Genomic DNA, 136,791 nt, shown 5'->3' with positions numbered 1-136,791 from the left:
CACTTCGATAAACATTTACACGGATAATACATATACGGCGCTGGGTCAAATGGCGAATAATCCGCAGATTTATGGAGAGGGGATTAACAAAAAGTGCACCACTGAGCAGCTATACATGCGCTAGTCGTCCAACGTAATATGTCCGACTTCCGTTTCTCTTGTAAGCTATAAATTAACAAGATAAAGTATGTTATAGTGGTCCTTTTCGGTTTCATATACAACGGTTTCGGGCCCCCATCAGGGAGGGACCAAATTGGGACCGCTTTGTGGTTTAGAAGCCGGTATACTTAAGCGAGACGTAGGTGGTCGATCGAATCGGGGGAATCGGAGTGCTGCTTGAGGGACAGCCAAGCTTGCGCATGTATCTGAAAATATGTGGCCCGCCGGCACTTCACTAGCAAGTGAATTTTGTAGGACAGAATGACGTCATAAAGCCCCATATTCTGAAAGATTCGAGTGATCATCGAATCATGTGGAATCTAGAACGATTTTTTTTCATGCTCCTCAAACAATTATTACGCATAGAGTACACAACCACCCATTTTATGTAATCAGCCGGGGGCTGTTCTGTTCTGGAAAAGCTTTTTAAGTTCGCGATCTATATCGTGCAGCTTGATAACTACTGTTTAATCTTACACAAAAAAAAGAACTTCTCTCCGCCCGTACCATCCTATAATAAGACAATCCCCGACAGCTCGCACTGATTCCAATCGTCTAAATCCGGACATGGTGCCCCTAGTCAACTTCTGGGGTGCTGCTACATGTGCGTCAGCACTCAAAGCAAATCGCTTTATATATGAGGGGGTGATAGTGTGATAAGGTTGGCACGGGGGTAACGGCCAGATTAGATATCTCACCTATATTGGGGGAAGGTCAGTAGAGGGGGGCACCTCGCAGCTGTTGAAGGGTACTGTAAACGATATGGGACCCATTCATAAATTAACAACACTGGCTGCTGTGTCACGTCCGGGCTCACAATCTAGCATATCCCCCGCGCACTTGATCTTTATGGGGGCTCATAACGGTAGCGAAGACTCCTAAAGTCGAGTATATGCGGCGCTATGCGAGTATTGACTCTGCGAGCGGCGTCTTTTTGCCTTACGAATCCACGAATTGGAGGAGGAGAAATTTGTGATATTTAGGTTTCTTCCATGTCTTTAAGCTTTAGGAGAATATTCTCAAGCAATATCTAATTGGGGTCCCCTAATGTGAAATCCTCTGTCAAGTCGACGGGCGATCAGGACCGATCGTCAGGCGGGACGTAAGCAAATCTTGGTGTGCGTAATTTTTAAGGAAAAATGATGCCCATATCCTTAACTTGTTTAGAATAAGCAGGAGATGGGATTACGACAGTTTATTACTATCGGATCTGGGTTACGGCATTAATATATTCTCAATAATGAATATTACCCCAAGGTATTACGCATATACTTCAATTCGAGTGTTATCGCAGATTCGATGCAGCCGGGCTACACTTAACGGGGGATCGTATCGTGAAGAGTGATGGTCGCGCAGGGATGAAATAGCCCACATACGATACTCAGACGGTTACAGCCTAAACTGGTAGCGGCAGTTAACATATGTAGGAATATTAAAGACCTGAGATCAACCGAATTCTAACCAAACTGCAAACCATTTACTTTCAGGGAGAATGCATCGAGAAGGGGATAATCTTTTTTATATTAGATTTTTTTTTTAGGTTCTATATATTCCATTGTATTTATTTGATTTCAAAAAAATATTGGGTGTTGTGAGGTCTTTCCCGACTTCATGAGAGATTAAGGCACGAAAGTAACATTTCAATCAACGTGGCGGTTCCAGGTTGAGGTACTATTACCAACAATGACTAATCGCAAGGACAAGGCGGAAAAAACACACAAGCACGGCTGGAAACTGTAGTAAGACAAACGACACGTAGTGGAGGATAGTATATGGAGACAGGTAGAGAATTGTGCCTGTTCGAGGCGGAGAATAAAATACTTTTCAGAATTTATTCGTCATGGGATGGGTTTTTATTTTTTTATGATTTCTTCAGGGCAATTACGTAGTGGGAATACCCATAGGCAAACGGGAATGCGGGTAAGGATGAGAGTGTTTTGATGCTGTTTGTTACGCGCGGGTATATACGAGACACATGGGACCTTTTTTTGTGGCATAGTCGTGGGAATTGTGGCGACTGCTCCTTTCCCGCCTCTCCCATTATCTGAATCGGATCAATATGATAATACTTGGGATGATCTTCTGAATAGTACCTTTATTAAATAATCGTACATTCTTCTTTCGGCCCCGCGCATACATCTTAGTGTTATTGTCCCTCTTCAGCATCTACTGCCAATACAGACTCATTATGAGTGATGATAAATTTCTATACTTTTTTTTTGCGATGGCTGACCCACCTCAGTCTTGATATATTTTTGAATTATCACATTTGACAATAGAAATACATAAATGCTTAGCATACTACGTTCTCTTTTTATTTTTTTTTTTTTTTTTTTTTTTTTTTTTTTTTTGACAAAAAGAAATATATTAATAAATAAGCGAGCTACAGACCGAGTTACAAACACAGCAAAAGCAGAAAATACAACCAAAGGAGAACAAAAAAAGCCAATACAAGGCTCAGTAAATGAACAGCCGAGGCTCCCAGCAACCCAAAGACTGGCAGGGACCCTCCAAAAGGAAACAGCTTCATAACCAATGGTTGCCACAAGCAGACAATGGGTGCGAGCCCCAGCCACATCATCGCCCAGTCCACCAAAAAATACCACAATAAACCATAAAACGGGGTGAACCAAACAAAATTATCTTTTACGCCGACCCCTGCCACGGAATCTTCCACGAGGAGCCATAGAAACTGGCCTAGCCAAAGTAAAATCATTTCCAGGGTCTGATCCACCACAAATATTCGGGGACAAAACACCCGCATCCGAAAATTCCGACTCATATTCAGAAAGGCAAATTTTAAGGATGCGCACGTCATGCTTTTATTTTAGTGGGACGATCGATCGTCGGCCCGAACCGATTTAAAAAGGATAAATTCGCCAGTAGATAGGGTGATTTGCTAAGTCATGCTTGCTACCATCATGATTCATTCATTCTGGGCAAATCGCCCAATTTTCTGATGAGTTAGATATTTTCTAAATTTCTTACTTGAAGCTACTTCAACAAAAATTGAATCTAACGTGTTAATTTTTAAAATTTGTCTTTTATTTGATCAGCAGCCTCTCGATATATTTAATCGGAAGCTTATTTTTATCATTGTTGGTACATCTAAATATTCAAAAATTCAAATTTAAGTTAACTCGGGTCGATTCAATGTTGGGATGAGGAGTAAACACCATAATGACGAAACAAGCAAAAAAATAAAAGCAGCAGAAAAATAAAGGACACAAGATTTAATATGAAAAAATTCAAGCATACCACATCAAGAAATCCACTATAAAAATTGGGAGAAATAAGTACAAATATCTCTTCTCTCTCACTCTCTCCTTGTTTTTGTTCTCATATGTACTATTCTCAATGTCTAACCACTCAAAATATAAGAGAAAGCCAAGTAAAATAACCCCATGGGACGCAACCCTTCAAAAAAACGAGAAAGAAAATCATCAAGTCCGTCTCACAGTTTTGCAATGCCAATTTGAAGTGATGCGACGCTTGAACCTTTGTCTTGATCCACTCCAGCGCCTACCTATATCGTTGCAGAGCTCTTCTCTTTGTCGTTTAGCACTAGGGCGCTCAGGCTCCGGTACATAGTGCCGGGGCGCTTCGGTACACAGTGTCGGGGCATTGCACGTAAGAAAATTTCGAGTAGTGAGCAAGAGAAACTTGAGGTCCGAGGTAACAAAACAATCTGATTGATCAACACAATCAGATTCCACACATAACATTAAAGTTAAGTCGACATGATTCAAATAAAGTTAATTTACTGTACTTTATCTTAGCTCAAAAGAGACTTATCGGTGTACAAGAGAATGCTTCTCAAGCAGATGATTACGATTGAAGAACTTGTCCCAACTAGGCGAATTTGATTTATGAAGTCACTACTCATAAGTGATGAGCAAGAACAACTTCTCAAGATAAATTATTGATTGACTTTTCGACTTTTATTTCTTCTAATATTTAAATATTTCCATTATCAATCTTTATTTCTACTTCTCTATAAGCTTCTCGTTCCAGTTAATTCTAATTATCTCTCTTATTATTCTCCTTCCATACGACTTGAAGCTTCACTACAGGAAATTCATTAATTACAGGCGGTCTGGACCGGCTATTCTCCAACTGCCGGTTATAACGGCGGCTTAACCGGCAGTGTGACCGTCAGTTTTTACCTGTGGTCTAACCGGCGGTTCTGTAAATTATAGCTGCCGAAAATAGCGGCGGTCCAGAAACCACCGGTTAAACGGCCGGCATTAAATCTTACCAGCGCGTTACCAGCGGGTTGAACCGCCGGTGTTAAGTAAATTTATTTCCGGCGGTTTAAACCGCCGGAGAGCACCCTAGAATAAGCCGTCAAGAGCCTTCCATTTAATTTCATCGCATGCTCTCTCTCTCTCTCTCCTGCGCGACGCTCACACTCGTCTCCTCCGCCCTCTCGCAATCGAGATGGGTCCTCCGGCCACCGACGAGGTCCCTACGGCAGCCGAAAAGTTCCTCCAAACGAAGATCTCGCCCCCACTGCAAGGCCGAAGGCTCTCCCCGCTCCCGTGCACGAAATTGGCCTCCGAGGTTTGTGTTTTTAGTTTTTTTTTTTTTATGCATTTTGTTGCTATTTTGGTTAGATTACATCAAGGATCAGCCTTAAGCCAATATCTTTTTGTTTTAGTCATGGATGTTCTCACTAGACATTTGCGAGAGGATATACCTTGTTGTATGCTTTTTGTTGATGATATTCTTCTTGTTGATAAGACTAGAGAGGGAGTTGATGGTAAACTTGAATTATGGAGGTCAACCATAAAGTCTAAAGGTTTTCGCTTGAGTAGATCTAAAACTAAATATATGAAGTGTAATTTTAGTAGTAATAGACCTAGTGAGGGGTTTATGACTTTGGGCGATCAAGCATTAATAAAAGTACACGTTTTAGATATCTTTGATATATTATTCAGAGTGATGGTGAAATAGAAGGGGATATTATCAGCAGAATTCAAGTTGGATGGTTGAAATGGAGGAATGAATTGGGCTTGTTGTGTGAAAGAAAAGTCCCCCTCAAACTTAAGGGAAAATTCTATAAGATAGTGGTGAGATCTGCAATGCTTTATGGTGCCGAATCTTGGTCCTTAAAAGAGAAGCATAGTACTAAGTTAAGTGTTGCAGAGATGAGGGTGCTCAGGTGGATGAGTGGCTTTACCCCTAGAGATAGGATACGAAATGAGCATGTATGTTCTTTTTGCTTTAGTCATGGATGTTCTCACTAGACATTTCCGATAGGATGTACCTTGTTGTATGCTTTTTGTTGATGATATTATTCTTGTTGATAAGACTAGAGAGGGAGTTGATGGTAAACCTGAATTATGGAGGTCAACCATAGAGTCTAAAGGTTTTCGCTTGAGTAGATCTAAAACTAAATATATTAAGTGTAATTTTAGTAGTGATAGACCTAGCGAGGGGTTTATGACTTTGGGCGATCAAGCATTAATAAAAGTACACGTTTTAGATATCTTGGATATATTGTTCAGAGTGATGGTGAAATAGAAGGGGATATTATCAGCAGAATTCAAGTTGGATGGTTGAAATGGAGGAATGAATCGGGCTTATTGTGTGATAGAAAAGTCCCCCTCAAACTTAAGGGAAAATTCTATAAGATGTTGGTGAGATCTGCAATACTTTATGGTGCCGAGCTGAGGCGTATATCTATTCTCAATCTCTTTTAGAGCTCGCGCCAAAAGTGGCTAATGAACTTAACGTCGCGGTCTGACGTAAGGCTTCGGGGTAGCCCATGAAGACGGACAATTTCTTTAAAAAAAATGAGCAATGTTCATGGCATTGGATGTCTTCTTACATGAGACAAAATGCGACATCTTTGAGAATCTATCGATGACCACCATAATGGAATCATTTTCCCGTTTGGTCCTCGACAATCCCAATACAAAATATAAGCTTAGGTCCTCCTAGATCCAGTTTGAAACCTGTAACGACATATAGAGACCTGTATTTTGAGCTCCGCCTTTATAATTATGACAGATTGGGAAACTTTCCACGAGACGTAGCACGTCTCGACACAATCGTGGCAAAAAAATTGAACTTGAAGTTGGCGAAGTGTATTGTCCCGGCTTGCTTATGCTGCGAGAGCTCCTCCATGTGCCTCTCGCACTAGTTGTTGTCTCCAGGATGAGACCGGTATACATAGCAGCTTCTTTTTAAATAGATAGCAATGGTGTATGGAGTAGTCTTCAATGATTTGATGTGTCTGACATTGCTTCCAGACTTCACCGAAATCAAGATCTTCATCATAAAGATCTTTTAGACATTCTAGGCCAATGATTTGAGTTTGCAACTATACAAACAAGCTGTGCTTTCTGCTTAAAGCGTCAACCACACGGTTAACAATGCCTGGTTTTTGTTTGGTTGTGAAGGAAAATCATTGCAAGAACATTAACTAGCGGACATGCATGCGATTGAATATCTTTTGGCTATTGATGTACGAGAGGGCCTTGTTATCGCTGCAGAGTATAAACTCTTGATGAAGCAAATATTGTTCCAATTATTTCAATGCACGGACGATGGCGTAGAGCTCTTGCTCGTAAGTTGTCCACTTTTGACAAGTCGGACATAATTTCTCACTGAAAAAGGCTACAGGCTTGTCAAAATGTGAAAGGATAACACTAACTCCAATGGACTATGCATCCGTATCCATAGTAAACAATTTTTCGAAATCAGGGAGAGCCAAAATGGGAGCTGAACTAAGGGAGCTCTTGATCTTATCAAATCCTTGATGTAATTCTTCGATCCATACGAAAACCTTTGATTTAAGGCAATCCATGACAGGTGTCATGATAAGACTAAAGTTCTTAATAAACTTATGGTAGAAGTTTGCCAACCCATAAAAGCTCTGGACCTCAGAGAATGATTGTGGAACTGGCAAATCAGTAATAGCTGTTATTTTCGTTGGATCCATTTGGTCGCCATATGCAGAAACTACAAATCTCAGGAAATACACTTGGGAAACGCCAAGTTCACTCTTTGGTAAATTAAGGAACAATCTTTGCTTCTTCGAGACTTTAAATAGAGTTGCCAAATGATTCAAGTGGCGCTTCCACGAAGTGTTGCAAACTAATATGTCGTCAAAATAAACAATGCAGAATCTTTCCAAGATGGGCTTCAATAGTTTGTTCATCATCCTCATAAAGGTCGACGGGGCATTGTGTAGCCCAAACAACATGACCTTCCATTCATATAACCCTTGAGGTGTTTTGAATGCAGTCTTCCATTCATTCCTGGGATGTATACGATTCTGATGGTACCCACTTTGTAGGTCCAGTTTAGAAAAAATAGAAGACCCCGATAAATGATCTATCAATTCTTCAATGTGAGGTACATGGAATCTATATTTGATTGTTATCTTATTAATGGACCGGCTGTCTATGCACATTCACCAACTCCCATCTTTCTTTGGAACCAACAATGCGGGTACCGCACAAGGACTCATGCTTGGTGTATTAATTTCTTCTCTAAGAAGTTGTCAATCAACCCCTGTAATATTTTTTTGTTCCTTCGGGTTCAGGCGATAATGCGGAATGTTCCGCAAACTAGACCCCGGGACAAAGTCTATGTGATGTTGAATATTCCGCAGCGGGGGAAGTTCTACCAGCAACTCATCAGGTGTCAAGTCGTGATATTGATGTAAAAGCTGGCAAATGTCCTTATTGACATTTGTATGATTGGAACAAAAGTTGTTTTGTGTTTTTAGTAGAGCAAATAGGGGAGATGGTTCCCGCCAGTAGTGAAGTAGATTATTGCTTTGTGACCAAGTGGATTGCTGCTTATTTTGCCGGACTAGCCTTTGTGGTCTTGTTTTCAGTAGAATTGGGTAGTAGATGGAAACGTCTACCCTTCCAATAAAAAGAGTATATATGCTTGTTTGTTTGCCAGCTATGTACATAAATTTTGTTTACATAAACCACAAACCTTGTTATAATACGTGGATCTACTAACTAAATATTTGCTGACCGATGCATTTGATAGATACATATTGATTTTAGCTGGTTTATTCCTACTTGAATACTTCGATTATCTTCGCTACACATTCTCTTCACTGCACAGTAATTGAGGTCAGCTATGAGGTTCTTTCTTTTCTTCATGCTAGGCCTCTTGTAACATCCATGTCATTCTTGACTAGTTGTCTAAAGTTTCCCTCCTCCTATGTTATAGTGGATGTAGGTGTTAATTACTCATCTCATCACTACAAATCTTTTTTTTTTTTTTGGGATATTCTGGCCAATCAAGACAAACCCCCACATACATCACATGGTAAAACTCAAAAACCTAAGACCTCTTGGTTGATAACCAAAGCTCCCAACCAATAGATCGGTGAATGATAATATTTTTTCTTGCCAACATCAACAAACACAATGCTTGTGAATGGTGAAATCTATTTTCACATTATAGGATGTGAAGACATTCACTAATTGAGGTAATAAGAATTAAGATTGTTTCAGTCTGGAACATTCGCGGCAGTAGAGAGATATAAAATCTAACATCTTTGCTTTGTATGAAAATCCAGCAAATAGACAGATAAAGAGAAGAGGTGCGAGAGTTATAAGTGACCCCAAAATTTTTATGTGGAAAACCCAAAAGAGAGAAAAAAATACCATGATGGTATGGCCCAGTTTGAATGAATTCACTAGTATTTGTAGTTGATTACAAATGAGGCCCTTCATTGGAGGGAAGTCCTTGGATTGATGAACAAATAGATATCATATAAAATGTGTTACATGATGGAAATAGGAAGAATCAATGTTCACGTGTTCGTTTGGTCGAAAGGAACATAGTTAGTGGACGACGGAGGTCGGAGAAACTGTTGTCTGGCAAAGAAGGTCGGAAGGACCGCTGGTGCGTGAAAGTCGGGGTTAGGTAGAAATCCGAAGAAAGTCTGACAATAGGCAGAAGTCTGGCGACTGGTGAAACTTCGGCATCTGGTAGAAGTCTGACAAAATTCCGGTGACGGGCGAAAGTTCGGCATCGGGCAGAAGTCCGATGAAAGTCCTGCGACTGGCAGAAGTCCGACGATGGTTAGAACTTCGGCGTCGAGTAGAAGTCCAATGAAAGTCCGGCGACAGGCAGAAGTTCGATGATGGGTGAAACTTCAGCATTAGGTAGAAGTCCGATGAAAGTTCGGCGATGGACGGAAGTTTGGCATCGGGTAGAATTCCAACAAAAGTCTGGTGACGGGCAGAAGTTCGGCGTCTGGTAGAAGTCCGACAAAAGTCCGGCGATGGGATGAAGTTCAGTGTCAGGAAGAACTCCACTGGTGGTCGGTAGACAGGCGAAAGCCCGACGGTGGTTGATGGATTGGCAAAAGTACGTTGGTGGTCGGGAAGAAATCCGGCGGTAGTCAACGAATGGGCCGAAGTCCGTCGTTGGTCGATGAACAGGCAGAAGTTTGGTGGTGATCGAGAAGAACTCCGACGGTGGTCGACGACGAGGAAGCTCCTAAATTCTTCCCTTCTCTTCCTCCTTTCTTCCTGTGAGAAGAGTGGGAGAAATTTATAGTTTTTTTTAGAATGCATGATTTGTAAATATGTGGATGATTAAAGTCAAAATGAGAGTGGCATGAATGGATGACCGATATTGATCCCCTTAATCATGGACCGTTTACTTGTCATTTGAACACCTTAATGATACGGAATTCAGTGATCTTGGGCTCGTTAAATTTGTCTCGTTGAGCCCCTCAATTTGACTGAAGCATGTCACATTTAAAGTTTGTTTGGTATTCCAAATTAAGCTTTGAACATATCAAATATACTTTGGACCCTTGATTTGGGCTTGGATATTGCTGGTTTTGGTGTCGTTGGGTTCATTTTTTCGAAACGTTCAGTTTGACTATAAATTTGTTGTAATCATAGTTCGGATGCTCTAAGATTTAATTTCGGAAGCTTACACTTTATTTTTGCTTTGAGATTCGTGCATGATCAAGATAAATTTTTGATGATATATCAAAGACATATCCATACATCAGATATTCTATAATAAAGTTGATTTTCCAATCATCAGAGTATGTTCATAGATAAGACAAAAGGGTTAATTGGTCACCCACCTTCATTATCAAGAGAGTGACTGAGAAAGAGAGAGAAATTTTAATTAAGTATTTAATTGTTATTATAGAATAATATTTTAAGTTTTTATGAGAAAAGAATAAGCTACTGGACAAACAAGCATACTCATTTTGTTTTATCTTCATGTTAATTTAACTACACAGAAAGATCAATGGAGCTTTCCTCCGAGCAAGTGGCCATGAATTTTTTCTTAAACCAGTTCAAATGACGAAAGCTGCTCTCATATTTGTTTTTTTCTAAAGATGAATGAATAATCAAGTGAATTAGAGCTAGAAAGTGTGCTTGAAAACAGCCTGTTCTCACTACTTCATGATTCATGAATATTAAAACTTACCATTTGAATTTTTTATGTTGATTTCTGTGTTAATTTATTGGATATCTATCAATGCTTCTATTAAATGTTTGTTTGGCCAGCTACAATATGTACGAGATAAGGGAAATATAAGAAAATAATGATGTATTCATATCATTGTTGATGGATTAAAAATTAAAAGGAATGACCTACTTCTATATGTATTAAATTCTAATATTGAGTATGATTTTGCAGTGTCATTCTTAGATCATATTGCATCTTAATCTTTATTAATCAAAGTTTAATTTCACACTAAGTAGATGAACGATATGTTTTTGTGAGAATATTAAGTTGTTAAAGCCGAATTATTCTATTAGTATAGAGTGTTTTATATGATTAGTGATTTTTATAAATAGTTATTATTTAATCATCATTGAGAAAATTTATAAGGTGAATCTAATGATGATGATTACTTCACATAACCGAGCATACTCTTGTATTTGGTTATACGTGAAAAGGTTGGAGTAGCTCCAGTGGAAGATAATATTAGAGAGAGTCGTCTTAGATGGTTTGGTCACATAAAACGACGGCCTTTTCGATGACCCGATTAGGAAAATAGAGGTATTAGATTTGACTTATGTTAAGAAGGGTAGATGTAGACCTAAAAAATTTGGATAGAAAATATTAGAAATGATCTTTCTTTATTAGATTTAAACAAGAATTTGATTTTTAACATGACACAATGGAGAAAAAGAATTCGTGTAGCCGATCACACGTAGTGGGACAAAGATTTGATGTTGTTGTAAGAACTTTTTTTATTAATTATAGATTAAACTTTATTTATAGACATAATTTTTGCGTAGAAAAGTGTTTGATCATTAATAAGGGACCAAAATTAACTTTGAAGTATGAAAATGGTGAGCATGCAAAACATAAGAAGAAAATATATTTGTGACCTTCATTATTTCGTTCACTTGTTGTGTATATATGAGGCAAAAGAAGGAATTGTAAGGTAAAATAAGATAACAAATATCGCTATTATAAAAATTCATGCCTTTATAACCATATATATAGAATATTAATATCTTTGTTACTATAATTTGGCAAAAATATTAGATTTTTTTGGACTTTTGTGTTCATCCTCCTTAATTTAAGTCAAATGGAAGAAAAAGATCATTGAACAATTGGACATTAAATCTAATCACCTAATCATTGCAACAAACAAATTAGAAAATTGACAATGCAAAAGCATTTATTTTTAGAAGTTTATTTACATAATAACGTAGGAAAAAATGTGCAACTTATAGCTATTCCTAACTACCACATAATCATCAATCACATGTTATTTTATTTTCGACATAAATGGAATACCCAAACTCTTTCCAGTCTTTTTCTCCACATTTAAATCAATCTGCTTCAGTCTTAGAGGTTGGTTTCAAGCAGCTTTCTTTAAAGTTATTGCAACAAATTGTTCAATTTGAGCGTCATTTTCGATAATCTTAGTCTCCGCGTGATCCCCTCTGATCATCTTCATCTTAACGGTATTTTTAAATCTAAGATTTCATTTGGGACAGTTTTTTTATTGCTTCTTATAAAGTAGTTTTTTGTACTAAAAACTATTTTAAGAAGCAGTAAAAAAGACCATCTCAAATGAAGCCAAAAAGTCATTAGATGACATCATAGAACACGTTGGATAACTGTACATGAGTTCATGAACTTGTTACAGATGAATAGAAGATCTTTAATATCTTCAACAACTTGCTATTACAAGAGAAGAGAGCCTTGCAAGTACAAGCAAGAAGAAGAGCTAGATTCATCTCATCAGATCTATATGCACACGTGTGTATTACATACGTGCAATCTTAAATATATGAATACATAGGCTCTAAATGACAATTTCAAACCTTTTTTATCAGGAGTTTCATGTCCTTCACATATGTCTTCAGCTACAAGGAATATTGAACTGTCATAACAAAATAAAATTTGTAGTAAATTAGATAAGATAAAATATAGAAGATTTTGTCAAGCTATTGAAGGGAAAAGAAAATGGATAAACATTGAGATTACTTGATAATAAAAATGTTATAAATGATAATTCGGCATAGGGGTGTGAGTGAGCTGAGCTCAACTCATTAACGAGCTCACGAGTCGAGTTTATTGAGCCACAAATTCGAGATCGAGTTTATACTTGAGCTCATTTATTAAACGAGCTCCAGGTTAAGCTTAACATGGCTCGACTCGAAAGCTTGTTAAGCCGCCGGATTAACTTAAAATATATTTAAAATTAATTTAAATTAGCATTACATAATATATTTTAATATTTAAAATTTATATTAAAAATAAAAAAAAATTAATTTTAAAATTTAAAAATCGAGCTCAAGAATTGAGGCAAACTCGAGCTTTACAAACATGCTCAAGCCTATAGATTTTATAACGAGTCTATAGTAAACAAGCTCGAGTACTCAAGCCTAAATTCAGTAAAAACTTAGCTCAATTAGATATTTGATTAGTATACACCCCTATCAGCAGAGAAATTACTAGGTTCGGAGTGCGGACTGCGTCCGGAGACCAATAAAAATACACCGCGTCACCTCATTGGTGGGTACCCAGCTCGGTACCCGCACTCGGTACCGCTAGGTACCCAACACTTGTGCGAACGATTCTCCCGTCCTCACTCCGCACCTAATAATTTCTCCTATCAGCATGACTGAGATAGAGAACTCTCTATATTATTATTGTCAACTTGCAAATATATAATAATGAAAAAAATGTTTTTTTGATTATATTAAAAAAGAGTAATTCGTCCCCATGATTTTATTTTATGCTGTTCATTTATTGCAAAGCTAACTATAAAGCCGCCTTATCTGAATATATATATAGCCTATTTTTTTTTTTCTAAGGTTGAATAGGCAGTAGTCAATTATAGGACATACTGTTCATATTTATAAGATAAATAAAAAACTTCTTGCCTGTAACTCTAAGCTTACTACACTTGTGAAAACCATGGACATTACTGGAAAGAGCCGTCGAAGCAGGTTACAGCACACATGATAGATTCATAGTATGCAGGCATTCTTCTCACTTGGACAACTCTAGATTTACATCACTATTGGGCACGATATTGTCATTTAATGAGCAAAACATTTACTTAACGACAGTTTTTTTTCTTTAGAATGTTTAATCATCAATCAATAATCCTCGTCCTTTATTTGTTTCCCTCTTAGAATTTTCATTTTTCCAATTAATTGTGTTAGGGATGGAAGTAAACCACGAGATGAAAATAAATAAGAAAGTAAAAGCAGGGGAAAATAAATGATGCTAAGATTTAGATTTAGCGTGCAAAAATCCTAAATCTGGAAAAACTCGCGGAGCTACAACACACTGAAAAAATCACTATAAAAATTGGAAAGAATAAGTATAAGTTTTTCTTCTTTCTCACTTTTCTTGCTTCTCTTCTCTTATATCGTTCTCATAATCAAAATATAAGAGAAAGTCAAGTTAATACCACCAAGGGACGCAACCCTTCAGAAAAACGAGAAAGAAATTTGTCCAGTTTGCCTCGCAATGCTGTGGTGCTAATTTGGAGCACTATGTACGTTGCTTAAGCTTTTATCATCATAATATTGTGGCGCTCAAATCCACAGCGTTGAGGCATCACATAGCATTGCGGCATCGAGTCTACAGCGTTGTGGCGCTTTGCTCTCTGTCGATCACACTGGATGCTTGAGAACACGGTGCCAGGGTATATAGCGTCGAGACGTTGTACCAAATAAAAATCTAGTGCAAAGCACGTGGACCCAAGCATGGGGTAAACCCCACACATCCCCGAACCAGCACAATGATTTGAATTGAGATTCGAGACAACATAACAATCCGATTGATCAACACAATCAAATTTCACGCCGAACTAATAAATTGATCAATATTTTGAAAGACAACTTTCGAGCTCTATATTAAATGCTTCAGATTAGAGCACCTGTCATGAAAACCAATAAGCATATAAAAAAGTTTATTTATCTTTTAAACTGGATTAAAAGAAGAAAAAAAACTAAGATGGTCGCAACTCCAACTAAAATGAATGAAGGAAAAGATAAACAATTATAATTATTTTAGCATTTCTTTTTTGCATACCCCTTTAGGCTATTATTCCCACTGCATACAGAATACTCACCTCTCTAATAACCCTCATCCAGTAATAACAAGTGTTGGGGATTAGAATATACGCGGCGATAGAGTTAGAAAATTTTCGTCTCAGTGTTGTACGGATATCTAGTACACAAACATGGGAGAAATAAAAACACCAAGATTTTTACGTGGAAAACCCTAGAAAGGGAAAAAACTACGGGGACACACCCAATTGAAATAATTACACTAGTGTTTGGTTGAGATACAAGAGGTTGATTGGCCCTTAAAAATTATGACAATCATATTACAATGATTCACTTCTTGATTGAAGTCCAGTTACAAACAAGTTGTCTATTTGAGCTGAATTTAGAATCACTTAGAATTCCGACGTCATTTGGAAGTCGGACAGATTTCCGGCGTCACTTGAAAGTCGGGTGGAATTTCGACGTCACTTGAACGTCAGGCAGAATTCCATCGTCACTTGGGCGTCGGACAGAATTCGGCGTCACTTGGGTGTTGGGCAGAATTCTGACGGTGGTCGATGATGAGTTTCTTCCCTCTTATTCTTCTCTTCTTCTTATTGCGTCTTCTTGCTTCTTCTTACTTGGGTCCCCTCTCAAGAGAAATGAGGGGTTATTTATAGTTCTTTTAGGATGACATGACCCGTAAATAGAGGATGATCAAGAGCAAAGGTGGAGTGGTTTGGATGGACGATCGATATTGAATCATTTGATCGTGGACTATTTATCAGACATTTGAAGATCTTAACGATATCGGAATTCCGCGATCTTGGGCTTGTTGGATTCGTCTTGTCGAGCCGCTCGATTCGACTATAATCTTGTCATGTTTAGAAACAGTTTGGTAATCCAAATTGTGGTTTGAACCTGCCAAAAGCGCTTTGGGTCTTTGATTTGGACTCATTTGTGCTCAGATCTAGTTGAATTTCGTGTCGTTGGGTTCGTATTTCCGAGACACACAGTTTGAATGTAAGTTTGCTGAAATCAGAGTTTAGGTAATCCTGGATTTAATTTTTGAAGTTTTAGGCTTTAATTTGCCTCGAGATTATTCCCGATCAAGATAATTTTTTGATGATATATCAACAATATATGTGGATTGCTCCTATCAAATTAGCAAAGTAATTCTCTTCTCACACATCCCTCATCAGCCAAACACCGCATCCATTAACCATTCACCAGGTGTAAATCTTTGAGCCAAATTGGACTTCTAGCTTAGATAGTTATTTTACATTGCAGTGTAAAATAATGCATTGTATTATACTTTGAAAATTTTTAGATGGGTGTTAATAAATGCAGGATTTTTTTTTTTTTCGAAGTAAAATAAATGCAATGAAAAGTTCAAAGATACGGTGGTCAATAGTGATGGCGGGCAGTAGTGGCGGCCAGCTGAGGTGGCTGGCAGCAATTGCTGGTGATGGTGGCAGCAAACAATGGCAGTTGACCGTGGTTGCAATCGGTTTTGATGGTGGCAGTCGGCATGGGTGACCGCGTCCAATGTGGTAGTGGGCCATGGAGGCTGGCCGTGGTGGCAGTGGGCTTTGATGGCAATGATGGGCTGTAACCGTTTATTTTGTTTCTATTTTGTAAGTATGATGACATAAATAATGAACATACAAAAACTGTGCTTCAAGATCAGCTGAATAGTTTGCTTGTGGTGTAAAGTTGCATCTCTAATTAAGGGAATTAAAATAAACATTTTATATTTTCTCTAAGCTTATAAAAATATATTCCGAAATTGTCAATATTTTATATATTAACTTTCTTAACCCCCAACATATGTGGATGGTTCAATGAATATAAGAATATTTAGAATAAAGCATCTTCCAGATTTGCAGTACAAATTGTTCACAGAAAGGATACATTTTATAAGGAAAGAAAAATTATTGGTGAGCATGATGCAAAGCAATTGGAGGATATTAATAAAGGATTTACAAAATTCCATGGATAAACACTCAGGAAAAATAAAAAATCTTATTTTATAATTTTCTATAAGCACTCACTCTCAAGTTGTTGGGAACTCATCAATTAGTGTTTAAATCTCTTATTTTGAATGTTAGGGGGATTGGTTGTTCCTCTTCTAGGAGTAGGGTTAAAAATCTTTGTCCTATTCATAATATTACTTTGTTAGTCTTGTTAGAACCCTTAATTTTGGATGTTAGCTTGGTTGCTACTACTCAATTTTTGGGTTTTCTTCTCGGTTGGGCTAATGCTTCTAATATGATTTGGGCTTTTTAGAGAGACCTTTGGTCATTAATATTATTAGAGATTTTATTCAAGTTATGCATTATCTCATTAAGTTTCTTCATTATAAGTGCCTTTTTTCTTCTTTTTTTTTTTGTTGAAATTATACACACACGCAACATTAGCTAATACATTAAGTAATAATAACAACTAATGCTAAAAAAAATAAATACAAATAAACAAAATAAAAATAAAATAAAATAAGATGAAATAACTTACTGTGTGGGGATTTTATGAGGGATTTGGTTAAGGAGGAGTGTGGGCTTTTGGAGAGATTTGAGTTGTAAGTGTTTGGAGTGGGCTTGAGCTTAGTGGGATGATTTGGTGGATTTATGATTGAAGTGGATGTTTGGAGGAATGGGTTGAAGTTGGGCTTTTAGAGAGTGGGGAATAATTGGTATGTAGATGGGCTTAGGTTTTGGTGTGCTTTGGGTTATGTAAGTTGTTGTTGGGCTTTTAGGAGGCCTGTGACGATAGGAATGATGGGCTGTTTTGGCGGATTGGGGTAGGTAGTGTAGTGAGGGGTTTGTAATGGGCTTGAATGAGAGGAAAAGGATATTGCTTGAAGACAAAGAGAAGAAACGAACGAAGAAACCTTGTCTTCCTTATTTAACGACGCCAGCGGGTGGTTGATGGAGGCAGGTGGCGTTGCAGGACTTATGGGAGATTACTCGAGCAGCCATATGAGGTTTTCAGGGGGGTTTTAGGATTATCTCGACAAATACGAGTTATTTTGAATATTATTTTTATTTGCATTTTTATAATAATTATAAGAATAACATTAATATTGCTATAATAATAATAGTATTATTCATCATTAAAACTATAGAACCTTATAAGATGTTTGCCCATCTCAAAATTCGCACGCCCACCACTCGATCCGCATGCATTTTTTTGAAATATGTACATTTTGTCTTATAATGTGGGCCGATTTCGTCGCGCAATTTTAATTCGACAAAATTATAATTCATTATAGGTATTGCGACATTCCAAACGCAACGGCACAATCCGTTTTGAGATCAGAGGTCGTTTGGGCAACATCGCGCTTCAATTTCCTCGATTTACGGGTCAATGCCTCGGGATTTGCGCCGATCTCCTCACTTGACTTCAATTGAATGAATTTATAGTCATTTTTTGTATTAACGATGCTTCGAAAGCAACGCCGCAATCCGTTTTGTAAACGGACGTCGTTTGGGCAACCTTGCGCGTTAATTTCAGGTGTTAGTCATCAATTTAGACTGCTTTCTCTCGATTTGTCCGCAAGGGGTTCCCACTTGCGCAAATTCCACACTCCAATCGCAACGACACTATCCGTTTTGCAATTCGATATTGTTTTACCCTTCAAGTGACATGCCGATCCAACGCGCGCACCACTTAATTCACTAATTTTGCTTCTCTTCGTGTGTTTTGATGTATAGGGGTCAACGATCCAGCAATAATATTGAGTCATCAACCTATATGTGATTGTCCATAGATCACATCAAACACAAATCATGGAGCCATCCAATAACCAATTTCAATCAATATCTACTCAAAGTCTTAAAGCTTAAAGTTCTTATTTATTTGTTCATCACTTCTAGGGGCATAACGTTTTGACATAGAACTTGGAGAAGAATTATCTAACTTCTCAGCTCCTCCATCATGAGGATCAAAATACTCAAAGATGAAGCATATCTTCCATTTCCCACCCATCCCTACAAAAGTACGAAAATTTTAACTTTTGTTCTAAAAAACTGCTTAAGAAAGTAGTATAAAAGCCATCCCAAACGAAATCTTACTCACCCGTCACCAACGACATAGGAAAATATTTTCATTATAATTTTGAAGGATAAAAATTTTAGCCTTCGCATAACTTTTTAAATATTAAAAGAAGGATATAAAAGATCAAACAAGAAAGTAAGGAACTTAGTGCCTTAGTAGGATGGACTACCAATAAAAGAGTATATAATGTTGTTTTGTGTTATGTTATGTTATGTTGTCTAATATTACAAATGACTATAGTGCCAAAAGTGTCATAGTTGTTTGGTAAAATATTGTTGTGATATTACTATGAGTTGATGGAATGATTTAAATTGATATATTAGGAATTTTATTTAATTATAAAATATATAAATTAAGATATATTAAATTATAATAAATTACTAAATAAATATATTAGTTAAGATATAGAGGTTCTTAATAATCTTAAAAAATAATTTTGTAGATAGCTACCTAAATTGCTGACCCTCCCCAAAAAATATTGGTTTTGTAATTTTCGTGCAACTTTTTCTCATAACTCTTACTTCAATTTTATGATGCATTGAAACTTCATGTTAAAGGGGGTATGTGAACACGTGCGCCGGACTTGTGTAGAGAATTGTAATTTTATATCTACCCCATTCTAACAAATAATTGTTTACTTTAGTACTACCGCATTCTAAAATATATGATTGTAAAATGTTGCTTCATTAAATTCTAAGATTTTGTTTAGGACGGCATTCTTACTGCTTCTGAAAATAGTTTTTTAGTATAAAAATTAGAATTTGTATTAAAAAATATTTTAAGAAGCAGTAATAAAGGTACCCCAAAGAATACTTAAGGCATCTTTTAGGTCAGCTTTCTCATTGCTTGCTAAAATAAGTTTTTAGTACAAAAAATTTTAATTCAAAAACTTTTTTAATTAAAACACTGCTTTAGAAAACATTAAGAAAGCTGTCCTAAACAAACCCTAAATCTTCATCCATCTACAATACTCACACTGAAAATTATAACATGGTTAACAACTATATCAATGCAGATTTTCAGCTTTTAGGCCAATTTTCTTCTAATTATAACTTTGTTTTACTTTAGATAATTAACCGTTTGTTTGAGTTGTAATTTTTTATAAAAGTGATTCTAAAATATTACGGGGAAAGCAATTTATTGAAAGTAGCTGTATAAAATAACGTTTCAGCATATTTTTTTTAAAATATAAAAAAATAGTAGTCAAATAAAAATGATAGTTACAGCCTGAAAAGTAAATCAATAAGAAATATAATTTAATTTAATTTGATAAAATATGACAGTAGCACAATATTAAAATATATATATAATAAATATATATAAAAGGTATATTTGAACTTGAGAAAATAAATATATCTTATGAGAACATAGAAAGAGTTCAGTTGTCACCACTTTGCTTATAAATTATTTTCTTATGTTTTTTTATTATAAGATATGCTTCACCTTCAGGTTATGTAAATATAAAATTTGCATGAAAAAGAAATAAACGTCGGTCGGTGGAAGAAGCATCATTTTATATATTTTATTTTATTCGACGCGAATATCAGTAGTAAATAACAATACAATACAGCTAATTCTATGCTTTCATATCGATGCTTTTGTCTTTTATCTTGATTTCTATACCCATAGTTGTTAAACTTATCTTTTTTTAACTCATCTAAAGTTATTATATTTTAAAAAAGTATAATTTATTATAAGCCAAGTTTATCCTATAAGTTAATTTAAAATTTTACATACCATTTTTTCTCTAGAAATTCAAGTCATATATATCATCATCATACCATAGGATGTCAATAAAAAAAATAAAAAAAAACACATTATAAGTAAATGATATAACTAGCTTAAATCACATGTGAATAAGTAGTGGTTTTTTATGTGATTTCGTTGTGATTAATTATTCTGTGCGGATGCTGAATGTTGTCCAGAGATCAACCAGAATGAGTCATGCCGCCCTTTATTGGTACCGCGGCTCGGTACTGGTCGGTACCGCGGTTCGGTATAGTTGGCATGTTTCCATCTAATTTGCCTATGAACGTAGAGCTATTTCCGGCCTCTAATTTCTCTTCCGTTGTAACATATGTCCATGCTCAAATAGGATTTTTTTGTGTGTAAATTTACTGATGTAAATCATTACTCCTTACAAACCTTTTAATACTGTTTTGAAGATAAAAAGATGTCAGATCAGTGGATATTGAGTGTGTTAATTTCTATTTTTAAAAATAAAGGTGATGCACAAGAGTGTGCGAATTATAGAGGAATAAAGTTAATGTGTCATACTTTAAAACTATGGGAGCGAGTTATGAAGCGTAGGTTGCAGTGTGATATATACTAATGTTTCTCAAAATCAAATTGGATTCATGCCGGGTAGGTCTACCATGGAAGCCATACATTTATTGATAGGTTTGATGAAGAAATATATAGAGAATATATAAGGAGGATCTACATATGATATTTATTGATTTAGAGAAAGCATATGATAAAGTTCCAAGATAAGTGTTATGGAGAGTTTCCTTTCGAAAGGAGAAGATTTTACACCAATCATCTCTTCGAGATAACTTCTTTTCTTATACTGGGACAACCTCCTATCTATGTCCTCACTTAAAACATTTTAAACAAATATGAAAATAAAATGATATAAATAACAACCTAAAATGAAAGGTAATTTGACGACATGTTGATCAAACATTGAAGGGGAAACTCACGACAAACAAGCTATTTGATTTCATCACAATTTTAATGAGAGAAAACGTGAAGAAATTTTCATAGAGAGAGGCAGTGGATAGTTTCATGAGCAAAATTAGGATTTTTGAAGAGGGGGCTCAATATCGCAAAGGTTAAAAAATTTTTGGCTTAAGGCTAGAAAAATATATTTATATGCCAAACTTAGGAACTTTTATTTGGTCCGGTCACATGACGTAGCTCTATATTCGGCCGCCAGTAGAATCGCGCCACGCCTTCTCACTATTACCGCGCACCCCGAAAACCCGACTCGGAACGGACCCAGGATGGCTCGGTATTTCTCGATTTTGCTAGGTATTACTTAAGATTGCTAGGTATTGGTCGATTTTGCTCGGCAATAACCAATACCGAGCAATACTGAGCAAATACCTAATAATACCGAGAAATACCGAGTTGTACCGAGTTTTTCTAGAAAAACTCAGTACTACTCGGTATTGCTCGGTATTACTCGGTATTGGTCTTCACAGAGCAGTATTTTTCGTTATTGCCAAGCAATATCTAGCAATATCGAGCAATACCGAGCAAATACCGAGTAATACCTAGCAATACGCAAACATAGTATTCCCGGGTTTCGGTTCGGGTCAAGTCGTCGGGCCGCGCGGTAAAGAGTAAGAACATGCGGCGACTTGTTATTGGCGGCCGAACGTAGCTCTACGTCCGGTCAGAGGACGTAATAATTGTTCCAAACTTAGGGCTTTATTTTAGAATTAAAAGTAATTTAAAACTTAGGTTATTATTTTAGAAAACGAAGTAATTAACAATGATAAAGATGATTTTTGAAAAATATATATATTGAAATGAAATATGAATATGACATGAATGCAATATAGCAAAAAGAAATAAGACAATTTGCGTTATTGATAATATTTTTTAGCAAAGTATTAATATAAAACAGTAAGTCAAATCAACTAATTCTAATATTTTATATAAAAATTGTAGCTTAATGAAAAATATAATATGATATGTATTACTTAAAAAAGTAAGGATCAAGAACTGAAATACAAATATTAATTTAATTATAATTAAATTTAGTATTTAGTCAAGTGCTCTAAACTCCTAATAAAAGAATAACATAATTGTTAAATAATTTTATGCATTTAGAAATTGTCAAATCTCATTCTAATTTAAATTTTGGAGATTCAATGCTCATTCTACTAATTTCAGTTATTAACGTGCTCCTTTATAAAATTTGATCTTTATAGTGCACATGGATAGTTGAAATAGCAAAGAATGACCCTCCTCATGAATTTTGTGAACAATCCTTTTTATTTCATAGTTTTAAAATTTTAAATATTTTCAATGATAAGTAGTAAATCATAAATAAGTGATTTAACCATTAATTACTAGACCACTTCTTTAACCATTAATTATAATTTCTTTCATTTGAAATATTTCACACATAACCTCGTTGATGTTTAATTTTCTGCTATATAATGTTAATTTCAAAAACATATAAAATGAAATAATTCCTACATAAAATTACGTAAATTTATTACTAATCTATTTAAAAAATAAACATAAGTATAACCTAAAATTAACTGAAAGTATTGACATATTTTTATGTTATTTATTATGTATAATAACTGTGCAATGTTTGCTCTGCTAGGATTTTATCTCATTTTTGGCGATCGTTGCGTGGGTGATCTCTGCCGCCGGATTTGTCTCAGGGAAGTCACTCTTCTCTAGTCTCTAGTATTTTGAGTGTTTTGTTTTTCCTTATTCGGCATTAATGGCATTTACCCGGCTTCGTGACTCGGATTTTTTTGAATGAAGCTTTTCCGGCTCTTTCGTTTAAAGAGGCCTTGTGTGGGCCTTCTTCTTCTTTGGTGTCTTTTCCTGATTTGTGAATTTATTCTCACCGTGGTTTACCGACATTGTTGATTTCGAAGGAGGAAATTTTCTCGCTTGCTGCTCCGTTTGAATTTGCTTTGGTCGATAAGTTTCCTGGCAAGCGGTCATCCATTGATGTCATTCAGAAGTTTTTCTTCAACTTAAAACTCATTGGCGATTGTTCGGTCAATGTTATTAACCCTAGAAATATTTTGATTAAGCTTGTCAATGATTTTGATTAATGTAGAATCTTCTCTCACCGATCTTATTTTTGAATAACTGTTACATGAAAGTGGTTAAATGGTCCCCAAATTTGGATGTTGAGGTCCATTCCCCGATTGTCCCCATATGGATTTCGTTTCCCTATCTTACGCCTCATCTTTTCTCGCCTCGATTTCTCTTTGGGTTGGGTTCACTGTTCGGCCGAATGTTCATATCGAACATCGCCACTGCATCTAGTTCCCGTCCTTCAGTTGCTCACATCCTTGTTGAATTAGATGTCACCAAAAAATTTTTTGATAAAATTTGGGTGGGTTCGCCTAATTCCGGCTACATTCAATCAGTGAATTTTGATGATATTCCTCACTTTTGTATGCATTGTAGTTCTTTAGGCTACTTGAAAGATGATTGCCGTGTTTTCCTCATCTTAATACTGCTACTAAATCTACTTCTGCTCCGTGTGCGTTGCCTGGGGTGAATATGGTTAATGCGAGTCCTGTTTTGCCTGTGGCGGAGGTTGATGTTAATGCGCAGGTGACTGCTGACTTAGGTAATAACATAGCGAATGTTGAAAACTTTGGATGTTGCCTGTGATGCTTGTCCTTTGGCTTTGGTCGCTGAGGGCTTGGTTGTTGGTAATTTGCTTCCCTCCCCGTCTGTTCCTATCGAGAATGCTGGTTGTGGTGGGGAGTGAGGTGATTTTGAGGGAATTGATTTCTCCTTTGGTACCTTCTCATTATGCCTCAGTTTGGTGATGTTGGATATATGAATTGTCATACTAATCTAAAAGCTAACTTTTCTTTGTGGGGATGCTGTGCCTGGCCCGACAGATTTGTCTGTGGAGGTTAATTTCAGAGAGTTTGTGCCTGCTGAGCCTGTGATGGTTGTTTATGGTGTGTCTTCTCCTATCAATTCTATGGTACATAGTAGTGTTGTTTCGCATGTTACCAGTGTTATTCTGGGAGGATCAACATCTTTTATTAATGTGCATTTTACTGTTGTGACAAATAGTGAATTGAAGTCTCAGGTAGCTAAATCTGTCAAGAACACTATTTTGGTGCAAAATGATTGGCTTATTCTAAGTGATTCCCTCTCTTTGTCTTGGGGGGGGGGGATCAAGAGGATTTTAGTGAATGCGAGTAGGTTGTGCCTGTTAAGCTTGCTAACCTTAGTCGTTCTAATGGTGGTAATAAGCGCAAACATAAAGGTAAAAAGAAATATGCTCGGGCTCTTTCCTATTTGCTTTTCGGCGTTGGATTTTGACGGCATTGTGGACAATGATGAGGAAGCCCCCAACTTCCCCTCGTTGGATTGATTGGTTGGCAACCGAGGTGATTTGGACTTTTGCTTGGAAGTTTGGATTTTGTGGGGTTTTCACCTGTGGATGTTCCGTGGCTAGTCGCGAGGCTGGTGCAGGGGGCTTCCATTCTTGAGTCCGGTTATTTTTATTTTGCTCTCATTGTATTGCCTCGTAACTTGTTGTATGTGTTGGGTATTTTTGCTATGTTGTTGCAGTGGCTCTGGCTTAGAGATTGATTACTTGAATAAATGGTTTTTTTTTGAGAAAAAAAATATTTTTTATGTTATTTAAAAAAAATTAAAAAATAAATAAAAATAAATAAAAAAAATATTTTTATGTTATTTGTAGTTGGCTTTTTTTTAAAAAAAAATTAAATGAATTTAATTGTAAGAAACCTTCATAATGATGTGTTGATTTTGAATTGGCAAGCTTTGATTTTGTACTTTTTATCCAATTTTAAAGGAGGATATTATATAGGATCAAAATTGCAATTTCCAAAAGATAGTAATAGTACAAGATATAGAGCCCTCCTGCACCGAAGAAGTCGCTGGTGCCGGGTTGTATGTTTTGTTCTCTTTCTCGATTGGGCCAAGTCTCGTTACGCTTCGGTTTTATATGTTCCGTCTTCTTGTATAAATATGCCTCCCATTTCATACGATCAAATCGTGCTAAATGGCGAAGGGCATTTTATCAAGACTCTTCTCCTGCGCCAGCCCCCACTACATAGCTGGCAGCGGCAGCGGCGGTGGCGGTAACAGCAACAGTAACAGAGACGCTAGCACCTCGCCGCAGCACAGTCTCTCTTCAAGTCTTATGGACGAGAACATCGCCTTTGGCGAGTCTATCATTACCAAATGGGACTCCGACTCGTCCGACTACGCCATGCTCACCTCCCTCTTCTCGGATGGCCACGGCGATGCCGCCCGCTTCCTACGGGCAGTCGCGGACCTCCGTCGCGCCATGCTCTTTTACTTCTCCCCAGATTGCCCCGATCCTTCGTCCATCCGCGTCCAATCCCTCATTCGCGCACAAAGCCTAATGCAGTCCGCCATGCGCAGCCTCGAGAAGGAGTTTCACCGCATCCTCACAGCCAATCGTCACCGCCTTGACTCCGTTTCCCTCTCCTCCTCATCCTCATCTTCAGACGACGATGAAATCGGTCTTTTCTCATCTAACGCCATCGCCGACCTTCGCTCCATCGCTGAATCAATGATGGCCAACGGCTATGGCATGGAGTGCGTCCGGATCTACAAGGTCCTCCGCAAGTCGATTCTCGAGGAAGACCTATTTCTCCTCGGATTTGACATCCGCCTTCCCTACTCCAATTTCCATAAGATCGATTGGCCGGTCCTCGACATCAGGATCAAATCCTGGCTCGCCGCCGCTCGGATCTCCTTCCCCGCCCATTTCGCCGCGGAGCGCCTTCTGTGCAGCCAGGTCTTCGATTCCTCAGACTCGGACGATCTCGATCTGACCGAGTCCTGCTTCGCCGATGTTGCAAATGCCGCCGCCCTCCAGTTTCTCTCTTTCCCTGAATCCATCGCGAAAACCAAACCCTCCCCCGAAAAGCTCTTCCGCATCCTCGAGCTTCACCAGGCGCTCTCCGACCTCTTTCCACAAATTGAATCGACCTTCTCCTACGAATCCACGGCATCGGTAAAGGTAAAGGCGCTCGAAACCCTCCAAGCCCTAGCCGAAGCAGCTCGCAATTCGCTCGCGGAGTTCGAGGTTGCCGTTCAGAAGGAATCGTCGAGGATCCTTATTCCCGGCGGCGGGGTCCACCCTCTCACCCGGAACGCGATGAACTTCCTCGCCTCCCTCGCTGATCACGTGCCGGCACTCATCCATGTCTACGCCGGCGTCCCCTTCCGCCCGCCGGAGCCGCTGCCGGAGATCTCTGCTCCGTGCCCATCGACAATTGTGCCGGCAGCAGTATCGGACAGGATCGCATGGCTGCTGCTCGTCGTTCTCTGCAAGCTGGATCACAAGGCGGAGTTCTACAAGGAAGTAGCTCTCTCCTACCTCTTCTTGGCGAACAATGTCCAGTATGTGGTAAACGAAGTGAAGAGAAGTGGTCTTAAGATTATTTTAGGAGCGAGGTGGGCAGAGATGCATGAGGACACGGCGAGGCGATACTCGGAAAGATATGTGAGGCTTGGACCGCTTGGTTGGGGAAAGGCGGCGGCGGCGTTTGAGGAGGCGGCGGCTGCCCAGGAGGGAAGGCTGGTGGAAGATGAGAGGATGAGGGAGGACGTGAAGACTGAGGTAGAGGAAATGATTTTGCCGGCGTACCAAGGATTATATGAAAGCTTGACGGCTGCGCGCGGTGGTGGAATGGTGGAGCCGGCGGCGGCGTCGGTTCGGTTCTCACCGAAGGGCTCACGAGATCGGATCGAGCAGGTTTTTGTTGAACCGCTTGGTTCAGAGTCGTCCGGTTCGGTGAACTGGTCGTTTAGTACAAGCTCCTAAATTTTTTTCTGGGTGCTTGTTTATACTTTGGGGATTTACACATATGCCAATAACTTTTACATAATTACGTATTTAATATTTAAAAAATTTATATTTATCTATTATATACGGAACAAATTTTAAGAAGAAGCTTGATCAACCCTATTGGTTGAGAGCTTAGGCTTCCAACTAAGAGGTCCAAGGTTCGAGTTCATGTGCATGCGTTGTGTGTGTGAGTTTGCCTTAAATGGCCTAAATGTCCCAAAAAAAAAAAAGTTTTGATACATCATCACAAAATTAGCTTGATCAGCCATATATTTCTCTACCGCCGCGAATATTCCAGGACGCAACAAGTTTAAATTATGTAAAGGAGCAAAATTTTATAAAAAATTAAAAAGAAGCAAACTAGTCAAATTATTTAGTACTTTTCATTAATAAAAATATTAAATAGTTTGACTAATTCTAAAATTAGCCAAACTATTTCGCTAATTCTGAATACACCAAATAGTTTGACTAATTCTATATAATACTGATATTTTTACTAAACATCATTAGAAATGTTATTAGCTAATTAAGAATGCATTAAAATTTTTGAAATTAGGTTAACGATGACATGTTAATGTACGATGAACAAGATCGTATAAGGATCCTATGGTCTGAATGAGATTTTTTGACATAGGAATTTAATACCCAGATTAACTGCATCTTAATTGATTTTTACAAAGGAATCCAGTGTTCACAGCAAATACATATTAAAATAAGATTATACTAATTAAGTTAAAAATATAATAAATTATTCATTAAATAATGACAAATATTTTTTCTTTATTAGTTATTTCGAATTTATTACAAAATTTGCATAATTTTAAAATGAAAATTGATAATTTTATAAGATAAAAAGATACGCTCCTAATATTTTTGACTTTAAAAATAAAACCTACCTGATTTAAATAGTATTTTCTTTAAAAATATCTTAACATTAGTTAATCTGTGAGCTTATCGCTCGTTAACCTATTTTTAAAATTTTAATGCATCATTAATCAACTAATGATATTGCTAATGATGCTTAGTGAAAATATGAGTATTCAACAGAATTAGCTAAACTTTGGCTAATTCTATAAAAAACACCAAATAGTTGGCACTTTTAGAATTAGCCAAACTATTTAACGTTTTCAATGAAAAATACTAATTAGTTTGACTAATTTGCTTCTTTTAAAATTTTTATAAATTTTTTTTCTTTCACATAATTTAAACTTTGGCTATGCTTCTTTTTAAAATTTGTTCTTCTATATAACATACTATTCGAATGTCTTAAGAATATATATATGATGGTATAACATACATTTATATACTTTCTTATATTCCTTCAATTATAATTATTTTTTAAAAAAATTAGAGAAAAATATTACACTAAATACTTATCCTAAGTAAATAAATTTAAAATCATAAAATAAAACTTGCATCAATATAAGAAAATGTGGATAATAATAGATATTTTGCCTAACAAAATTTGATAATTGTTGAAGAATTTCATGAACAACAACTCTAATGGATTATGAATCCTTGTGAACTTTATAAAATTTTGGGAAAAAAAAATTTCTTACTCTTCTTTTCTCTCTCTAGCTTTTTTCTTCTTTTCAACAACTACAATCCTAAGTAATCTCTTTCTACCTCATCTCAACATTATTCTTCCTTCATAAAAATTATTTTTTACATGAAGAAAATATATGTTTTTCTCTTATTTATAGGTGAAGTTGAGTTTATGCATGAAACACCCTTGGTTTGGAGATATGAGAAGTGACAAAGAAAAATGAACGAGTCCGGAGACTAAGCATGCATGAATTCCTACAAATTTTGGAGATATTTACATGAATTAAATATTTAAGAAATTTTGCAAGATGACTTTCATGCATGATGACATTTTTTGGAGAAGACTTTAGACTTGTGTGTCATACATGTAATTTTTATGATATGATGGTTTTTTTTTAAATGGTATGATAAGTTCATTAAAATTATAAAATATTATCTATATCAAATATGTGAAATAGAAGATGTAGTATAATTATACTATGTATAAAAATTTTAATTTTTAAATATGACTTAAGTATTATTAAAATTATAAAATTTTTATGTTAATATTCATTTCAAAATATTTGATAATAAATAGGTTAAAAATAACTAAATTACTTATTTTTTTTCTCACAAAGCCATAAAATATTATATGCAATTTCTTAGAAATCAATATATACTTTACATACTTTTATCTTTTTAATTATTACTTTATTTAAACAAATAATTTAGTTGCGCATTAAAATGAAAAAAAAAATTATTAAATTATAACTTTAACTTCAGAGTAAAAATATTACACTTACTAAATGAGTGTTATTAAAAATTAATAATATCAAATTCATTATTTTTCAAATATATAATTTTAATTTATTTTATTAAATTCAGAGTATTACATCCTCTCCACCTTACGAAATATCAAATTCATTATTTTTCAAATATAGCTTTTATGCCGACTGTGGGCTATTATAAGTTGATTTTTAATTTGCTTAATATTTTCTATAGTAACAGTGATTAGGAATGTTCCTCAAGGATGAATGTTGTAGCCTGCTGTGTGAGCTTCTCCTAAAATTTCCTTTCTAATTTCCATATGATTAGGAAATATTACAGAATCTATCTGTCAATTTTAAAATTCCATCACTATTTTTTTTTATAAATTCCATTACTATAAACCACAAAAATCTTTCATCTTCCTTTCTTTGATAAGCTTGTGTGAATGGTGGTGAAGCCTGTTGATGAGGCGCAGGTTGCGAGCGATCTTCCCGATCTTGGGGATCGGCCGTTGCCTGTGTGCGGAAATTCGGAGATTTTGGAGTCTTTAGTCACTTCTAACCCATCTGTTTTGAATGTGGTTGATGTGGTTAATGCTATTTAGTTGCGCATTAAAATGAAAAAAAAAATATTAAATTATAACTTTAACTTCAGAGTAAAAATATTACACTTACTAAATGAGTGTTATTAAAAATTAATAATATCAAATTCATTATTTTTCAAATATATAATTTTAATTTATTTTATTAAATTCAGAGTATTACATCCTCTCCACCTTACGAAATATCAAATTCATTATTTTTCAAATATAGCTTTTATGCCGACTGTGGGCTATTATAAGTTGATTTTTAATTTGCTTAATATTTTCTATAGTAACAGTGATTAGGAATGTTCCTCAAGGGTGAATGTTGTAGCCTGCTGTGTGAGCTTCTCCTAAAATTTCCTTTCTAATTTCCATATGATTAGGAAATACAGCATCTATCAGTCAATTTTAAAATTCCATCACTATTAAGTATTAACCACAAAAATCTTTCATCTTCCTTTCTTTGATAAGCTTGTGTGAATGGTGGTGCTGCATGATTGATGTCATCTCTAAAATGTTGTTGGAACTGTAAAGAGAGAGCTCCATTATATTGTGATGGTACTCTACGTTGTCCAATCTCCTCCAATAATTAAAGGATTTGACTTTGAAGTTTCTCCATCCTAGACATACGACCCTCTAAACTGAAGCAACGAGGGACTTAATCATTGATATTTTTTTTTTTTTTTGATTGAGAGATTGATTGTTGGCCATTGAAGAAGTATGTTTGAAATATTGTTCACAAATGGCACAATAAATTAATTCTTTTTTAAAATAGTAATAAAATAAATTTTAAAAAAAGCTCCAATCAGCATGTTGACTTCAATAAACTTTTCAATTATGATTAAAGGCAACTTACTTGACTCTTTATCCTAAAGGGAGGTCTACATTGACGTCCAGAAGGTGGTCTCACCTCTTAATTATAATTTTTAGTAACAAGCAACTTTAATGGTTCAAACATATATCTTTTAACTCCGGAAGCTTCGACATCTAAAAATAGATAGTAAATTAAATTGTCACCTAAAAATCATCTTTTTGGGGCATGAATATCAATGCAAAAATGAGTTGGAAAGTTCTTAAATTTAATTTGAGACCATCCAAACTCTGATTTTAGCGAACTTATAGCCAAATTGAACATCATAGGAAGACGAACCCAATTAATGACACCAAATTCAATCCAATTCAGCCTAAATGACCCCCAAATCAAAAGACCAAAATATACTTAAAAGATTCAAAGCATCATTTGGATGACCAATTGATATATGAATATGACATGCTTATAATCAAATCAAACTCTTCGACGAGACGAATCCAACTTGCCTAAGATTGCTTAATTTCGACATCATTATGCCATTTAATGCTTGAATTGAAGAATACATCATGATAGAGGGAATTGTTATCATCCGTCCAATGGAATACTCTAAACTTGCTATAGAATCTATCCATATTTATTATTAGACATGACACTCTCAAAAAGCTATAAATAGACTCTCATTTTTCACATAAAGAAGGAAGCAGGGAGAGAGGAGAAAACTAATGAGCTCTCTAACATTCTGCATCAACACTTCCACGGCTGGATCTGTTCCCAACCATCGGCCGTCACCAAACTTTTGCCTTTTTGTTGACCGCCGCCGGATCTCTTCTCGACCACCAACCATTGTCAGACTTTCTTATGTTCATTGGCCACCTCTGGGTCTCTAAATAATGTCGGACTTCCGCCCGTCTACTAATTATCACTAGATCTCTAACCATCATCAAACCTCTGCTGAACATTCTCTCGATTGTTGCCACTAGAGTTCCAATATCTGTCATTCATTTAAGATTATGAGTACCCAACTGAAGTTTGGTCAATTCTCCAATATATTATATTCTCACAATCATTGAGTTGAGGGACATGACAACCTTTGTAACATATTCAAACATAAGTGAAATCATTTCAACTAGGCAAGACCATATCATTTTTTTTCCCTTTTCAAGATCTTTCACGTAAAAATTTTGATGTTTCTCTATCATTTTAATTATCTATTTAAGTGCTGAATTTTCGTACATCTCTAAGACATAAAACATTTCCACTTTACCTCCGCAAATCTCTCAGCCCGCTACAGAAATGAAATAGATAATTCTTTTAAATTGGGTCATAGGGCATCACATCATTTGAACATTTAAACGCTTCAATCATGTAGTATGATAATGGTTAGATTAGAAATCAAGCTAGGATTTATTTATTAATACTCTATAAATTTTGATATGAATAAAATTTTCACCTCTATTGTTGAATCAAGTATGAGAGAGTTGAGCGAGGTCTTTGATGCAAGTTTCAAAAATAATGTTATTAAAGTCCCATAATTAGCTCTTAGGGATAGGATTTCCCCCAACTTTTTTATAGTTATGCCTACAAAAATTATCAGTTACAAAGCCGAAACCTTTTTACCAAAGAGTTTTATGCGTAAACTAATGATAAAGGAAAGGGGGAAAAGTACCAAACAGCATTATGCCATGAATCACTTAACTATCAGCAATGATGGGCCAAAACGAGATACTTGCTAGAAGCATTTCATTTGATCCAGATTTGAAGTTATCATGCCTGTCTTCGTTAGCATAAAGCTTGTGATAGTTGGAGAACCACAAGTCAGAAAGAAGGGAGGGGCTTATTTTTGGTTTTAGGACATAAAAGATGTCAAAGTTGAAAGAGCAAATAAGATCCTTACAATTAAGGACCTTATCAAGGCGATTAAAGTCTCTCACATTTTGAGCTTCTATGGAGGTGGAGAGCATTGAGTTTTGTGAATAGAACTAGAAGCCTTTTTGGCTTTATTTTGTTTAGGAGAAATTATTCTGTGTGGAGAACGGATGTAGAACGTCGTCTGTAGACCAAACAGAATGCACAATGTCAGCGGTACCGAGCCACGGTACTGAGCGAAGGGTGAAGTGGTGCATTCTGGTTGATCTCCGGATGACGTTTGGCGTCCGCACATAATGATTAACGTTTGTGCGTTTATGTCTAGAGGGTTTGGTGTTTACAGTACGGAGAGTTTGAGGAATATTCATTTGGTTGTTTGGAAAGTCTTCCTTATGATGGAGAATTGAGAATTAATTTTGATTTGTAGCGGTTTTGAGTTAAAGGAGTAAAGAGTGTCATTTGTTGGGGAATTGAAGTTAGGTATGGATTCTAAGGCTTTGTTTAGTACGGTTTTTTTTATTGCTTCTTAAAACAACTTTTTAGTTTTAAAATTAAAATTTTTATGCTAAAAAATTATTTTAAGAAGCAGTAAGAAAGTCATTCTAAATGAAATCTTATATTGAGATTGGTGATTTTTTTCCTTTCTAGTTTTTCCTGATTTATATCGGTAGGAATTGCATGGAGGGTGGGGACAGTAAAAGGCTCAATAGAGAGGAATTGAGCATTTTTTACTCTCGATTTCTGACTTCTACTTCTACCAAAAGGAGAGAATTGCAGTGGTGGAAGGGGGCACGGGGATGAAGAAAGGAGTTGTAGCTTACATAGGCATTTTCCAATCATATTGAATTTTGAGTATCTGATACTTATCAAAGATTGAAATACTGATCTCATTTGGAAGAATCAAGGTATTTTGAGTGTCTTTGTCGTCGAGCTGGTGGAAACCTTCGGTGTCTTTCGATAGTTGAATGTGGGCGCCTTTTTTCACCGTATGGATGGTCCGTGCGAGGCTTCAGGGATGCTAGGAGCCTCGGCCGTATACTGAGCTTAATGTGGGTTATATTTCATTTTCCTTTTATTTCTCTGGTCATTCACTGTTGTAACCGCTATTTCCTTTTTTAATATATGTGTTTTTGTTAAAAAAAAAAGTTATTTTCCACCTGAATATAAGGGTATTAAAATGGGTCACTGGGTCAGGTTTGGGCCCGACTCAAAATTGACTTGATTTGAATCTAGTCAACTTGAATCCAACCCGTTTAATCAATGAATAAAATTTTAGAACTCGAACCTGATCAGCTTGAACCCGATTATCCATTTTAATTAAAAATTTATTTGTGATGAAAGGAACATTAATTCAAAGATATAATGTTCCTCTCATCACAAATAAATTTTTACATGAATCATTATCATGACTCTATATCAACAAATATGTATAAATTAAAATAGCATGCAAGAGATAAATTTTTATGTGAAAACAATCAATAAGTTAGAACTTCGTGGAATGATTCAATTTTTTTTTTCCACCGCTTATTTATTATTTTTAATATATTATTAGCATACATACAGATGAAATTGACCAATGTGAACGTTGGAAAAGAAAAATAATAAAAATTGAGAGATGTATATTGAGGACTCCATTGAGCCATTTCATAGAGTTAGAAAATACGATTATGATGTAATGATATTCGTCACACGTAAAAATTCCAACGAATTGATGTCATCAAACTGAATACTTCTGAATTTGTTATGAAGAAGGACGTTACTCTTAGAATATTTTACTAGATTTTTTAATTTATTTATTTGATTGATGAAATTTTATGACAGTAAAACAATTATTTTTTAATTATATATAAATGTGAACTACGAATCTTTTTATGTATAAAATCTAATAAGGGGAAAAAGTAAGGAGTTTAGGCTAATTGGAATAGCTTATTAATTTAAATCGATGATTATAAATAATATTTTTTTTCATAACAAAAAAAAAATTACATTAATGTAATAATTAAATGGTGGAAAATGCCTTATGTGGTGGATATAGGAGGATTTTTGAGATGGTAAGAATTATCACTGGATGATGAGAGTCAAACAATAGTACTTGATTATGGATGTTGAGGAGTAGATGATGATAAGCATGGTCATTATTTTGATAGCATTGGAGATTGGGTGATGAGGAGGATAAGCGTTGGATGATAGTACCTATTAGGCATCAGTCGTTGACATTCATCGAGTGAAGATTAATAGTAATTTGAAACATTGAATGATGGCAAATGGTCAGCTTGATTATTCTCATAAAAGAAGGAAAGAGAGGTTGACCGAGAAGATGGGTTTTGAAAGTTGGTAGTTGATGAATGTTTAATAACAGTTGTTTATAGGATTTCTTCGATGGTTGAGGGTGATGTTGATGTCAAGCAGTAATAGATGTTCTCTTGGTTGTTCTCCTGATAAGAGGGGATTCTTGATGACCAAGAAGATGGGTGTTAGACATTGGTAGTTGGCGGGCATCAATCAGCGATGTGTGATATGTGTCCGATGTTGGTGGTTAATGGACATCAAATGTTGGTCTTGGAAAGTATCAAATGAGGATAGTCGAAATATTAAATGTCAATGTCAAATATTTAGCTCGGTCAATTTTCTAATATGAGGGTGTTGAATATTGGTCCAAGATTTATCTAGATTTAGTTTTGTACTTTCTTTGAATTCTTGTATGGCTTGTGTTGCCATTGGTGTTATTTTGTGTAGTTTGTTTTGTAGCTTTCGTGCCTATAAATAGAGGCTCTATAGGCTGTAATAGGAATGGTCAAGTAATAAAGGATTTGCTTTTTGTCTGCTCCCTCTTCCCCTTCCCTCTCTCCCTCCTCCTCTCTCAAGATAAAGTAGAGGAAGTGCTTCTTCCTCTCGAGAAAGATCTTAACATAGGGGAAATTAACAACTAAGAAAACTTGCATCAAATATAAGTGGTTGACGAACAATAGTTGTCGACAGATAGCAAGCTTCTATCCATCAATATCTAAGCTTTAATGCTAGTGTGGATTACATACTAACTTTTTTAAATTGCTAAGCTCTCAAGCCAATTTTATGAGTTTCTTTAAGAGTTTGGACATTTGAAGTGCATGTTCAAGCAATGTATTAGTGAATATATATAAAATATGAATTTAACTTTCAAACAATAACCACCAAGTCAAATGCGCGTTTACTAATTGAAGAGCAATTTGTTTTGGATGTCATAAGAATTTTTCTAAAATAATATATTAGATGTTGTTTATTATTTGAATATAGCTTACTGTGTTAAACCACCTAAGTAAAAGAAGTCAAACTCTTAAATATTGAGATGACTTTTGGTGTTATGGCTTAAATTTCATTAAGAAACTCCAAGATTAAACGTACTATTATGGGAAAAATCTTAGGATAGGTGACCTCCTTAGAAGTTACATCAATGGGATAAAATTGTGAGGCTATTAGACTAAAACAGCTAATATCTCTATAGTTAAGAGTTTGAGCTATTACATACTATAAATCTATTTGCTTGACGTATAAACAAAAATTCATGCATACTCTTGAAAAACTAAGTGTTAATAGATGTCATATATTTCTTGATATTTTGAAATGACTTCTTAAATTCATCAACCTAATTTAGAGATGATTAACTCTCTTCCATTTCTTTTTTTAGCTATCATGGTCATTAAAATTTTAATCTATTACATCCAATTCACTCGTCAGATTATCATCATAATATTCTATATTTAGAACAAAAATCTAAAACATAATCAATTATAGCCACTTCCATTGGATGTTTTTGGTTGATGATTCAATTATAAATAGAGTGGACCAGTTCGACTTTCCTAGAGGCAACATTATCCAGTCACGATTTGATCATGAGAAGATATTATCATCATCAGTTGATGACAAGGATGAAGAATATTAGGAATAAAGTTTAGAATATTCTCTTATGAAAATTATAATATAGCCCTTATTTAACTCATTAACATTTTTATGAGGAAAAGTTCGCAAGAGATTTTATCCTCTCCGATGATACTTGTTGTGCTCCCATCAATGAGCATCTTAATTATTTGTCTCAAAATTTGCATTATAAGTGCACTACAATCACAACTATCATGTTGCTCATTCACTCAAAAAGATTAGGTAATGCTCAGGTCCTACATATTATCATTCCACTATCATTATGGTCACATCAGATGTGCCTATATATGAGCTTTGATAGATCATCTTATTGATGCAATAGCCAACTGTTTTTCATCGTTGCATTTGGAAAGAAAATTAAAGTTTTGAAGATAGCCTTGGATCCTTTACACTCCACAACTGTTTTGATTGTCGATGAAAGCCATCATTCTCATCAAGCTTTTCATCAATAATAGAACCATGCATTATTATTGGATGCTTGGTTGACACCACCTGTAGTCCCTACTGCTCGTTTGGCATTGCAATCATTGACAGTCATCGATGGGATTAGTTATATTTCTATTATTACCTATAGATTTATATTAAACTCCATAACTATTATAAGTGATGATGGACACAATCATTCTCATCAAACTCCTCATAGATAATGGAATCATGCATCATATTATATGCCTGGTTTTCTCCACTTACAACCCCACCTGCTCATCTAAATCTTGCTAGTTGTGACAATCATCAATGTTGTTGATCAAATTTCTATTTTTAACTCTAGGTTTGTATTGTCATCTCTGTGAAATCCGTCAAGTAAAAGAAGCTAAACTCTTAAACATCGAGATGCCTTGTGATGTAATGGTTGAAATTTTATTTAAGAAACTCCGCAAGTAAGTGTGCTCATCCTGAAGTAATTTTGGGATGGATGACCTACTGGGAAGTTACACCAACAGGATAAAATCATAAGGCCTTTAAGTCAAAACAGACAATATCTTAATAGTTAAGAGTTTGAACTATTATAATCTCATTAAAATCCACTACGTACAACCTTCATCCCTTAAGCTAGACATAATCACCATTTTTTGTAACACCAAATCAAACTTTATAATTTGTTTATCTTTGATGAGAACTACTCTATAGAATTTATCTTATTCGATGATGCTTACTGCCCTCCCTATAATGGCTAACTCACTCACCTCAAGTGGATTACATATGATGGTAATGAGAGATCATTGTGAGACCTCGTTCCCTTACTGTTCCTCTCCTGATTTGGATTTTGATAACTCTGGTAAATTGTTTGAGAAATTGATTGACATTCTTTCCAAGTTAGATCTTGGGGCATCACAATCATCCTGTCAGTTATTTTGTATATACCTAAGCTCATTTAACATACAAATAGTTAATACAACACAAGTGAAAAATAATAATAATAATAATACAACACAAGTGAAACTCAACAAGATTTTTCCATACAATGGGAAAATTTTTACAGACTTCCTCCACTTAATTTGATGACACTAGTTGCACTTCATTTGTGGCTGGCTTTCTCACCACAAGTATATCACATATGATGTAACAATCATGTCATTAATTGTCATATGAAAACTTGATAATTAATATTCAAGGTCCCAATAGATTATGCATTGCCGTCCCAAAAGGTTTTTGTGGCGAGGTCCCAATTCGGAATAATAAAGGGCGTCAAAGGTGTCTATTTTATGAAAATATGAGATAGTATAGACAGTATGATACATATGATTCGAATCCAAAACTTTTTGATTGGTACTCAAATTAAACTCCCAACCAATAGACCGGTTTTTCAAATACGAAAAAATTGTAATAGCTCTTATTTTGACCCAGATAAATAAACTTTTTAAGTAGTTATTATAAGTCTAAATTAAATTTTTGGGATCATAAAAACTCAAAATAAATTTCAGATTTATTAATTTAATCTATAAATTAATTGTGAAAGAAAAATTAAATATTTTATTGTAAGAAGATTTGGAAAATATTTTTTTATTAACATCATACATTAATAAATTTGATTATGAAAAATTTTAATCATAATAAATCTTTAATCTGTCAGTCCGATTGCAAGCACAAAGAATAATGTAACATACAAAAATATCAAAAAGCTGCATTGCAGTATGGATATTTTAGTCCATTGTGTTGTTGCTACCTTATTTCCTTTATTGTTTTCTTATATTACTTTATAGATAAACTCTAAAGTCTAAACATTAAAACCAACCAAGAAGAACATCTAATTCATATAATAGTAATAAATAGCTGCCTAATTAGCCTGCAATTACTCAACAGCAAGACTTGGTAGGTTAGCCTGTTTCCTTAGGCTTTAATATTGTCAAGCCTTTTGTCAGCACAGTTACATAGTTTAAGCTTTACTTGTCTGCACCTGAAAGGTTCCTTTGGCATTTAATTTAAGACTCAATGATTAATTTCTCTCATCAAAGTGGATCTCTCCACCATAATGATTGTTTACTGTTACCATTAAAACAGTTTTGTGCACTAAAACTTTCTTTTGAAGCTGTTGATTACAACCGAGCATTATTCTCTCTTTCTTTTGAACCTGTAACTTTTATTATTTTTGCAAGCTTTTAAACTATTGTTATGTGTGGAGTGTCAACTAAAGGAGAAATTATTTTGTGTCAAGGCTGGACACTGCTTTACGTCCGAAGGCGAATCAGATGCAGCCACGTCAGCGGTACCGAGCAATACCAAGCCGCGGTACACAGCGAAGGGGTGACGTGACGCATTCTGGTTGGTCTCAGAAAGGCGTTCGGTGTCCACACAGAATAATTAATCCAACTAAAACTGATTAGTGGTGGAACTGAAGGATGGTTGAGCTCAAAGCTGGCAGTTAGGGTCAGAGCACGCTGGCAGCCAGGGCCTCCGCATGCTGCCAGCCAAGGACTTCGCATGGTGCCAGTCAGGGCCTTCGCACGCTACCAGCCAGGGCCAGGGCGCGCTAGCAGCCAGAGCCTTCGCAGGCTGCCAGCTAGGGCTTTCGCAAGCTGCCAGCCAGGGGCTTCGCATGCTGCCGGCCAAGTTGGCAGCCTGGGCATGCTCTCAGCCAGGGCCAGGGCCAGGGCACGCTGGCAGCCAGGGCCTTAACACGTTAGCAGCAAGGGCCTTCGCAAGCGGCCAGCCAGGGGCTTTGCACGCTGGGTGTGACCTTGCTCAACATGGAAATCTCACCATAAATTCTCTTTGAGATCAATCCTAATAGTTTTAAATAAAAAAGCTTAAGCATATTTGAAGGTCAATTGTTTGATATTTATGCTTCAGCATATTGTTCTTAGACTAAATATGACATTCTTTGATATATTAACAAATTATAATTCACATAAGAGCTCTTTGCATTGATCACTAGCCTTCGTCAGATCATATGATTGCTGCTCCATAGAATATTACTTTCTCTTAAAATAAAAAATTTTCGATATCATCAAATACAATGCATCTCGAGCTTATTCAATCGTGTGGAGCCTATAGGAGAATCATCTATAATTGAACACCGCACAATTACAATAGAACAACCAGAGATTATAGTTACCTTTGGGACAACTTTCATGCTGCTTCTTAAAGTAGCTTTTAGTAATAAAAATTAAAATTTTCATACTAGAAGTCTGCTTTAAGAAGTAGTAAGAAAGTAGTTCCAAACAAAACCTATAAGAGCCTCAAACGTTGATCTAATTCATTTTAAACAATAAAAACATTACCATGACAATGGAGATCTGTGACAGCCTTATATATTTTTCAAAATTTTTAAGACACTCGATGAATTTTTCCACCTCTGAATATGACAAAGTTCTCTAATTTTATTTATCTAATAAATATGAAGCCACCTTACACACCAGTACATTGAAGTGACAAAAACAAATCTCATCATAATTGCAAGCAAACAGATTTTCTCTACATCATGCTTTTAACAAAATTAGCTCTACTAATAATATCTAAATAACAAAAAAACTGGGCACATCAAAATAAATAATTTTTTTACATTCCATTGTTGCTTTTGAAAATCTCTGTTTTCAAATTCAGCAAATTTCTGGTCGCTCCTGCTTCTCACACTCTTCAGCAATCCTTGAAGCAGAAAATGACCACAATTCAACATCACTAACAGTTTTTTCTTCCACAACCACTCTGCTGAGATTTCTTGCAATAAGCTATTGCTCCTTGAATCGACTTCTCCACCTCTGAATCCACAATGCTGAGACTATTCGACTTTAAACTTGAGAAGGAAGAAGAACTTGAAGATGAAGAAGATGAAGTTGAAGAGGATTTGTTTGGCAAATGCTGCCTATTTACAGCATCAGAAAATGACCTCCTATGCCCACATCCCTCCACTTCCATCTTCTCTCCGTCAAAGCTTCTCATGACTCTATTTGCTCTGCTGGGAATAAGACCAAATGGGGTTTTCCTTGATGGCTTCTTGTGAGCAATTGAACATTCTTTGGCTTTCAAGACTGTGCAGGAATCATCAGAACAGGTTGATTTTGTGAACAGAGACTTGAGATAAGCCTTTGACGCCTTGAGCTTGAGACCCAAAGAGGACTGTCTAATCAGTTTCAGTTTCTTAGACCAAGACTTGCTGTTTTGAGATTGGTTGAAGTAGAAGTCTTCAGGGTGGAGCTCTTGGCTGACACAGCAAGAAGTGGAAGGGGAGATGTTGCAGGACTCGAATGGAGTGCTGGTGGTGGAAATAAGATGGAAGGAGTCATCAAGATTGAATTTTGAGATGGTGGTGGGATTTTGAAGGATATTTTGGGACTTTTGAAGCTGTGGGAGATGAAGTGGGAGTAGTTTTCCATTGTGGAAGAGGTCATCAGCAGGGGATGTGATCGGCTCCTTTTCTACTAGATGGGTACTCTTCTGGAATTCAAATTCCTTCGACTCTGTGGGGGAATTTGAAATAGAGTAGCAAAGGAAAGTGGTGGAAGAACTGATGTCCATGTCAATGTAATCTTCTTGTACTAGTTGGTCATGAAAGAGGTTTCTTGCCATTCTCTCTTTCTCTCTCTCTATTCTGATTCAAAAAGCCACACTCTCTTCTTCTAAAGCAGAATTTGCTCTCCCTTTCTCTTCCCTGCTATTTCTCTATTGTTTGATAGTATGACTGAGGAGTATGGTGTTTTGTGTGAGAGCATCCTTTAAAGCATTGGCAGAGACAACTAGGTAGCTCAGCTCTATGGGAGGGGCGATTTTGGGAAAGCTGCCTAACTGCTTTATTTTTAATAAATGTATTAAAATTTTAATTTATAGAACGAATTAGATTTTGTTTGAGTTTTTTTATTATTTTATGAAGCAGTTTTTTAGTATAATAAAAAAAAATTATTATAAAGCAATTTTAAAAAGCGGCAAGAAAGTGATCCCAAACAAAACTTTAGTGTAAAATCCTATAATTCATTATTAACAATTTTTGTAGTCCAATGTCTATTTTTTATTCAAATTTATAAAATTGATTACTGATGCTTCTAATGTGAGCACTAAAATTATAAATAGGACTACTGATGTTTTAAATGTGTTACTAAAATAATTGATTTGCTTATTAGGGCTGGTTTGGTTCCGCGTTATTCCGCTTTTTTTTCGTTTGAAACGGAAAACTTAGTTGAGAGAAAATGTTTGGATGTGAGACATATTTTTTCAGAAACGTCATTTTTCTACTATTTTGAGAAGCGTTACGTATTAGCTTCTCCGCTTAAAAAACTCAATTTCTTCTATTGACATTTTTGAAACCGAAACAGTAAATAAACCAAACGAAGACTTCGAATTCTGAATGCCAATAATAATTGTTAGAATAAATTAATATAAATATCTAGACTTTTTTAGCCACAATCAAATTTATGCTTCGTTTGAGACCGCTTTCTTACTGTTTCTTAAAGTAACTTTGTAATACAAAAATTTAAATTTTAACTTTGTACTAAAAAAATGATTTAATATGCAGTAAGAAAGTCGTCCCAAACAAAATCTTAATCACATTTTTATTACAATAACCATATTTAAAATAAGAGTTATCAAATTCACAACTTGAACTAAATTTGTTTTTTTATCAATCATAAAATTTTAGGTAAAAATCTCCTAATTTATTTAAACTTGAAAAAAAAAAATCCTTATATTTTTTATTTTTTTTATTTTTTCATTGTCTGAGGTTCAAAGACAATGAACTTGCCCAGCAATTTATATCTTTATGAGAGAATTAATGGCTTCATTTCTTACAATTAAAAACAGAACAACAAAAGCGAAAACAACAACACAAAGCACCAAAGTATGCCTATGAATTTCAAGAACAAATTAAGAGCATTGAAGTTCTGTAGTCCCCACTTTTCCATATGTTAGCTGAACCTAATTATCAATAGCTATCAAAATTAATCTATATTTTTTTTTCAACTGCTTATTTCCAAGCTCTTCACTCTCCACACTTTTCCTCTTAATTACTGTATTTGGTGCCTTGTGCACGATTAAAATTATGTGCGGATGCTGAACGTAATCCGGAGACCAACCAAAATGCGCTACTTCACCCCCTCGCTCGGTACCGCGGCTCGGTACCGTGTCTCGATACCGCTAATATGATTGATCTCCTGATGGAGTTCCGCATCCGATCTCTGCACAGAATAATTTCTTCTTGTGCACATTAATTTGAATTTAAATGGAGACCATTTCCCCAAATCATGGAGTTCTGTGCATCAGAAGTGCCAACTGTAATCAGCAATATACCGTTGGACCTAAACTCTGCACTCTGCAGGTCAAGTTCTATTTTTGCCAACTACATTAATTATTGCAATTTTCTATTAGCAGAATGGACCCTGTAACCACTTTAAATTCACCTCCACGTGTTCAATTTATGCATTGGAAGGCTTAATTTTTTTTAAATTGGTTGGTAATAGTATAATTTTTGAAAATAATTGAATCTGCTGATTTTAACTAAAAAGGTATCACCGACACAATGAAGTGGGAAACATAGAGGTTTATAAAATTTTTAAAGAATTCCAGGCAGTGCTCGAAGCTCCCTTTTGCTCCTAAGCCAAGAATTTTTTGTTTTTTAAAGAAAAGCCAAGCTTTCTTATCTGAAAAATATGATCTTCAGATTTTGAAATGGTATTATGCCTCTTTGTTTTTCATGAAATTAGTGAGTCTCCCATAAAGATGAAAAAGCCTATAAAGATTTCTTAGTGTCATTGCGTTGGGGGGAAGTAAAATCACGTAGTGAAACAAATAAGAAATAAAATATGCAGCGAAAAAGAAAAGGAAATTAAGATTTAACATGGAAAAATTCGAAACGGGTAGAAAATCACAGAGTCACATCACACCAAAAAATCTAATATGAAAATTAGGAGAATAGTATAAATCTCTCTTCTTTCTCACTCTCTCTTTCTCTCTTCTCTCTTCCACTTTTCTCTACTTAGAACTAACAAAGAGATTCAATGCAACTACTAATGGACACAACCCTTAATGAAAAACAAGAAATAAAACTATCTAATTGGCCTTGCAATGCTGCGGCGCCAATTTTGAGCGCCGCAATGCTCATACTCTCTTTATTCATTATGCATGACAGCGTCGTAGCACCAAGGTTCGTTGCGTCGTAACACTCCGCTTCTCTATCTTTTTCCATTAAATTATGCAGCACCAAGCCCTCAAGTACACAACACCAGGGTGTTGTACATAATTTTTTTTTTTTTGCTCCAACACAAGTAGGGGGAGGACCTCCATCGAGCTTAATAGGCTGATTTGAGATCCGAGGCAACAATACAACCCAATTGATCAACACAATTAGATTTCACACAAAACTAACACTTTGCATAATCCAAAAAATAAAAAAAACCTTATCTTGGTGTAGATTTAAGATATAATAATAAGTCAAACAAAAAAACAATACTAAAATGTGGCATTCTAGGTTGAGCTAAGAGCTGACTCAAGTTATGTACAACTAGTGTGATATCAGGATGAGATGATATATAGCAATCTTCCCACTAATATCAAATTTTGGGAAACATTTCGAACGACTTCAATTATACTCATAGAATTTTTCTCTTTCATTTTCTAACTTCTCAGGAATATTCATAGAAACATTTCAAAGTTTTTACATAACTATTGAAATTGCCAAAAAAAATCTCTATCCATTTATATACTAAAAAAATTTGTGCGGAAAAAATCAACCTATAAAAATCTAATTCCATATAGTCATAATTTTCAAAATAAAACCTATTATAACATATTAAAAATTATGTAGTAAAAACTTAGTGAAACTTGAAAAAAAAAAAACACATTTTTTTTATTCATAACTCTTTATAAAATAACTGGAATAAATAAGAGTTCAGATATCTACCCCATACTCAATAGTATACCCAAAGGACGATTTTTCTCTCTCTTCCCCTATCAACAAGAAAACTAAAAAAAGAAAATTAAAGGCAAAGATTTTTTTTTTCTCTGTTCTTCCCCGAAGTGCACTGATCACATGCAACACAAAAACCCTTCGGTTAGCGAGCCTACAATACCACAAATAGTGAATTAAAGCCTAACATTTAAATTATAGAACTACAGTTGTTGGATTGGATTTGATTGGATGGAGCATATATTATAGGACCTCTCGAACAAAACATAAACATATTAAAATCATTTAAGACTTAATTAACATTGAAAGATGATTAATTTGTCTCTTTAGGCCTCAAATGCAATATTCAAGAAGCTTACCTCGCTCTGATATCGAAGCATCGAGATTCATTTGCTAAAAACGGCTTTATTATTATTTTATTTCCTTTTTGAAAATAATGCATGGGTTTGGATTTTGAAATCAAAATATAAAAAAAAAGAGAAAAATTATATGCATATCATTTTATTTAATTATTCATAAATCTAACATTTAAATTTTTTTAATTTAATTATATATAATTAAAACTTCTTAAAATCTCAAAATTTCCTCTTGCTTAAAATTTTCATCTTTATTTCTATTGTGTGGCTAGATTTGTTAATAAATAATATGACTCGAAAATATGAGTTTGGGTTGACCTGATAAATTCTTAGGCTAGGGCCTATTAAAAATTTTAGGATAAAATTAATATTCGGGTTGAGTTCGGACTACTCTGAAAGTTTGAATTTGACTAAAATTTGATCCAATTATTATTTGAGTTTGGGCTAAAAGGGTTATATTTGAGTTAATCGGATTAGGTTAACTTAAAAAAATTACACTCTATATGATAAACAAGTTAGAGAGATCGAATTTGGATTAGTTAGGTTTGGGTCAAATCAAGTTCTAATTAAATGTTTTGACTCGTATAATCAACAAGTCTAATTTGAGTCAAGTATATTTGGATTGGATCTACTTCAGTTTCAAACCGAAATCTCACTTGCCAATTCAAAATAACATCGATACCGATGAGTGTTCATCCTCTCCCTCCCTTTTAATTGTTGTTATAAATTTTGAAAAGACAACTTGCAGTTGTATATTATGAGATTAAAAATATATATTTTATAATGTCGAGTTTAAAAAGACGTTATATACGACTGAGCTTAGAATTTAATGAAAATTCATTTTGTGTTGTTGCATTAGGTGTATTAGGATCATATGCAAATAATAATACGTTAGCTATGAAAATTTATTTCTCTGATTAACTTGTGATTGACACAGCCACAGTTTTAGGATTGACAACAACAGTGATATTAAAGAATTCTAGATGGTACGTAAATAAAAAAATAAGTTTTGGATGTGAAAATTATAATTATGAGAATTTGAAATACTATATTTGCAAATATAAAAAAAAGTTGAAAATTTAAATATTTAATGCATATGAACTAATTTAACAGATTAAAATTTTGTTATGGATCTTAAAATAAAATTTCATAATAATATGATGTCAAAATAATAATAAAATATTATTTTTTTCAAGACATGAATGAATTTATCCCTAAATTAATACACACATCATATGTATTAAGCCTCCAACATAAGAGATAAGCTCTCAATTAATAGATCCAACATGAGCTCATAAGAGATTGTCGCATGAATAGAAATCATCGCCTGTACAAAATAAGCTATGACAAAATAAAAGTAATCGAACGTGCACAGCAGCCAATAGATCAGGCCAAAGAAAACTTAATAAATGTCTTCCTGTAGATCAAAAGGACAAAAAGTAACAAGAAAACCACTATCCTATGCGCAAACGCCTAGGTTTTGCTATTATCAATTAAAAAATTCAACCGAAGCTGTTTATACAGTACAATGGCCTCGAACCAGCACCCACCAGAATTGAAACAAGCATCATTGGCAATCTTTTTCGTGATTAATTATTTTGTGCGGATGTTAAATATCGTTTGGAGATCAATCAGAATGTAAAATATCACCCATTCGCTCGGTATTGTGGTTCGGTATTGCTGTTTACAGCTCAGTACCGCAGCTCGATACAGCTGATATGACTGCACCTGATTCACCTTCGGACGTAAAGCTGCATCCGGTCTCCACACAGAATAATTTATCCTTTTTTTTTGCTTGTCTTGTTGCTTATGGTATATTCAGATATAATAAATAAATAATTGATATAAATAAATTTTATTAATTTTTATGTGTAGCATAGGATGTAATTAAGACTTTATTTAGAATAATTTTCTTACTACTTTTAAAAACATTGTTTTTTGTAAAAAATATTAAAAAAAATAGGAGTAAAAAATTATGCCAAAGGAAGTTTAAAGCTAGCTTTTTTTTTTACAAACTTCTTCTAAAAAACTTTACTTCTTCTCATCAGCTAACTAAAACTATAAAAATTTATAATTTACCACTTCAAAAAACGATAGTTAAAATGAATGCAAGTTTTCTCAAATAAAAGTCTATGACAATTCCTTCAATACAATCATTCCACGTAAAAGGTGGGTCAAAAATGAAATTTTCCTATTTTTATAAATTTATGTAAAATGTGGTTCTTATTAAAAAGAGCCTTCATTAAAATAATAATAATAATAATAAACAGTCTTCATGACATCACAAATTATCATGTGCGATCACCAAATGTTTCAGAGGCAAATGAGAATCCGAACAGTACACGACATCAATACATATCAACAGATGACAGGAAACATTTTGATTCACCTCTGAATACTATTTGGTGACCACACAGAATAATTTCACTCATATCAAATGGTGTAGTGTGTAGCTTTGCTCAAAATTGTTAACAAATGATCTTATTTCATTTCAAACTACAGAGGGCAACACAGACGCAACCCAAAAGACCTTTGATTAACGACCCTTCAGACTGCATTAGTGTTTTTTTTGCCGAACAATTAAAATTACCCTTTTTATTAGAAAAATGATATAAAAGATAAGATCTCAAGACCTTAACAATTTCTGAAATCTTGTTTAACTAAGGCCTTATTTGAGATAGTTCTATCTTTTTTAGATAACAAATGTATTTTCTCATTTTCTGTTTAGTTTTCAAAGGAAATTACTTTAAATAACACTTAAAAACTTTGAAGATTCACCAACATTCATGATCCTCACACAAGAATATAAATAGAAATACAAAATAAAAGCAAAAAAAGATCCCAAACACTCCCAAGTTTATCATGTAAATTTAGAATTATGTGCTTCAATGGAATGCCCTGCTATAGTGCTATACCATCCAATTTCATTTCTGAAAACTTATTTAGTGCGGATACCAGACGGTCCATAGACCAACCAGAACGACCCACGTCACCTGGTACCGAGCTACCGAGAATCAGGACCGAGCAAAAAAGTGAAGTGGTGCATTCTAGTCGGTCTCCAGACGCTGTCCAGGTCCTCACAGAATAATTTTTCCTAAGATAGAAAGGTATATCACAATTCCCATTCAGTTATATCTTCACTTGAGTAACCTCCAGTGGTGCTCCCATATTCTGAATCCATTTTTGCTAAATCTGCTGCTGAATACATTTTTTGTTCACTGGGTGATTCAACTGATTCTGGAGACTCAGTACCCATAGCTCTTGGTGTGCTGAATGAAAGTGCTGCTAGAGAGGGGCTCTTCTGCAATTTCTTTTCTAATGAGGTTTCCCTTTCTTTTGAATTTTCAATCTCCAAGTTTGGTCTTTCTATAGTTCCAAATTCTTTTCTTGCTTTCTCAGTGGAATTAAATAGTTCTTCTATTTGAGGATCATATCTCCTAATTTAAAGTGACATTTTTGCAAGCACAAATAAAGGAAAAAAATTATCAAATGAAATTCTATATAATTGTAACTTGATATTTAATTATCACAAGATAAAAAATTAAGAGAGTAGAAGTGTAACTTGTCAAACCTGGAGACACCATCTTGTCCAGCATAGAATAGCTCTTTCATGTGGTCAACAACAATGAACGCAGTGATAATCTGAGAAGATTTAATAACAAGCATAAAAAATAGAGGATAAATAAATGATGCCACACAACTGCAACATCGTATGCAAATGGTTTTGTACTATACAATTAATGCAATAAGCCTTCTGTTACCAAGACTGGAAAAATGGTGCACGCATTTTTAAGTTGAGCGGAAGAAAATTTTATATTTCTCAGTTTAAGAAATATTTTGAATATGTAAGTTACTCTAAATCAATATTCTGTTGAATGCATAACAGAAATTTTAAATAAGAAAATTTTAAAAAAGGGTAAGTAAATGTGTCAGGATGTAAAATTACAATGATTAATGCATGTTATGGTCCAGTGCGTTAAATTTAAATATAAACTACAATGAGGAAAACAAAATTGAAAGCCACTGAGTAGTGGGCTAGTGATGAAGTCCTACCAGTAGCCTAAATGCATTCATGTAATATGTTTAGCCAAGGTTTAAAAATGCGCAATTGGGTATTGAGACGTTTTCCATTCATGAGGCGAGGCGTAAGCCTCAAGACGTTTTGAGGCGTAAGCCTCAAAATCTAAAATTGCGTAAAGTCAAAATAAAAGTTAAAATTGATTTTTTATATACTATCCAAATTATGTGTTAAAGAATAACATATTAACTTTCTATTGAACAATGAAGTAACAATTTTCATAAATATGAAATAAAAAATTGTATAAGATGTAAAATGTTAAGTGATAAATTATATGAAATAAAATTGAAATTCAAATATTATAGGAACAAAATAACATAAAATATATGATTTGTATTAAAATATCATATAACATCAAGTTGAGTTCTAAATTTTTTCTTTCTTAGTTGCCTGCTCATATACGTTTAATTCCTAAGGAAAGTTGAAATAATTGGCCATCATTTGTACTATTATTACTAAGGGGAATTTTATTTGATTCACAGTCATAACAAATTGGTCTCTTCCCCATCTCATCCTGTAGGGTTCAATATCTCTCAATCTGCTTCTTCATTTATTTCAGTTATCTTCATCTTTTATAAATATTTGTTATCAACATAAAGATAATACTCCAAAATTTTAAGAGGAGATGGTGGTGGCGTACGGCTTTCTAGTGATCCCTCGCACTAGCGACGACAGTGGTGCCTATGATGAAGGTGGTTGAGAGGAAGTTACTGTGGCTTTGAGCTGCAAGAAAGCATGATTGTTTTTTGGACTTTTGTATAGGATTTAGGTAACTTTTAAAATAAAAAATATATATAAATAGAGTGAGGCGTATTCCTCATGTCAGCGAGGCGAGGCACGCCTTAAGGCGGGCCTCACTTAAGATGAGGCGTAAGCCTCATAAAATAAGCTCGAGGCGTAAGCCTTAAGGCGTTTTTTAATGAGATTGCGCTGAGGCGAGCCTCATATTGCGCAATTTTAAACAATTTGTTTAGCAGCAAGGAGTTGAGGGCAGTTTTGGTTGTCAATTGCAGTGATTTCTGCGAAGCATTTGACGTAGTAGGCAAATTTGGTCAACTCTTCGGCACAAGTTCCGATGAAACAGGTAATATCACTCAAACCAACAAAAACAGGTCATACTGTTCCCTTTCGACCACAATTCATAAAAAAACCAGCTGCAACAGCTGATTTCAACTGATTTTCCCTTGGTTTTACCCTCCATTTTGGAGAACTATGGAAAAAGATTGAAGGGTACTGGGATGAATGCTCTTTGAGAGTGAACGACAATCAGACATTGAGAGTAAGCCGGTTTGGTCTCATACTGCTCAAAGTCACACATATTTGGATAGAAGGTAATGATGTAATTGTTAATTAGGTAGCCATGATCCCTCTGTATAGTATAAAAGATTTGATAGATTTGGATAGACCATGGGTCTTGGGGGAGATTTCCATCAATGACTCCAATGGGGTGTGTTATTGTTGGAAAGTTGTAATAAATCCTCATTATTGGATATGTTCTCCATTTTTTCACCTATTTGATTCATCAGATATTAAAAAAAAAACTTTTCCCCTCAACATAATATCAGGCAAGGAGAACCTTACCGTAGCTTCCTCTATAAAATCCCACTCTAAATCTCGCCTAGCCTCTATTCCAAATCCCTCCCTCTCTTTATAATCTATTCAAGCTCAATTAATGAAGGACTTTACTAACATTTCCACTTCTATCCCGCAAGTTCTTCATATCATTAAGTCTTAAGATTATTCGTATAGTCATGTTTGGCTTGCATTTAATTGGTGATTTCTCTGTTGGACAACCTAACCCGTTTCATATTCTTATTAATTTATTTTAATAAGTTTATTATTCTAGTTTGAGTGTTTTTCCTTGACTTTTTGTTCGCTACTTTAACCGTTCCATTATATATTCTCTTGGATATAATTTGGTAAACCTTTACAGTGGGACTTTGCTACTACAAGGTTCTCAGCTGGATTAGGGGTTCTGGTTGAAACTAATGTTACTATTCCTTTGAAAAAAGGAGTTTAGAATTGACTTCTCTTCAACTGGTAATTGACAAAATGCTGAATTTTACGGAACACCTCCATATTATTCATCTTGAAATATTTTTTGTTACAAATTGCTTCAAGATTCATCCTGAACTTAGAAAATCATCTTCTATAAATTCAAACATTTAGGATAATAGGAATAATATAAATGATCAGAGCATACCTACAAAGATGATGGTCACAGTTCCTCCAACTTCAGATTTGGATTGTACTCAAATTTTGGTACCTACTCTAGATCTTGCCATGGATTGTGAGCCTTCTCATGTGATGATGCATCTACCCTATGTATCAAGGTTATGGGAGGATCTTCCTCTTCAAATATTAACATAAATTTAGATTTACCAATTATGATAGCGTATGCTCATCTTGATAATAAGTTGTTAAGGATGCTATTGACCCAAGATCTACTCGATCATAAGATTATGCTGGTATTCTTCGTGGCAATTGATAATCATAAGAAACAGGAATAAGTAAAACTAGTTTCACTTTATTCACCAAGGTTAACTAAACTTTCAAGTAACACGCAATAATTTATCTCATGAATTTGGTATTCTTGACTTACTGTTTAGTTAATGGGGTTACTCTCTATCTCTAAGATGAATACTTTACTATCAGATTATCTTTGATTTTGTATTTTGGTTAATATTTCATCTTCTAACACTTCTTCGCACTTGCTTCATGTTATACCCACCTCATTGCTGGTTGTAATACCTGTTTTTATATAAAAAAAGATTTTCTAAATCCTGAATCAAAATTTATTGTCTAAACTAACTTAAATGTCATTCACAACATATAAGCATCACCAAGATCTAGCATGATTATTATCACATGCACCCAAAATTTTATCATTAACTTAAAGAGCTATAGTATAATAAGGTGTATATGAAACGATGATTCCCTTGGCCACTTGCAACTGTGAAACAATAATGTGCAACTGAGTACCTTTCTTTCAACATGCAAATATTCCTGCTCAAGGACTTCCCGTGAATTTGATTCTAGTAAAACCTTGGTGAACGCACTAGACGCCTCATCTTCCCTGCAATAGAATCATAGTGAGAGTTCACCACGGCCTCCCTAATTCAATAAATGAATATTTTGAAAAGAATAATTAGATTACCTTTCATTGAAATTCTTTAAGTTGTCAACAAGTGCCTTCATAAGGTTCACAGAGACTCCCAGATCATTCTGTAGGATACGAAGGGTACAACATTTATGACATGACGAAAATTGAAGTTGATAATGAAGAAGATAGTTCATAAAAACTATGACATGTAGGCAGCAATAAATTTCAGAGTTTCAAATATTTTACATCAAATTGTTAGAAGAATCATTACCTTGCATGCCAATAGATGATGCTTAATTAGCTTCACAAGAAATGTTCCATATTTCTCCAACTCATGGCTTTAAAATAAAAAATCACATTCATTGGAATTTCATAAGCAAGAAAAAAACTTAGTGACAATGAGAAAAATTTAGAAGGATCTGATGGTTGTTAGCCTTTAATGTCAAGGACACATACTTTGTCTGCTTCTCTTTCTGGCTCGAATAAGATGACTGGAGATGCCAGGTATCTTCTAAGAAATCAATCCATGTACGGATTATATGCGCTTCTAATTTATATGAAGCAACAGATCTTGAAAGCTCGTCTTCCTATACATCATACCATTTGTTTAAAGAAGCACCATCATTCTTTATTCAATGAAGTGTAGCAAAGGAAGAAGATGCCAAACCTTTGCCTTAAAGTGTAGAATGATCTCATTGTTTGCTTCATCAAAGTAGTTCCTCTCTTCCCTGTGCTTGTGAAGGCGAAGGAGAGCAGCCTTTAAAGAAATAGTTACCTAGATTGACTCATTTTAATTCAACTATAATAGAATAAATTATTAAATTCAAATTTAAATAACTTGGACAATATAAAGAAACGCCCGCTGGGTTGTGAACATTTTGTCATTTAACAGGTGATAGAACTGTCTATTCATATTCATTCATAAATCTCATTCAACAATCAAAATTTTGAAACATATACAGTATAATAAATCAGATATCCACGGCTCTCCAATTTCTGAGTTGAATTTTGTCAATACAAAAGGCATGATGATTTTTACAAATAGCCCAAAAAAAGGCGGCATAATTATAATACGCATTAACAGCACAAAAGTTTGAATGCATCTGACATAAACAGCCATAATATGCGAGGAAAAAGTAGCGTGTAGCAATATAACATGCATGATAACTAATGAAAATCATTAAAGGGTCGTGAAACCTCTAAGTCAACCAATTTTGATAAGAATCATTGAGCACACGGATTAAGGTTTTAACTATTGGATCGATCTTCTAAAGGTCATTAGATGTGTAAATTCTCTTCCTATTTTAGCTGCCGGACCATCTTGAGATTTTTTTTTCCTTTTTTATGTAAATAGATTTGATTTGTCTTTTATGAGCCTTTTAGAGAAATCCATAACTTTAGCACTTTGTACAGCATTAAGAAAGTAATTTTTTTTTACTTTTCTATTTTTCTATAAGGTATTAGAGTGAGGCTAGGGTTTTCGTCTTTCAATCTTTGTTCTTTTTTATTTTTCCCTTCTTGTTGAGATTCTTCTTCTCTTCATTATGAGTGATTCCTTTGACTTCTCTTCCAAGGAGTCAATCATCATGAATGGTGAAAATTAGACTAAAAGAGAACTCCATTGGCAAATTGTGAGAGCTTTCTAAAAGGAAAGAAGAAGATACCATCATTTTTTCTATCCTCATTGGAAGCAGAAAGAGCTCAAATTTATACTTTTGAATGAAGCAAATTCAAGAAAAGAAATTTAAAATATCATCAAATAAATATACTCAAAAGTAAAGGATGCCGCCACCATTTACAAGATCAAAATTAAAATTTCAATAACCAAGCAAAATATCCTTTCTATATTGAGTTCCTTAATACAATAAAGGTTTATTGTCTTGAACTTGATTACTACCAATATCTCAAAATGAAATGCTATTATGATGTGGGAAGGGAATTCTCAAGTAATTTGTAGAAAGGGAAAAGATGTTCGAGTACCTTGTATAACTCAACAATGACTTTGACAAAGTTCATGTACAAATCTTAAGTTGAAACACTCTACCATCAATAAATGAAGTTTTTTTCTTTTCATATATGAGTCAAAGAAGGAAGAATGATGGTAATGCTCAATGCTTTGGTCTACAAAACATTTTCCATGACAACCATCCAAAACCCTAAGGTAAGTACTGCTATAGATTCTTTCCTTAAAGAAAGGAGAAATCCCTCTTCTAAAAGCAATATATGGTGCAACTACGAAGAAAATATACAACAACAACAACGGTTGAATCCAAAAAAAAAAAAATTAATATACTCATGTATTTATCAACCCTTTGGAAAAGCCATATGGAACATATTCTTTAGCTCAAAATGATACGACTTCTAACTCTTTTATCTTCAGTGTCTGAAATAAATTCTATTACACTTGAATCCTAGATTTAAGAGCCATTAATCATATGAACAACCTTGTAAACCTTTTTCAAGCCTATAAACTATTTCAACAATAGAAAAATAAAGTGGCCGATGAATCTCTAACTACTATTGCAAATCAAGAAAATATTAATTTCCTCCACATTTTCTCTTAATAATGTACTACAAGTTACACATTTTGTAATAAATTTTCTATCAATCCATAAAATCACTAAAAATCACAACTGCAAAGTAATTTTTTAGCTATTCATGTGTATTTTAGTATCTCACTATGTGGAAGACGATTAATCAAGCCAAAGAAAATAATGAACTATGACTTCTTGAAGACGAAAATCACTTACTATATTCTTTTATTCCGACCATCAGTATAAAAGCTATTTGGCAATATCGTTATAGGTTAGGGCATCCCTCTTTCAAAAATATGTTTCTTTCTCTTTTCTTAAATGTAAATATGAAAAATTTTATTGTAAGACTTATAAAATTGCCAAATATAATCATGTTATTTTTTGAAAAAGTTATTCATACCCTCTTACTCATTTTCTAATTATTCACTTTGATATTTTGGTATCTTCCCAGATCTCAAGATTGAGAATTTTGAGGTTATAGGATTTATCACCTGCACTGATGATTGCACTCGGATGACATGAGTTGTCTTATAAAATAAAAATCTAATAATGTCAGTATTATCCTCCACATTTTAAATGTCATAGAACAAAAATAATTCAATACTAGCATAACGGAATTTTGGATTGATAATGTGTGTGATTACTTAATCACACATTATCATTTTTCTTCAAAAAAGAATATATTATCCATCTATCATCCTATCCTGACACAGCTCCAACAAAATGGTGGCAAAAATACAAAAATTGTGATATTCTAAAAATAATTAGGACTCTTCTCTTCCATAAACAAATGCAAAAAAAATACCAGCGAGAAACAGTCATAACTATCATGTACATTATTGACAGAATAAGCTCAAAAGTGACGGACATCAAAAGTCCTGTAACTTATATAGCTTAATTCTTTCCCATGAATAACTTTTTTGAAAAATTCACAAAAAAAAACTTTAAATGCATTGCCTAAGTCCACTTCCAAAAATAACATATGGATAAACATAATCTTAGAGCTCTCAAATATGCAGTTACCAGGTATTCCTCCACTCGAAAAAGATATAAATGTTATCATCTTACCTCTGAAAAAATCACACTTACAAGATCACTGAAATAGCAAAAGGGAATACAATGATAAGATGAAAATAATTCTTTCTTGTTAAGAATAGCGCAGATGGTTGCCTGGAATGGTGTAAAGCAAGGTTGATACCAAAGGATATATTTAATCTTATGGAATTGACTTGCAAGAAACTTTTATTCCAATTACAAAAATGAATACAATACACAACTTAGTTTGTTTACAACCAATCGTAGATGGTTGACATATCAGCATAAAGTAAAAAAATGTTTTTCTACATGAGGATGTTTAAGAAGAAATCTATATGAATCTACGAACAGAATTTGATAATTCTTTCTCAAAGAATAAAGTGTGCAAATTATAAAAGGATCTTTATGACCTTAAATAATCTTCAACAGTATGTTTTGACAGATTTACAAAAGTCATGAATGAAGCTGGATATAAATAAAACCAAAGAGAACATAATCTCTTCATAAAATACTCCATTGCTATTAATATGCTAATTCTCATAGTATATACTGACAATATAATTGTCAAAACAGATGATAACAGAGAAAATAAAATCTCTCAGAAAAAAGCTTCCTAAGGAATTTGAGATCAAACAGTTATAGCAAGTAAAATTCTTGAAAGGAATAAAAGTTGCTCAATCAAAATAATGGATATTTCTCTTTAAAAAAAATAAGAATCTACTAAAAGAGAAAAAAATTACTGATTGCAAACTGTAAAACCTTAACTGAATCAGGTAAAAAATTAGACACGGAAGAAGAAAAAATAGACATGGGACAATATCAAATATTAGTTGAAAAAAATGATCTATCTTAAGCACGTCTAGACATCACATTTGCGATAAGTCTCATCAGTCAATTCATACACAAACTCAAAGAGTCTAAACTTCAAGTTGTTTATAGAATCCTAAGATATCTTAAATCAAAACCCGATAAAAGAATCCTATATACAAAACCAGATACTATACAACTTAAAAGGTATATTGATGCAAAATATGTTGGATCACAAGTGGATAAAAGATTCACAAATGGATATTATACATTTTTGAGAAAAAAACTCATAACATGGAGGAGCAATAAATATGTTGCTAGATTTAGCATTGCATCTGAATTGAGAGCCATTGTTCAAAGAATCTACAATCGTGGGACTCATAAGTGAATCAATCTTGATAAGGATCCTTAAGCACACATATTAAGGGTTCTAACCATCAGATCGATCTTATGATCCTTAGATTGCAATCTAGGTACCTCCTTTTCCTATCCTAACTATCAACCTTCTTGAGATTTTTTTTTCTTTTCATAAATAACTTTGATTTATTTTTATTATAAGCTTTTTGGAGAAAAGTTTATAAATACTTCTATAACTTATATAGGCCAAACAATAATTTTCAAAGTAATTTTTTCTAATATTCTGCTACAAAATTCACAATAAGAAGAGCCATAAAGCCTTCTTTTCTTAAGTTCGTAATTTAATCTACCACTCATACACAATCCTTATGTCTGCTATCATTTTTTTAAGAAAAGAAAAAAACATCTTACTGTGAAAGAAAATATACCTTATTTAATTGAGCTTCAAGTTCATCTTTTTGTTTCTCAAGCCCGGAAATCTCTGCTATCAATCCCTAAAGACAATCCAATAAGAATATCTCACTGATATCAGGTTGAGAGAACAGAAACTTCACATCCTGAGTAAGACAGGTAAATATATGATATCTAGCCTAATATGAATAAGACATACCAAAATAAAGCAAAAACATAAAACTTTACCACCTTATACTATGAAAATATCCATAGCTTAGTCCTTTGATTTACAATTTTGAGACCAAGCATGTTCAACCAAAAAAATCGATAAATTCAGAGATTAAAGAATGAGATCAGCAGAGAATTGCAACTTGTAGTAGTTATAAGTTAGAACATATATTTGAAAATAGGGATGAAATACCAGAAATATGTTCACAGCGAGCAAGTCCAAATGAACGAGCACAAAAATGCAACTCATATGGATGTAAGTAAGGTCCATGTAGTTTTCGAAAGCGATTGCCTTCTATTTTGTTTTTGAAGAACATGATAGCACAGAATTCAACAAAACAGATACACAAAAAACTTACGAAAATTATCAGGAAGCTAGGGAAGATGATCAAGTGAAAACCAGTATATGATCCTCCAGTATGAAAAAATAAAACATATGTAATTTTGTTTGCCACATAAGTTATTACCAACTGAAGCCAAAGTGAAAGTTCATAAGGGCGAAGACCTTGTCATTGTTAGCATTTTGAATACAGATAGATATCAGGAATGAACTTCCTAGGCTTGATTTCAATTTGCAAACAAAATTTCTGATTACAGCAAATTCTCTGTTGAAAAAATAAAAATAACACAAAGGTATAGTTTAAAAATAAAAATAGATAAGTCTCAGGAAGCCATTGGGCTTAGAAGTTTGATGGATCAGCTGTGCCAGTCCAGCCAATCAACCCGGCCCCAACAACGGGGGCCGATCTAGCTGGCAGGAATGGAGGAGCCCTGTGGGCCTCACTAGTGTGTGTGGTGCGCAAGTAGAGAGGGGGCTTAAATTGGGAGGGAATTATGAAGGTTTATTTAGAGAAAGAGGGCTGATTTGAATTCACATTTGAGAGGGAATTATAAAGGTTTATTTAGGAAAAGAGAGTTGATTTGAATTCACATTTTGGAGAGAATTAAAAACATTTATTTAGGGAAAGAGGCTGAATTAAATTTAGATTTGTGAGGGAATTATGAAGGCTTATTTAAAGAAAGCGGGCCGATTTGAATTTAGAATTGGGAGGGAATTAGGAAGACTTATTTAAGATTAATTAGCTTATTTTATTTTCATTATATGATTTGTGTTTTTACTGTAGTTCTCTTTGGAGTTATTCCTAGCGGCGCCTAGGGTTTGGAAGAGTCGATCTATCTCTCGAATAGATCCGATATTTTAGATTTAGAGATTGGATATTTTAGTCTACCGTCCGACCTCCGTTCCCGCCTCGCCTATGCGAGCTTACCGGGCCAGGTCGTGACAAAAGTGGTATTAGAGCAAAGGGTTTAAGAATATTGATCAATATTAAAGAGCCAATAGGATGATTCTATAGGTTAGAGAAGGAATAGGGCATGTGTTATAGACTACTAATTTTATTTTATCATATTATATCTCAGAGCCACTGATCCTGAAAACGATGCCACTGATGGCACTACGAGAGATATTAGGAGGGAGATACCAGTCGTAACAGAACCTTCAAGTAGTAGTATCAATGCTACTATGGAATCATTTATGCAAATGATGACAGCAATGACCCACATGATTAAGAACACAGACACAGGTTGGTGGTAGTGGAAGCTCTCCAATGGATAAAAATTTAAAGAAGTTACAAGATATGAAGCCTCCGATGTTTTCAAGTGGTGGACCAATAGAGGCACAAGATTGGGTGATGAGGATAGAGAAGATTCTAGAGGGTATGTCCTGCCCTGAAGATAGAAGAGTTACTCTCGCTGTTTTTGCCTTTGATGGTGAGGCAGAAAAGTGGTGGCAAAGCCAGCTACAAGAGACTTTTGGAGGGTGAACCAGCAGTTAAGTCTCATGGGGAGAGTTTCTAAAAGTGCTCCGAGATTGGTATGTACCCATGTTAGCTAGAAAGATGCAAGATAAATTCAGCAGATTGGTATAGGGTCATATAACTATTACTCAGTATAAGGCCAAGTTCACTAGACTTTCCAGATATGCCTCACATTTGATATCCAATGCAGAAGAGAAATGCCATCGTTTCTTATCTGGTTTGAAGGATGTCATTAGATAACCTTTGATTCCTTTTGACAGTGAGGATTATTTTACTATGATATAGAGGGCCTGAATGATTGAATCAGATTTGCAAGCTACTTAGAAGAGAAGGGATCAACATAAAAGGAAGAGTTTTGAAGAAGATATTCAAAGTAATCAGACTGAGGGACCAAATGAGAAGAAGCCCAAGTTTAGTCCTAGTGGAGTCGGTGGTGCAACTGTAAGTAAAATCACGAAAGCTTGTGCTAAGTGTGGCAAATTGCATAAGGGTGAAACTTTGATTGGTTCCAACAATTGCTATTGATGTCATCAGCTTCGATAAATAGTAAAATATTGTCCTGCATTGGTTCAGAAGACTTCAGGAGAAATGAGATCAAGTGAAGTACCTTCACGGAGGAACTTTGTAAAACAAAAGATGAAAAAACCATCAGTTACAGGTTCAATGCAAAATCAATCCAGACAGAATGTTCGACCACAGGTTTACACTTTGACTCAGCAGGAGCCCAATAAATCCATAAATTTTGGCAACGATAATTGATATGGCTTTATTGTCTTTTTTTGTGACTTGTAATGTTAAATATGATGTTTTGGATTTAGTAGGTTATCTTGTTATGTTATGTCAGATATTTTGGGTTGATCAGATTATTTTGTTATGATATATCAGATATTTAGTTTATTATGTTATAATATTGAAGTTTATGTGAAATGGAATGGAAGATGTTGGTCGATTGTAGAACTAGAAGTTGTAGGTAAATTTCGAGAACGAAATTTTTTATTAGGATAGGAGAATTGTAAAATCTAAAAAAATGCCATTTTAATCATCGCAAGCTTTTCAATGCGTCGCGACAAAATTTAAGTGAATTTTTCAAAGTCGTGGGAGTTTAATGAAAATAATTTTATAAAATTCTACGCAAAATTCCGAGCAAATTGATATAAATAACCTATATGAAATTTTGATTAGTTTGGGAATTAAAAATCGGCGAAGTTTTTAAAATTTTCAATTATGACTAAAATGCCCTTAATGATATTAAAGATAAAATAAGTTATGAGAGGGAAATTAGGACTTTTTGTTTTTCTGTATATTCGCCTACTCATAAGGGGACTGAAACTTATTTGGTCCCAATTTGTTTTGTTCGGTTGAAACAAAACGAGCGGACGGAGGAGGGCGACGGGGAGGCTTCGGCGACGGTGGTAGGGCGGTTTCCGGCGGAACTTCTTGGGAGAAATCAAAGAAGGAAATCAAGGGAAGACTAAGATACACTTCTAAACCTGTAAATCTTTTATTTCCCCTTCAGATTTTTGGAGGTGAAAATTTTAGGGTTTCTCCAAAACTTGATGTTTTTTAAAAAGAATGTTAGGGAAGATTTAAAAACATTTTCTAATTATGAAATTGTATTTTCCTCCATAAATCTTCAAGTTCAAAATTTAGGATTTTTGTCGAATGTTAATTTTTATGGAAAGTTCTTAACATGTATTATCCCAAATGATCGTATGGGGGTTTTTAATGATAGAAATTAGGGTTTTTCAAGAAAATTTTATTTTCCTAATTTTATTTTAAGAAAAATCCGAAAATAGAAATTATTTTAAATTAATTTAGGGTTTGGTGAATGTCTAATTTTGGATAAATTGGGGCTTTTAGATGAAAATGATATATGTTTAAGATTAAGGATGGTTAAATTCTAAAATTATAATAAAAATATAATTTTGTTAAATGATTAGGCAAATTAAATTCATATGTTTGTAGATATGAAAATTAAAGAGAGAGGAGAGAGAGAGAACTTAGAGTGGTTTAAAATGAGAAAAAGAATTTTAATTTAGATTTATTTTGTAGATTTTTTAAGGAGAAATTAATGTTCATAGGTGATAATCGCGGACCTCGAAGGAAGACGTTCGAGCGGAGAAATCAAATCAAATTCTTTAAATCGAAGTGAGTACTCATGATTCTTTATTACAGTGATATCTTTGTTTCTCTCTAATTATATGTTTTGAAAGTCCAAGCATGTTTATAAAATTTTTATGGTTATCTTAATTATGTTATTTTTATCTTATGATTAATCATACGATTTATATGTTATACTTCATGGTATTATCACATAAAGTTCATATGTTATAGAAATGATATGATATGATTGTTATAGAATGCTTACATGTGCATGCTGAATTGATGGAGCTCACCCCCTTATGGTATTAGCTGGAGATGTTGTACTCGTGCACGTTAAAATTGTAAAGGTTATGGAAAAAGAAATAGTAATGAAGCACCTTTATGTTACTAGACGATGATTCCTATGACGGTTGTACTATATATGAAATGAGAAAGTTATGAATATTGATATGATGAACGAAAAATGAATATAAAAGGATATGAATTTATGATTTATGCGTATGTTTAATGTTATGTTTATAGGAAGAAAATTTTATGAAATGTTTAAATGAAATGTGACATCTAGCATTTTACTCATTATGCCTTGAATTATTGTAGTTTAGAGGCATGTTTTACTTACTAAGCATTAGCTTACTGTTAGTTGTTTAATAATTTTTCAAGTATAATTATTTTAATCATAATGAGTAGAAGGGGTGGAAACGTGTATCGTAGAAGAGGCACGCCGGAAGAAATGTAACTATATGAATTTTAATGATTTTATGTTTTCGAATTTAATATTTTTAGTGGCTCTTTCAAATGTTATAAAGATAGATTTAGAGATTGGATATTTTATTCTACCGTCCGACCTCCGTTCCCGCCTCGCCTATGCAAGTTTACCGGGCCGGGTCGAGACACTTGGATTGCGATGCCGACATAAAAATCAATTAGCCCATAATCTCATTCTTTCTCGCTGATTTCTACTACGTTTTCTCTTCGTTATTGTTGTTTTTGCTGTATGGAAATCGGATTCCAATCAAAGTTGTATGAATTTCATTGTTTTGATACCAATCAGAGTAGTTGTTAATAATTTGTGAGCTTAAATTATCTTAGTGGCATTCTTTCTAAAGTAATTTCCAAAAAAAAAAAAAACAAAGTAAGCCTTACCAAATTGAGTTTGGAAATATGCTGTTAAGATATTGAAAACAATCTGACCTCTTTTACTACATTGTAGGTGCCTAAATATAGGAAAACATAGTAGATGATAAAAAATAAAGAATATTGTCAATTAAGAGTATACATTATAGAATAAAGAACAAAATATTGAGTTATTAATAATTTCCAATTTATTAAAATCTCTAAAGACAACATTCTTCTCAAGCAAGAGGATATATATCATGAATATCTAGCTTGCTGCAAAGATAGGAGAAACGGAGTTGTCCTAGAGCCTTTGTAAACTATATGCCTGTTGGCCCCAATACACAAAACTACATGCAAAGCGAGATAAATAGATGAATCAAGTAGTGCGCGTCAACATGACACACCACTTGAAAGGTCAAACGACCTCCGATTGCTGAACATACTATGTCGTTGCAATCAGGACATCGAATTTGTCTAAGTCGAGACTCCTCGCAGTCAAATCGGACGAGATCGGTCCAAAGAGATGACCAACAACCAAAATTAACGCACGACATCGCCCAAACGATGTCCGATAGCAGAACAGACATCGCCATTGCGTCCAAAACGTCGTCGACATTCAAAAACTATATTTTATTCGTTCAAATGAGATCATCCAAGGTGGTGGAAAAAATCCCAAAGCGACAACGCACAAAATGAGTAAATCAGCGCGCGACGACACCCAAATGACATTCGATCGCATAACAAACTTCGCCGTTGCGCTTGACAAGCCCCCAATACCAAAAAATGACAGTGAATTAGATCAATTAAAAGACGTGATGCACGTAAATCGAGGAAAATAGTGCGTGACGCTGCCCAAATGACATTTGATTGCAAAATAAACTTCGTCGTTGCGTTCAAAACGTTGTCAATACTCAAGATTGACAACCAATTTGCTTAATTAAAAATCGCAGAACGAAATCAACGCGTGTATCGAAGCAATGAAGCACAAATCGAGGAAATTAGTGCACCATATTGCCCAAACGACATCGGATCGTGCAACGGTGGATCGAAAAACGGGCTTCGTCGTTGTGTTCGGAACGTCGGCAATACCCTAATACACTATCAATTTTCCCAATTAGAAATTGCACGGTAAAATCAAAGCGCAAAACAAAGCCAAAGACATGAATTTTGGGGTCGCACCCAAATCAAGACGTTTTGGAATGGCTTTCATTTCTATCACTTCAAAATTTAATAATAATTGTAATAAAATATCAAATGGTGACTTAAATATAATTGATTACATTATTAAGTTATTAACTTGTTATTTTAGTTTATATTACAATGAATCCAATGTTAATTAATATGGGGAATTAAAAAAATGTTATAATTGAAGAATGTTTAGAAGATGACAATGAGATAGAGTTCAAGGATGTTTTAATTATTACATATGAGAGTTATTATAAAGAATATGAAAGTAAGGATGAGATCATCGTAGATCATGATCTTTATGTTGTATTAAAATTTTAAATTAGTGCTTACTTTGAACTTGATTTCAAACTTTCATTTTATAATAACATTTAATATTGAGATTTGTAGTATATATCTTTATGATAATGAATCAAATAAATATGTTGATGGTTTATTTTATTTTTGTCATTTTATGAATTATTTGTAAGTTCATATTTTTTTTCTATTTTGAGACTTACGTCTTAATCAACATCGAGGCTTATGCCTCGCCTCGCTAGGGCAAAACATTTTAATTCCTAATTTCATCTTTTTAAACCTTGGATGCCTAAGTATGGGCAAATATAGGATATGAAATAGAAAGAAAAATAAAAGGGAGAATATCTTCAAGTATAAGGATATATTATAGAATAAATAACAAAATATTGAGTAATTAAACACTTCCAAACTGGTAAAGCTCTACGATAACAAATGCAAAAAACGCAAATGATGACGGCAATGACCCAAATGATTAAGAACACTCAGACCTAGGTTGGAGGTAGTGGACGCTCTCCAATGGATAAAAATTTAAAGAAGTTACAAGATATGAAGCCTCCGATGTTTTCAAGTGGTGGACCAATAGAGGCAGAAGATTGGGTGATGAGGATAGAGAAGATTCTAGAGGGTATGTCCTGCCCTGAAGATAGAAGAGTTACTCTCGCTGTTTTTGCCTTTGATGGTGAGGCAGAAAGGTGGTGGCGAAGCCAGCTACAAGAGACTTTTGGAGGGTGAACCAGCAGTTAAGTCTCATGAGGAGAGTTTCTAAAAGTGTTCCGAGATTGGTATGTACCCATGTTAGCTAGAAAGTTGCAAGATAAATTCAGCAGATTGGTATAGGGTGATATAACTATTACTCAGTATAAGGCCAAGTTCACTAGACTTTCCAGATATTCCTCACATCTGATATCCAATGCAGAAGAGAAATGCCAACGTTTCTTATCTGGTTTGAAGGATGTCATTAGATAACCTTTGATTCCTTTTGACAGTGAGGATTATTTTACTATGATATAGAGGGCCTGAATGATTGAATCAGATTTGCAAGCTACTCAGAAGAGAAGGGATCAACATAAAAAGGAAGAGTTTTGAAGAGGATATTCAAAGCAATCAGACTGAGGGACCAAATGGGAAGAAGCCCAAGTTTAGTCCTAGTGGAGTCGGTGTTGCAACTGTAAGTAAAATCACGAAAGCTTGTGCTAAGTGTAGCAAATTGCATAAGGGTGAAACTTTGATTGGTTCCAACAATTGCTATTGATGTCATCAGCTTGGATACATAGTAAAATATTGTCCTGCATTGGTTTAGAAGACTTCAGGAGAAATGAGATCAAGTGAAGCACCTTCACGGAGGAACTTTGTAAAACAAAAGATGATAACTTCAAGCGCGTGCTCGAGCTCGAACCGTGACTCGAGAGCTCGACGAGCTTTTTCTTTAGATGTCGAGTCGAGCTCGAGCTAGACTTTTGAGCTCGACTCGAGTTCGAGCTCGAGCTCGAGCTCGACATTTGACAGACGAGCTCGGCTCGAACAACCCTTGACTCGAGCTCGACTCGACTCGTTTGCACCCCTAACCATGCATATGGACAAGATAATCAAAAAGTATTTGCTCTTAAAATCTTAAGGTGTGAGAAAATACTATTATCTAGTTATTTTGTATGGCTAAAACTAGAACAAGTGAGACTTACTGATACATGAATGACACAAGAAAATGCATTAATGCACATGAACATGTTAACCTGGAAAATTGTGAATCCGTATGCATAACGCTAAGGAAAAGTTGATTTGCTTGTGTCAATTAAGCTACCTCTTCAGTCTCATTAACTTCACTGGTTTTTGCCATACGAAAGTTGAGAGCATCTTCTAGCTGATGCCTGCTTTAAGTGTGGATGAAAAAAAAAAAAGTAAAGACGCATACTAATAATTTCCCAAAGAAAATTAAACAATGCAAGGAGAAAAATGAACCACAAATATCTAGCAAAATAAAACCACATTCAACAATGAAGTCACTAAGGCCTTCAAAAGTATTGAGAGTATGATGCATAGAAAGAATGCATAAACTAACAAAGAAAATATGAGAAGCCTGAAAAGTCAGACAATAGCATGTTGACCAAAAGCCAGTAAATTAGGCTATTTGTGCAGGTGATTTTACATCAGTAGAATAAAAATGTATCATAATCAGTGCATAGCAAGTTCGAAAAATGCAGATAAGGAAGCTAAGAGCCAGCATACAGTACAAAAACCGTGCAGAACAAAGGTTCATGAATTTGAAAAAGAATTATTACATTATAGAGAACTAACTTCTTCATTAGGACAATGCTTGGAACTGGAAATGGATTTTGCACACCAATAAAGTCCATTTTGGGCAAAGCATCTTAAATAAAATCTCCAGCGAACTCCTTAATTTCCAAGAGGATGGGCAAAAAGAAAGGTGCTTTTCATGGAAAAGAGTTCAAAAAGCCACTGTTAGCATCACATGCTCTATTGCTCCGCTAATGGGGGGAAGGTATGGACGTTGATTTGTGGAGAGCAACCTAATTGTATACTAAGGTCCAAGTGCATTTTTCATACACGACCATCCAGAAGTATGAAATGGGAACCAATCCTGATTAGCTAGAAATATTGTTCTCGAACTTACAAAGATTGTTAAGTTCAATTCCCAATAAATCAATCACATTTACCCTTATAAGTTCTCTCACATTTTCTCATAGTAAAAATTATTACAAATAGAACCCACAAGAGATTTTATTATTACTAGCAGACATAAAAGTGGCTCCATAAAGTTACCGCTGTCACATTATAATTTCCATTATTGTAGTTTCAACTAGATGCATCACGTTTGAAGAGTTCTACTTAAACAAGAGTAAAGCCCTAATGTAGTCCAAATGCATCCACATCTTTCTCCAAAATCAGCATTCAAAAGAGAAGAAATAACATTATCGCTTATTTGGATCCAAAATATTCTGAGAAAGAAATACACAGGGATCACCTCTGATCTGAAATACGTGTTTCAGCCTTCAAAGATGAGTTCGCAAGAGATTCTGCTAGAACTTTTAATTTGCCAATCTGCAAGTTTAGTGCAACAATATCAACCAAAACCCAAGGAATTAAAATAATTATTTGCCATGAGAATAAGTGATGACCAAGAAAGGGTTTAGTACTACTATGAAGCTTATGAGAAAAGACGCAGAAAATCCAAAAGAAAATCATGTTTGATAGTATCTGCAGGTTATCAAATGAAAATAAAAAATGAAAAAGGAGAAAATATGTTTTTTTTTTTTTTTTTCATCTGTTGGAATTGTTTTAACCTAACCTGGACCTGTTAGGTCAAAATTTCTCATGTGACCGGCGCACCACATGCAACTCCACTCTTCGCACAAGCTGAATTAGCCAAACCTTTGCGTCCTTCACATGTGAGCAGGATAAGCGACCTCCCCAACCCACGACTCTCTCTCCAATTGCATGAATCATGGGATTTGACAGCCTGGTGCGAATCACCGGCCTTGGCTGCCTTTCTCTATCCATTTAAGGCAAATGTGTAGCTATGGCATCGCTTTAATGTTCCTATCATATGGTTCTCATAGTCGTTGAGTCTCTTGCGCTCAAATTCTTAGTTCTCTCCAACTAGTTAGTGGTTTTCTTGTTCATGCTCTATTGCTCATTATTTTTTCTTATATGTTTCGTATTGGTTGTTGTTTGTCCTAATAGTGTCCCACTAAACAAGCTTCTTCTCGAGAATGCTTCTTGATATATCATCTACATGCTTCTTGTGTTTCATATTCACAATCGTACTTTCTTCACATGCCTCAACCTCTCAATCTATAGCTAATCTCTCAATATCAAGAATTTTTTATTTTAAATATTCATTCATCACTTTATTCTTTATATCTCCAATCTTTTTTCTTATTGCATTCAAATAGCTAAAAAATATTTTAGTTAATGGATTATCATATTTATTTAAAATTAAAATATAATTTAGTTTAAGTTTGATCAATTAAATAACTACTGAATGCATATAAGATATGAATATATGATATGCATGTCATGAGCGTATCAAAGTAAAGTGATACTTCATGTTGTGATTTATGCATCAAAGCAAAAAAGAAACTCTTGTGCATCATATTGTGCTTAAAGTTTTGAAAACACTAGGTGCACCAAGTCAATTCTAGCTATTGTGGATCAAGCGAGTGCAAACTTGAGTCGAGTCACTTGGGCCAAAAAGACGGAACTTGCTCGAATAACTTTGCAACTACAACTCTCCAACAAGAAATTGTCCTGAATTGTTCAATAATAATCATCCATAATAAATCACTCGCACAATAACTAAGCTCAAACAACTCTCATCTTCAATAGTATTCAATCGACGATACTAAACAACCAAACTCAAACAGTTCATACTCACAAGTCATATATGCCCAACGAAACTAAGCAACCAAGAGTCTAGTAGCACTTAATTAAAATACTTGTCCGCCTCCTCTTGTAGATTTTGTCCGATGCACTCACTAAGATGAGTTTGTTTTCTTGGTAGTCACACAATCGACCATAACAAATGACCAACTACCTTTGTAACAGGTTAAATCATATGTGTAGCCCATCCAATAGAGTCAACTTTAGCCCTCATCTATAAATATAAGGTGAAGTGTCAAATGTGATGCACAAGACCACTCTTTGAATGCATGAAATACTATCATGGAGTGTTAAGCCCTATGTAACAATTCACATGAGAAAATAAATAGATTTGAACTGCTCTTATTGACCTTCTATCTAGCACTCTTTTCCATGTAGAACAAAATAATTTAACTAATTTCCATCGAACAAAATTGAATCAAACTTTTTCTTATTAGGGTTAATGTGTAGAGATGGTTCGAAGCTGGAATGAGACTATCATTGCCAATTAAGAACAAGAGACTATGCCTCAAAGTAAAATGCAAGTATATTTTATCACCACAAAACTAGTTATAGGAAGTGAAGGACCACCCTACGCAAATGATTAAGAACACCTTGGAGTGTTTCAAACAAGTTTTTCCTTTACTTAATAATCAATAATTTCACTAAAGAGCCTTCCATGCACTTCCTCATGCCCTCAACTTGCCAACTCAGGCTGAAATAACTCATCAGATCTGATGGAGAGTAAAATAAAGGCTGCAATCAAAAGGCCATATAAGCATGCCGCTCAACAACTAACACTCTCTTCAAATTGAAGAAGGGTTGCCTCACCCCAAGTTCAAGATGTCAGTCTTGGACTCTAGCAAAAGCAAGCCGACATAACTGGGCCTGACCAACCATACCTTCCACTTTAAATCAACCATTTTTTTCTGGGCAATCAGTGATGAGTTGAAGCGTAGCCTTCTATTTACGGATATGCTCGTTTCTTACTTATCTCTAAGGGTAAATCCACTCATCCACCTAAGCATCCTCATCTCAGCAAATCTCAACTTAATATTATGCTTCTCTTTTAATGACCAACATTTTATGCCATAAAGCATCGCAAGTCTCACCACCATCTTATAAAATTTTCCCTAAAGTTTGAGTGGTACTTTTCTATCACACAACAAACCCGAAGCATTCCTCCACTTCAGCCATCCAACTTGAATTCTACTAATAATATCTCCTCTTGATACCTTTCTGGAAGAAAACCGTCTAATGGTATCGATGAACTTCTGTGATGGATATAAAAATATGAATAGTGGGAAGATTTTGAATGATTCACACAGTTTGTACGAGCAAGAAGAAGTTTCAGCGACTCCTAATCTTTCTCATGGAAATGATAAGGTAACTAAACATAAGTTCAATTTGAAAATTTTAAGCTTATTTTATTATTTCTGTAAACTTTTAAACTCAAATTTTCCATGATTTTCTTTTTTAGCTGCTGGAAGCCATCAGAGATTTAAAGGTGCAAACTACTACATTAGCGAAACAGCAGGTTCCATATAAATTTTACTTTTCTACCTTCTTCTATTGAGGTTTTAACTTTTTATTTTATATTTTCCCTTTTCATCATTGATTTTTGTGATGTTACCTGTGCATTTTCTATGAAGGTGTTGTTTGATTTTGATAGGACACAAGTGCAGAAATTACCAAAACAATGGCTAAAATTAGGGATTTCAGCAAGAACAATGCAGGAATTTGAAGAAATTCCTTGGCAAATCAGTAAGAAAACTTAATAATAGAAAAATAGTGGAAGAAAACTAGCAAGATATAATGGATCTTCAATTTGAGAGGAAGAGCCGGCTCTCCCAATCCCTAGCTGACGGCTAGAGCCCAAGTACCTAAGATAAAAATCAATAAACAAATCGCATAAACCCACCCCCCCCCCCATTTAGAGAATACAAAATAAAAGTATAATTATTAAACAACCCTTCCTAAATTAATTTCTCTCTTAAACCGCCCCTTCCTATTTAAAAATTTTCATTAGATCATTGGCCTACATGGGGGCCAGCAGCTTCCTTGTCAGCCTGAAATAGAAGGGCCAGCCCTGTTTTAGGGCCGACTGGACTGGTCCACCTTGGACCGGTCTAACATATTTCAATGATATTTAAATCTTAATTTTAGTAGATGTCAGCATTACTTTTTAATTTTTACATAGTATGGCATCTAGATATACCCATTTATATACCACCAAAAATCAGATTGAAAATCATTTATTTGTTTATTACTTAAAATATATCATCAAACCAAATAACTGATGTTTGTAATAAAACTACATTACATATTTCAACAAGCTAAAAAGCCCGAAAGTATGCTGTTGTATTGTTATTGTCAAAATCTCAGTCATCCCTTAGCATTTGATCCCACGGTCAGGATGAGAATCCGTGGGAGGCTCACTTGGATCACGCCAATATCCTTCTATATTTGGGTAGCTGAATTAGGAAGGATTATATTGAGGCAATTATGTATCAATTAGAAGTTATTTATTTCTTTATTAAGACATCTTGTATAGATCAATAAATAGGGATAATTTTGTATAATAAGTAGAAGATATTTTTACCCTTCTCCAATTCTATGAATTGTAACATGGTATCAGAGCCACGATTTGTTGCCAATTCTTTGTAAAAGGAAGCCGGCCTTCATTGCCGCTCCTATTGCCGGATCGACGAAGAAAATAGGGCTGCCTTCATTGCCGCTGAAGAACGTTCCTTTTAGTTCCTCGTGTAAGAGGCGAAGAAAGGACTTTTGTCCGACGCCACCGGATGCGAGAAGACTCGCTGAAGAAGCCGAACGACGGAACCAGGAACGGAGGAAGAAAAGAAGGAGAAAAGGAGAGGCGAAGCCTTGCCGACGCTACCAACAAGAAACTCGCAGCGGACGAAGCTTGGCGAACCGACGGAGGCCTTGACGGAAGATGAAGCCGCTGGCCGAGACGAGCTGAAGAGGCGACCAGTGACCCCAATCCAAACTTCCAATCCGACGGGAAGGGCATGACGACCGAAGACTTCGGATACGACATCCACTAACGATCCCGTCGAACATCCTTTTCGGCCGCTCTGGTTCCCCTCGTTCCAACGTTGATTGGATCCGGATCCACATCCGCTGTGTCTGATACGATCTCAAGCCTGCCGCCGTCCGCATCGAGGGTTTTGATTGCCTCGACTGTGAGAGCAGCTGCAGCCGCGGCATCCCTACCTTCGCATGAAGCAAAGCCGCACCGACGAAGCCGCACAGACGCTCGATTTGATCGGAAGCTCCTTCCGGCTGCTTTCTGAACAAATGCAGGTAAAGTGAAAGAATGTGATGACTTAGAATCAAATAATGTCATAGGTATGCTTAAGATGTAAATGATACCCATTATCATAATAAGTGAAGTCTAAACATTAGAAATGGATTTCTTCAACCATTGTTGATTTTTTAATGGAAGCAGCATCACATTATTATGGGCTTTATAATGTCTTACCATTTTCTAGCTAGGTCACAATATGTTATGGTTCATTGTGGTATGGTTGATCTGGTTAGCTTATTTTCTTCCTATTCTATAGAGAAATGAGTTAGGATAATCATTGTCGAAACCAAAGGTAAATAGATTGTCATAAGAGATGGGATTTAGGAAAGATGAGATCGTTGCAAGAAACGGGCTTGTTGTGAGTGATAAGAGACTAGATCGTCATGGGAGATTGTTGACCCCTATATCTCAAACCACGCGAGAAAGGACTCAAACTGGTGAATAAAACAATATATACCTCGGCACCATGCGTTACTTGAAGGGTCAAACGACCTCCGATTGCCAAACGGAATGCGTTGTTGCGATCAGGACATTGAATTCTGCTAGGTCGAAGCCCCTCGCAATTGAATCGGACGAGATCGATCAAAAGGGACGATCGACACCCGAAACTAAAGCGCGAGGCCGATCAAACAACATCGGATCGACGAACGGACAATGCCATTGCGTTCGGAACGTCCTCGACATTAGAAATATATATTTTATTTGATCAAATTGGATCATTTAAGGTAGCGTCTTAAATTTCAAAGGTGATCCAAATATGATTCAAAGGCACGCGTTACGAGGGAAATTAGCCTCGTCGGTGACGAAATGACGTCCGATTACAAAATGGACAGTGCCATTGCGTCTGGAACGTCGTCGGCATTAAGAGTATTTTATTTGATCGAGTTGGATCGTTTGATGTGGTGTCATAAATTTTAAAGACGATCAAAATATGATGTGAAAGCGCGCATATCAAGGAAATTTGCCTCTACGGAAACGAAACGACGTTGGATCGACAAACGGACTTCACCGTTGCGTCTGAAACATTGTCAACCTCTAAAAACTGTATTTTGTTTATTCAATTTTTAGTATCCATAAAGGTGCCACGAATCTCGAGGCAAAACACACATACCGAGGAAAGAGGTATCGAGGTTGCCCGAATGACGTCCGGTCGCAAAACGGACAGTGCCATTGTGTCTGGAACATCGTCAATATCAAGAAAATATATTTTTTTATCAATTTGAATTTTTGGTGGCACGAATCTCGAGGCAATAACACGCATGCCGAGGAAAGAAGCCTCGAGGTTGCCCAAACGAAGTCCAATCCCGAAACAGACTGCGTTGTTGCGACCGGAACGTCGGCAATACCCTAAATGCACTATTAAATCGTCCAATTTTGACTATTCGGCGAATTCGACACGTTAAACAAGACAAAATGCACGTGAATCGAGAAAATGCGCAAATCGAGGTGCTTTCAGATTGATTGGAACATGGTTGTCAGCCTAATTAATGCTATTTCTATTTATGGTAGGTTGTCATTAACATTGCCAATTGATCTTACCAAAAATCAGCAAGTTAAAATGAAACCTCAAATCTCATTAAATTTTATTACCTCGTATCTCTGCTAAAATCCTGAGTAAATCCCTGAAAATCTGCCGATGATCTGCTCTGTTCTCCGATCAAATCACACTTTGGAAGCTGTTCTAAACCCCAAGCAATGAAATAATCTCGGCCAGATGCTTCTCCAAGACAACCAGCAGTTTTTTTTCTTTCTTTCCAAAAAAATCTCAATCCTCAACACAGCCTCGGCCCTCGTTCTTTTTATTCCTCAAAGCCATGAAGCTCTGGGGGCATGGGCGGACCCCATTGACTTGAGGGGGGGCATTTAAAGCCCCCCCTCAAAAATTTTTTTATTTTTATTTTAGAGGGATTGTTTGAAATATTTTGGGTATTTTTGGCATTTTGCCCCCTATCAAAAAAATTTTTTGCCCTCATTTTATAAATCCTAAGCATCTTTGTCCATTCCCCACAAAAAAAAAATATTTTTGCCCGCCCTGAAAAAAGAAGCCGGATCCGCCTCTGTCTGGGTTCTTCTCCTAGCTTGCTTTACCGTGAATCCACCTCTTTCCTTCACCTGTAGCCACTTCCGATCTCCAACCTATCGTGAAGCTTCTCCACGACGCTGAGCCGAAGGCCTCAGTTGATCTCATTTACAACCCATGCCAATCTACCCATAAGCTCATAGTTCAAATCTCAATTCCAGCTCCCCTTGCAAAGCCGTCAAGTCCTTAAATCCCCAGCTGAAGTCAAACACCCTTACCTAGCCGGGCTTCCCTCCTCCAAACTCCCGTTCAAATCCTTCTTCCTACCGAACTTCTGCCTGCACTATAACTACACGATCCTTACTTACCTTTGACATAGAAATCTGGTCAAATCCGCTCGCGTAAGTAGAACAAAGCTTCGGTTGTCCAGACTTGATCCGTTAAGAGCTGAACTTTCCTCTTCCCTTGCTTGTCTTGCAAGGAATTTCTCCAGCCAACAAAGTTTACTGCTTAGAAATTTAAAACAGGTAGTAAAGTTCTCTTTTCATGCACACAATAATAAACAATATTTCATAAGTTTCTTCCTGTTTGTGTGGCCCGTCCCTTTCCTTTGTCTCTTAGTGAAGAGAATATTCAATAAAATGAGTTTAAATCTCTTTAGTTGCTACAATGGTCATTGCATTAAATATCTACCCACTATCCATTTTTTTTAACAATAAACCAAAAGTAAAAAATACAGCATTCCTTTTTTTATTTCATCTCTTCATTGTCTGCATTCCACTAAACCAAGTGTACTTGTATAATGTTTTAAGGCTTCAACCCGTGACCAGCTATCTTTTCAAAAAAAAAAAAGAGAAATGATAAACTCCATCTTTGCCCATTACAAGCAAAACTTCACATCTTGTTATATCTCACACACACCAACTTGTTACCACAACAGACAAAATTCTACCATTTTCCTATATCAATCATTAAAAGTCCACTAATCAAGTTCATCCAAAAGCACAATACTTCCAAACATTTGCTTCCACGGTAAGCTTTAGTTATAATATATGTTGTTAGCATTAGTTGATGTGATTAACATTATTAATGTTTTAGTGTCCATGTCATTAATAGTTGATATATATGTTGTTATATACATGTACTGTTTTATATATGTTGTCATATGTATATTGTTATATATGTACAGTTAAATGTTTTATATATGATGTATGTTTTATGTGTGTAAAAAAAAAAAAGAAAGGTTCTCCAAAAAAAAAGAAAAAAAAAGAAAAAAAAGGAGAAAAAAAGAGAGAAAATAAAAAAGAAGGGAGACAAAAAAAAAAGAAAAAAAAAAGAAAAAAAAGGCAAAAGAAAAGAAGAAAAAGAGAGAAAAAAAAAGATAATTCTCCATGATAAAATAAAATAATGAGTGATAAATTATATATTTAAAAAAAAGTAATTATTCATGATGTATTTATATTTTAAATGTGAGTAGAGAAATTAAATTATATAAATAAAATGATATGAGTAAATAAATTTAAGATTATATTAAATAAAATACATGGAGTGTAATTTTAGTAGTTATAGATCTAGTGAGGGTTTTGTGACAATGAGCGATCAAGTCATTAATAAGTGTACTCGTTTTAAATATCATGAATCTATTGTTCAGAGTGATGGTGAAATATATGGGGATATTATTAGTAGAATTCAAGTCGGACGGTTGAAGTGGAGGAATGCTTCAGGTTTGTTGTGTGATAGAAAAGTATCACTCAAACTTTACGAAAAATTTTAGAAGATGGTGGTGAGACCTGCAATGCTTTATGATGCAGAATGTTGATCATTAAAAGAGAAGAATAATATTAAGTTGAGAGTTGTTGAGATGAAGATGGTCAGGTAGATTTGTGGATTTACCCTTAGAGAGATGATATGAAAAGAGCATATCCGTGAAAAGGTTGGAGTAGCAGTGATAGATAAGATTATAGAGAGTCGTCATAGATGGTTTGGTCATGTAAAATGGTGGCCTTCTGATGACCCTGTTAGGCGAATAGATATATTAGATTTGACCTATGTTAAAAAAAGTATAGCTAGACCTAAAAAGGCTCAGTTTGAAAATATTAGAATTGACCTTTTTAATTAGATTTAAATGAGAATTTGACTCTTAACAGGACACAATGGAGAAAAAAGATTATTGTAGCCGACTCCACGTATGTGGATAAAGGCTTCTTCTTCTTCTTGTTGTTGTTATTGTAACACCAACAACAAGCCCTTATCACACTAAAAAATTAAAGATGATTTTTATAGGATAATGAGAGTTAGTTAGGAACCTTTAATAGACTAATTAAAATGAAAGAGGGATATTATTAAATAACTTGTATACTTATATGTATAATTTAAGATAGTAAAGATATCTTATATATAATTTGTGTATGATTATAGGTGTCAAATTATCGTAGTTAGATTAATGACTACAGGGGAAAAAGTCAAACTATCAAAGTCAAATTAAGGACTAAAAGAGTAAAAGCTAGCTATTTTAATTCGAGGTAAGTAACAATATTTTTAATTTACGGGAATAATATTGATTCTTCTAAATTGGATGTATTATTCATTATTGATAATTATCCATTAATTGTTATTACATATTATTTATGATTTATCCATTGTTTAAAATTGTGCAATATAAAGCTCCCCTTGAGGCTCACCTTAGCGCAATACCTATAAAAATGCCTTGAGACTTGTGCCTCGAGCTTTTTTTATGAGGCCTGCATCTCAGCTTGTTTAAGGCCCGCCTTAAGGTGCGCCTCATCTCACTAAAATGAGGCATATGCCTCATATATATATAAACTTACATAAATCATAAATTAAAGCCACGAACAAAACACACCTTCATGTACCCCGAGCTACGGCAACTTTCTCTCGACTGTCTGGATCTCCAACGCACCACTATCACTGTAGCCACCACTATCATAGCCATCGTCGGGATCACTTGAAAGCCTCACACGACCACCACCACCTCCTTAAAAAATTTTAGAGTATTACTATTATCTTTATTTTGATGACAAACATTTATGAAAGAAGAGGATGATTAAAATAAATGAAGAAGTGAATAGAGAGGCATTGCATTTCATAGGATCATATAGGAGAGATACCAATTTGTTATGACGATGAATCAAAAAGTAACCCCTTAGTGATGACAGTGTAAATGATTTCTGAGTTGTTTCCAACTATTTTAATTTTTCTTAATAATTAAATGTGGATGAGTACACCATTTTATAGTTTTTTAGTTGGAGACTAAACATGCCCGCACAAATAAATTAGAAAAGTGTGTACCTAAATTGATACTAATTAGGCAGTGATTTTTGTGACGTTTGTATTACTTACCAAAAATTGCAGAAGATATAATATGAATGTTACTTTCATAAACTTTTCATTCAATGTTATTTATAATATCATTTTTAAATAGAATTATTATTAAATAATATTATTTCATTTTTAAGGCAAGCGTGCATATTATTTCAAAATTTATTGGTGTTCCTGCACTTTGAAAATATGATGTATTAATTGGGTTGTGTTATAACTCACTCCTATCATTTTTAAAAAAAATGCATGAGTACCATCTAGCGAAATTAAATGAGCGGAAGAAGAAAACTGTACTACATATGCGACAGTACATGAGAAAGGTATTTATTTTCAATAATTTTATATTTTAATAAAATCAATTATGAAAATTTAGTGGCTCTTTCAATATATTAGAAATAGATTATCATAAGTAAACAAAAATTTTAAATATATGTATGACTGTCCATTCCCCCTTTATTAATTCGAGCTATCAGACCAGTGGAGACATCGAAGGAAAAAACTCCTCAATCGCAAAACGACATCTCAAATCAATATACCAATCTAACAAATCATGAAATTTGTCAAATTCCTTGAACCTCGAATCAATAATTGGAATGCATAGTTGTGATTATTGGATTGGACTGAACCACATGGAACCTTGGTTTCATCAAATAAACTGTGGATCATCCAAGCAATGTGGATACGTGTTTTGAGGTGCCTCATATATGTAAACAATCAAAAACTTCTAAATTCGATTATAAATCATATAATAATCCAAAAATCTCTAAACTTAGGTAGTCCATCATTGTGGAGGAATCACTAGATCATTATGTCCAAGCCCATAATCTGGTAAAATTATCAAATAAATTCAAAATATATCAAATTTGGTAGAATCCATTATGCGCTAATGAAGGGCATTGAAACTTTAATGTGTACTGGTCATCCCACGCTCCTTCAAATTAAAAATAAGACAAAAGCAGTAAAATAATAACAAGATATTAACTAAATATACAAAAAAATTCTCAAACTCGAGGAAGTTCCCTTTACATGACAATCAAAGGTATGGAAGTTTCAATAAATATAATAATAGGCCAAATACTTTAAGCCCCACAGGCATTAAATATTCATAAAATAATTCGAATATCATGAAGCTCATATCATAAACCCCTTTTTGTCCAAACCAAGGACCAAGTCAATTCAACATACTCAACAGACTATTTATAAAATGCTCGACCAACTGCAACTTTCAATTCAAATAAAGAATCTCAAATCAATCTAACTTTATTGACATCCGAACAAAGCAACTAGAGGAGAGAGGTCTTAAGGCACAACACATTTTCCATCTATGGAGTAGAACTCATGTGAATCTCCTATGCCAGATGAGTGTAGCTTCTTCGTCACGAGTTGCATCAAAAGAAAATTGTGTTTTTTTTTTTTTGTAGAAGCAAGGTTAAACGAAGTTTCTTCTTCCAATGACAACACCTTTTCAAAAGCATCATTACCCTATCGTGTTCTTTTCACAAATCAAACTGGGTTATTTGAAAAATATCCTTCAAGTTTCCACCTCTATTGATTGCAAGGGATAGCGGTACATAAATCACAATAAATCAAGGAGTCAATATTAACAAATAGGAAATGAATGGTCAAAATTAAACCTTTTCCTAGAAGAGAATTACACATCATCATCTTATGGCAACTTATGAAATTCACAATCTTAAATCAAATGATTGCATAACATGTTTTTAAAGCACCTGAGGGTAAATAGTGGTTCAATTATGTCATTATTCTAATATTCTCAATTTCTCAAAAGAGTTAAAAGAATTGGGGAACTAATGTACAAATATACTCACCTGGGTCAAGTGCACCAAGTCAATTCTAGTTAGAATGGCGAATGAGCCAATATTTGGAAGTAGTCACTAGGGCAAAGATAACTAAACTGTCTCCGCTTTGAAGCTACAATTCATCATAAGTTTTCCATTAAAAATCACCCAGGAAAAGGTTGCTTGAATAATGAGTAGGAACATGGAGAGTTTCTTAATCAGGCATGGCAAGTTACGCAGATAGTTCCTATCTTTAGCAGTACTCAACCAATCGATCTATGGTATTTGACACACATACCTAGTCGGTGATACCTAGGAGTTGATTTCAACAAGGAGTATTTCCCAGCCAACTATCTAGCAATACTTGTTTTCCTTCTCTTGAAAAACACACCCTAAGCACTCATCCAAGAAGAGGGCTCTCCTTCTCGGCTACAACATAGCTGACCAAAACAAATGTCTAAAAATATTGCAGTAGCTTGAATCATTCGTAGCAATACAAACTTGGCTCTCCCGAGCTTTACACAATTTTAGGCATGAATGCCTTCTCTCCCTCTCTTTCACTGAATTCGAGAACTCTTACAATTCAATTCTCCTTCACGAAGAAGTCCTAACAAGTTCTCCACTTAAGAGAATACAAAGACTTAATCCATTCTTCTTCCCCTTCTTTTAAGCTTTGTTTGCCCTGCATGCCCAAGTATGGTTCATTTAATCTTTACTGAATAAATTTGGATCCAATAATAATCATCCCAATAACAAATGTAAGATGTAACAGTAAAGATAATTTGAATTCTTAATAATGAGAAAAAAAAATTGCTACTCAAAAATCAACAAGAACGAAAATAAAAGCTTACACACCTTCTCATTATGTGTCGCCAATGTGTCCCTATTTTTAAAAGTCTTTTTCTTTAATAACAGTTCATTCAATCTTGAGCATAGTTGAACTTCTTCAAGAGCTTCTTCTAAAGCCTAGAAAATCAAAAAAAAAAAAAAATTGTGACTCATTCAATGCATTAAGCCAAATGCTATTATAAAGATGAATCTAAGAGGAGCCCATGAAACAGAATCGTACTGGTTGAATTCAATAGCAATCCATAGTTAAAAGTTTTTCCTTTGAATTGTTAAAAAAATTAGTTAAAACAATAGCATTGGAAAATCTGTTCTTCAGATAAGAAAATTAGTTAAAACAATAACTCAGTAGCAACATTGAATTGATTATTCAAGATATTCAATGCATGTTTCCTTATTTTTGTCCCCACGATGTGTGTTCCATTAAGATTCCATACTGACGTAATTCTCACATCTATTCTTTTCAACAAGTCATTAAAATAAATACCATTTTGTACTACTGATGTGAAACATACATGCGACAAGAGTTGCTTAGGTTTTAACAATAAATATTGAACATGAACTTTGCTAGCTAAGAACTTATGTTTCACTCAAGTCAAATTCGTAGAATTTTCATTAAGAGATTAAGTGATGACAAAAGTTACAAGTAGGATAACAAGACAATCAAAATAACTACGAAAACAAAATAATAATGTTAATAGCAAGTAAACAAAAATCCACAGCGTAACATCAAGATATAGTCACTTAGAGTTCCTTCTCACTCAATCACTCTTAGGCGTTAGCGGATGAAGAATAAGCATACGAGAAAAGAGACTACCACTAGGAAGATGGTACCAAAGACCTTCGTTGACGGAGAGGTAGCTGAGGGAGGAGAATGGGTGGATCTCTCCCAATGAGAAGCCAAGGCATCTTGGGTTTTTGAAGATCAATCATCTCCGCTAAGCAGTAGAGAATACGGTTGACGTAGTCTTCCACCGATTCGTCGTACTCCCAGTTAGGCTCGTAGAAGGGGGAGCAGAGAATGTCGATTTCTCCTAAGGCGTTGTAAGCGAAGCCGTGATCGACCTCAGAATCGGCCATGCACCAATGACGATGAAGGAGGAACTTGTCTTCTTCTCTTGACTCCAATATTCATGAGAAAACTAGGATTTCACAAGAGGGGAGGCACAAGAGAAAGGGGCGGCCAAGGGTAGAGAAGAGGGGGCGGTTTGGATGAAGGAGAGTTAGGTTAGGTTAGGAAGGGGAAAGAAAGTTTTAATCCAAATCTGAAAGTAATTTCAGATTTTGAGTAAAATTGGAGGGAATTAATTTGAAATTTGAATTCAAATTAATTAGAGATGGAGCCTCATTAGGAAGCAAAGAGGAAATTTCCCCTACATGTGGCCGGCAACATTAAGAGAGAGAGGGGAGGGGATTATGGATGAATTAAGCACTTTCCAAACAAGTTGAGGCCAATTAGGAGGGAAAGTAATAATTCCGCTCTAAATTAAATTTAGATTGGATTCAAATTTGAAAATTTTCCTTATTTAGAATTTTGTAAATATGGAAAGTTTTTGAATTTCAAAATTTTCTAACTCCTCCCTTTATTGCAAGAGACAAATTAGGGGGTCATTATGATGAGTGAAATCATCATAATGATTGAGGATATGGATGGGGCCAGCGATCAAAGAGGAAAAAATGAGGCTTGGCGTCGGGTTGAGATGGCCAAGAGCTAGGCCAGCGGGTGGGGGATTTGGAAGGGGAATTTGGTGGGATCAAGGGGAGGTATTTTGGTTGTGGGATGAAGGTGACAAGATGACAAGAAGCTGGTGGGTGATAACGGAAATAGAATAGAGAACGTAAAACAAAAACACGAGCCACCGACTCTTTCGGTGACTGGTGGGTATTGCGCTTGCCCACACGTTGGACTCTCCCTTCTCTCTAGTGCGCTCACAAGAAGAAGAAGAAGACAAAACAAAAATTCATTTAATCATTCATCATCCTACTACAACACATAAAACCATTATATATATAAGTCTCTAACCTGAAAAAGAAAAGTACAAACTTGTCCTCCAGGCTACAGTAACAAGACACTTCCCATAGGGGTAAAATCGGGAAACAATAAAACTAAATAAAACATAATGCATACAACAAGACTAAATAAAACATAATGCATCAAAAGTAAAGACGATGAATCGTAGCCGTCGATCTACGATTCCGTCGCCGGTACACGTGTTTGAATCTCTGAACGATGTCCTCATCAACTACTGAATAAATAGCGATTGAATTTGAGAGCTTTGAATACTACATTATCACAAAAACATGTCATCATGCAACAGTTAATAGCCATTAAAGTTTAAAGAACTTATTAAATGTACAGCAACTTCACTAATTGGAAGTGACCAGTAATTAGTTTGCACTTTGCTTTCCTAATATAGAATTCCCAAAAAATCTGCCAAAAAGATCCATGCACCTAATTTTATCGCCTCAATAGATGTAGACAGCCTACTTCATCGGATCAAACACTACCATAGCATCTTTACAAATAATTTCCACAGTTCCCATCGTGTGGCACAAGTTTGTCACAAGATTTGACAATATATAGTGAAAGCAGAACTTTTTGCAGAAGATTAGTTTCCTTAACTGATAGACAAATTATGCCCATAGCAACTCAAATTATGAGGCAATGTAACCAATATTCAGATAAGAACATCATAACAGAAGTACAAATTTAAATTACAGTATAAACTAACGCAAGTGTTAAGAAAACAAGGGCAACAAATTTTGAATGGACTAAGATGCCTTTAAAATACTTAGTAAGAGGCAGGGGAAAGAAAATTGTGAAATAGGATAGTGACAAAGATGATTTTAAGATATTTCGGGCTCCGAAAATTCGCGCCTTGGCCTCTTCGCACCTCTTTTATTGATGGGGAGAGTTTTAACAAGTTTAGGTTTCCGGATAGATTTTTAGAAGGCAGATTGGGCTTTAGATAAGACACTACCAAAATATTTCACCCTCATTTTGCGAGGACTTAATAATCCGAGTTCTAGTTTCTCATAGGCGCAAGCCCCTGCAGTTAATTATCCCTCTCGATAATGAGAGATAACTTTCGATTAAGGCTAGTCGTGAGATAGGCACTGAGTACCCAGTGTATGGTAGCAGCAACTTTAGAGATTTTAAAATTGGATTTTTGGAATTTTTACTACTTCAAATTTATCACCGTACACTTACAAGAGGGTGATAGGAAAATGATAGGCTCGATCTCAATCCCATGGTTCCGTTATCCCCGGTCATCATGGTCCCTGGACTACTTTAGTCAGAGGAGGTAGTCGACCCACCTGACAGAAGAAATCTTATTGGCAGTCATGGGTTGCTTCGTCCAAGAATACCTCGTAGACATTGGGTGAATGTTTGTCTAAGGTGATAAATTTAAGTTAACCTTACTTAGCAAACTACTTCATATCTTGTAAAGTGTACCCTATAATTCATTACTCAATGAGCGCATACGAGTTTTGACCGTGACCATAATATAGTTGGGCCATTTTGTAGTAAAACTACCCGGTCAGTGGGCACGTGTAATGTCCCTGCTAGCAGTGAATCAACTGAGAATGAATTGTACTAAAACATTCCACAAGACATGCTCTTTGTAAGCTGATTCAATTCATCATCCTAGCCAAACCATTAGAAAGTGTTTATGGATTTAGTTTTAAGATGTTGATGATGGAATTTCCATTTAAATATTTAGAATTTGATAAATATTAAATTTTGAAATTTTAATAGGCTTTGAGAATTGACCCCTCCAGTTGAGATTCACTTTCAACATGGCTATCATCAGGGCGACAATGTAGTCATTTGAAAATGTTTGTATTTTATAGGAATTTGGAGGCATTTGAAAAGATAGAGTCCCCTTCGGTTGAGATCAATTTTTAATATGGTCATCATCGAGATATTTATATTGTCATTTTAAATATATTTATATTTTGCATTGGGGTTTAAGTATCTTAAAAGTTTAAGATCCCTTCGCTTGAGATTTTCTATCAACACGGTCATCATCGGGTTAATGTTAAAGTCACTTTTAAAATATTTGTATTTTCGTAGGAATTTGGGAAACATCTTAAAAGTTTGGGATCTGCTTCGGTTGAGATTTTCTATCAATACAACCATCATCAGGGTAACGTTACAGTCACTTTTAAAATATTTATATTTTAATAGGAATTTGGGAGGCATCTTAAAAGTATAGGATCCCCTCCAGTTGAGATTTTCTGTCAACATGGTCATCATTGGAGTTGTTAAGCACTTTTAGCAAATTCGCAAAGCATTATCAGATCTCTCATTTAGAAGCTTAAAGTAAATATCGGAGCACATGTGGATCATATTTTAGCATATAGATTAGAGCTATTATATGTTTAAACACTTTTATTTTTAGCGAATATGCGAAGCATTCTCAGATCTTGCATTTAGGAGCTTGACATAGAGATTGGAGCACATGCAAAATATATTGAGTGGTAAAAATACCCAAGAGAATGGAAATTCTAATTTTCATCTCTATCATCGCCTTATTGATTTCAACCATTGTTGAAATGACTATTAGTGAATGATTTAGTCAATATAATAGGATATCAACAAACATGTCCCCAAAAAGTCCATAGTGAATGATTGAGTTATAGAACAGCATTCAATTATAATGGATTATAAGGTCATAGTCATTGCAGGACATCCATGGATATGGGATGATTGGACAACTAGCTATAAGGCTTTAGTTGTGCCTACTTCATCAATCTGGGCTTCTGTAGTATTTAGTTTGCATTAAGTGGTCATACATTACAAGCTCATTTACACTAAATTATTCTCTTCTTAACAATTCAAGGTATCAAACTCCATCATAATCTTTGCTTCTACAATAGTTGTCATCAGAGTAATCATGCTAAGCTAATATATTACAGTTCCACTTAAGAACAATTTTTGTTTGGAAGCATTTTAGAAAATTAGGCATTATGAATACAAAGTAAATGTTTGACGAACTTGAAACTCATCCCTTAGTTTTTTATTTTATGTATTCCAAAATCACCAAAAGTGAAAGTTTGAGGAATGTATAACTCATATCTTATTTCATTTTTTTGTGCATTCCAAAATCGTTTAGTTCAAGCAATTTAAAGGTGCATCGTTACTAGCACTCCACACACTCTCGCAAACCTTCGCGCTTATCAGCATCCCTCACACTTGCCTACAACCCCTCGAACTCGCCAACCTTCATGATGCTCATGATTTTGAAATCACCAATAACCCTCTTGCTCGCCATTTTGCACTCACCAAGGCCCATCGCCCTTACAAACCCTCACAATGCTTGCAACATTCATGTTCGTCGATGACTTGAAACATGCCCTAACCAAAAAAAACATTTACTTCACTTTACAAGAAAAAAATTAAAAATTAAACGCTTGAATTTATTTTACAAGCAACCAAACAGGGGTGTCAATATTTGACACGACTCAAAAACTCAACCCGAAAATTTCAGCTTCGGGTTAGGGATTTTGACCCGTTTGTAAAACCGGGTCAGTTCAGGTTGACCAAGAAACTCGAAATCAACCCGGTTTGACATGTTTTTAATTAATTTAAGAGGATTTTAAAAGATTGTTATAAAATAAGTAAATGTTATTTCCAACAACAACATCAAGCCTTTATCCCACTACGTGGGGTCGGCTACATGAATCCTTTTTCTCCATTGTGTGCTTGGTTTATTTTAAATTGATTGAAGTAAATCTTACCTTAATTCGATCTAGGTTTAAAAAAATTGAATTAAATTAAAAAAAAAATTAATAAAACATACACGAAGCGGGTCGGATTCAGGTTGACTCGGAGCCGAGGCGGGTCGGGTTCGGATCCAAAAAATCGACTCATTTGCAAAAATGGGTCGAGTTCGGGTTAGGTCGAACAGTGCCGGGTCAGTTCCGGGTTGGACCCGAAACCGACCCATGACCCGATTTTGACAACCCTACAACAAAATGGCATAAAGTTTCAAATATCGTAATTTTACTTTACATTGCATTTTGAATACACGTGATTTTCAAATACTTGCAACCAAACAACCCTACAATAAAGACTAAAGGGCATAACTTCATCAAAGTGTATTTCAAACACCTTAGACTTTGAAATTTTCATAAACAAGTTATACAACAAAAATTAAAGGAAAAAATCTAAGGATTATAAACAAATTCAACAAAATTATAAACGAACAAAAAAAATTAGTCATAACACAATTCTATATTTCATATTGAAACAAATAATGCACTGCATTACTCATGCAAATATGTCACAAAACACAAATCGGAAGAATAAATTAATTTGCACTGCCAAAAAAAGCAAATTTTTTGCCTATGAAAAAAAAAAAATATATATATAATGAGAGAGAGAGAGAGAGATTAATAAATATTAATAAGCACTTACACGATTCCATTTCATTATTTGCAACAACCAGCAGGAGGAGCCACAAATAGAGAGCCATGCACAGGTCAAAGGGAAGAAGGGAAAAAAACGAAAGGAATTTCAGATTTTGTGAAAACATTTTGACTTTTCGCATTTTTCACTAATGAATCAAGTTTCATTTAAGTTTGATAGACAACTAGACATATGAGCAATAATTATTCTCAAGTAAATTATTATTTGATGTTATTTTGATTACTAGCAAAAAGCACTTTCCACGAATGTTTTTAGCAAATCTTTATCTGCAGAAATGTTTTCTCTTTCCATGTTAAAGATCTTTTGCAATAAGGTTATTTTGAAACTAGCAGTTGACTATCGTTGTTCAATGAATTATTGGACATTTGAGAGTTATATCTCATTCTTATACATATGAAGACCTAAGAAACAATGATACAAACATTTCACCTTTTATGGTGGAATGATTGATCATTTGACCAATTTTAGAGATTTTTAGAGTTCTCTTAGTGTTTAAATAAGAGAAGTGTCTAGCTAATAGGGTAAGGTAGGCATGCCTAAGGATTTGACTTAGGACTTTGTGAAATTCATCTAGTTTGGTAAGATGAATTTCAACATATGGGTGGCTCCGAAAGAACATCTAAAGTTTATGTTTTTTAAATGTCATGAGGAGAGGTCATTAGTTATGTTAAGTGAAAATGATTACTTAGATTTTGGATCTAAGAGAGAGATGTCCAACATTTAGTTTTTGGGCTAGATGTTGGAGGATTCTCCTTAGTTTTTTGGGGTTAAGGAGGGGGAATGTAGGAATCCAATATGTAGCTTTTGGGCCAAATATTAGAATTCTCCTTAGCTTTTGGAACTAAAGAGAGGGGAAATCTCCTACAACTTGGAGGTCGGAGGAGATGGAATGAGGCTTGTAGCTTTGAAGCTAAGGAAATTTGGTTTTCCTTTAGCTTTGAGGCTAAAGAAAATGTCCAACCTATAGCTTTTGTGCAGGGTTGGATAGTTCTCTTTAGCTTTGGAGCTAAGTAGAGGAAAAATCTCCAACAACTTTGAAGTTTGATGCAAGCAAAAATTTGGGAAGGGCCCCAAATTTTGCGAGCAAAAGACAACTCTTCCTAGGATAAAATAGATACACAAAATACTCAAAAAACTTGACAAAATAAGAAACAATACAACTTTCATATATTAAACGGCTTTTACAACTCTTGACACTTACAAACTTTGACACAAACACAAATTAAAGACACCTAAAGGAGCTTGCCAATTGTTGAGAAGAAGGATACAGGTGGGGTGGTCACTTGCGGCAAGAAGAAAGAGGTTAGAAGTCAAAGACGAAGAAAGGAGAAGCTCACAAGCTTTCCTAAAAGGAAGAAGAGGAGAAGTTGGACAAAGCTCGCAAGCTTTTCCAAACAACAAATCTGCAGGTTTTGGCTTCCAAAAATTACATCATAACACTCCTCTTTTTAACATAAAACACTAATATTTATAGGATAAAAGAGGGCAGCCAAACAGCCCCTAAAAGCAATATTTAAATCTATTAAATAAAGGGAAAAAGAAGGTAAAATACACCACAACAGCAGCTAGAATTTCTGCACAGAAAATAGGGAAAAATTTCACGGAAAACCCCACCCAACGGCCACGGGAAGCCCAGCCAGCAAGGGACCCGAAGAGCCAGCACAGGAAACAGGGCTGCCTTCACGGGAAAACAGCCAGGATGAGGGAAAACGAGGGGGAGGACCATGGGAATAGCAACAGCCAGCAAAAACCAAGAAGACAAGGGGAAGGGAGAAAGACACAAGTGGGGAAACCAAAGAGTCTTTAGAGAGGGGAGTAAAGGAGGGTGAATGAATCTAATTTTGGCAATAAATACATAATTTATGAGTTGAATAATAAGAAGAAGCTCATTAATGAGCTAGATTTAAGTAAAGAACTAGTAGCTCACCAATTTTACAATCCAAATGTTTTGACCCCCCTTTGCCTACATCAAATTCTCCCCCACTTAAAAAAAACTCATCTCCTGATGAGGAAGCTTTAAATTTCTTCTGCCGAGATGAAGGAGGCGCATCAAGCTTTTGAATCTTTGCTTCGTATTTCTTCATAATCTTCTAACGTTCTTGCTCAAACTGTTCTTGCAGAAATTTTCTTTTCTTCATATATCGCTTCGTACACAAGTGCATCTTCATTTGTAATTTGTATAATTCATTATGAATTGGATCTGTTGAATCTCCATCTGTCGGAACCCATCTATCCATTGGAATTTGGACTTCACGATCTTCTGGCTGATTTTCTTCCACCACTGGATCAATCTTTTTGTGATTTTCCATTTTTTCTAAAAAAAGACTCAACAAAACTTAAATCACTTGATAACAAGACTCACACAACAAATCGGGATTTGCTAACCCGCTCTGATACCAATTTGATGCAAACAAAAATTTGGGAAGGGCCCCAAATTTTTGCGAGCAAAAGACAACTCTTCCTAGGATAAAAAAGATACACAAAATACTCAAAAAACTTGACAAAATAAGAAACAATACAACTTTCGTATATTAAACGACTCTTACAACTCTTGACACTTACAAACTTTGACACAAACACAAATTAAAGACACCTAAAGGAGCTTGCCAATTGTTGAGAAGAAGGATACAGGTGGGGTGATCACTTGCGGCGAGAAGAAAGAGGTTAGAAGTCCAAGACGAAGATAGGAGAAGCTCGCAAGCTTTCCTAGAAGGAAGAAGAAGAGAAGTAGGACAAAGCTCGCAAGCTTTTCCAAACAACAAATCCGCAGGTTTTGGCTTCCAAAAATTACATCATAACACTCATCTTTTAAACATAAAACACTACATATTTATAGGATAAAAGAGGACAGCCAAACAGCCCCTAAAAGCAATATTTAAATCTATTAAATAAAGGGAAATAGAAGGTCAAAAGACACCACAACAGCAGCTAGAACATTTCACGGAAAACCCCACCCAGCAACCACGGGAAGCCCAGCCAGCAAGGGACCCGAAGAGCCAGTACAGAAAACATGGCAGCCTTCATGGGAAAACAGTCAGGAGGAGGGAAAATGAGGGGGAGGACCATGGGAACAGCAACAGCCAGCAGAAACCGAGAAGACAAGAGGAAGGGAGAAAGACACAAGTGGGGAAACCAAAGAGTCTTTAGAGAGGGGAGTAAAGGAGGGGGAATGAATCTAATTTTGGCAATAAATACATAATTTATGAGCTGAATAATAAGAAGAAGCTCATTAATGAGCTAGATTTAAGTAGAGAACTATAGCTCACCAATTTTACAATCCAAAATGTTTTGACCCCCCTTTGCCTACATCAAAGTTGGAGGGCAAGAGAGGAAACCTGTAGCTTTTGGGTTAAAATAAGAAATTTTTGAAGGCTTTTAGAGCCCATAGAGTGCGAAGAGTTTTATAATTTTGGTTCTACAAATCAAAGAGTTTCTCTTTAAATTTTGAATTCAAAGGGAAGAGGGTTCATTTACTTAAATTTGGGCCAAGTAAATGAAGGAGCTAGGATGTTTGTATCCAAGATTTAAGAGAGGATTACTTCTTGGTTTTGGATCAACAAATAATATGTTTGGTGTATATTTGATTTACTTAATGTGGGCAAAGTAAATGCAAGAATCTCTTCTGATTTTTGAGTTATAAAAGAAGGGAAGAAGTGTGCAACTTGTAGGTTACAAGGTAGAGGAAGGTCTTTGAACTTTTGATGTTCGAAGAGGAAGATTCATTCTTCCAACTTGGGTTTGGAGAGAGGAGAGGAGGAGAAAACGCAACTTATGAGTTGCAAATTCATGAGTATTCTCTAAACAAGTGATGTTCAAAGAAAACCATTCATTTGTCATATTCAGTGCTATGCAAATGAAGGAGTATTTGGTGGTTTTCCTACAATCTTGGCTTATAGGAAATAAGGAAGAAGATGCAATTTGGAGGTTACAACTTAGAGGAAGTTCTTTGAACATTTCATGTTAAAGGAAGGGTGATTATCTAACCAATTTGTGTTGGGAAAATACAATAAGGTGACATGTATATTTAGATTACAAGCCATCATCAATTTCTTTGAACCTTCAAGGATTCAAAGACGGGGGTTCATACTTCTAACTTGGATCGGAAGGATGAAAATGAGGAAAATACAGCCTATGAGTTGCAAATTCCTGAAAATTCTTTGAACATTTGATGTTCAAAGATGCACACTCTCCTAATTTAGGTTAGAAGAATGAGAAGATTTTTCTACAACCTTTGAGTTGTAGAAAGAGATAAAGGAATATGCAATTTATGAGTAGCAAATTCATGGATGTCCCTTGAGCATTTGATGTTCAAAAAGAGATAAACACTCTCCTAACTTTGGGTTTAGGAGAATAAGAGGATTTTCTACAACTTTTGGATTGTAGAAAGGGAGAAGTGAAGTGCAACTAATGGATTGCAAGTTGGAGGATGGATCATTGAATTTTGCCTTCAAAGAAGCATGATTATTTACCAAATTTATGTTAGGTAAAGGGGAAGACAATGTGCAACTTATAAGTTGCAAATTGGAGGAATTTCTTTGAGCATTTGTTGTTCAAAGAAGGAGATATACACTCACTTAATTTAGGCTAAGTGAATTGGGAAGGAAGAATAAGATTTGGATCCTAGGTATAGGAGGTTATGTTCATTTGTGGACTTTGTGTTCAAACAAATGAAATGAAAGAACCTAAGATTGTGTTCTAAGTCCAAGAGCCTCATGCAATAAATATTGAAGCTTTGGAGGACTTCAAGTTACTATAAATGCCGACCCCACGTAGTGGGATAAAGGCTTGATGTTGTTGTTGCTGTGGAGGACTTCAAGTTACTATACATGAATGGGAAATAATGTTTGTTTGTTGATATTACAAATGAAAGAATGACTTAGGATTTGGTCCTAAAGTCTTGAAAATTCATGTAATAGAACATTTAGAGCTCTGGGAATGCAGCAAAATATCACACATGAGAGGAGGGGAGCATTAAAAAGAGCCCCTAATGTATACTAGGATTCATGCAGTCTAACAATTGGAGCTTTGAGGATGCTCCAAGCATCATGCATGAAGGAGGTGTGAATGTGAAAGAGAGTTCCCCTATTCTTTTATGAATGTTTTGGATTTATTTGGAGAAGGGAAATATACACCTAAGGCTTCGAAAATGACTCCAAAATCAATTTTGGCATGATTAGGAGATTTGGGTAGGAGAGGTTCATTCCTACAACTTCTAAGGGGTTCTAAAGATCAAATTTGATGTGATTTAAAGAACTTAGAAGAGTATGGATGCATAAGTGATTCTCCAATTTTTAAGAATTTTGACAATTGAGAGCAATCAAGTTTTTATTTTGCAAAATTTCGTACCTAAACTTAATTAACAATGCATATTGTGGGATTTACAACATAGACTCTAGAAAGTCTATTGGAGATCTCACAATAATTTGGTGCATCTGGGTTGATTAAATTCATATTCAAACACTCACAAAATTTCATGCAAGTCTATAAACTTCAACATATGCACATTCATATGCTTAAAGATCATTTTTTTGCCATGATCTATGCATAAAAGAAGAGAACATACAATTGATCAATGTTGCAAGTTTAAGAGCTCATATGCTTAGATTGCTTGCCATTCAGTCAATTAAAGATAGTCATTCCACAATCTAAGTTTCATGTGATGCGAAATATATAAATTTCATCGATCATTCATGTTGTGAGATTGCTAAATAGACCTTTGAAGGCCTATGTCTCACAATGGCTAGAGAGCCTACAACAACAATAACAACAAGCCTTTATCCCACTGTGGGGTCGGCCACATGAATCCTTTTTCTCCATTGTGAAATATTAAGATTCAAATTCTCATCTAAATCTAACAAAGAAAGATCATTTCTAATATTTTCTAACCAAGTCTTCTTAAGTCTACCTCTACTATTCTTAACATAAGTCAAATCTAATACATCAACATTCCTAATCGGGCTATAGGAAGGCCACCTTTTTATGTGACCAAACTATCTAAGGCGACTCTTTCTAATCTTATCTTCGACTGGAGCTACTCCAACCTTTTCACATATATGCTAATTTCGTATTATGTCTCTACGAGTAAAGCCACTCATCCACCTGAGCATCCTCATCTCTGCAACACTTAATATTATGCTTCTCTTTTAACGGCCAACACTGCACCATAAAGCATTGCAGGTCTCACTACCATCTTATAGAATTTTCCAATAAGTTTGAATGGTACTTTTTTATCACACAATATACCCTCCTTATTCTCTCTATACTTCTCCATCAAATCTCTCAATAAATGTATAGCTTCCATAGTAGACCTGCCTGTATAAATCCAAATTGATTTTATGAAACATTAGTATCACACCGCTATCTATGCTCCATAACTCTCTCCCACACTTTTAAAGTATGACACGTAAACTTAATTCCTCTATAATTTGCACAATATTGTGTATCACCTTTATTCTTGAAAATAGGAATCAACACACTCATTCTCCACTCCTCTAGCATCTTTTTAGTCTTCAAAATAATATTAAAAAGTTTAGTAAGCTGCAAAATTCCTTCATCTTCTAAGCATTTTCACACCTCTATTGGAATATCATTAAGTCCAACAGCTTTTCCACACTTAATTTTCTTTAAATCCTTTTTAACTTTGATTTTACTAATACGCCGATAAAAACAAAATCATTATTTTTATTTAGGGTGCTAAGGTCACTAAAGTCAATCGAATTCTCATAATCTTCACTAAAAAATTTAGCAAAATATCTCATCCACCTTTGTTGAATATTCTCTTCTAATAAAAATATTTTTTGATCTTCATCTATAATACACTTCATTGAACTAAATCCTTACTACTCCTATCTCTTTGTTTAGCTAACTTGTACATATATCTTTCACTCTTCTTAGTATCTGATCTATTATATAAATCATTAAAAGCTAAAATTTTTGCATTGCAAATTGATTTCTTAGACTACTTACTGGCATCTTTATATACTTCCCAAATATCATAATTTTTACAACTAAATTAATTTTTATAACAAATCTTCTTATTTTTATCCTTTCTTGCACATTTTGATTCAACCACCAACAATTTTTACTATTAGTAGCTTTTCTCTTTAATACTCCAAGCACATCTTTTGCAACATTCTTAATATCACTGGCTATTTTTTTCCCACATAACATTAGATTCTTCTAGAGAACCTAAATCAATTAAATTTAAAACATGCATTAAATAAAACTCTAGAGGAAATTAATTTCAATACATGTGAGCACTCCTAAATCGGTATGTCAATTTTGTCATGACAATACATTTAAGTGAGAAGTGCATACAACTAATAGCAATCCAAAACCTATGCATCATCATTGAATTTGAGATCCAATGATGGCATCTACCCTAGGACATAATTGTAAGAGATGGATTGGACATAATATGAATGAGTTACATGCAAGGTATTGGTGGGGGCAAGAAATATAGGGAGCCTATACCCCCTCGCCCGCACAGGAGATACGAACACCGAAACGACGACGAAACGACGAAGGAGGGGATGAACAAACTCTTACATTTCAAATTAAACTAAAAAGAAGAACTTAAAAAGAACCTTACAAACGACGACGACTTGCAAACTTAAAATTAAAGACGACACCCTAAAGTTGCTGCACTTGGAAGAAAGATAAAGGTGGAGTGGCGCTTGCGGAGAGACGAATAGATTAGAAGCCAAGAAGAAGGGTGAAAAGAGCCCGCGGGATTTCCGGAGGGGATGAGAAAGAAGACGGACAAAGCTCACAAGCATATCCAAGCAAACCCGCAGGTTATAGCTTTTCCAAAAATAACATTTCATTCACTCTTTTAAAACAATACAATACCCCCCATATATAAAGGTATGAAAGGGGAAGACCAAAAGACACAAAACATTAACTTCCACTAGAACCTAAGCATCATATGCATGGAATCCCCCCCATACTTTACGGAAAACAGCCCAAACACAGGAACCGAAGCAGCCACCGCGGGAGACAAGGAGGCCGCACGGAACCGAGGAGCCACAGCCACGGGAAAGAGCCCAGGCGCGGAAAACCAGCAGCCGGCAGGAAATCCAAGAGGCAAGGCACGGAAAACAGTAGCCCAAGGGAGGAAGCCAAGGAGTCACTGCATGGGAAAAGACATTTCTTGGAATTCCAAAAGCCGGTTTGAAATTCCAAGAGACCTACATAATTAAAAATATAAAAAGCATAAAAAGTACATATAATATAAGATAAATATGAACTAAAACTTAGCTAATAACGAGCTAACCCTTAGTTCAATAAATGAACTAAAGACCAGCTCATAAATGAGCTAAAATTTCAGCTCAAAATGATTGAGCTTGTTTAATTTCATGTTATTTACATGTTTATTTCATGTAATGATTTAATAAGGACATGGTAGTTGATGAAATCTGCATATGTAAACTCATCAAAATCACACAAAGTGATAAACATTACAATTGTTCTATTACATTTTGCTTTGTTTTGGATTTTTGTGTAAAACATGCCTATGATAAAGGCTTTTATATGAACCAGATATATTCTATAGTATTTTATTAGGATTAGACATACGGAAAAGTTTTGACTTAGCCCATTAAATTCCATGTCAACGCATCTAGAGTGCAGAGTAAATTCAACAATTACTGTGATGAGAATTAGAAGGATGCATGCTAATGGACTATTGCACCTTGTTTCATGTTATTGGTTTCTCATACCCTACCACCAATCGGTTTCTTCTTGCTATTTTGCCTACCCGTTGAATCCTGTACATGCCACTACCTCCTAATGTTTTAACCTAAGTTTTCTGCTTCACTGCTTCCGGCTACTTTTGGCCTTTACTACCCACTGTTACTACTGTAGTCGCCTTTGCTACTCAATATTCATATTGCTTGCCACCTCTATTCCCTTCTATTATCGTTGCTACCTTCATTGAATGTTAAAACCATTGCAATCGCCCTATAGCCCATGATTTAAGGATGTGCCCACTCCTAGTTGGGCACTATTCAATTAACTATTTTGATGTCTCTGCGATTAAATAAAAAAGTGGACTTTACAAATCAAGAGAAAGAATTTCTATGAGAGATTTGATTGGCTAGACTTTGTATGTTTTTGAGGTCAATTCCTTCATCATGTATATGTTGCCGGGCTATACCATCTTCTGAATCTAGGGTATGACAGCTATGCCATTCCTTTTTATCAATAGAAACAAAAAGGGCAAAAGTAATACAAAAAATTCAACATCAAAGAAAAAGCTGTACCAGGATTTCATCTTTGTAACTTGAAAATGCTGCCGCTAGGTCTTGTATATTGCTTATAATGGCACTATGAACTTCAGTACCTCCTATCAAACAGAATCTGCAAATGATTAAGGAAGAAAAACTTAGATTGATCCTTGAATCATTAATCAGCCTTTTAAACCTAAAGCATCTTTTATCATTTCCCACCATAAAAGCCATAAAAACCAGCCCAAAGCTTCTAGAATGGAACTACAACACACGTGATGAAAACATTATCAAACATGTATGGGATGTAAAACCCGGAATTCGTGATTTGAGTGCGTCGCACGCATATCGATGCGCCGCGACGAACTTAAGTGAAAATTCGATGTCGTCGGAATTCGACGAAATAAATTTTATTAAATTCGTCTCGAAATTTCGATCGAAACGATATAAAGGACTTATATCCAATTTCGCACGGATTTGGAATTAAAATTTGCCGAAGTGTGTTAAGTAACTTTTGCCCTTATTTTCCCGTTTTACCCTTCATGAGAAAATAGGATGACTTAAAGGAGAAGGGTACATGCATAATTTTACTTCCTAAATCTCCTTAAGCCCCCTCATACGCCTAAGGGACCGAACATTTCGGTCCCTTGTTGTTTTCTTCAGCCACACGCGAGAGAAAGGGAGGAGTGGCGACGGGAGAGCTCGGCAGGCGAGATTCCGGTGAAATTCCGGCAAGGGTCTTTAGGAAAAGCGTAGGGGAAGACTTGAGGTAAGTTTTTCTTAAAAGAAATGGAAGTTTTCATGAGATTTTTGCATAGAAAAATTCTAGGGTTTGCTATTTTTGGGATTTCTTTAGAAAACCTTTAGGGTTTGCTTTGATCTATGTTTTCCTACCATTCATGTCAAATTTGTTTTAAGAAAAACACTAAATCCGAATTTTAGGGTTTCTCATTTTAATGAAATTTTTATAGGAATGGCTAGAAGAGTTTAAAGGAAGCCTTTTGGTATCAAAAATATGATTTTTCTTTTAGCGAAATTGAGTGGAAAAATTAGGGAAAGTTTAGGATTTTTCCAAACCTAATTTTTATAGGTTGCATGTTCCCTAATTGAGTTCCTAAGGGCATAAGGAAGCCTCTAATTTTGAAATTGGAGAGAAAACTATTTTTTCTAATTTTTATTTAATATAAATCCAAAAATTAATTAATATTATTTATCAATTAGATGAATGGGAGGTTTTGGCATGCCTAAGGAATGGAATTGGCAAAATGTGAAAGCATAATTTTGGAAATTATAATAAATCCGAAAATAATAATTAATTTAAATAAAATTAACATGTTAAATATTTAGATGTAAGTAATTGAGATTGGAAATCTCTTGTTTTCCTTAGGTTGGAATAAGGAAAAAGAGGTGAGGGCTTGTACGGGAAACTTTCAAAGCACGGCTTCTTAAGGGTAAGTGACTCTATTTGCTAAGGAAAGTGTGCATTTCATTATAACTATATTGGTTGCAAAGAAGAAAAAAAAATTTATTGTTCAAAGCTCTTATGTCATGTTCATGCAATGGTTACTTAGTAGTTTTATTTAGTGTTAAAGGTCCTTAGCATATCATATGAATTTCTTAGCATATCATATGAAAGCATCTTATCATATTCATGCTACATAGCTTGTGATTGTTGATGACGGAGTACCAAGATGTGGCTCTTTGAGCAAAGACGGTCTTAGAGACAATATGGAACGAAATGAAAATGTTATGGCCATGAATGATGTGTACTTGATCAGTACAATTCGGTACTCCGGGACGGATGTATACAATATGAATAGAAAGATGACCATATGCAAGTATATCTCATGTTATCTCATGTTAAGAAATCATATTTCATATTATCTCATATTAGATAAGCATAACTCATGTCATGTTCAATACGTAGTCAACTTATACTTGCTTCAAGATATACCTTAAGACATCTATTAGCACATGTGTAAGTTATTAATCCGCAAATTCTTTTCTTTTAAATGTACACGAACTTTAGCTGTAGTTGTCACATACTGAGCGTAGCTCACTCCCTAGTTTTGGGAAATTTTCAGGAGAACCCTCTCATAAGTGATGGAGAATCACCCGAGGTTTACTTATAGTCATCGCGCAACGGGTGACAGGTTCTTACTGTTTTTTTTAGTTATCAATTTTTGGGTGGTTTTATCATAAATGAATAGATTAAGTTTATACCACCTTGTACATGAACTTCTTTTTGTAATGGTTTGAATGTTATATACATGTTTTGGAAAAAGTTTTGAGGCGCGTTTATATTCATATTGAAGTCATTTGGAAAATGTTTTATTTGAAATATGATGATTAAATCGTTTTGATCGTTCGACTTCGTTCCCGCCTCGTATATAAGAGCTAACAGGGCCGGGTCGTGACATGGGAAGCCCTCTATTGTTAATAAGATACATCTTATGTGTAAATTTTTAATCTCAGGATGTCTGAAAGTGCCTCTATTGTTAAACACATCAATGATTTGAACTTGATCACAAATCAGTTGAGCTCCTTGGACATCAACTTTGATTATAAATTTATGTCTTAACTTTAATTTCATCACTTCCCTAAAGTTAGAATGGCACACAATAGCTATAAGCGTCTCTTATGGATCAAACAAATTAAAGCTAAATAATATAATGTGGGTTCCGAAAATTCACGCACATGCCTCTTTAAGCTTTTTTTTTTATGAGCAGAGTTCTAACAAATTAGGTTCTGGTATAAATTTTCAAAAAATAAATTAGATTTTAGATAAGACACTACCCAAAGATTTCATCCTCATTTTGCGAGGACTTTATGATATGAGATTAGGTTTCTCAAAAGTGCAGGCCCCTATAGTTAATTATCCCTCCTAATAACAAGAAACCACTTTCGATTAAGGCTAGTTATTAAATACCCAGCGTATAGTAGCAACAACTTTGAGGTTTAGATTTTGAATTTTTTAAATTTTGAAATTTATCATCATACACTTAAAGCAGGTGATGGAGGAATGATAGCAGGCCTGATCAAGATCCCATGGTTCTGTTGTCCTAGGTTTTCATAGTCCCTAGTCTACTTAGTTAGAGGACATAGTCAACCCAAACTAACAGAAAGAACCTTGTTGGCAGCCATGGGTTGCTTCGATCAAGAATACCTTATAGACCCAAAATGGATGTTTGTCTAAGAGGATGAATTCGAGTTAACCTTAGCTAATATAGGGTTTTATATCTTATCGAACACACCCTACAATTCATTATTCAACGGGTTTTTAACTATTAAGGAACATACGAGCTTTCGCCATGACCTTTATACAATGGTGTCATTTCGCGACAAAACCACCCGATCAAAGGGCACGTGTCACATCCGTGCTGGCATGAAATCAATTAAAAATATATTGTAATAATACATTTAACAAGACATCTGCTCTTTATAAACCAAAGTTATTCTTAAATTCATCATCCTTGCCAAACAATTGCGAAGTGTGAATGGATTTTGGTTTTAAACTTCTGGTGATGGATTTCATTTTAAAAATTTAAACTCTTAGTAGTTAGTAGGATTTGAATTTAGTTTTCTTCTAAATGAATGAATGACTTTAGAATTTTGAGAGCATTTTGAAAATTAAATATCTCTCTCTGATTTAAATTTCCTGTCAACATTGCTATCGGGGGTTTGAGCACTTTTAGCAAATTCTTGAAGCATTCTCAAATCTAGCATTTAGGAGTTTGACGTAAAGATCAAAGCACATGTGGAACTTTACATATTGTATTTTGTACTTCCATTACACTCATATAATATAATTTGCATTCTCACTACATTTATATGTTGTATTTTACATTACATTTGCACAATGTAATTTGTACTCTGATTATACTTGTACAATATATTTGCATTTGCTCATTTCTCTTCTATAAATAAATTTCGAACATTCTTCTTGCATAATACATTAGCATTTGAAAATGCATTTACATTTTAATCACTATATTTGCATAGCACATTTATCCTTGCATAATACATCTCACTCAATGTTCTTATATAATGCATTTTACACACCATTATTGTATAATGCATTTTACACGTGCAATACACTCATATGATATATCTTATAATTGTAATTAATATGCTGAGTGATATATTTAAATTTAAATTGGTGTGTATGATTCGCTTGCATAATCACTATCATTTATAATTTGACAGCGGCATAAACAATTTTGTTATTTCTTAACACCAACTTTACTCCTTAGTATTAGTATATTAATTTTCTCTAGATTAGGAGGCTTGTCCCTACAAATAACATACAAGGCCGGATTTGCATGCATCATATGTCAAACCAACTCCAAATTGAATCATGTTATTTTTAAGCAATCAAACTATTTTGCCTCATTTCAAATCAATTGAAATGGTACATGATTTAAAAAATTAGCTTAATGGCAATTTTTCTTTTTTTCAATTAATTGTAGGGGACTTTTATTGTTAAAATTTTCGACAAACTTCTAGCATCTCGCCTGTGTAGGGGGTGTCAGGTAAGCATTTGTCTTTTGTTATTTCCGGCCAAATCAAAGGTACTCTTCATATAATTCATGTTCTTCCCAGTGGGATCAAAGATACAATAAACATGGGATCGTTTTAGTTCTTATTCTTCTCCTGGTCAGATCAAAGATATGACAGATGCGGGTTCTTTATATAATTTTCAATCTTCTAGGCCAAATTTAAGATCAATGGAACGCGGGTCCTCGATGCCTATTGTTTAAGCAAGCAAGAAAGAAATTTATACCTTTAGTGTAAGACAAGCGACGACAATAATTGGGATTTGACAAGTTAAAAACTCTTTTTTCTAATTTTTTATATCTATAATAATATATAAATATATATTGGTAGAGAGAGAACATGTGGTTGGATGGCTGGGGCATCGAGAGTAGAGAAGACAGTCGAGAGTCTGGGGTGATTGAGTTCAATAGAGTGAGATTGAGAGAGGGGCGTGCGAATAGAGAAGGGAGATGGAGTCTTCATATAGGTGAGACCGGCAATTTACTGCAGGGTTTAGCTGGCACTTGTAGGAGGATGATGGAATGGTGGTCGAGACAGCAGACTGGGGACGAAAAAGTTTTTTTAAGCTAGTACTAAGACAAATACGCACATTTCTTAGTGTGGTAGAGTAAAATATATGATCGTATAGCATTAACACCGCCCATTTATCTTAAAATTGAACTTACATGCTCAACTTTGGTATAATAATTATGTTACTACCCAATACTCTTGTCGATATAATATAATCAGCATAATTACTGTTCTTAAATTTTTACTTTTATGTCTCCAAAATATCCTCTTATCCCATAATAATACTAAGCATGAAAATTTTAACCATGCAATCTTAAGTGAAAATTTTTCTCCCACATATATCCCCATTCTTTTTTATGATAAATCTAAGATATTTGAACCCATCACACCAAGGAATCACTTTATTTTTTAATATGTTTTATTGATAATTATTGTTATTACACCCAATAACATTGTATATTACATGAACAATCATTGTTATATTTATTCTACACCCTTTTACTTGTAGATATTTTCTCCATACTTCAAACTTCTCACTTATTCTAATATATGCCTCGCCAATTAAAATTGTCATTGGCGAAAAGCATATGCTTAAGGCAATATAAGAAACTATGAGCTCAGTAATAATCTTTGATGTAATATTTTGGAAACTCTCTGGTCAATCAATAATTATTTCTAATGCTAGCTAATTTTTTTCATACATGCATTTAACAACTTCAAGATACCTTTAATACAAAAAATTTTCTTTAATGCATACCAAATCAATTCTAATGGTACTCAATCATATGTCTTCTCAGGGTTATCAAATGGCCATATTTTCTCTGATAGAATAGACAAATAAAGAAAATTAGAGACCACTTATCCATTGCTTAAGAAAATATCTCACCTACAAATTCACATACAAGAAAGAAAGAAAAAGAGCCCTTGGATGGCTTCCTTGCTAGCCAACAACAATCCCTACTAGAACTAACGGCGAGGACTCAAGGGTAGAGAGTAGTTGTCAGGAGAATAGAAGCTAGCGGCTTTTCTTTTTCTTTTTTAATTATTGAAATTATTTATTTCCTTTTTCTTTCAATGTAGTTTTGTTCATAAATATCCATGGAAAGAATGAAAAATAAACACGTTCTAACCTTTTTTATATGATATCATAGTAAGGTTATGATCCCCTTTTTCAATCTTTGTTCTTCATTTTTTTCACTCTATCTTCTATTCATTATATCTGATTTTTGAAACCCTTCCACAAAGTCAACCATCATATATAGTAAAAAGCTGACTAAATAAGAAATTCATCAATTACAAGCCTCCTATCTCTTGAATCAAAGAAACTATATAAAAATGTCTTGAATTGTGAAGACTTTTCTGAAAGGCAAAGGAAATATTCATTATCTTGTGGACTCTACTCCGCCAGCGTCGAAAGACCAAAAAATTTTTACTTTTAGATGAAGCAGATTTCATGATTATAATATGATGATGAAATACTATGATGCCTAAAATTAGTAGATATTACACGTTTCTAACAACTGCAAAAGACTTTTGAGACACTATCAAACAAACTTACTCTAAGTTAAGAATATGACTCTCATCTATGAGATCAAAACTAGAAACTCAACAACCAAACAAGCTAACTTCCTTGTCATTGAATATTTTAATACAATGAAGATGTATTGGTCTGAACTAAATTAATTATGTGAAAATTCTTAAACAAATTGTAAAAAGAGAAAGGGTTTATAAGTTTCATGTATAACTCAAAAATGAATTCGACCAAATTCATGTTCATATCTTAAAAGGAGAAAACCTACTATCTCTAAATGAAGTATTCTCACACATTCAAGCTGAACAAGGACGAAGAATAGTAATGCTTGACAACCTTCTCTCTAAAGCATCAGCTATGACAACTATCGAACCTTAAGACAAAGGACTTATTGCAATTAATTCTTCCTAAAAGAAAAAAAAATCTTCTCCCAAAGACAATCTATGGTGCAACAACTACCAAAAAAAAAAATTAGGATGCTTCATGAAAAGCCCAAAGCCTATGATGAAAAAAAAAAGGTCCCTCAAAAGTACAGGCTTACCTTGTGGAATCAAAAGAACTCGACTTAAAAAAAAATCAATAAACTCAATCTTTTCTCAAATCTTTATAAAAATCATCCAAGTTAAGCTCTCCAGCTCAAAATGGTATGATTTCTAACTCATATTCTTAATGCCTCAAATACTTCCCATCAAACCTAAATCTTAGATTTAGGAGCCACCGACACATAAAAACCTTGCAAATCTTTTTCACACCTATCAACCTTGCCACAGTAATAGAAAAATAAAAGTAGCTGATGAACCCTTCACTATTATTGTAGGTCACAGGAGTATTTAATTTCGTCTAAATTTATCCTTACAAATATACTACATATTCCACACCTAATAAATTTCTATTAATCCAAAATATTACTAAGAACACAATTGCAAAGTAACATTTTTTTATTAATTATTGTATATTTTAGAACCTCACTACAGAAAAAATAATTGGGCAAACTAGAGAAAATAATAAGCTATACATTCCTAAAGACAAACTACTTGTTATGTTCATTTATCTCCACTATCAAAATAAAAATTATTTGGAAGCATCAATATAGGCTAGCTCTTTCAAAATTCTACAGCATATTTTTCTTTTTTCTTTTATGAATGTTAACATTAAAAACTTTCGTTGTGAGACATATGAAATTACAAAACACCATTGTATTTCTTTTTATAAAATAGATTCTAGATCATCTATTAATTTTATGTTAGTTCATGCTGATATTTGAGGGCACTCAAAAATTTCTAATATTTTTTGAACTATAGGATTTGTAACTTTCATTAATGATTGCACTTGAACAATATGAGTAATTTTATCAAATAAAAATTTGATGCCAACTTTATTCTCCCAACCTTTTTACTATGATAAAAAATAAATTTAATGCTAACATCAAGATGTTTTACACAAATAATACACGTGAATATATTAATCAGACTTCGCCTTTATTCTTCGATGAATAATGTATAGTTCATCAATCCTCCTATCCTGATACCCCCAATAAAATGAGGTGGCATGAAGGAAAAAAACATCACTTTCTAGAAGTAAAAATTATTTTTTTGTTCAAAGATTAAGTTCCAAAAAAAATATTAGGAAGAAACAATCTTAATTGTGATATACTAATAAAAAAAATACCCTCAATGATAATTGGCTTCAAAAGCCCTTGAATTATCTTGTGGAATTCTTCCCAACAAAAAACTAAAAATTTTTTCCAAAAATAGGAGTGTATTGTCTATGTTCACATCCACAAACAATACCAAGATAAGCATGATCCTAGAGCACTCAACATTATCTTTTTAGGATATTCCTCCACTAAAAAAAAGATATAAGTGCTATCATCTAACCACCAAGACAATTTTAACTTCAAAAGATATCACATTTGATAAAATGCAAAATTTCTTCAATCAAATTTATGTTAAGTGAGAAAACCAACTGAAAGATAAATTTGATTAAAACACTACTAACTTTCATCTTCATAACTCAACTACGCAAACTCCAATTATCATGCCCCTTCAAGTTTATATAAGGAATAAGCCTAGCCAACGTTTCTAAGCCCAAGACTCAAAACCATTATTAGGTAACAATGATTAAACCCATCATCACACATTCTCCTCTATAGTCAATTACTCAATACACATTCTTTCAAAATGTTTCTCCATATAAAGCATTCCTTATAAACATCAACTCCAACTCAATTAAAATATCAAAAATCTTTTTTCGAGGCACTAGAAAATAACAGGTGGAAGGATACCATAAAAACTAAAAAGAGATGAAAGTCCCGGAAGAAAACCACACCTTGGACATTATTTAACTACCAAAAGGAAAATATATATATATATATGATGTAAATAAAATTTTTCATTAAAATATAAAAAAGATGAAACCTAGAATGATACAAAACAACATTAGTAGTCGACGGATATACTCAATCCTATGAAAAATTGACTATAAAGAAATATTTGCACATGTGGTAAAAATGAACATAATTCATATTCTAATGTCTATGGTCACCAACCTTGAATGGTCCAAAGTGAGGGTAGAAATGGAAAAGTATAAATAACAAATAAAATACATGAAAATAAATAGACACGATCGTAGCCGTTGATCTTCGATGTCCTCATCATATTTCTTACAAGGGGATATTGAAGACGAAGTTTATATAGATCCACCACCAAAATTCGACAGCTCTTTCATCGAAAATAAGTTGTGCAAATTGAGAAAGGCATTTTATAGTCTCGAATAATATCAAAGAGCATGGCTTGGCATATTCAAAAAAAATCATGTACAAAATAAGTACAAACAAAGTCAAGGAGGCTGTATCCTTTTCATACATCACTCAAATGATGAACGATTTTGAATTCTCGTTATATATGTTTATACTTTATAACATAATTATTACAAGTGAGACAGTGAAGGAAAGTGATCACTTAAAATGCCTGTTAAAAAATTCGAAATCAAGAAACTAGACAAACATAAATACTTCCAAAGTACAGAGGTTGCTCAATTAATAAAAGAAATTTCTGTCTTAATAAAAATATATTATGGACCTATTAATGAAAGCAAAAATGACTTATTCTAGGTTGTGTGAAACTCCAATTGAACCAAATCAAAAACTGGATGCAGTGAAGAGGAAACATAAGTGGAAAATGGACAATATCACATAAAATTGCCTTTATATTAAGCTTATTAAACCAATTTATGCCTCTACAACTTCAAGGTTATATTAATATTGATTATACAAGGGTATTGATGGTTAGAAGATCCACTTAAGGATAGTGTACACTTTTGGTAGGAAATTTTATCACATGAAGAAGAAAAAAATAACTTATCATTTCAAGATTCAACACTAAATCTGAACTCAGAGCAATTGTTTAAGGTATCTAAGGACTCCTATAGATTAAGATCATTTTAAGATATTCAAAAATCAAATGGGAAGAGCCTATAACGATATATTATAATAATAAATTTATAATCAACATTGCTCACAATCTTGTTCAACATGATCATAATAAACATGTTGAAGTGGATATATATTTCATAAAGAGAAAAAAAAAACTAGAAAGTAAATTGCTCTGCACTTCATATGTCTCAATAAGAAGATAACTTATCAACACATTTATCAAAGGACTTAACAATCCCACATTCAAAAATATTATAAGAAAAATTGGAATGGTATATCTCCATCATCTGGTTTGAAGGGGTGTTGAAAGGGTCTTCAGATCAAGAGTAGCCGACAAGATTGCTAAATAAGAAAAACTAGAAGCCACATATGCAAGAAAAGAAAGAAAGAGCCCTTTGATGGCTTCCTTAGCATCTATCGGCAATCCCTACTAGATCAAACAACAGAGACTCAAGGGCGAACAGTGGCTGGGAGGCAGACAACAGCTAGGGGTGGTTTTTTTTATTATTATTATTGTAATAATTTATTTCTTTTTTTTTCCTTCTATGTAATTTTGTGCTTAAATACCCATTAAAAGAATGAACAATCCAAGCTTTCTAGCCACTTCTTTTCTACATCTTATTATCCAATAATCATCTTCTTATCCAATAATCAAATATGTAAGACAACAAATAAGAGAGGTGAAGATTCTAATCAAGTTAGATGCATTAGAAGCAAAGATAATAAGATCTGAATTAAAGATAAAGACATCAAGAAAAGATGGAATATGAAATATGAGATATTAGCTATATCCACATATTTGAGGTCAAGTTAAGTAGTGGCACATCACCTATTGGTAAGTTCCTTGCCAATCCTTGCTCAATCGTAAGTACAATTGGGTTAAGTTGTGGAAAGTCAATTATAAATAACATTGTAGCCAATCTTTCCTACTTTTCAACATAATCGGATCAAATTACGATATGTCATTGGGACGTGATATCCTAACCAAATGTCACAATAGGGCTAAATCATGGTGCTTCACTTGTGAGTGATGTCCTAGCAAACTATTACCAAATTCTCACCATAATTGGGTTATGTAATGGCATGCTACCTTTGGAGAATGTTCTACTACAGGAAAATTTTAATTTTGGATTCATCTCGTTAATTTTAGTATAAGATTCTTGATTTGTTATCAACCTAACATCAAATCTCAATCATTTTAATTCAAACTTAGTATACCCGAATAGCAATTTTCTAGCCAGATTGGATGAATTATGTGGAGACATAATCAAAATGTGAAACCAAGAACATTAGTCACTACCAACCTTTTCGAATGTTGATTTGACCAACCTAGAACATTTTTAGCATTACTAAGTTTATAAACACAAATTCATGTAAAAACTAAACATGCTTATGGAGTTTTGAACAATTACAAATATTTCTTTTCATCATACAAGTTTACCTATGAAATGCCTGATAAATTTAAATTAAAAGATATATGAAAATGTGAAAATTTTACAATTTATAATGCATGAAGTACACAGAAATACGAATATTATTAGAAAGACAATGGTCACTATGCTAGCCACGCGACATGTGAATTATCTGGTACTGACACAATATTTTAGCAACTTATAAGGACTCGTAAGCAACATAATAAAGGTTAAAAAATATTGTTTCGCATCTTACAAAATTAATTAGAATTTATTTTTTATGAAGACGTTTATTAACATAATCCTTTATCTTTGAAATTTAGTAATAAAATAATAACTTTGACTAAAAATTAAACTATCAAAAGAACTGGAACCGAAATTATTGCAATAGGACCAAAAAAATGAAACCAAAATCAAATTTAAAACCGTGCACTCACCCTTTTCTATAATCCAATTAAACAGCACTCTAATTTTCATAATTTCTACAAACCAGAAAAATGCAGAGTTGAAGGCTTTTCATTACTTCTTATCAATTAAAAACATGCCTTTAATAAATACAGCGATTTCCTCATACAGCATATACAGAGCATGAGTGGCATAAAGTAGGCAGAAAAATGGAGTTGCATCTCACCAAAAAAAAGGACGAAAGAGATAATCGAATAATGCATATATTGTCCAACTTAGATAATCCAACCATCCAAAAAATAACCATTAAGTAGAAATTGTAGAGTAGTACAGAATGATTTGTAAAAGACTCACCCAAAGATGTCCATGAGTAGAGAGACTTCCTCAATATTTGGTTCTTCCAGAATCTGAATCATAGAAAAATTTAACCTGCGGTTAACCTCATGATCAGCAAGAACACTTTCTACGTGATTATGGGATGAGAGGACCTCAACATCCATGAAAGTGGAAATGTCATTCTCAAAAATCCACCAATAGGACCATCAAAAGTATGTTCAATAGAATATACAGATAAATGCCAATATTCAATCTGATTATGCTTGGCTTATCTGGAAACTACAACAAGAATATGATAAAAATATTAATATTTTTTATTATATCAAGAGACCGTGCTTCAGCATTTTCGTAGAGCAAATACATAAAGTGGATAGATAGCAATATGAATTAGTCTGTTAGAAAGATATTCAGTAAGAAAGAAAATAGGAATGCAAAAACCTTATGGAGGTCAACATGAAAGAACTTTCCCCAAATGAAATTTGAAAAGGATAGGGTTTTTATTTTATATGTTCATTTTTACTTTGTGGTGATCTAACTTGAAAAGGAAAGGTTGAAGATTGTGAATGCAGTAAACTAAAATGGATTATAAGGGTTTGGAAAAAACAAGCAAACCTAATGCATACAGCTTCCGCCAATGCAGCGTCAAGGACTGGGATAAAATAATTAATGAATTTCAATTCTAGTAATACTAATCCTCATAAGAAATGCAAATGGCGCATAAATGAATTTCAAGATGAAAATCATGAATTCTTCATTAAAATTTTTTGAACAAGAAGAAAACAAATAGTGAAATTGTAAGCACAGAATGGCACAATGACAATAATGATCAAGAGAACAGATGACGTACAAAGAAAATGCAGGAAAAACTAGCTACGAAACATGGGATGTTGTAAAGAGGAATCAATCAAGAGAAGAATCAATGAGGCCATGTCATGCTCAAAACGTACCCAAGAAGACCTCTATACCAAGAGTGATGCGGACATCCAACCGTCCATGCCAATCCGAGGAGGAGCTGAAGATCGACGATCGAGATCACTTTGCTTTATTTTCATTGTTAACATGCATGCCTACTTTTGTAAAGAGGAATCAATCAAGAGAAGAATCAATGAAGCCATGTCATGCTCAAAACGTACCCAAGAAGACCTCTATACCAAGAGTCATGTGACTCATTCACCTAAAGGATTGTTGCTGATCAATTGCAACGCCAACATGGCCCCAACTATCCAATTAGGCACCAAATTCCCGTAACTACCATAAGTGTAAACCTGATTTCTTGTAATAAATTGTTCTGCCTTTTTCTATCCGACATATCTCTCTTGTATAAACGGAGAGTCATATTCTTCCTCACAATATAATTATCTAGTTCTTACTTAATGATATTATGTATTCTTGACTCCAAATAAGAATCCATATCACCCATTTTCATTTCAGGACCTCAAAACATCTACTTGATGTATTAGTTGGATCCTGTTCCACTGTCCCACAAGCAATTCCGTGTCAGCCGGTATCATAGAGGTTTTATGGAACCTTGGTGCATGTTACTAATAAAAAGAAACAAGAAGAAGATTGGAGAACCACTCTTTGCCATAGATCTCTTAAGGAAAAAAAGACAGAATGTTGTGATATCAACTTCAAAGAAGAAAACTTGGGCAACGTAGCTACCCAAGTTGCACTGCTTAAACAACAAATAGTTCTGGTAAAAATGACGACCAACCAAATCTTGGACGTAAACTAAGAAACAATCAACAAAGAGAATTAATCCCAGAGAAAGATCTCATTATTACAACTGTGGGAAGTTATGGGCTCTAAAAATTCCTAAATTTATATAAATTTAAATGATTTTGAGTTTCAGAAGACAAACTGGACATCAAATAAGATATTACCAAGAGCTTTTTCCCTCAAATAAGGACTTCTTAATATAGTTCGAGATTTTTTTACAGGTGTAAGCACCTATTATTAATTACTCTTCTTGATTACAATAGAGCAATTTTAATTAAGCTAGCTTATAGGCACTAGAAAGTGTTCAAGTAGCAGCAATTTGAATTACAGGAAATAATATATCATTATTAACCCATAGTAAATATTGATGAATGATGAGAAATCCAATCAAGATCCCATGATTTTATCGCATCCAGTTATCATAGATCTTGGTCTACTTAGTCAGCAGAGATAGTCTACCAAACCGAACCATGATTATGAGTTGTTTTATCTAAGGGTACCTTGTGTGCCTAAGGAGGCAGCTTACTGAAGAGGCCAAATTTTAGTATCTTATGGCTCGCAACTTGCTAACATAGCCATTAGGGATCATCTGGGCATAAGCAATCAGGAAAATATAATAGTGTCTCGCATGCATGCTGACCACTCAAACATAGAGCACATGTCATGTCCTTATTGTAATAAGATTTTCAGTGTGATCGTATTGAAAACTTGATATAAAATTAGCTTTTTTATGAGCTCTAGTTAAACTTAAATTTTTCAACCTTGGCAAATCAGTGCAGAGAATGAATGAATGTTTTCTCCAAGAACAAACAGTCAGCTATTGCTTGAGCTTTTTTTTAATATTTTGTAAAGCAAACTTGGATTTAAAAGGAGTTCCATTCGGTTAGGCTATTATTATAGAAACACCCATCTAAAAAGTGATCTGAAGTGCATTTGTCTAAGAGCGAGCATTTTTTATAACGAATTTCCCCTACAATTATGATTGATGATCATTGCACCCATCACAGGAAACAATTGATCAAAATATATATTTATAATTGTGACCTTCATTTTGATACTAAACCCCTCCTGCTATATTTTTTTTATCACCAAATCATTATCGGAGTGAGGAATCTTAGAATTGAAGTTGAGGCCCTATTAAGCTGATGTTTTAGATCCAACTAGATTTCTTAAACCGCTCAAAAGTCTACTTAACATCAAGGATTCATAGATGAAAATTGCAAGTGACCTTTCAATATAAGGCATACATTAAAGGAGGTTCAGCATTGGAATTGAAGATTAATTCTCCTTTGCTTCATAAAACCTAGCTGGAGTGGTTGGAGACCAGTCTTTTTGGCCAGGTGAAGGACATTGCAAGGACCATGATGTGGAAAGAGGGGGGTTTTGTGTTTTTTGCATATGGAACAACATTTGGGCCAATGGCTGCTTGGGGTAGCTGAAAAGCAACCTCTAGAAACCATTTGAATTATTTGGAGCAGCCAATTTAGTCGGGTTGGCTTTTGGTCCATGAATTTGGGCTTTGGAGGGCTTTGTTCAACCCAATTGATTGAACCAAGTAAAACCATGGGTTGGGCTTGTTGGATCATGTGCATAGGGTCATGTGACATCTACTACAGCAGCATTTGGAATTTAATTTGACAAGGGTTGGGATTTGATTCAGGAAAATCCCTTTTGGTGCACTCGGTTCAACCCAAATGGCTAAACCAGTTGGGTCAAGGGCTAGAATTTTTTCAGGAGACTCATATTGACCCAATGGAGTGTGCTCATGAGTTTGGTTGATTGGTTTGGTCAAAATCATGAGTTTTGAATTTTTTGAGGCATTTAGGTGTGTTTTGGTCAACTCAAGTGTTCATTTGGCCAACCAGGTCTGACTATTGGACCTGATAATATTCCAATTGAAGTGTGAAAATGCTTAGGAGATCAAGGGATATTTTAGCTTACTAAACTTTTTAATATTATTTTTAAGACTAAAAAAATATCAGATGAGTAGAGAATGAGTTTATTGGTTATCATTTGTATAAATAAAAACGATGCACAATAGTGTGTTACGATGCACGAAAGCGTGCTAATTATAAAGTAATTAAGTTAATGTATAATGTATTATAATTATGGGAGAGTAATTAAACATAGATTATGACATGATACTAATGTTTCTCAAAATCAGCTTGGATTCATGCTAGGAAGGTCAACTATGAAAGCTATAAATTTGTTGAGAGATTTGAAGGAAGTATAGAGAAAGTAAAGACGATCTGCATATGATATTATAGATTAAGATAAAGTATATGATAAAGTTTAAAAAAAAACACACTCTAAAAAAATCTAGAAAAGAAATAAGTTAATAATACTTATAATCAAGTCATTGAGGATATCTATACAGCAGATATTAATTGTGTTCAAACATAGTGGTTTGACCAAGTGTTTTCCTATTTTAGTTGGATTACATCAAGGATCAGCTTTAAGCATATATCATTTTGCTTTAATCATGGGTTTTCTTACTAAACATTTGCAAGAGGATGTACATTGGTATATGCTTTTTGTTGATGATATTCTTCCATTGATAAGACTAGAGAGGGAGTCAATAAAAAACTTGAATTATAGAGGTCAACCTTAATTCTAAAGATTTTCATTTGAGTGGATCTAAAATAAAATACATTGAGTATAAATTTAGAAAAATAGATCTAGTGGTGAGATTGTGACATTAGGTGATCAAGTCATTAAAATGAGTGTACGTTTTAGATATCTAGGGCCTATTGTTCAAAGCGATGGTGAAATAGATGTAGATATTGCTAGGAGAATTCAAGTTGGATGGTTGAAGTGGAGGAATGAATTGGTTCTATTGTGTGATAAAAAGTACCTCTCAAACTTACAGGAAAACTTTATAAGATTGTGGTGAGACATGTAATGCTTTATTGTCAGAATGTTGGCCATTAAAAGAGAAGCAGAAAATTAAATTAAGTGTTACAGAGATGAAGAAGCTCAGGTGGATGAGTAGCTTTATACTTAGAGATAAAATGTGAAACGAGTATAAACGTGAAAAGGTTGGTGTGGCTTCGGTGGCGCATAAGATTAAAGAGAGTCGCTTGAAATTACCTCTTTTATTATATTTAAATGAGAATTTGACTCTTAATATTACATAGCAGAGAAAAAAAATTCATGTAACCAATCTCATGAAGTGATATAAAAGTTTGTTGTTGTTGTTGTTGTTGTTGTACAAATAATTGAGGGATTATTTTGAGCTTTAGGATACATCAAGGGACAAAGATTTGTGTTAAGAGTGGCAAAAGTTTTATCCAATTTCTATCAACACAGTCAAAGAAGCATCCAAAAAGTTTTATAAATTATAAGAAAATTAGAAATAAGATGCAAAATGGCATATCCATCATATCCATGCATTAAAGTGTATGAGATGGTATCCAACGTGACCAAACAACTCTCTAGAAATGTCTAAACTAAAGTAAAAACTCATGGAAACAAAAACTTCATCTTCTAAAACAACAAATTGATTATCATCAAAAACATTAAGTACAAAATTATCCAAAAATACCCTAATCCAGGCCAGTAGCCAACAAATCGAAAAACTCAAAATGGATGCATTGCAAGGGTGCTCATAATTAGGGGATGACAACTGCCTAACTATCTTGTATCACTCCATGCTATTGCTTTAAATTGTTCAAAGTAAAGAAAATATTAAATTCACTCCAAACCAAAAGTAAAATGTTTACAAAGTTATTGAGCGAGAAATGAAAGAGCATGTAACCAAAAAAAAAGTATGCAGACTCACCATAGACATAGTCATGCCTTCAAGAGCCTGACTTTGAAGAAACATTTCATGGAAGTTTATGGGTTGACCTTCCTGGTCAGAATCAAAAAATAGAACCTGTCACCAGAACACATAGAAAGAAAAATTAAATGAACTCAATTGTTCAAATTCCATGTATAAGGGCCATCATTTGAACCAAAAAATTATATACTACAAACTTGGAACATATCAAGCAATGAGATAAAAATCAGAATGTTTCCATCAACTGTACAGCCATCGACTAATAGTCCAACAAGAAGAACAAATTGGTGGGAGAAACAAAGCAGTATTGATACCTTATATTAACTGATAGATTATATTAACTAAAATTAATGTTTAGCAACATATTATGAACTCCAAAGAAACCTTTCTCGACATCTGCGCTACAAACAGATTGGTAAAATACAACAATTGCTAAAACTATGGAGTGAGTAGGAACTTCTCAGGAAACTCCAAATTTCTGCAAAAAAAATAAGGATTTTCCTAATATAGGATGAAATTTTTCTACATGAAAATGATGAAAACCAAAAGTAGTTCAAATTAAATGGGGCATCAAAAAAGAAATAGAAATATAAATGAAAGACAAGACATAGCATTTAAAATTAAAATAATTTGAGAAGACTCATTGCATAACTATATGCATGCGCCTTAATTTAAGTCACAAAATAACTATAAAATTAAAAAAGCATTCACCAAACTAAAACAGTCAGCGACATGGTTGAGGACTCATGAAACCCTAATGTCTTCATTCAATTTAAAGAATTAAAATAAGGATCACACATTTATGTCAATTTTTCATCTCTCAAAAAAAAAACTATTTCAAATACAAGGAACTAAAATGAGCACAGCTAATTTTAAATGGTATCATAGGATTCTTAGCACATCACAAAAAATCAACTGCCTATATCCTGAACTAGTGGAGGAACTTTACATTGTTTTTAACATCAGAAATTCAAGCTAAATCAAATCTCACAGTTGCTCAAAAGCATATTTATATTAAAAAAAAAAACGTGTTTCATCGATTGTTGAAAGCAAGAAAACCAACAAGTAGTTTTCAAAATAGTTTGGCACGACCAATGATGTAGACAAAGGGGGGTCAACTCATGTCAAAAATAATTAGATTTTTGGCTTCCCTTGAGTCTACTATTTGAGCTGAAATTTTAGCTCATTTATGAACTGATCTTTAGTTCATTTATTGAACTAAGGGTTAGCTCATTATTAGCTATGATTTTAGTTCATAGTTATTTTTTTATTAAATGTATTTTTATGTTTTAATGTTTTAAGTTTTAATGTCTTAAAGTTGCCTCTTGGGTTTCCAAAAAGGGCTTTTGGAATCCCAAGTTACTTGTTTAGTCTTCCCATGGTGGCTCCTTGAATTCCACCATGGCTTTATGTGCTTTTGCCCCATTGGATTCCGGCCGGCTGCTGGTTTCCCGTGCCTGTGCTCCCTCCCGTGACCGTGCCCCCTTGGTTCCGCTCGGCCTCCTTGGCTCCCGCGGCTACCTCTTCGGTTTCTTGGCTTGGGCTGTTTTTGCGTGAAAAGCATTTGGGTTTAATGCTTTTGATGCTTAGTTTCTTGTGTTAAAATTAATGTAATGTGTCTCTTTGTATTCCCTTTCATACCTATATATATGGGGGATTGCTTATGTTTGAAAGAAAGTAATGAAAATGTGATTTTTGGAAAAGTTATAACCTGCGGGTTTGCTTTGGAAATCCTGCGGGCTCTTTCCAACCTTTCTTCTCGGGCTTCTAACCTCTTTCGTCTCTCCGCAAGTGCCACTCCACCTGTATCATTCTTCTCTAAGTGCAGCAACTTTAGGGTGTTTTTTTAATTTTATTTGGAGTCGTTTGTAATCGAGTCGAGTTTGGGTTTTTTAAATTTCTTTTATTTCTTTAATTTCAAATGTAAGAGTTTGTTCGTCCTACTTCTCGTCCTTAGTCATTTTCGTCGGTAGAAGTCCGTCTCTCTTTTGTGATCGAAGAATATAGGCTCCCCTATATTTTTTGGTCGCATCAACCAATAACAAGACGGGCTTCGCAAGTGGGTTGGTCATTCATGCTTAAATGTTCTGGACTGAAATAGAGTTTGGTGTTCTTATATCAATTATTAGCTTTGAAAGTTACAGTCTTCTTAATCAACCAGGACAAGATGGATCAGACAGTATTTTGCCCTCTTTAGTGAACGTTAGTCACTCCCTTTCTGATGTTGAAGCTAGGAAGAGTCAAATTCTATGCATTCTTCCAATTCAGAAAAATAGGAATCCAATTAATGATTGACTTATTAACAAAAGATTCAAAACTGCATTCTCTAAATTTGAGAGAATCTGCAAAAAAAAATGTCATTCTTTCTCTCTCAGGTTCACCAAATTCCAAGTTAGATAAAGGAATACACCCAACGAATTTGGCATTTTGTATTTAGAATGCAGTCTTAGACTTCAGCTGGTGGTAAGTTGTTACTTAGGTTTTGGATCCCTCAACTGTAGATTGTTTCAAAGCTTGATCTCAGGTCTGGAAAAAGATTGTCAGTTTGGTGGGTTGATGTGACGCATCAAATGTGATGGCTCACTTTGCAACCACTTTCAAATGACGCATCAAAAAGCTTGATCTCAGCTCTGGAACTGGTCCAAATTGCTGAAAAGAGCATGCTTCTATTTTAACATCTATTGTATTTCATTTCTCTTTCATCTTTATCGGTCTGTACCAGTATCAAATTCTATATCTGCTTTCACTTCTCTTGTTGAACTATGTTTCATGTGATCCCTCTGACTGAGGTATGTAGGAAGCTAGAAATTGTCTCTAAGACTGTGGAAGGTTCAACTATTTTGTAACTTTCATTTTTAGTTTATGGAAGGGAAGTTACTCGCTTAAAAAATAAAAATAAAAATAAAATCTTCTTTGCAAGTATTGCGTAGGGTTTCAGAATTCTAATGCCATCTTCATTTCAAGTTCTGCATAGGATTTCAGAATACAATGTCAATCGGGTTATGCGATCAAATTTGTTAAGGACGCTTGAAATAGATTCACAGAAAGTTTGGGAAAAAAATCATTACAATATGGATAAGATCAGCAATGTTACACACAATAGAAACCAGAGATTTAATGAAACTACCCACCAAAGAATAATTCTTTGGAACCGTTGGAGAAGAATATGGTAATTCAACCGATTGAGGTGAATCCGCACCCATGCTCTCCTGCGAAGCTCCGCAAATCCTTTCAACTTCTTTCAATGAAATCAGCCACAGCTTCAGCAATTCAACCCTGTCTCTCTCCTTGCAGGAAACCGCAGCTTCCTCCAGTCGCTTCACCGCATACTTGAAGCTCGGATGGTTGTTATTCCCCTGGAAGGAAACAGACAGTCACAAAGGATCAATCAATGACCAATAAATCAGACAAAGAGGATGTGTGATCAACGCACAATCCGGTTTTGAAGAATCCGAGCGCCACCGGCGACGGCCTGTCCGGCGTGCTGAACGACTGTATCAGCGTAGTAGTGGACGGTACGACCAAGGCGCTTCTCACGGCTGACCTCGACGGCGCGTTTTACAACCGTCTTTAGCCACGACATTGCCGTCCACAAGGATGGGCAGTGGCTTGGGGATCAGAAATAGGAGGTAATATAAGGGTGAAATAGGATCGGCGACGAGGGGAGCCAGGGCTCTGTCTTTTACAATGAGATTTCTGAGTAAAGAAGAAGTCAGCAAGGCTCCGCATGGTGGTGACAGGCGGCCGAGGATTCCGGCGGGCTCGCGTATGAACTGCTCCCGTTGCATGAAACAGCCACCGCTGTTAGTTGATCTCGTAGAACAGAACTCAATGAATCATCATGGCGAAGAGGCTAAAATAAAGGGCAATAGCGAGCAAATACCTAGCACTACCGAGCAAATCCCTAGCAATACCAAGCAACTCCTGAGTTGTACCGAGTTGTACCTAGATTTTTCTAGCAATACCGAGCAAATACCTAGCACTACCGAGCAAATCCCTATCAATACCGAGCAAATCCTGAGCAAATACTGAGTTGTACCTAGTTTTTTCTAGCAAATCCTGAGCAAATCCCGAGCAAATCCTGAGCAAAAAAATAAAGCATTCCTGGGTTCCGCTCCGGGTCAAGTCGTCGGGCCGCGCGGTAAAGAGTAAGAACACGTGGCGATATGTTATTGGCGGCCGAACGTACCTCTACGTCAGGTCAGAGGACGTAATAATTGTTCGCAATTGTGATCAATTATGTCATGTAAAAACTAAAAACAACTTGGAAGTATTTTTTCATCACTGTCGCCCTACTGAAAAATTATTACATGTAGAGTTTGTGCATAGAGTTCATTAAAAATATGATGTTTATTTTTATATATAATGTGCATAAAATTTATACACAATGTATACGACTATGTACACTGTGTATATTATGTATATAAATTTATACATACTGTATATAATTTTGTAATTTATATATAGTATGTACATTTATACACAGTATACAAAAGACACTTATCATGTTTTTATTGGAATCCAGATATAATCGAACTCCGCACGTAATAATTTCTACGTCCTACTGCAGTCCCATCAGCCTTCATTGCCCAACTAAGATCACTCTGACCAACATCGACTACAGTCCATTTGACCAAACAACCAAGCCAACAATATCTTAAAAATACTTATCATTATATTGGGTTCTTCCAATTCCAATCATGTGATATATTATATGCAACATATATATTTATAATATTATGTCAATATCTTCCCAATACTAATGAAATCAATACTAATTGAATAATTTCAGTTGGATCAAACAACGTGATTTTTCTCCCTTCCCATAGTTTTTCACTTAAAATTCTAGTGTCTATTATTACTCTTGTGCCACTCTCTTTTATTTGTGTGTACGTATTAGATCTTAGCATGAAACTTTGTTGTTAAACTCACTATCTCTTTACAACCATAGATATTCTGACACAACAAAAATGAATGCAACAGAATAATTATTAACTAATCAAATATTTTATTAATTTCAAAGCAAATGACTAAAAAATTTGTCATTACCAAGTTAATGTCAAGATATCCTTGCCTCAAAATTCTCCCTATTTTAATGTATTTAAAATTAATAATAACCTATTGCTCATCTCAAGCCATCCCAGCCGTCCAATAATGATCACCGCCAAAATCCACACCACCATTGCCGATCATTGCCGTCAGCCTATGCTAGTAGCCACCAGTACCACCAGTCCATCTTAAACCGAGGAGTGTTCTTGCCTTGACATCCTGTTAATTTAAGATTATGCCATTAAGAAAATGGAGCATGGCCAAAATGGTTAATGGTATAAAAGAGATGCAAGTTTAAGAATTAATTATGCCCATTGACTTATTAACTAAATTCTCTATGACTTAAGTGAGCATGTTTTTGAGCCTCCGTGGAAATATAGATAAGGTTGACGACCAAACGAACAGTGAAATTTGACAGCTTTTTCTTGCCCGTTCACTCAGACTATCTCAAACCTAACTGTATATCACTATATGTCGTCCACCATTCGATGCATTCAAACTCCAAATCAAAATTAAGTAGGCATTGAACTGTTCACGTACATCAAAAATTGGGTTGCCGAATTTGCTGAAGAGGAGAGAGATTGTTACCTTCGCAAGAAGCGCATGAAAGAAGAGAAATGAAGTTCAATTGAAGATGAATTACGGCATTTTGAAGTTTTATTGCATTTTAGAATGGAAAATAAAATTTTTGGTTGGAGATGCCCTTACATTAGATGCACAGTCATTCTCTAAATCATATAGTAAGGCCACCCATTAAAGGGCTCTCGCGCTAGAGTGCCCTCAACCCTAGGAGAGATTATTCTGTGCGAACACCGAACGTTAAAAATCATGTTTAAAAAATCAGAACGATTGTACCCAGAAAGAGACAAGGCAACCCAAAGAGTGCCTCGCTACCCCCCCCCCCCCCCCCCCCCCAAGGGATCAAGCCGAACATAAATCTTCAAAATATGGACAATCGGTCATGAGCTATAATATTCACCAAACTCCTGTAATAAGTGAACTTCTGAATTGATATTACCTGTGTGAGCATGTCTATTGGATTCACCTTGATATCTATCTTCTTCAACTGGACATTGCCTTCAGCAATCTAAGTCTCGAACAAAATGGTACCTCACATCAACATGCTTGGTAAGGATGAAAGACTGAATTCGTAGCCAAATATATAGCACTTTGGCTATCACAGAACACCATTAAAGACTTCTGGTCAACTCCCAAATCATCCAATAAGCCCTGCATCCATATTGCCTCCTTCATCGCCTCTGTAACTGTCATATACTCAGCCTCAGTAGTAGACAGAAAAAGTAAACTAAAGTCATGATCTCCAACAGACTGATCCTCCTACCAAAGTGAATAAGTACCAAGTCGTAGACCTACGCCTATTAATGTCAACGTCGTAGTTTGAATCAATATAGCCTACACATAAATCAACAACATATGACTGCCTCTTGAACACCAAGCCTACATCAACTATACCCTTTAGATATATTAGGATACTCTTTTTAGCCTGCCATGGATCATGTATGAACCTGCTCACAACATCAACTGCTTGTGATATATATGACCTGGTACAAACCATGGTGTACATCAAATTGCCAGCTACACTAACATAAGGAATTGATTGCATTTCTTTCCTCTCTTGATCATCCTTAGGACACTGCTCAGAACTCAACTGGAAGTGAGATACAATGGGTATACTCACTGCCTTGCTCGAGTCATCAATCCCAAACTTTTTTAGCACCTTCCAAACTTAAGATTCTTGTGAAAGCCAAACACTTTCAGCTGCCTTGTCCCTTAGAATCTCCTTGCCAAGGATTTTTCAAGCTTCACCACACTCCTTAATCTCAAAATGGGTATACTCACTGTCGTGGTGACTGCTTTAACCCATATAGAGACTTATCCAATCTGCAAACCAAGTTTTTTGAGGCTACATATCCAAGTGATTGTAGCATATAGATATCCTCCAATTATTCGTGTAAGAATGCAATCTTCACATCAAGCTATTCCAGAATCAGATTGTAGTGAGCTATAAGCGCTAGGAGACCACGGATTGAGGGATGTTTGACCACTATGGAGAACAATTCATCATAATCAATCCCTTCTCATTGTGCAAAGTCTTTTGCCACAAACCAGCCTTATGCCTCACTTCCTCTCCATGAGATCATTCATTCTTTGCATACACCCATTTGCACCAAATGCTTTTCTTATTGGAGGAATCTTCACTAACCTCTAAGTAGCATTTTTCTGAAGAGACTTCATCTCTTCATTCATAGCCTCTTACAAAGATCACCATCGGTCTAATGCTTCCTTGTGGTAACTAGGAATTTCAGCCTCTATAGTTAAAAGTGTAAATGTAATGTAGTCCCTCAACTAAGTTGGCTTTCAGGCATTTTGATGCTTGGTCCTATTCCTCGCAATAGATTTCTAAGCAGGAATCTCATCCTCAATATCATCTTTTACCTCCTGGTCTGCAGCTGAATTAGGTACCTAAGTGGAAATGATTGGCTTTTGTGGAACAAATGGATTTGCATCAAACTCCAGCTTCTTCAGTGCATATGTGGTCCCAATGGAACTCTCCACCTGCTTAAAATCTTGAGACATCAACATGCTCTCCTCATCAAAAGTAATATCCCTACTGATGACAATCTTCTTCACTACTTGATCATATAGTTTGAAGCACTTGACTCCACACCTAAAGCCAATAAAGATTGTTTTCTTTGCTCTTGGTTCCAGTTTATCATTCTGAATATGATAATAAGATGGACACTCGAACACTCTTAAATGATGATAATCTTTAACAGGATGCCCTGATCACATTTCATTTGGTGTTTTCTTCCCAATGGCTGCAGATAGCAGACATGTAAAGACCATTTTCCTCCCAGGTTCGTCCGGACAAAGTTGGATCGTCCGGGACGATCGGTACAGGTTGTGCAAGAAAATGTTTCTGGCTGCATGGTTCGTCTTGACGAAATTTGGATCGTCTGGACGAAAATTTTTCATAGGACAAGTCGTCAGGAACGCTAATTAATTTCGTCTGGACGAAATTCGTCCAGAGCCCAAATCGTCACGGGACGAAGTTGCGATCGTCCAAGACGATCAGTCTGGATATATATTGGAATGAGATTTTTTGGAAAGAGAAAGGACGTCCATGAGAGAGAAAAACGAAGGAAAAGAGGATTTTTGGGCGACTCCGGTCTGTTTTCGTTTGTTGCTGTTATAGAAGTTGACCGACTCGAGGTAAGGCACATCCCGCCTTTCTCAATTTTCAGAAATGTGGATTTTGATGACTTTTCTGTTCCGGATTTTGTTTCCGTTAGCGAATTTTTTGTATTATTTTTTTCTGACAAAGATTTTACCGCGTAACTTTTGGTATGTCTCTGAGATGATATTGTGCACGTTTTGAGTATTTTCTAGAAGATTTTTATCGGATATTTTGACTTCTGCGGTTTTTTAATTGAAGTGCAATTTATCAGGATGTTGAAAAATATTTTGTCAGTACAGTAAAAGTCTTACAATGTTGTTGTGAATGTTCTGTGGCAATTTGGTAAATTTCTGAATCTGTGAATTTTGTGTAAATTCCGTATAATGTCGTTATGCCGCTGAATTTTCGTACGAATTCTGATTTTTCTGAATTGATACATTGAATGAATTGAAGTGTTTGTATGCTATAAAAAGGGAGTTATAAGGGGGCGGAATCCTTTGTGATTCTGATGTCTGGGTCCGGGAAATCTGAAAATCTGAAATGAGCTCTGAAATCTGAAAATAAGTTCTGTTCCGGAATTCCGAATATCTATTCTGTTCTGTTCTGATGCTATAAGCACAAAGGGATGCATAAGGGGCCAGAATCCGTTGAGATTATGTCAATGTCTGGGAAGGGAGGCATAAGGGATTAGAATATGTTGAGATTCTGTCAGGGTCAGAGAATCTGATGTTTGATATCTGATAATCTGTTATGTGACTTATCTGATCTGTTTTATTTCTGTACGATTCTGGTTATTCCGTACGATTATGTCTGCTCTGTGACATGAAAGCTTTATAATATCTGTTCTGAACTATGATTTGAAATGACTTCAGTTTTCTGTATCCGTAAGCTAAATTCTGATTGATCAAGTATCTGTTCTGTCTGTTTTACGATTTCTGTACGGATATTTTCTGATGTGAATTTCTGATGATTTGGATTGGTGAGTGATGTCTTGCTGAGCTGTTAGCTCATCCTTGCTTTCTGCGTGATTTTCAGGTTCTGGGAAAGGGAAGGAGATCTTGGACTAGACGTTCTGAGTCTGATCTGTGATTAGGTACTTGATATTTTTGATTTTTGTGCAGTCATGACTTTTCTGTTCTGTTCTTTTTGTCTGAAGCCATGGACTGTATTGTATATGTTTATTTTTAGGAAAGAAAAGATAGATAAATCATTCTGCATTTGGATGTTTATAGTAGCTCTGTGTTTTTCTGTCTGTTTAATACTTGGAAGAAAGTTCTGAAGCAAATTCCAAAACTAGATCCTGGATTTTTTATAGATCCGTCGTGGCCCGATGCGAGCGGGATCCGTCCCGGTCGGGTTGGGTCGTGATAAGACAGATCACCAAGTGAAAGACATAGTATATTGCTTCAACCCAATAGACTATCCAACCCAGCATTGAATAACATACGCCGAACTTTCTCTACAAAAGTCAAATTCATCCTCTCTACCACACCGTTCAGCTGCGGTATTTCTCTAACAATGAAGTGGTGCTTTATCTCATATCTATGGCACCCCTGCAAGAATGTATCCGAAGTGTATTTGCCCCCATAATCTAATCTGATACACCATGTCTTTTTGCTAGTATGATTCTCAATCCACTTCTTTCAAATTTTAAAGATATCCAGTACCTCGCTTGTGCGCCTCATGGTGTACACCCAAACATATTTAGAGTAATCATCAATAAAAGAGATAGAATACCTCCACCTACCGAATGATGTTGTCTTCGTTGGGCCCCAAATGTCTGTGTGAGCATACTCCAAGATACCCTTTATATTGTGGATGACAATGCCAACAGATACCCGTGTCTTCTTGCCAAATACACAATGTTCATAAAGTTTAAGCTTGCATGTACTTGCTCCTTTAATCAGTCCTTTCTTCTCCAATGTTGTAAGAGAAATCTCTCCAGCATGAGATAATTGCATATGCCACAATATAGTGGTATTAGAATAATCATCAACAACAACAGTCATTCCAATCACAATTCTTCCTTGAAGATAGTAAAGGTTAGGGTGACAGACTTCCTTCAAAACCATCAATGCTCCATGATACATCTTCAGAACTCTGGCCTCAATGACTACCTTATAGCACTTAGTCTCTAAAGCCCCAACAAACAACAAATTCTTCCTGACATCTGGAACATGTCTCGCATAAGTCAGCTCTCTCACAATATTACTATGCATTCTGATAATAATGCTCCATAAACCAACAGTATAATAGGCTAATCATTTTTCATGGTCACAACACCACTATCAAGTTTCTTGTAAGTATAGAACCACTCTCTAGTGGGACAAATGTGAAAGGTAGCACCAGTATCTAATATCCAGCATGAACTATCAGTGTACAGGCTCTAAGGAACTACTGATAGTGATACATCAGAGTCTCATTCACATTCTTCCATGATAATGTTTGTCTTTCCCTCTATGGAAACTCCATTTCCCTTCTCCTTCAGCTTCGGACAATCCTTCTTCTAGTGACCAGTCTCCAAATAAAATGCACACTGATTCTTTCCCAAGACTGCACCCACGAGACTTGTCCTGCTTGTTGCTACTGCCCTTTCTATTCTTCTTTTGTTTAGATCTTCCTCATTGGAGTTTGAAAGCCTCAGCCAAATCCATCTTTGCAGATGTCTTGTCCCTACGTCAGAACTTGTGATTCAGCAATGCATTATCACCTCAATAATTCAAGACCTCCTTCTCATGATGAGTGTCATCAAGAAGTTTCTTACTCATTCGGGAGCGAAATCAATAGAAGTGTCTTGTCTTCATCCCCATCATCTCCATCCAGATTCAAAAGATCTATCAACAGCTTTGTTAATTCATTCAAATGCTGATCAATTGTAATCTCATGCCTAACCTGTAGAGCCGGTGCTTCATATGAAGTAGATTCTCCACACTCTACGTCATGTACTTGTTCTCCAAGGTCTTCCACAACTTCACATCAGATGTCTCAATTATCACCACGTACTTTATCTTTTGAGACATGCAATTTCTGATCAAGCCACAAGCATTCTGGTTCATCTTCAGCCAATCTCTTTCAAAATCTCCTAAGCACATTCATTACTCTCCGGAACTTACTCCAGATTCAACAAGCAAAACACATCCATCACCTCACATCGGCACATGTCATAGTTTCCTTTGCTGTCAAATTTCATCACATCACATCGATTTTAACAGGATGTATAACCACCTAATGGATCAGCGCCTTTTCCACACAATCAAAGCGGATATACCCATAACTCCTGATTTTGTAGCCTCTACCAATTTTATAGCCGCTCTACGTAGCCGAAATTACAAAATTCACTTCACTTTCTACACTAATGATCTAGAAGAAAAACAACAGTCCAGATCACGAGCACCTTCGGCTCTTCTCCATACACACACGAGAGGCACATCACCGACCCAGGTTCGCACGAAGTCTCCTAATTCTGCTCCATACGTTTCAGGCACTAACGCAAGCCTGTGTTGTACGCGACCCGCGCCCGCCCGAACCCTATCTCACGTGAAATTGCGCTTCCAACCTAGTCTGCTTGAGTACCTCAGAAGTCATACACGATCCTTCATTTTTCCCTGGTTCGCGCCACGCCTGCACGCTCGACCGCATGTGATCCGCCTTCCACGCTGCCTGTGCCGCACAAGTTCGATCAACCGCGTTTTACCAACCGTATCACATGACCGTGACCAGCACTTCCGAGAGCAGCCCGAATGTGAACGCATTTGCTCACGCGATCTACTCCTGCACAATCAGTGCTTATGACCCGCTTGTGCATAGCCCAAACCGACAGCTTGTGGCTCTGTTTTGCGCAGAAGGCTTCTTTGCTCGTATCTCAGGCACACGCAAAACCCGTCCTTCAAACACCTGCACTCGAACAGGAATTGGTCTGATTGCACCCGCATATCTTCCTTCGCGTATTGGGACGAACCACACAAACACCCGAACACAGAGAAATCTCCTCTTCATGTCGTCCCCGAAAAGTCCATGAAACTTGTCTGTGATATCAATTGCTGTGCAAATAACCACAGCAAAAATAAAAAAAACACACAATACAAACACAATTAACAGTGATTTATGTGTTTGGCAAAAGACGCCTACACCCATGAGGGGATGATTTTACTAATTTGATAAACAATAAGGAATTACAAAACTCTCGAGCTTTCTCTCAGCACAATAAACAACCCTCAATCCCCTTAAATAGATCTGAGGTAAAACGAATTAAGAAAAATATTCCTAATCTAATTCACAATCAAATTACCCAATTTGAAAAATAATAATCTCCATAATCAATTACAATAACGAGCATTTAAGCCTTCCGAATCAAGGCAAATATCCATTTGGAAAGTTACCAAATCAACACAAAGATAGATCAATGATCACAATGGTATCAACTTAATCAACCTCAAAACAGTTCAGGGCTCAACCCGCCCACCACCACTTGTGAGCTCCATGAAGCAGAAAGTCTATAAACAGTAGCAAGCCAAGGGACTAAAATTATCACATGAAGATCCCCGGAAACTGATAAAAAATGTGGAGTAGATCTATTGGAACATAGTTTGGTCTAATCTCAAGTCAACTACAATGCCAAATTTGGCAAAAATACAGGAGAAAACTCTGCAGCTCTAGCTTACACTACGCAATTGTATCATATACACTTTTAAGAGTATCATATACACTTTAAAGAGATGGTCACCTACAGAAGATATTAACAAGGAAAAAATAAATCACGTTAAGGAGATTAGATACATGGAGAAGTCAACTTCCTCCAGTCCTGTTTGTGGTTCCCTTGATTCCTCTTGCCACAGATCAACACGAACTCGCAGAAAATTATTCAAAAACAATTAATACGGAGAATGAACACCAGAAAATAGTTTGCTGATTAATTGTCCTCCGAGTTAAATTCCTCTATAAAGAAGGAAAACAAACCTCAGCCAATTAAATCCCCAGCTGTAATCAACCAATAACATAGGAAGACGCCTCTCTAGCTGAATGGAAGAATTCATAAACATGCAAAAGCTCTCGAGGCTCCTAGGGCTGAATAATACCAGTGGTAAAAGCTTACAGCCTTATGATGACCCAGATCTTCCTGATAGAATCATAGGTAGGACATAAAAATTCAGTAATCAATGCTAGGCAATGGCATCTTCCAGTAATTCCATGAGTTGAAGTCTTCCTGCAGAGAGAGAAAAAAAAAACCTCAAAAAATAATTATGTTAAAATTCTCATCAGCCCAAACATAAAAGGATAATTGTAATTTAACATAAATCTTATGAAGATTGTTAAGACAGTTTTATGAAATAAGATGTGAGATATTATCTTGAAAGTTCATTGATAACATACATTGAGAAGAATATTTTAATGTGTTTTGAGATAGAATCAATGATGTATGATTTTAATATAATAAAGATGCACCAGATATAATTTAAGATATTTAATCACAATAGTAAAATTCAATATAATATATATATATATATATATATATAATATATATTATATATATAATATAATTATATATATATATATATATATATATATATATATATATATATTAAGCTTTGTAGGTTGTTATTATTTACAGTTTTTATTTAATCCTTTTTGGTATACTTATCTGAGTTCAGAAAGTAAAACTTCTAATTTCAATTGGTTAATTGCTTGAATGTAAAATCAGCATATAAGCCATATTGAAACGATTGGGTAAGTTGAAAACACACTAAGCAGATTTAGTCATAGATTGAACTTCACAATAAAATACCCCTAGGGGTTCAAAGGCTCCGCCCCAAAAGATACCCAATATTTGTGATTTTCCCATCAAGTGCATTTTGGAGATTTTTACTATATTTTATTGGCACTCTAAGTTTTTCGTTATGAGAAGAGTTCCAACTAATGTATGTATCCATGAGAAATTATAGTTTGTGATTCTCCACAATCATTAGTAAAATTTGTAACAACCATAATAATATGTAGTCCTCAATTGAACTCTTTATAAAATTCTCGTGTTTTTCGTGTGCAGATTTTTTTTTCTGTTTTCCTTTTTATTTTTCAGTTGTGTTTGCACAAATTTCACCTATTCCCAAAACATGAATCATTAATCAAAAAATATGATATCCAAATTAAGCTAAAGCATTAGCGACTAGTACTTGAAACAGCATCAGTTCTAAATTTGGTTTGCAGTTTGCCACAACCAAATGAACCCTGAACTACAAACCTGCTCGATCAGTGAGGTTGGGGGGAACATGTCATTGACTAAGGTATGCAAGGAAGTATAGGATTTCACATCAATGCAATTATTGATCGCAACTTCACCCTGTCAGTTTTTGAGATACATATTAGATGGATAGCATGTCACAATACAAATCTTGCATTGAAACTACATTAGAAGAATAGAGATACCTTCGGATTGATAATAAATATTTTTCCTTTGGCGATTCCAATTTTTCTGTAACTAAGCTCGTCAGTGTCTCTGTTCCCAAAGCCAGCATAGAATGGGTTGTAATCAGATGGAAAAAGTGCTCGAATGTCCTGTCAAATTTAAAGAGAATCTCAAAATAAGTAACAAACAACAAAGCAAAGGCCCGTCAAAGTAATGAAAAGGGATTTAGTTATTCAAAACTAATAAATGAGAGAAATTATCACGGTTTACATAGAAGAACTTAAATCCGAAAAGAAAAAAAAACTTAAAAGACAAAAACCAATTATTTTTTGCCAATTATATAGAAAAAAAAGTCAATTGATCCCAGGATTATTATCCGGAGGGGCTATACATTCAACTTAGTCTATTGACTCTATTGACTCTTCAAATATGATCTAAAATTAATCCCTTTGACTTCTCAAATTTGATGAAAAATAATCGAATAGGACTATTTTGAATTATAAATTAAACGCTGGGACTGAAATAGTCTCATAAAACTTGATCAGGGATCATTTTGACTTTTTCTCTCATTATAAATCATGGTTTTGTACCACCTAATATACTAGAGCAATAATTGAAATTTTAATACTTTCATAGTGAATGCATCAACACCTCCATTGCACGGGGCAAATTATTGCATCCGGTCACCAGACACGGAAAATAGGTTTGGACATCCAATAAAAATTTGTCACGTCACATGTGCTTTAGTTGCGCTTTTGACTGCACTTTGACCTGCGCTTTACCTGCGCTCTACCTGAGCTTTACCTGAGCTTTACCTGTGCTTTACCTACGCTTTTGATGCGCTTAATTTAAAATAATATTTTATTAATATCCGGACCTATCTCCACGTCCGGTGACCATATGCAATAATTTGTCATTGCACGAACTCAACATGCACTGGCTATATCCTATTTTTGCTTACATAAAGAATTAAAATAAACAAACTATTAAAACTAAATGAGCTATGTCGAAGAAAGATCAGATTAGGAGGTGTGGCAGGAATGCTAGATAAGAGAAATTAGAGGCCACAGATTCATGGCTTACAAGGAAATATCTCTCTCACAGATTCATATGCAAGAAAGGAAAGAAATAGCCCACTGATTGCTCCATTGGCACGTCCCCTAAATGCATCACATGGAGGGAAAAACTGCTAGAGGTAGATAGCTTGAGGCATTTTTTTATTTTTTTGTATTAGTTATTGTAATTATTTATTTGTTTTTTCTTTCTTATATATAAAATTGTGTATAAATACTCATTCAAAGAAAAAAAATTTAAGCTATCCAAGCCACTTCTTTCTACATGGTATTAGAAAAAGGTAATGATTCCCTTTTTCCAATCTCAAGTCTTCCTCTCTTATATTATTTTTCTCTTCACTATCTCCGATTTCTTTGATTTCCCTTCAAATGAGTCAACAATCATGAATGGTGAAAACTAGATAAAACGAGAGCTTTAGGGGATACATGCATCCTATTGCTTGAATGGAAGAACTTACCTGAAGCGGTACCAAATTATGAAGATCTTTCTATTATGAAAGGAAAAAATCTAGCATCTTATGGATCCCCTCTTCCAGAGCCAAAAGATCAAACGTTTGCACTTTAGGATGAAATAGATTCATCACATGATTATGGAACACGATGATGTCTAAAATAAATTGGTCATACATATTTTTAACAAATGAAAAAGATGTTTGAGATGCTGTCAAACAAACATACTCATAAGTTAAGGTGCTAATATCATCTATGAGATCAAAACTAAGATCTCAACAAGCAAGCAAGATAACCTCTTAGTCATTGAATATTTTTAATGCAATAAAGGTTTGTTGGCTTGAACTAGGCTATTATCAAGATCTCAAGATGATGTGTAATTATGATACAGTGACTCTCAAACAGTTTGTGGAAAGCGATAGGATTTTTTTATTTCTTGAAGAATTTAATAATGAATTCGATCAAATTCATATTCAGATCCTATGCAAAAAAAAAACTACCATCTATAAATGAAGCCTTCTGATGCAATCATAATTTTTGTATTTTCATTTTTGAATATTGAACATTAGTTTTCTAATTTAGTTTTATATTTTTTTTAGCTATCCAATGATGGTAAAGCATCCAATGATCATGGTAGGTTGTGCTTGGGCTTGGTAGACCTTAGTTTGCTAGCTTGATGGATCCTTGGGCTGCTGATGGTTCTCGGGTTGGCTTATGGTTCTCGGTTTGAGCTTTACTCTCTAAGTTGTTAGCTCATTAATGTGGAGCTGAAGTTTAGTTCAATCATTGGGAGATTTATTGAACTACCTAGCTCATTAATCTAAAAAGGTATGCTCTTAAGTCTTGGATTCATTTTGGAGTGGACTTGTCTTTTCTCCTCCCCCTTTTCTTCTCATTTCCCTGAGCTGGGTGATTTCCCGTGCTCTGGCCCTTGGGTTTCTGAGAATGGCTGTTGGTTTCCTGTGCTGGGAGGTTTTCCCGTGCCTTTGACCCCTTGGTTCCTGTGGTTGGCTATTCAGTTTTGCGGTTCCCTGCTTGGTTCCGTGGATTTCCTTTCTCTGTTTTGCTGCACCGTTTGGGATTTGTTATTATGGCAGTTGGCCTTTCATTTCCTTAATATTATTGGCTTATTGGGTGGTGCTTTGGTTATTGTGTTCTCCTCTCTAGCCTATATATTGAAGATGTTTTTTGAGGAGAAAGGTTGTTGAAAATTGTTGAGCTTAGTCTCTTAAAACCTGAGTGTTTTCTCTTCTTGGAAAAGCTTGAGAGCTTTGTCCACTACTTCTTCTCCTCTATTTCGTCTGGGCTTCTTACCTCTTTCTTCTCTATGCAAGTTCCACTCCATTTGTATCCTTCTTCTTGAGCTGAGGTGATATTTGTTGGCTTATTTGGGAGCATTTGCTGGAGAAGTTTGGATTGGACGTTTGGACTATCTTGCTGTGGTGGACCATCGGTTTGCTAGCCCTAAGCACATATTTTACTTAACTTACATTTTGATGCATGTGAGGAAACCGTTATGTCGGTTGTTCTGAGGATAGCGACTTTTTTTATTTATTTCTTTTGTTTCTTTTGACTTCTCTTCTAGTTTTTATCCGTCATTTTTTGTGCTAATAGATGATTGCTACTATTTGAATCGAGTTTGGTTATAGTTTTGCACATTGTTCTCCTTTGTGGCTTTTCTATCTAGTGTGCTTGCATCACCTTTTCAATCATACAAGCCGAAGAAGAAAGAATAATGTAATGCATAACACTTATCCCATATGAAAACCACTGAACCTCAAGGTGAAGATTTATTGCCGCTATTTCTTTCAAAAAAAAACAAGAACAAAAATCTTATAACATGGAGAAGTAAGAAATAATTTGTCATTTCAAGATCTAGAGCCAAATCCAAATTCAAAGCACTTGCTCAAGATATCAACGAACTACAATAGATTAAAATGTTCTGGGTGATTTAAAAATCTGATGGGAAGAGCCTATAAAGATATACTGCCCAAATAAATTGCCATAACATTGCTTACAATCCTGTACAACATGGTCGTACCAAATGTGTGAAAGTGGATAGACATTTCATGAAATAAAAATTAGAAAGTGGATTGATCTACAATCCATATGTCCCAACAGGAAGACAACTTACTAATATATTCACCAAAGAGCTTAACAACCTTACATTCAAAAATGTAATAAGCAAACTTAAAATAGTAGATTTCAACCATCCAGTTTACAAGGGAGTGTTGAAGAGTCATTAAATTAAGAGAAGACAGTGGGAGCACTAGATAAGAAAATTAGAGGTCATAGATTCATTGCTTACAAGGAAATACCTCTCGCACAAATTCATATACAAGAAAATAAAGAGATAATCCATGAATAGCTCTCTTGGAATCAATCGGTTAATGGATCAAATGGCGGGTGAATCTGTTGAAGGCGATTTGTGAGGGTCTTTTTTTATTGTAATTATTTATTTTATTTTCTTCTATGCAGCTTTATGTATAAATACTCATTGAAAGAATCAACAATATAAAGATTTCTTGTCACTTCTTATTTTATATCAGCTACATAATTAGGTAGGCAGAGTGAAGCTGGACTCATATTCTTAAAATACCACCACACAATACGATTCTAGGATGAAAACCGAGCATGTAGAGTAAGAACTGATCTCGGGTATCTTAGTCTCTTTCGATTAACACAAACAACCATTCAAATAAACCGAGTAAACAAAAAAAATATTTTACATAAAAAATCGAGAAAAAAAAAAAGGAAAGAAAAAAAATCATAAGGCTATGCCTAAATGAATAGCTTTCAACAACATCAAGCCTTTATCCCACTGTGTGGGTTCGGCTACATAACTCATTTTCTCCATTGTGTCGTGTTAAAAGTTAAATTCTCCTTTAAATCTAATAAAGAAATGTCATTTCTAATATTTTCTAACCAAGTCCTTTTAGGTCTACCTCTTCCTTTTTTAACGTAAGTCAAATTTAAAACATCTACTTTCCTAAGTGGGTCATCAGAAGGCCGCCGTTTTATGTGACCAAACCATCTAAGGCGACTCTCTCTAATCTAATCTTCCACCAGAGCTACTCCAACCTTTTCACGTATATGCTCATTTTGAATCCTTTCTCTAAGAGTAAAGACACTCATCCACTTGAGCGTCCTCATCTCTACAACACTTAACTTAATATTATGCTTCTCTTTTAATGGCCAACATTCTGCACCATAAAGCAAAATTGAGTAGCTTTCACTAGTATAAAATAGGATCACAAAATATCGCCCCTCGACAAAATTAGAGAAGGCTTCAAAAAAATATAAAAGAATAAGTTATTGGTTAAATCAACAATAGCGACAAAGGATAGTGATTAGCATAACATGAGGTACCAGAAATGCAAGTCTCACAAGGATGATTGTGTTGAAAATCTTGGAGGAGGCAACTGAGGTGCATTCAATTGTTGTCATTTAGGCCTTGCAAATGACAATGTCAACATGCACCTCATTGCACTGTCGAACTTGATGAACAATTGTGATAGAGGTCACGATGCGATGAATCTTACAACGCAATTGAAGGATGAGACATAAGCTCTATTTGATGATGATGTAGCTTAGAATTCTTAGATGATCCAAGTGATCTTCAAGGCTTAAAAATATTTTTCCAAATGAATTGAATGATAGTCTATTTTTATTTTTGGCAAGAAAATTTTGATCTTCATTTAACATATTCCTCATAGTTATCAACAATGAATGATGAGTTAAGTTATGGAGCCTAATTTTTGCCATAAGAAGAAAATGCGCAACCCAAACTTAGTGGTAAGCTGGTGTTTCAATTAGATTTCGAGAATTTTATTATATTTGAGGGTTGTTTCACAAGGGTATTCTAGGAATTGTGTTATATTTTTTGTTGCCTTATTTTTTACTTTATAAAAGGGGGATCATCTTTATGTTGTATCAATGAAATTAAGATTGCATTTTCTCCATAATCAAATCCTGATGAAATATGTAGCTATAATAAAAAGACATCGCCATCAAATAGATGAACCTATACAAAAATTTGTGTATTTGTGCATTGATCTTCTTCTCTATTTTCTATTTTATCGATCTTGGTGTTTCAACTAGGTTTCACCCATTCTTAAACATGATGCAAATCATGCCCTCCTATACTCAAGATATGATCGGCCGATACAACCCCTAAACAAATTTGGTTGGCCAGTGGTGGACAATGGTAAATGCAACTACACCAAATGAATATACCAAATTATAGCTATCGATGCCATGAGTGAAAAAAGGTGATAAATCAAAATTTTGACAAGCGAATTGATGAGAATAATTATGAAAAAATTATCGATTTTAATTTAAAGTTATAGAAAATGACAATAATATCTCACTATTTTCACATTGATATGCTCTCTTCAAGGGGAGTGTTTACCTACAAAAGTACAAATGAGTCTTACATCAATGGCTTGTGAAACCTCATTTCCAAGACGGCTTGCATAGAAACAAGCATATGCAAGTGTGATCAAACATAATCAAAGTGCTGCTCTTAGTGATGAACCAAACGAGTTAATCACTTATTGATGATGATGATGGCAACAACATGGTTGTCTTCATCCCCACACCCATGTCAAGTGTCGCCGAAGGTTACAAACGACATGGAAGACTAAACAAAATTGGTTTTACCCTAAATCAATCGATTTATAGCCATTTCTTTATTTCAATTCATATGATTGTTGGGTCAACAAATACAGTGCAAGTCAACTCATATAGTGGAGCCGCTTCATCGAACTAAGCTTGCCTCGTGTTTGATTTATTTTATGAGTGAAATTGAGCATTGCTTTAATCCTTTTAATCCACCTCAAAATTTGTACAATGTCAAAATTTATGCTTCATCAAACAAGGCTTTTTATGACTTCAACAAATGCCCCTATTTTGGACTCCTTAAGTTGCAAATCAAAATATTTTAGGTTTCCGACATTCTTTGTTTGCATAATTATAACAAGAGCGAAATTATTAGGTGCAACCACTTCATAAACATCAACATGAACGTGATGGACCGGACCGGCCGGTCCAGCCCACAGCAACACCGGCCCAAAAAGAGCCGGTTCTCACGTACTGCAGGCGGAGAACCCGCCTGCCTGGGCGGTCAGCCGAAAGGGAGAAAGGAGGCAGGTGGGCCCAAGGGGCCCACCAAATTGAAGAGGGAGGATGAGGTGTTTGCCCTAGGGGTAATTAAGGGATTATGAGGGGTTTATGTGAGAGTTAAAAGGGGAGTTAGGGTTGGTTTTGGAGACATCTTGTTTTGGTGGCTGTTTTTTAGTTTTCTTCTAATCTAGGGCTTGGGAGAAAGCTTCTCTTCTCGAATTGAGAGCATTGTATCCGTGGAAACTTGTAAGTTTTTTGATATTTAAGTAATCGAAGTGTTTGTGAGTGTTTTCATCCAAGAAATCCTCCATTTTTCCACTGTTTTTGGGCTGTTTTTCCTGGATTCCGAAATTTAAAAACCAAGTTCCATCAGATACATGCCTTTTTTATATGAAAAATCATACAGAGAATCATAGGCCATTTCCTTGTTGAAATGACTTTTACAAGTAGAAGGTAAGAGTGGCATTGATCCATGCTTTCTCATACTTTGTGTTAATACAATGAAGGTGAAATAGATATGTTGATTTTATATAGGTGACAAAATAAGATTGGATACTAGGACAATACCCCTTCAAGAGGTGAAGTCAATATACCTTGAAGACATTAGGTGAGCTAGAGCAAGAAAGTTGTGGAGGTCATTGGAGTTTGTTAGACTGAGCCTCCTTTAGAGGGGCAAATTATTGGGTTAGGTGACCGGAGGCGAAAAATAAGTTCGGATATCCAATAAACATTTGCCGCGTCACCTGCGCTTTTGACTTGCGCTTTAGTTGCGCTTTACTTGCGCTTTAATTGCGCTTTACTTGCGCTTTACCTGCACTTTACTTGCGCTTTAGTTGCGCTTTACTTGCGCTTTAATTGCGCTTTACTTGCGCTTTACCTGCACTTTACTTGCGCTTTAGTTGCGCTTTACTTGCGCTTTAATTGCGCTTTACTTGCGCTTTACCTGCACTTTACTTGCGCTTTAGTTGCGCTTTACTTGCGCTTTACTTGCGCTTTACCTGCGCTTTACCTGCGCTTTACTTGCGCTTTACCTGCGCTTTACCTGCGCTTTACTTGCGCTTTACCTGCGCTTAATTTAAAATAATATTTTATTAATATCCGGACCAATCTCCGCGTTCGGTCACCTGACCCAATAATTTGCCCCTTTAGTGGTGAAATATGACGTGATATAAACATAGCAACAAAGTAGTGTAGGAAAGACATGAAGGTCACTGAAAATGGCCAAAACAATCATTCTTTGTGTTGGAGATAGAAGAACCCGAAAGTTGCAATGAAGTAATGTAGGAAAGGTTGTGGAAGCCGCTAGAGGTGGTTGGATGAGTATACCCCTAGAAGTGGAGATGGCATGTCATAAAGATGAAGATAGAGCAATGCAGGAAGATGTAGATGCCACTCAAGATGTTCAGATTGGTCCACCCCTAAAAGTAGAGATGGAAAGACCAAAACATGATGAAGCAATGCAATAAGTTATGAAGGCAACTAGAGGTTGGGATTAAGGGGAGATGGCTCGACCTGAAGGTAGCAATGGAGTTGTGCAAGAAGGTCTTGGAGATGTCAGGTAGAGAAGTGCGATGTGTAGTAATAGTAGGGGCAACTGAAGATGGTTAGATCAGTCCTCCCATAGAGGTGGATATGCTTGTAGAGGCATTAGAGTGATGCAGGAAGGGCTTGAAGACCATCAGAGATGGTTAAATTGATCCTTCCGTGAAGGTGGAGATTTCCCAACCTAAAGGCAATTATGGAGCGGTGTAGGAAGTTTAATAGGAAGTGTGTGAAGATCATTAGAAGTGCAGGTGCTTAGATATGTCTCCTTTTAGCGGTGATGGCATGATGTGAAGGCCATGACAAAGCAAGACAGAGAGGTCATGGATTGCACTGACTAACGATAGCCAGATTCTATGTATTATATATATTTTTTCACAGATATATATATATATATATATATATATA

General features: G+C 35.0%; 3 protein-coding genes and 1 long non-coding RNA gene across 4 annotated transcripts; 1 reads left to right on the top strand and 3 right to left on the bottom strand.

The window, feature by feature from the left end:
* Positions 1-25,262: 25,262 nt before the first annotated feature.
* LOC110100005 (exocyst complex component EXO70H1) lies at positions 25,263-27,359 on the top strand. Its single transcript, XM_020827359.2, has one exon. The coding sequence runs from the start codon at positions 25,462-25,464 to the stop codon at positions 27,256-27,258; it is 1,797 nt and encodes a 598-aa protein (XP_020683018.1). The 5' UTR covers positions 25,263-25,461; the 3' UTR covers positions 27,259-27,359.
* Positions 27,360-40,622: 13,263 nt separating this feature from the next.
* On the bottom strand, positions 40,623-41,917 carry LOC110100009 (probable membrane-associated kinase regulator 4). The gene is given in 2 exon segments (XM_020827363.2): positions 40,623-40,895; positions 40,897-41,917. Coding segments are annotated over 2 exon segments (966 nt in total). The 5' UTR covers positions 41,754-41,917; the 3' UTR covers positions 40,623-40,786.
* Positions 41,918-48,191: 6,274 nt separating this feature from the next.
* LOC110100004 lies at positions 48,192-117,405 on the bottom strand. The gene is made up of 16 exons (XM_028691583.1): positions 116,980-117,405; positions 116,678-116,902; positions 113,547-113,642; positions 108,065-108,117; positions 95,899-95,995; positions 80,209-80,319; positions 67,468-67,544; positions 66,286-66,355; positions 57,777-57,842; positions 53,283-53,390; positions 53,072-53,202; positions 52,887-52,953; positions 52,670-52,737; positions 52,495-52,588; positions 49,006-49,076; positions 48,192-48,871 (listed from the first exon to the last, which is right to left on the bottom strand). Exons 1-16 carry the CDS (start codon positions 117,127-117,129, stop codon positions 48,547-48,549), a joined length of 1,809 nt encoding a protein of 602 aa, XP_028547416.1. The 5' UTR covers positions 117,130-117,405; the 3' UTR covers positions 48,192-48,546.
* Positions 117,406-126,343: 8,938 nt separating this feature from the next.
* Positions 126,344-128,375, bottom strand: LOC110100002. Its single transcript, XR_002303501.2, has 3 exons — positions 128,215-128,375; positions 128,030-128,128; positions 126,344-126,997 (listed from the first exon to the last, which is right to left on the bottom strand). It is a non-coding gene; the product is annotated as an uncharacterized LOC110100002 (long non-coding RNA).
* Between the last annotated feature and the right edge of the window lie 8,416 nt (positions 128,376-136,791).

The sequence above is a fragment of the Dendrobium catenatum genome, unplaced genomic scaffold, assembly GCF_001605985.2.
Source record: "Dendrobium catenatum unplaced genomic scaffold, ASM160598v2 original_scaffold_17320, whole genome shotgun sequence".
NCBI lineage: Eukaryota > Viridiplantae > Streptophyta > Magnoliopsida > Asparagales > Orchidaceae > Dendrobium > Dendrobium catenatum.
This window is presented reverse-complemented; position numbering and strand designations above follow the sequence as displayed.

Coding starts and splice junctions, on each gene's coding strand:
- LOC110100004 (XM_028691583.1), bottom strand. CDS start 117,129: ATGTCGTGGCTAAAGACGGTTGTAAAACGCGCCGTCGAGGTCAGCCGT. Junction 53,203..53,282: donor TTCTACACTTTAAGGCAAAG/GTTTGGCATCTT, acceptor TATGATGTATAG/GAAGACGAGCTTTCAAGATC. Junction 52,589..52,669: donor TTAAAGAATTTCAATGAAAG/GTAATCTAATTA, acceptor ATTCTATTGCAG/GGAAGATGAGGCGTCTAGTG.
- LOC110100005 (XM_020827359.2), top strand. CDS start 25,462: ATGGCGAAGGGCATTTTATCAAGACTCTTCTCCTGCGCCAGCCCCCAC.